Source organism: Equus przewalskii, chromosome 27 (assembly GCF_037783145.1).
Source record: "Equus przewalskii isolate Varuska chromosome 27, EquPr2, whole genome shotgun sequence".
Taxonomy (NCBI): Eukaryota; Metazoa; Chordata; class Mammalia; order Perissodactyla; family Equidae; genus Equus; species Equus przewalskii.
The window spans coordinates 17,278,203-17,422,381 of NC_091857.1; positions in this window are offsets into that span (position 1 = coordinate 17,278,203).

Below are 144,179 nucleotides of genomic sequence, written 5' to 3' on the forward strand. Positions count from 1 at the left end.
AATGGTTGAGAGCAGGGAGACTAGGAAAAAGAAGGCATAATGTCAAAGTGAGATACTGGCAGGAGAGGGCTATTGAGAGGTCTGGGAGCAAACAAGAGGTACCCAGAATATTCACACCAGTAGAGTATTAATGAGGGTATCAAAAAGATGGATGGAGGGCCAGCTTCATGGCCTAGTGGTTAATTTCGGCACTCTCTGCTTCACTGGCCTGGGTGCTCAGGTTCAGATCTCAGGCACGGACCTATACCAATACCACTTGTCATGCTGTGGTGGTGACCCACATATAAAATAGAGGAAGATTGGCACAGATGTTAACTCAAGGCTAATTGTCGTCAAAAAAAAAAAAAAAGACAGAAGTAAAAAAGAATGACAAAAGGAGTCCTTTTAAGTTTCTCTATTTTCTAGAGATCTGGCACTAATTTTAGAAACTTGATTTGGTCGGGGTTGTCTCTTTGACAAGGGGGATATTGTCTCTATCAAGCCCTAATGTTCCTGAGCACATCACCTCAAAAGGCCCTGAAAAATTCCTGCAGATATTCCAGAAAACTCCAGTGTCCCTATATCTAACTCTGTGTGTGTGTTCATGTGTGTCTGTGTTTGTAGTTTCTACTCCAGTAGGAACTCACTATACAGGGCACTTGGAAGGTAGGTAGTAATTTTATAAGGGAAGCCTAGAATATTAAAAATCAATGAGTAGAGAGAAGCCTTATTAAAATTTCCATGAGTATGCAGCATAATGCAATATTATTTTGCAGAAGAAATTTTTGGTTTCATATCGTTTTTGAAATAAACTCATATATTGTCATTAAAATTGTACATGTATATATGCACAATTTTAAGAAATATACATGCAGACTTGTGTTGCTAACATATTTTAGGTCATCTCAAGTTGGCAATTGTCATGGGATTCTTGGAAAATCAAAGTTTAATACTCAGCACCATTGATATGACCTTGCGTTCCTGATAAATGGAAGCATTAAGACTCTACCCACTAGGGTTGCATTTCCCACCTGCATTTTGACCAGTTTCCTTAATGACCTTGCCAGCTGATATAAATTGCTTTTTGGAGGGAGCCCAGAGGAGTGTTAGAAAGCTTAAAGATTTTGCTTCATGTTACAGTAGATGGCTTTTAATAGTGAAGAAAAAAAAGTGGCAACTTGTGACATATAAAAATGCCTCTTTTGGTTTTGACTGTAGATAACAAGCACATCTCTTTTATAATAGCAGGGCAGAGGTGTTATTTAAAAAGAGACATACTAAACAAAATACACTAATTTAAATTTCATGCCTTTCTTTCTTGTACTCAAATTGTGATCTCTGTTTGGACTGTCTTGATTGTGATCACTTAGACTAGTCGAATGTATTGTCTGTTATTTTCAAGATTGCCTCACTTCAGTGTATATTTCCAAGTCAGGAAGTGTCTCAGCCTCATAGTTAAGCATGTAAAATATTGTTACTTTAAATGATATGAATGAAGTCGGTGGACAAAAATAAAGATCATTGCTTTCCTCTTCGATTTGCAAAGACACATAATTTTTTGGTACTCCAAAGAGATGCTGTAATTTTAAGTACTCTCTCACCTTGAAATGAAAATATATCACCAATAAAGTTATAAACAAAATATGCATATCCCTAACATGAACAAAATGAAACAAATTTGGCATTAATAACTATACTTTATATTAATAACTTATTTTACATTTATCATATCCAATAAAATTAACGTCCTCTAGGTCTGTTTAATGTATAAATGATTGGATAACTAAATAAATATACACACTAAAGGCACCAAATGAATTATTAGATTATTTGATTTAAATGTAGACACACACACACACACACACACACTGTTAATGTGTTTATCCTACATGGTTTTAGAAATTATTTAAGCTTCTCAGATGCTATTGGCTCAATAGATTTACCTTGTCTCATCCACATTCTACATATACCATATCACAAAAACATTCAATCATGCTTTTAATTTTTAAATTTTTTTCTGTATTTTTCTGCAGTCTTAGAAAATAGCCATCATCTTCACATATAAATATATTAATAATTCCTTCCCCACACCACCAACACATAATCCCAAGAAGACAAAAAAAGATGTAGAATGGAAATGAGAGTGTATTACCTTCCTATAAGTACCTGAAAGTTTTATTTAAAACAAATTGGACAGCAAACAAAAAGATGCAGAAACTATGCTAATGTTTCAAAGTACAGCAATCAAATGTGTGGAGATTCATTTGGGAAACATCAAGTGTAATTTAAATTAAGTTTAACAAAATGGTTGAGACAACAAATTGCTTTCTTTCTTTGTTCAGGGAAATTTATCTTTTTCTGGCCTAGCATAATGTCATTTGGCAAAATATATCCCTTGGTATTCCCTGGCACAGTTCTTTTCTCTGTAGATTTTACCAGGACATTCTACATTCAAACAAGCATAAAAAATGGAATTATGTAAAAAAACAAAAAAAAGAAACATTCCCCTTTCCCTCTAGACTATCACTACAGAGCATCAAGCTGAGGCATCAATATAAACGGTGGTTACTGAAACCCCAATTGGTCAATATATTCATTTGACTAGCTCAACCTAAACAGATTGAGATTTTCACAGTAAAAATCCAATATTACCTATCAATCACTGTGGCATAAGCTGTGACCAAAGTTATGGCTCCAGTAGCCACTTTCAATGTAGCTCAAACACTCGGTTGTTGTGACTAAGATATAATATAGCTAGAAAATTATAAATTGCTTTTTGTTGGTTTGATGCATGAACAGGTAGGTGATATCATAAAACTGTCTATTTCATGTGGTTAATATTTTTAGTTTCTGTAAACATTAATTCATATTTCTTTGGAACGTTTTGATAACAGGAAAAATAACTAATGAAAGTACCGTTTGTGTCATAACTTTTTTCCATCACTTTTTGTTAGAACATAAATATAGGTTGACATTTCTTCCCTTTCCACATAAACCTGTGAAGGTTATCGAAAAACCTGCAGATGATAGCTTAAAATTACAGTAAGGATGCCTTAATTAGTTGGAGCATCATCTTCATAGGAAAGTCATACCCAATCATTTGCAATTTATGTACAATCTTTGTTATGAAATGAAGTAATAAGTCAAAGTGCCTTAATGCCTGCAAAATCCAGAGTCCTCCTCTACAACTCAGCTTTTTCAAGTTTATATTTCCATTGTGTGTGATGATTATACAAGTATTGCTATGTTTCTGGCTTTTGGTATGCAGGATTTGCAGCTGAACATTTAGAGATCTTTGTTGTACATCAGAAACGACTCATAATTTAAGTCAGATACAAATTCATAGAAAATTGTGCTTCAGAGACTGTTGAACATCATTCACCCAATTTTTATAAATATTAAGATTCAGAGAAATGGGAGCTCAGGAATGGAGTATAAAAACCCCCTAAAGAGATCTTATAAAGTAATATCTCAAACTCCGAATTGGCCTCTCAGCCTTAACATTAAATGCCCTCCCTTTTCTCTCCTTCACGTCAGGATTCAATATTCTTTTCTAAATATCTTTTCAGATATCTCTACCTCAATAGGCCTTCCAAACTGAAAGAGAAGAGCTAGGTTTTAAAGCACAGCTGTTTTTTAAATCATGAAAAATGGAGAATAAAAATTGCTAATAAAGAGAAAATTTAAAGGGGATATAATACCCTTCATAACAAGGGGTATAGAGAACAAAAGTGGGCATTGTCTGCCATTCATCTTTTATACTATTTTTCATTTTGGTATAACAAAGCAAAAATTTTCAATGTTTTTTTCATTTTTATGAAAATAATTCTGTTTAAATATCTTCACCTGTATAAGGCAGGCAAATTCTAGCTCAAATACGTATATATGACTATACATATATTCGTAAAATGTATTCATCAGAAGCAATTTACTGAGTTTCTAATGTTTCCAAGCAATTTGTTAGGTGTGATGATGTTAGGTGAATAAAACTAGCCTTCAAGTTGAGGAGACACATAATAAGCTAATACTTATGAAAATAAAAGTGTAACATCAAGCCATAAGTATTATTATAACAGAAAGCAATACAGTACCATGAGCATATGCAAAAAGAGGGTATAATATAGTTGCCTTCCTAAAGAAATGCTATTTGAGATGGGACCTGGAGGATGAGTAGTAATTAAACAACCAAAAGTAAATGATAAAACTGAAGAATTAGTAAGAACATTGTAGCAAAAGTAGCACATGCAGATTGTATCAGGGTGTAGTAAAGCACAAAAGAAAGTGAAAAACCATCAGTGTAGCCAGAGTAGAAAGGGAGAGACAGGTTGTAGAAGTCACTGCCAACTTCTCACCAAACATGCTTATTCTTTTCCCTGAACACATAGCATGACTATATTTCCCATCCTGCCTCAGAATTGTGTGTGACCATCTGACCAAGCTTTAGCCAATGGAAAGTGAATGAAAGTGATGTGTGCCAACCCAAGGTCTGGTCTAAGAAATCTCCCTCTCATGCTTCTCTAGGCTAGTTGCCTTCCCACCAACTGGTGGGAGATCACTGTTGACCTTGGGAGTCACAGGTTGATAGGGCAAATCCTCCATCAGTTTCACTCCCTAAATGACTGCATAGAGTTGCGGTTCTCAAACATTAGTGTGCATCAGATCACCCAAAGACCTTGTTCAATCACAGATCACTACAGTGTTTGTACTCTAAGCCTACGTGTGATCTGAGAATGTGCATTTATAACAAGTTCTCATGTGACAATGATGCTGCTGTGGTCTAGGAACCACAATTTGAGACTATTTGCATACAACAGAGCACTCCCTCATGTAAAAAACTGAAGACTATTATGTATGAAGGAGATGATTTCTCTTGGGTTTTTTTTCTATTGTATATTTTTGGCTTATTTGTTAAAATAGGCAATGTGACCCGAATCAATATGGAGATTAATGTGATAGGAGGTGGATATTACTCTTCTTTGGAAAGATGCCTATTTTCTAATCATTACCATTGATTTATATAGGCAGCATGTGACTCAGCACTGGTTACTGTGAAGGAAGAGAAAGTTTGTTTTAGAATGAATAGAACTTAAGTTTTTAAGCTCACATCCACATAGTAGGTAATGTGGAGATGGTCATTTTCTCTTTTGTCTGAAGGTGATGCCTAGAACTGCTGTGGCCACCTTATGAAGGTGATAAAAGACAGAATGAGGGCAACGCCACCCCAATAAGAATGACAAAGTAGCTCCCAGGCATGGGAGTCTCTCCCAGAATAATGGAATGGAGACCACAGGCACTGACATTAGAAACCAACCCAATTCAAGGACAATGGGCTGTCCTGTGTAACATTACTTTAATGGTTCTTATCCTAGGGCAATTAGTTAAAAACTTTGTGCAATACTATGTATATAATATGTTAAAGTTTTTTGTGTAAATAAAATTGAATAGAACAAAGGAGTTATATTTTGAAATAATACACCATTTAACTAGTATATTTAGATAGGTAGTGAATTATTTTTCCATGTGTAGTTAACTGTATTTTTTCAGAGCTACTAGAATCAGAAAGTTAATCTCTTCAACTCCAGCTAGCTAAGAATAACTCATATTGCTAATATTTTATCATTTACTTAGCAACATTTATCCAAATGTGTGATACTTTGATATTGCTGTCCTTTAACACAATGAAATGTCATTACTACTAGCTAAAATCATTCAGTATCCAGAAAGTTTCAGGCAAAAAAGAAAAACCAAGTTATTCTTAATAAATTAGATAATTGTAAGATTTGCATTATTAAAAATGAATTTAAATGAAAAATCTTCACTGGAGTTTTAAGAGATTATTCATCAGTAAAATCAGTTTTCCCAGGGAAACAGATAATTTATACATGCAAACTTGATCCAAAATACAAGGGTAAAGTTTGAAGGCATTTCTGAAAGAAAAAAATAATAAAAGAGTGAAAGAAGATAAACTCAAGACAATTATACGTGACCAATGTTAACAAATCTAAAATTGTAGATTACTCAACATATCAAGTAATTGATAAGATCATAAGATCCTGATCCCCTTTCTTCTTATGGCAGATCAATTTTCCTTCCTCTTACCAAAAACCAACTCATTCATTTGTTCTCTGGATTCCGGTCCCTCCATTTTCCTACAGAACTTCTATAATTTTCCTCTTTCTACTACCTCTCCAACTTTACTCTCTCACCTGTTTTATCCCATATCATTTCAACAGGATCCTGTGTTTACCATATAAAAAGAAAAAATAAGGCATCAACAACTAATCCCCTCATTCAATCATTCATTTCTCATAGGACCTTATCTCTGTTCTCTTGTATATAGGCAGACTTTCCTAAACGTGAATATCGGGAGTAAAAATTCAAATGACTACAGACAGGTAACTTATTAAGTCAACTGTAATGGTCCCAAAATTTCTGTTCTAGTTGCACACTTTATGTTCAAAGCTAGTTTTGAATATTGATCACACATCAATATTCTTCCCTCAACTCTCACAATACATGGGCATTTTGTTATACTTTTACTTTTCCTATTTTTCTTACAAGCGGAGGATAAAGCAGTATTTTACTTCTTAATTCTCCCATAAGAAAACAATACCATAAATATGATGAGAATTAGCAACTGACATCCAACTCAGTGTTAAGAAGATTGTAAGGAATATTGGGCACTGAGGAAAATTCTAGAGCAGTATGATTCAAAATCGCATCTATGGACTTTGCTGATATAAACAGTTTACCAATGAGCAATTTAGTGAATATGTTGCCCTCTCTTAATTTACTATACACGTGGCAGCCAGAGCAGTTTTGTTAAAAACACCGATCTGTTCATGTGGATTCACTGCTTAACATAGTTCAATATTTTCCCTTTATGCTTAAGAGAAATATCAAACACCAAATGTGCTATCAGACTCTTATATCTCTCTTCAGACTCAGCTTTGCTTCTTTCTTACTTGTCATTTGAGATCCATTCAATGCTGGGCTTCTTTCAGTTCCTCAAATGGATTTTTCTATTTTCTGCCTCAGTCACTTTAGCTCGCTGCTTCTTGTTCTTGATGTGTTCTTCCCACTTCTTCTGGATAGCTCCAGATAATTTTTCTTCTAGCAATCTTTCCTTCCTGCCTACCTTATCTTCAAGGCTAGTTGAAGTTGATGGCTTCTATATTCCAGTAACAACTTGCACTTCCCCTTGATGACACTTGCCTTCATTTATTCAATATCTATTTTCCTTGTTAGACCATAATCTCCATGAGGGCAGGCATTGTGCTTATTTTATCTTTAGCATATTACTGTGTCTCCTACATACTGAGTCTTGTGTATATATTTGTAAAATTAATGAATGAATGAATGGCTACAAATTGGAATAGAAGTGAAGCTAGCTCTTTTTCATTTTTGTTTTCTTCTTTCTTGAATTCGAAGTCTATCGATAAACGATTACTGATTATGCATTTGTAACTATTTGTAACTATGTGCATGATTCTAACTTAGTTAATGTATTAAATATCCTCTTGAAAGTATACTTGTTTACAAACTATATGAAATTTAACTTTCGTTAGTTCTATTTATATATGTATATGTACATATATGTACATATATATTGCTTTTTAAAATATCTTGAACTAATTTTAAGTATAAGGATCTCCATTTTCACTCTGGCACACTTATTCCATAAAGTTGATCAACAGTAAATTATTATCACCAAAGAGTCTTATATACACATAGATAGAGTATTTGTGTGTGTGTATGTGTGTGTTTGTGAGAGAGAGAGAGAGAGACAAAAATAGATAGAATGTGAACTCATTTTCAGAAAGGCTGGATTCTAGCATTTTCTCCCGGTAAGCATTATTGGTAATTCACTTAACTTTACTGCCCTTGAGTTTCTACTCATAAAATGGAATAGTCACAGCATGATTCTAACATGGTTCTAATAAACTGATGAAATAATGTTTGTGAAATCCTTTGTCAATTTTAAAATATTATTCAAATTCATCCTAGTATTAATTATTTTTTCCAATTAAACTTTCAAATTTTTCCACATCTTTATCTTATATTAAACTCAGTTATGGCTTTTGAAGAAAGAAAAAATACAGATTATTTGTTATAATTTAAGAAAATGAGTATAATATTCTAATCTTTAGAGTGAGACATACCTAGTTTTGAGTATTTCTTTTACTTTTCTATTTTAAGACTTTTGTCTTCACTCACTAAGTCTTTACACAGTCTCGTATATTTCCCCTTTAGACAAAGCATCTAATTGCCATTTAGTCTCTGCTTTATAATAGCTGTCATTGGATAATGGAAGAATCAATCAAACTTTTTTTGGTCTTCATGTCCCTGCAGCAACAGAACTTTATTATTTTTACTCCAGTCACACTGAGAAGCTTGAATCAATATTGACAAAACATCAGGTCTTTTTGAAAAACCTTGCTCTGACAGCACTGAAAGCTTAACCATTTCACATCTTTGATAGCCACAGAAACTCAAAGTTTATTTTTCTCACAAACGCATACATCTTAATCCCTTGGAAAATCATTCTGTTGCATTTGAAATGCAGTCACCATAATTGACTTCCCAGGCACAGAACTTGGATCCATCTCCATATCTGAGAATAGAATCAATCTCTAAATAAAGGGAACTTTATAATCAGGTTTCGAAGATCAACGTTTCTTTAGAAGGAAAAGCAGATCTTGGGAGCAATCTGATTTTGTTCCTGCTGTTGATGGAAAAGTTGAGTTCCTAGCTAAACCAGTAGAAAAACTTACTTACAGATAAATGCATACTTTACCCCTGGAAATAATTCATACTTAAACCTGGTTCATCACTGATATCGATCACTAGAAAACTCTCCAAACCACATGCATACTAAAACCTTTTCCTGTTGAAATACTTCTAATAATTGTTCTTGCTGCTTTAACCTTAAGTAGTAAGATAGATAATACAGTGGTCTTTTTCTTGCATTGCTTACACAGTTTATTATACAACCTCATGCATATTCTTCTAATAAATTATATGATCTCTGATGTTGCCCTTTTTTGTTGTTTGTTTGTTTCTTTGGCTCTCATTTGCCCTTTGTCTCAGAGAAAATCTGAATCTCCAGGTTTGCCATTAAGCAGTGCTATACAGACTGCCGATAAATCATTCAATGGTTGATTTCATTCTTAGTTATGAGCTTAAAACTTGATGAAAATTGAATGAGAGAAAATTTGTAATGCAGTAAAATGGAAAAATAGACTATGGAGAGTGGTAGCATAAAGACATTTTTTTTACGAAGTCCGTTTACAAGATTACTTGTTGGTCCTCCAATCAACATAAACTTTGCTAAATACACAACCTGTGACGTTGACATCTTCCTCTATTTACAATTATGGATACTAAGTCAAATTTATTTATTCAATTTTGTGTAAGCAGATAACGGATGTGCAGCTGTAACTCAGATCAGGATCCCAACCATTGTTTCAGAGTTCTTTATATTAAATCATGCTGCCTATCCTTCGTTACATACAGACACAGAGGGTCTCATCCTCCTTTCTTGCCTGAGTTTTGATTTTCTTGCTGTGCCAATTAACTGCTCTGAACCTCTCTCTCTACTTTTTCACTCCTCCCTGAAATCAGTGGCTTTAATAACTGAGGCAGCTGGCTTATATAAAAAGTTAGTATTTTCAAAATTCAGTAGCATTCAGCGATTTCCAAAACTTTAAATATTTATGTTGATGCTATTCCCAGCAGAATCAAAAATAATTTTTTAAAAGATGGTGGTAACCAATGACAGAGAACATTTCTGTCTGTGCCTTCTAAATATGCAGGAGATTACAGATATGGGAACGATGTTCTCAGTAAAACCAATTTCATTGTGTTTTGAGATCAGGGTTAAATTGTTTCTTGACTTTATAAATAACTCATAATGGTAGCCTGATTAATCATAAAAACAACTTGAAAAATTAGTAATAGCAGCTCTTAAAGGAAAAATAAGTGTATGCCTATGTATGTACCTGTATCTGTGTGTGTATGCATGTATTTCTTATCTATCTACATCATTCTATCTATGTATCCTACTATTTATATATACAAAAATACATATATACATGCATGTGTATATAAGTAAAGAGAGGTATATGAATATTATATATATACCTATTTATCTATGTAGAAGTGAATTGAACATTCTTCTTTCAAATTGAACTCACTGTAATATGTTTGTGTCTATATTATTATTAGTTTAAATTTTCTTTTCTGATAATTACACACTGAAAACAAACACAATCTTTAGTTTGTTTTGCTGTAAGTATGGAGTATTTAAACAGAAGGAAGTTTGTGCAAATAAAATAGAACAGGAATTAAATTTCTTGCTCCAAAAGAAAAGAGTCACGCATTATACAAAATACAAAATTTATTTAACCTCCATGCTCTGTCTAGGAGAATTGAACTTTCCAAAGTGGACAGATATAGATTGATGTTTTAAAAATTACTGCAGGGTACAAACTATGCTTTCAGGGCACAACAAGACTAACCTATTAGTAGAAAATGTCCATGAAAAATTGGCATTTTTAAGCAAATTTACATTGCTTCCTCACTGTTCTGCATCTTGTTGGAGACGGAGTTGATGATTTGAAGGAATGATTGATTTATAAGCACTGTAGAAATGAGGCAGAAAGTAGCAGACTTTTTTGCCAAGGAGTTCATTTAGGACAACCAATAATTACACTGAGAATTCAACTGTATGAAATTGGAAAAGTGTAATGGAGTCCATGACACCAGTAATAATGCTGAAAATGAAATGGATATCTTAAAGGATTTGCTTTCGTATATAATTCCTCCTCTGGCTACTATATTTTCTTCATCTCCATTTTCAGAGCTGGCTAATATTATTGTGTTAGCATCTGTTTTAAAGTGAAGTAAGGAAGAAAAACTTAAGTGAATTTTTTTCAAAATTTGGGCATGAAAGAGTAAAAGTAAGATGGGGAAGCGATTTCTTGTTAGTATCAATACAATTCCATAGACACGATTTCTGTTACTTATCCATCTTTCTGTGTATTAATTGGTCAGTTGAGAGTGGGAAAATTCATTCCTTTTCTCATGCTAGAGGCTTCAAATGTCCTTGCTGAATAGTTACCTTGTTTCATTGGCTAAACACATACACACACAACAGTAAATAGATGCATACATGTAAGTGTTTCTATTACTTCTACAGTCTGCATAGCTTTAACAATGAACTATTTCAAACTTACTCCCAGTAGCAACTATAGAACTAAACCATTTATCATTAGAGAGACCATTTATTCATTAGAGAATATGTAAGAATATTGAAATTTGTTTTTAAACCTTCTAATCTACCATTCAAATCAGATGATGTTATTTCAGTTTATTCTAATTCTGAGGAAATACTATTTAAGTATAATTTTTTAGATTATAAATTTAATAATTTATAATTTAAATCCATTAATAATTTAAAAATGTATGTAAAAGTTTAGTTATATACTATTTCCAATTCAAACACTTTTCCAGCCATATCTAAATTTTTCATCTAATATCTCCAAAAACATTTATTTAGTGATGGAAACTAAAGATATTTTGAATTGCCCTCAAATTATTTTGCCTATGACCAGTGGATTAATCTTTCTAAAGTAATGATACCAAACTGCCATTTCCTATTTCAATAATCTGCAATCACTCTCAGTTTCCTATAAAATAAAGTACAAATGAAATTATCTTAAAACAGATTTACCTTTGTGGATGTGCTTTGAACATTTATACCCTTAATTGCTTTTTTTCTTAAAGATAGAAAAGAATAACCTGGAAGGTACTAATAAATTATTGCACCAATATATTGGAAAGTCCAATATTGAGGAAATACAAGCAAAGTCACCATAAGAAAAAAAATAAGTGGTCATTTATTCCAAAAGTATGAGTATAATAACAGTATTTTGATGTATTCGGAGATATATTTTCATATCCAGTAAATTTGCAGATCCAAACTATTAAATGACATCTATAACTTCAAGAGCTAGATGAAAACTAACAACAATAAAAGGGTCATTGTAACTTGAACGTTGAAGCTGGTTTTATTTTTCAAACCATAATGAGACACTATCTTAAGAGAGATATTTCTCAGAAAGGAAAGGGAGATCCATATTCATTAAGCAACTTTTCCTTGTCAGAAGCATAGATTAGAAAACTTTACATAGGAAAAGGAGAATCAGTTTCAAAGAAAAAGAATTCCTTCTGGACAGAGAGGCAGTGGGAAAACCTACCCCTTTACTGCCCAGTAGATAGAGGAAAGGAGAAGAGAGAAAGTGATAAGACCTTTGCTCAAAGAGGTCAGTGTCTTTGATTTTTCTACTTCTCAGTTTTTCTACTTCTTCTTAATAGCACTGTGTGGAAGAAATAGCTAGATATATTTTAAGGAAGTCAAGAATATCAGAGTTGATAGCTTGCTTTCCTGAAAATTATCTGGAAGTCTGTAAGCTTCTTAATGAACCTCATATCCTCACATTCAGCTTGAGGCAATACCTAGTATGCAGTTACAGAGAGACATTGCACATGGAAGGTGCCAAGCTGAATGAGTCTGGGGAAGAACTCATAGTTCCTGAGGGACTGTGAGCGAAGTGCAAATGACTCAGAAGTTCACGCACACCCAAGTTTGGAGAAGGGTCATCTATGAGCTGATAGGGTCCATGGACAGCAAATTCAAAAGCAACAGAGTTCACATTTGTTATCAAAGCCAAACAAATTTCCAGCATTATGACTGAAGGGCTAGTTAAGACCAGTGTCATCTAATAGATACCAGTTCAGTGAAAAAAATATACAAATCATGATCCAATAGTGCATCTGTGGCCCCTTTAACCCACCGCCATCAGATCCTTTAAGCCGCCAAATACACCCAGATACCATCTTGGAAGTCATTAGGAGGTGAAAGGGGGATGATTTGAAATCATGAGCAATGTTTAGAAAAGGACAATTTGCATGGAAGAAACTGAGATGTAATTAAATAGAAGGTTCAGTTCTCCTCTTTATCTTAGTAGGATGGTCATCTAGGAGAAAAACTAAGTAAATTTTAGAAAATAAAGAAACTATGCAGTTTTTCTGCACATTTAAGTTGTGTTAACTTTATTATTTGTTATATAGCATATTTGTTTTCTATTGCTGATATAACTATTTACCGCAAATTTAGTGACTTAAAACAACACAAATTTATATTTAACAATTCTGTATGCCAGAGGTCTCACTGGGCTAAAATCAAGGTGATAGCAGAGATTCCTTCCTTCTGCAAATTCTAGGGGGAATATGTGTCCTTACCTTTTCCAGCTTCAGAGTCCACGTGCCTTCCTTTGCTTATGACCCCCTATCTTATCTTCCAAACCAGCAACATAGTATCTTCAAATCTCTTTATCTCTGACTGACACTCTTGCATCCTTCTTATAAAGACTCTTCTGATTAGACTGAGCCTACTGTGATAATCCAGAATAATCCTCCCATCTCAAGATCCTTAATTTAATCAGATCTGCAAAATCTTTTTTGCCATGTAAATTAGCACATTCACAGGTTTGGGGGCTTAGAATGTGGACATTTTTGGTGGGGGGCATTATCCTGCCAACCACACATGTGATATAGAGATAAAAAAAATCCAAACATTCCTCCTAGCCAACAGGGCATCATTACTCCAATATAAAGAAAATAATTGAGATTTGTTAGAGAAACTTAAAGAATAAGCATATCATATATGTATGAGGCTAGAGAATTTATAATTTATTTAATCCAAGAGTACCTAAAAAATTTCAAATTATTAAATTCTGTCCTTAAGTACATGGTTGTGATTATTGTCTTTGCAGCCTTTGTTCATCCCCAAAAATATAAATTTAAGGCTCATCATACTCTTTGCTATGTGTCTCAGATAAATAGTGTAGAGACTTGGACAGAGAAAACCAGTTTTCTCTTAACAGCCAAACTCATCATCTTCATTAGTGACAAAGCAGATTTTGATTCAGCAGCATTTCCAATAGGAATAAAGCTTACATTTCCCATCTTTGATCTTATGTAGATATGCCCATATTATTAAGTTCCGAATGTAATAAATGTAAAGTAGTCCCTAGAATGTCCACAGAGTACTCTGCAAAAAAACGAATGCACTTCTTCCTTGCAGTTGCTAGAATTGTGTGCTATGATGGCAGGAACTTGAAGGCACCATCTTGGATCATGGGGCTTTATCTAAGAATATAGAGCAATAGGACAAAAGACTCTGAGCTAATTTATCTCCAAAATGACTACCTCCTTATTACTATGTTATGAAAAAGAAATCAATTTTTATCTTTTCAACAAGTGTTAGTTTGAATGTATATGTTGTATACAATTGAATCTAAATCTAATGGGTATAGACTTCATAAGAGATGAAATATCCAATACCTGGAAGGACTGAAGAATAGTTCATCAAAGTAATATTTCTGCATCAGGTAACCAGTCAAAGTGGAAGACTCTACCTTCGTGGGTGGTTGCTAAGATTGTGGAGAAGTGGGTACAGTTGAGAGGGCAAAGATGAAGAAGTGGGTTTCTCCATGTAGCAGGATGATATTCTGATAAGTGAATTTGTGCTGCAATTGCTGTATATTTTTCTCACATTCCTGAAACCTGTTAGCTATTCTATAGGAACTATAATCTTAAAATTACTGTTTTTTTCTGATTTTACATATCTGATTTTATTTTTTTTTCAGATGTTCTTGAAAGTAATGGGAGCAAGAGAAATGATTTCCAGTGTCAGGAAACAGTAAATAAAGAATTGAGTATTGGAAAAAGCAATAAGAATAATAACAACAGTGATGACAAATTTCTGTGTTTATCGAGGCCTGAACATAACTTCCATAGTAGTGTCCAGCACAGAATGAAACATCTCAACAGGATGACAGTATGGTGCCCCTAATCTCTGGGGATCCCAGCCTTATCAGAGACGTCCACTCCCCAAGTCGGTATGAAAGTAGTAGAACCACTGTAGCTGAAGGAGTTATGTAGTCCAGGATGAAGGGATGTCTCATGGGTAACTAGCGTTGTGTGATAAATGCAAAGGGTAAGGCTCAATCGCCTGTACCTTTGAAACTATAATTAATATACATGTACATTTGTAATATACATATCTTATTCTGATAGTAGCAGCCTATACTACATATATTTCTACTGTGAGAGTCTGAATGTTAAATGTTTTGGCTCCTTGAAATTAAAGAAGGAAATTATAAATTCTCCCTGTGTTCTGAGTGGTATAATTTTTATCATCCTCTCAGGCATAGTAGTGGACAATTTATTACAAGAATTATTCAGATTATTCATATGTGATGTTCACATTATCCATTCACTATTTTCTCCCTCTGTAATCTGTAGCACTTTCTACAGGACTAATCCCATTATAATGCTCAGTGTGCCCTGGCTCTGCTCATGCAGTGGTACTCATTGCTCACCACTGCTCATGCAGTTAATCCTCCAGAATGCCTTTCCCATTCCTCTTCATATGATCTAAGTTATGTTCAGAATCCAAGGAGTTAGGCAAAAGTTTTATGAATAACTTTGGTTAAGGATATTCTAAAGTCTCTAGAATTATATTAAAATAATCTTGTAGACGTTATCAAGAAACTTTCAATTTTTATTTCATACACACTCACACGAATACTTACACACAATACATGCATGGCTGTAAAGTCTGAATACAAGCAGAAATTTCTAAAATTCCACAGCACTTTTAAATGAAAAACCATGGCATAACCTCCTAGCCGCATTACAGATTATCAAATTTCACTGCAGAACTTTCACTTATTCACATACCAATCAGTGGTGACTGAGCTCAAACAGATAGATGAGAGACAGATAGATAGGCAGATAGATGATAGATAGACAGATAGGCACATATATTTCTTAAATTAGTTTTGGCAATTTGATAGGCAAATATGTGTGTTATATGTCTACATCTATATGTATAGTCTAAATTTGTCTTTCTTTTTATATATCTCACCATTTTACATATTTATTTTTCTGGGTTTTTTAATTAAAACTCTCTGGACAATTTATATTAATTTATTAAATGTATTTTTCTTTCATGGTTTCTGGCATTTTGTTACATTTAGAAAGTACTTTTTTACCTTATTGGCTTCTTCTGCTCATGATGCTGTAAGAAAATACCTCAGACTGGTGGCTTGATAGAAATTTATTTTCCCACAGGTCTAGTGCCTGGGAGCCCCAGAACAGGGTCAGGTTCTGGTGAGAGCTCTCTTCCTGGCTTTCAGACAGCACATTCTGGCTGCGTCCTCACAAGGCAGAGTGAGCACTCTATTGTCTATTCTTATTAGAGCACTAATCCCATCACGAGGTCCCCACCCTCATGATTTCAGCTAAACCCAATTACCTCTCAAAGCCTCCACCTCCAAATTCTATCACTTTAGCTGTTAGGGCTTCAACATATGAATTTTGGGTGAACACAATTCAGTATATTGCATCTATGTTTATAATCAATATAATACATTAACCTCTATTTAATTTAAAAAATATTCATATATTTTATTTCTTCTGAACTATTTTTGTGACAAATAGAGAGCTACTTTTTCCAATAAGACATAGGGAAAAATTCATTTTTGACAAGTCTCATAATATTCTACCATCTTCCATTGATCTTTCAAAATGATCACAATTTTATAAGAAATAGCAAGTACTTTGGGACAAAATAAGAGGTAAATTTTCAGTTGGTAAATTCTTAGAGGAGATTTTTGTGCTTCCTTAAAATTTTGGCTGAATTCATATTTACTCCTTAATCCTATTTTTTTAAGTATATTTATTAACCAATCTTGAAATGTGCATTTTCCCAAAAATTGCCATTCTGGTCCCAGCATCATGACTGCACTGCCCCTTTAGCTTGCGGGTGTTATTCTCAAACCCATCTGTCTAGGTCAGGGTGACCCTGACTTTACTGCTAATTCCAAAAGTCTATCAGTCTTGCTAGACGTGCACTCTCAGCTGAGCTCTAGACAGAAGCAACATAGGATTTCAACCAGAAGTACATTTGAGTACAAAGACTTGGGTAACCTCACAAAATATACCCCGTCAATTTCCAGCCCCTAGTGGCTCCATCTCAGCATTCAAAAAGGAAAAATTCATAAGCAAAAGTAATTTAAAGGAATACTAATGTTCTTGTATCTCTTAAAAACCATTAAAATACATCCTCCGCAAACTCCTTTCCCTTTCTTCTTATTCTCCATCTCTCTCATCCCATGAAGGGGCGCTGAATCCTTCTCTGTCTACTCCACGTTCTCCCTTACTGAACAGTGCTCAGGTGAGCTGTCTGCATGGTCTTTGGCTTTCCACCATTTTGACATTTTTTCCACTTCTTGTTATCTCAATAGCAAGTACACCTTTGCCTACAAACCCCTATTCCCACTTCTGACTTATCATGCTCTGATTACTTTATTTGCATAATGAACTGTAACAACTAGAATGTGTGTCTATAAGTACCAAGTAGCAATTGCCAAAATTGCCATTAGTGAGTAGAGATTAGTAAATCTATCAATACTAATAAAATTTTTGGGCTTATATTTTATTATTTTTTGTGCTCTATCTAGATATACTATTATAGCTCATTGTCTTCCATTCTCAACTTCTCATTAAAAATAATTGGGATTTTAACATATTTTTGCTTCACTTGGACAAATCAAACCACTATAGTTATTCCTCAAGTATTCTGGGTATTTAAATTCTTCAAGTAAAGTTTAGAACTTGTCAAATCCCCCACAAATGTCTGTGATTTCAATATAATCACATAGCATAAAGAGTAAATCTTGTCAACAATAAACACAGAATATTAAGAATTCTTTATACAGGATGAATGCTACTCCTGTATAAAGATTTTTATCCTTTTTTCCAAACCAGATTATAAAGATAACTTCTTATCTTGACTCATGTGTATTTTATCTTCTCTTGGATTTATTTGCATTTGAAAGTTTCCATAATATATTAAAAAGTGGAACTTATTAATTATAATATTTAGATTCCCTAATCTTATTTTTATTTTCCTTAATTTTTCAATCAAAAGCAGTAAAGAAACACTAAAATTCCTATGTAATGTATTTATAGAAAATCTTATTTCATTTGTAAGTTTCTTGTTTATAGCTTTTGCAGTCTAAAAGATTTATTTTGTCTTTCTTTTCAATAGAAGTGATTATTAGGTTTAATATTTATTTCCATGAATTTCTCTAATAATAATAATTTTAAGGACTAAAATATTTGACCCATTCATTTACTTTTAATATTTGATACGATTTAATTTATGGTCCTGTGTTTTAAAACGTAGAGAGTAGCATTTCCTTTTTTCTTTATCTCAAACTGAGATTTGAACCTTTATTAGGAAGATTAAAATGCTGATACTTGTAATTTTGATGTGTTTATCTTCCCTTTGTTATCTTTGTAGCTTTGTGTTTCTCCACTTTCTCTTTCTATTGTTTCTTGTTGGTTTTGTATTTGAATTATAGATTTTTGCTTCTTCAATTGTTTTAGAAGTGATACGTCCTGTTTTTTCAATGCAAATATGATCATTTACATTTAAGTCTTTGAGCAATATATTTTAATTGTTAAAGTATTGAATAAAATATTGTTTCCATATTTAAGTAGTTTAATGTATATATTACATTACTTTTGCAGCATTCAAAACATTGGTAACTTTCAATAACATTTAAGTGCTACATCATAATTTGTTTTAATAATTTTTCTACACGATAAATTTTCTTTTTCTTTTTTGCCTTACATCTGACTTAATATTGCTGAAAATATTAATGAACACAGCCCAATTTTTATTAGTTTGGACCTAAACATTCTTTTTTAATGTTTGGAGAAGTAAAGAACATTTTTATAATTCAGTCTTTTTCTAAGCTATATAAAAAGGCAAGAACTTTTATACATATATTTTTTTCTGGATAATATTTACTTCCAAATAAAATTCCCACCTGTATTTTATATTTATATTTATATTTGGTGACCTACCTAGTTCTCTGCAAAAACTCTATGAGGAGATACTTGTTATCATTTTCCAGAAGAGTGAACTGAGGCTCAGAGAGACTAAGAAATCTGCACGTTTGTACTTATAGAAATTGACAGAGCTGAGTTCAATCCTGGCATTTTTATCCCAAAGCCCATCTCAGCCAACACACTGATCTTTCCTCTACCATGGAAAACTGAATTAAATTATTTACATTATTCCTCCTGTTTTTTTCAGCAATACCTATTTTGTTTGTTGGCTCTATATTTCCTCTGCTCCTTATCTAGTACCATTCTCATCATTTTCTTTTTTTGTTTGTTTTTGTTTTTAGAAGGCAAAATTTAACTAGGGAACAATTTGTCTTCATCGCCTAAGTTCTAGAAAATAATTGTTTAAATACTGATTCTTCATCCTGTGGAAGGAATCCCAAATGTTTCCCCAACACATTCTTATATTTTAAGGAGAACCTATTTCTCCAGATTACCTGTGGTCTGATTTCCTCTTAAACGGAATTATTTTATTTACTCTCTATCCTTCAATGCTTCCGTCATCTTCACGCTAATTCATCCATTCTCTTCACTACCATTCCTTTTCTCCGATTTCTCTCTCTTGAATAAATAGTCACATGAGCTAGCTGGACGTAACAGAAGTTTAACTGAAGATTCTAGTTTAATAAAAGGCTGTATGGCATGGCTCTTTACGGGAGGTAATTTACCTCGGAATATCATACTCCCTTGAGTCTAAAGTGTTCCTGAGTCAAGCCTGCTGCGGATGCTATGGCCTCCTGCCAGGGTCCTTGTCCTTTGTACCACACCAAACACAGACGCCCTGATGATAGTTTTGTGGCTGCAGTCACCTCTGGAGGAGAAGATGTAGTTTATCTGCCTTTTTTCTTCACTTAGACTCTATTTTATGAGATAAATTCTGTATAACATTTTACTTCAATTCAAGCTCCTATGCCTTCAGAAAAATGGAGGGTTTTTTTTTCAGTTTTTTGGCAACAATGTATTCCTCAGTCTCAATTTTTGGTTGTTTCTTCATTGTTTTTGTACTTTGAGTTTTCGTTTATTTCTGTATCTTTTTTAATATTTTAGCGAAAGATTAAGAAACTGACTTCAGAGCTTCTAGATTGAATATGTTTTAAAGTGGAAATTGTCTCAATGGAAGGAAGGTATTTAACTTAACAAAATGTAAAAACAACATGCTTTATTTCTTAAAATATTTAGAGCAGCATTCATTTCATTCATAAAAGATTAATAATAATATCTATACTACAGTTTTTGTAACAGCTTTATTGAAATACAATTCTTATACCGTAAATTCACCGATTTAAAGTGTACAATTCTACATTTTTTTAGTATATTCACAGGGCTGTGCAGCCATCACTTCAGTCTAATTTTAGAACATTTTTATCCCTCTAAAGGAAACTTCATACCCATTAGCAATAATCTACTTTCTGTCTCTATAGATTTAACTATTTAGCCATTTCATATAAATAGAAACATGTAAAATGTCATATTTTCTGAATGGCTTCCCTCAGCATTGTGTTTTCAAGGTTCATCCATGTTGTAGAATGTATCAGTACTTCATTCCTTTTTTATTGCTGAGTAATATTCCATTATATGGATATACCACTTTTTGGGGGGCCAACCTTCTTCTATTTTATGTGGGATGCTGCCACAGCATGGCTTGATGAGCAGTGCTAGGTCCACACTTACCTGGGAACCAAACCTGTGAACGCTGGGCCACTGAAGCAGAGCATGCAAACTCAACCACTACACCACCAGGCTGGTCCCTGGATATACCACTTTTAATTATCCATTGGTCAGTTGATGGAAATTTAGGTTGTTTTTACTTTTTAGGTATTCTGAACATTCATGTACAAGTTTTTGTGTGGACATAGATTCTCAATTCTCTTGGATGTATGCCTTGAAACAAAATTAATGAATTCTTTTCCAAAGTGGCTGCACTATTTTACATTCCCACGACAAGATATGAGAGCTCTAATTTCTCTATAACCTAACCACACTTACTGTTTCCTGTCATTTTATTACAGCAATTCCAGTGGGTATGAAGTAGCATCTCATTGTGGTTTTGATTTACATTTCCTTAAAGACTAATGGTGTTGAGAATCTCTTCAGGTGCCTATTGGCCGTTTCTTTATCTTCTTAGGAATAATGTCTATTGAAAGCTTTTGTGTGGTTTTGTTTTCTTTTTTTTTGAGGAAGATTAGCCCTGAGCTAACATCTGCTGCCAATCCTCCTCTTTTTGCTGAAGATGATTGGCCCTGAGCTAACATCCATGCCCATCTTCCTCTACTTTTCAAATGTGGGATGCCTGCCACAGGATGGCTTGACACATGGTGTGTAGGTCGCACCCGGGATCCAAACCAGAGGACTCCAGGTTGCCTAAGCAGAACATGCCAACTTAACCACTGTGCCACACGCCTGGTCCCTCTTTTGTGTATTTTTGATTGTTATTTGTATTTATATTATTGAGTCGTAAAAAGTGCTTATATAGTCTGCATACAAGTCCTTTATCTAATATATGATTTGCAAATATTTTCTCCCATTCTAGGAGTTATCTTCTCACTGTTTTAATGGTTTTATTTGCAGCACAAAAGTTTGCAGTTCTGATGTAGTTCCATTTATTTATCCATCTATCTATCTATCTATCTATCTATCTATCTATCTATTTATTTATGTCACTTGTGGGTTTTGGTGTTATATCTAAGAAACCATTCCTATGTTTCCTCTAAGAGCTGTATAATTTTAGTTCCTACATTTAGGTATATGATCAATTTTGAGTTAATTTTTGCCTTGTGTCAGCCACTTATTGCCACTTACATAAAGGTTGTACTTTCTCTCCCTTAGCCAGTTAGATTCGAACTCTTTATTGTTGGATATGTATGTGATTTGGGTACGACTATCATTATTTAGGAAGTTGATATTTTTTGCCTTATTTACCTTGGAGGTTCTGTCTCTGATGGCTCCTAACAGGGTGCAGTTTGAGACAGGCACACAGTCTTCCAGGCTGCCATGAACGTGGGTGGCTTTATTCTGAAGCTCTTGAGGTCACCTTGGGCTCTGCATGGCTTGTTATTCAATCACTGTTTGGTCAGAAGTCGTGTTTAAGACCCGGGTGCCAGTTAAGCCTTTTGCCTTGTGTTGATGAGTCAGTGTGCAGCCTGAAGAATGCTTTAAATTCTGCAGAGTATCCGGCTCTGATCACTCCTGAGTAGATGCAACCTTGCGCATGTGCACAGCCTTCCCGGTCCCCACTGTTGGCTCCCATCCCAGGACAGCTCTTCTTAGCTGTCCTTTACCAGGGTTTTCTCTGTTAAACTTCTGGCTGCTTTGCTATTTCACTAGGATGACTGAACTACCAGCTTCCTCTTAATTGCTTTCCATTGTGATCTTCATTATTTTTGACAATGCCCTGAGGTATGAAGTTCTCCACTCTCTGTTCCAAATAGTCAGTCCCCTCAAGCAGAGCTGAGGAACTCGTTATTCTTAAGTCCTGTTTCTCTCTCTGGTCACAACTTCGGTGGCACTGCACCGAGCTGGAGGTGCGGCCTGTCTCTTCCCAAGAGGCTGCTCTTCTATTTGTTTGTATGTGTGTGTATGAGGGGCGGGGGAGGATGGAAGCCTTTGGTCTCCTCGGCTTGACCCTCCTGACAAGGAATCTGTCCTTTGAACAAGAGTGGGATAACCAGGGCCCCAGTATTCGAGTTCTGCTACTCCTGGGGTAGACCTTTAACTCCAAGAATGAGGGCTGGATGGGGAAGGTGATAACTGGTCCTTTTTTACCGCACCTGCCCGGAACGTAGCTTCCGCAATGTGAGCTTGGGGGGATGGGAAAATCAGCTCCATTCTTTTTGGCTGCCTGAGGTAAACTACTGGGGTAGCGCTTCCAAATCGGGAAGTAATACAGTGCGTCATGACCCAATGCCACAGACTGGCTGCTGTTCTTATGCAGACTCAGTAGATTTTCTTGGTTGAATATTTCTCCATTTGCTGTATGCTCTTTGGACAATTTCCAGAGACTTTAAATGATCTTTTAAACTAATTTTCACCAGTTAAACAGTTATTTTTCTGGAGAAAGCATCCATTGTGCTCCTTAGTGAGCATTCTGAAAGTCCTGCCTACACTATAGTTTTAATATCTGGGGTTGTTTTTGTTTTTGTTTTTTGTGAGGAAGATTAGCCCTGAGCTAACATCTGCTGCCAATCCTCCTCTTTCTGCTGCGGAAGACTGGCCCTGAGCTAACATCCGTGCCCATCTTCCTCTACTTTATATGTGGGACGCCTGCCACAGCACGACTTGCCAAGCAATGCCATGTCCACACCCAGGGGAAGCAGAGTGTGAGAACTTCACCACTACATCACCAGGCTGGCCTCAGTTTTAACATCTTCAAAAGTCTTGATTGTTACAAAATCTAATGAAATTTTGCCTTTAATTTTTTGCATATTGATTCAGAACTTCAGCACTCTTAGAGATCAATTTATGAAGTATAAACCTGAAAATATAAATAAAAGAATAAATCTTAATATTAAAGGATCTTGTATTTTCTTAATTTAAATTAAAGTTATGTACTGCATTAGTTTATAATTAAATGTTAAGCAGTTCATTTACATAGCTCAGTTTTACTCACTGAGCACTTAATTAGTAGCAATTACCCAGGACTCCAGAAACAAATTTCCAGGAGTGTGTAGGATGACAATTTGATATGAAGTCAAGAAATTGCTTTATAATTGATAGATCGCCAATGCTAATTTAAAAGAAATGCTACATAATTAATTTCCTTGATAATAGAATTTGCATAGCTGTATTATGATCATCACAATATTCAGTAAGGGAAAATCATCTGCTCCAACTGTTATCTGCTTGAATTATTAGCAATATATATATATGACTGAAAGAAAAGTCAATATTAGCCCAACAATAATAATGTTGCTTTTACTTACTTGTTGTTGACAGCACTTTCTGGACTAAGCTAGAATGAGGCAGCACTTGATCACGGGGAACCTCATGGGAGTGTGGCACGTGAGAATGTCACTCATTCTATCTTTTAAGCTGCCAAGAAAAACAAAATAGAGAGAAACTGCTTTGATCTATATGTTATGTGAACTTAAGTCTTAGGGAAACATAACATCGGATAATGTACCATGATGCTATTCATTATTGTCATAATGAAAAATGACACAGCAGCTCAATTTGTCAACAAATTTCTCCCTGTATATTGCCCCACTTATATTGTGAGACCTGGATTTGTTGTTGCAAGGAGCAGGTGTCTAGAATTATAGCATTATTCAAAGCATCAAAGGAAGGTTAAGGAGAGAGCACTAGTGATATTTAAAAAAAGAAACCTAATAAGCAGCCAACAGATGATGCTTGTCACTTCTTCGGTTCTCCCAATTTCCCCTATGACTAGAGTAGTTTAGCAGTGTTGAGACTGGCCATCAAGCAATGGCCCCATCAAAGGAGACATAAGATCCTTTAAAAAGTCTTATCTGTGATAGCTCCTTTCCTCCAGAAACGCTTCTGCCACTTCCTATCCCCAGTGCTGCCATGCCCACATTGTGTTACTCCTATAAGTACCACAGAGAAGAGGAATATAAGCGGCACAATTTGCTGTGGACTTTCTCTTCATCCACAGATCTATGTGTTCTAAACCCCTACTTCTTTTAAAAGATCAATATTCCTATCTTCTATATATATATATGCTATAAAAAGTTATAATGCACACTTTCAAAGAATAGCATATTTAATATCTCTTTTTTACAATCAACTTTTAACTCAGTTTCTCATGAACAGCAATTTCAATCAGAGTGCTATTGCTACTGTTCTTGTTCTTGTTGAGGGGTTTTCTTGTCTTCGTCTCTTTTTCCTTCTCCTTTCTTTATCAATGGATAAAAATACTCTTTTATGTTAAATTCTAGCCAAAATGAAATAAATATTCCAAAAATATATTTTATACCTAACATTGGTCCCTACATAAAATGTGCTAAAATAAATATCAGATCTAGGCTGTATTCCTAAATGATTAGATTTGGGAATAAACTCTTCACCAATAAAGTGATCTTGAGGCGTAGTATGCATGGTGGGTAAGAGCAGTTTTTGTTTTTTTTTAAAGATTTTTTTATTTTTTTCCTTTTTCTCCCCAAAGCCCCCCAGTATATAGTTGTATATTCTTTGTTGTGGGTCCTTCTAGTTATGGCACGTGGGACGCTGCCTCAGCGTGGTTTGATAAGCAGTGCCATGTCCACGCCCAGGATTCGAACCAACGAAACACTGGGCCGCCTGCAGTGGAGCGCGCGAACTTAACCACTCGGCCACAGGGCCAGCCCCAAGAGCAGTTTTTTCAGGAGATAGATTGAGCAGGTTTAATTTCTGTACCTACTCCCTTTCAATGCTATGTTAATTTAGAAATGCCATTTAACTTGTCTGTACCTCAGTCTCTTTAGATGCAAAATGAACGATTAATAATGTACAAATAGGACTGTTTTGAGAATTAAATGAGTTAGTAAGTGAAAAGAACTTATGACAGCAGCTGGTTCATGATAACTATTCAATAAAATTTAGGATGTGTGTGTGTGTCTGTGTGCATGTGTGTGTATGTATAAACTCACATAAATAAGTTCAATGACATACTGTATAATTTAAACTGAGTCAGAAAATTTGGTAATATTAAACATCAATAATACTTTTTATATCAGTATACTCTATAAAATATCTGTATATATTTCTTATATAAAGATTCCTTTTAAGGCTTCATATATGTTAACGTAAACCCAACATTTTGGTCTCAAACTGCTTCAATATGTATTTTTCCATTTACAATCTTCTAACTAAAAATCTAATAAATCTAAATCAGTAATCAGTTTTTGCTCTCAATAAAGTGTAGGGCAGACACTCAAGTAGAATTAAGATTTGTAAGTTATATTTATTTCAGAAAAACAGAAACTTCTCTAGTTAATTCAAGAGAATGAATTTATTACTGGGATGTAATTTCATGCAAGCAAGGCGAAAGGCTGTTAAGGTGGTAGTTAAAAAGACCTCTGCTGGCTTTCAGGAAACCTGGGGGAAAAGTGTTCTGATGACCCCTGATGACCAGCTGCATGTAGACAAAGTGGATGATTCCTGGGACAACAGGCAGAGCTGCTGGCAAATGCCCATGACTCTGTGCTGATGCCCTGGCGCCAGCCCAAAGCTTAGGCAAGTCAACTTCACACCTGTAGCTCATTAGCTTCAGTACAAGTATCTGTCTATTTTCATCACTAAATTAAAGAACTTGGACAAGATTTTCTCTAAATACTTGCCATATAACTCTAAGAATCTATGATTTTGCAAAATTTTGCACTTTATTACCATGAAAGGTTAAAATTTACGGAAATAGTACGAGTTACAAAGAGTGTCTCTGTGTACCCTTTATGTTGTTGCAGTGTTATTTTCCAAAAATCTTCTATTTGACTCAAGAGAACAACCACAATTTTTCCCTAATATCTGTCAGCAACTGCTCCTAGCTCACTGATTAACTGTGTTGTATTCTGACACGTGAGATCTATTCACATTTTGTAAAACATATCACTACAAGAAGCCAAAAATAAAAAGGAAAATGTGACATCTCTGATGCCACCATGCTAAAGAGCCACAAGTAACTGTGATCAAGAGAGATATTTTCAATTATCAAAAAACACACATCCAAGTTCTACCGTTTCATTAGGATTTTTTGTGATTTTTTAATTGAATTTAATCTTTCACTATTTAGTTAGCAACATTGTTTTATGATTATAATGGTGAAAAATATGCAAGATTATTTGCTCAAATACAGAAAAGACTTATCGAGTTTTGAAATCTTTTACTGAAAAAGCTACACTAAATTGAAAACACTTGGTTTAGCTACTTCTGAGGGAAGATCAGACAGTAAATGGAATGGAGGCTATAAAAATGCATAAGAAGCCAAGTAATTCACAAGTGATTAATGATAATGGTGATATAGATAAGACCTTTGGTGATAAATACACAATCGAGTTTAGAAAATACAACAAAGAGTAATTAGATTAAACTGAGTTATAAACAATGAACATGTAAAAAAGATACCAAATATAACAGGTTTTGATATTATGCTTGTGTTGCTGAAAGCATAAATTGTTGCATAAATGGAGGAACCGGTATGATTTAAGTACTTTTGAAGCAGAAAACTCATTTAGTTATTTTATGAGATAAAGACACTCAGTGTAAATCATCCCTACATTTGTATGAGAGCAAAATAAATTGCCTTGATAAAATCAAACTGATTTAATGTACACTTCTTTAATAGCACTGGATGAATTTAAAGTGTCCTATATCTTGCATCAAGGCTAAATCAAATATCTCTCTCACACAGAAACACACACAGACACTCACACACCCATACACATACACATGCTCACAAAATTTCAATGTGAGCTCAAAATATCTATAAGTTCTTTGGAAAAAGACTTTACAGATGACAGTATATAATCTGTTATATATCATAGATTTCTGTATTATGAGAAACACAAATATAATTTTATAAAATATTTACTTGTTATGAAATGATTCAAGGGCATAATTTTTAAACCACCTCAACCCAAACATGACGATTCTTCCTTAAAGACAAATTTAGGGGGCTGGCCCGTGGCCAAGTGGCTAAGTTCATGTGCTCTGCTTTGGTGGCCCAGGGTTTCACCAGTTTGCATCCTGGGCATGGACCTAGCACCACTCATCAAGCCATGCTGAGGCAGCATCCCGCATAGCAGAACCGGAAGGACCTTCAACTAGAATATATGACTATGTACTAGGGGGCTTTGGGGAGAAGAATAAAAAAAAAAGATTGGAAACAGATGTTAGTTCAGGGCCAATCTTTTAAAAAAATGAAGGTGGCAAACCTTAAAAAAAAAAAAGGCAAATTTGTACCTTAAAGTTCTTAAAGTTCTCAGTTCCATAAAGAATTTTCTCTTTTACTTTAGGCAGTTAAAACCTGACTCCAATCTTTGGTCTCGCCTTATAACAAAATGTCTCAAAATAACAATCAAAACGAACAGGTCTGTGAAAATTTTAATGAAGATCTAAAAGAAGAGCAAGTTTTATACACCTATTTTTATTAAGATTAAAATATTAAAAATTGTGGTTTATAATTTGACAGACTCTGTAGTTTGTAAAGGGAGTATTATATCTTGTTTGAACTCTCATCACTTCTGTGAGATAAAGGAGCAGTGATGATTACAGCATGGAAATAAAGCTCAGAGAAGTAAGCAATTTGCCAAAAGCCACAGAGCTTACACATGGCATAGCCAGCAGACGAATCCTGTTCTGAAGGCTCTACTCTGGGACAAATCGTCCTTCCTCTGTTTCAGGATCCTTGAAAGCTCAAATTAAAATGAGATCAAATAGATTAATATTCTGTATATATAAAAAGGATAAGTGATATTTTATCTTTAACATAGCACATTTTTTCTATTAACCAAATACTTCAATGAACATGTATCATCCCAAGAGTTGAAGTCATTTCATGTTATTATAACGCCCGTTTTTCAGTCATTCTGCAGTCCTACTCCTTAATTAAGTTTAGGACTTTGAGTTGCTGGTCAGACTTTCAGGTATTTTTATTTTTACAATGTTTGATTAATGTACCTAGCGTATTTCTCAGAATTCGAAAGAGGAGACTTCTCTGTAACTTCACTTAATCTGATGACCTGTTTGCTCTCACGTTCAGCCCTTGTCCTTCCTTTTCTCTGCTCTGTGTCTCCAGAGTCTGAACTTCAAGGCTTTCCTTCCCAGTTTCCTGTGTTGATTTGCTTTTCTCCTGGTTCTGCCCATGGCAAGCACTGTTGGGGGACTGGTCTAGCAGGAGAGCAAGAGCTCCCAGGCTATTTCTTCCCCTCCCCCACTCTCAGGAGGCATTTCTGGCGCAGTCTCTGTGTCCTTCAAGTCTGCTCGAGGCCGACACACTCACCTGATTCCAGCTTCTGACAGGTGATCCTGGCCTCTGAGCTCCAGTATCACCACTTCCTCCTCCTGTCCTTGCAGTTCACAGCGGTGGAAACTTCCTGAAGTTGCTGATGTCTGGCTTGCATTACCTTCCCTTGTGTGGTGTCTCAGCATTTTCTTTATGGTCTAACCAATATCTTTCATTATATTTCCTTCACTTTACACACTGACATTCTGTTTTTTCTGCTTCCACTACCTGTAATCTTTTCTAACATATTTGTCATGAACTAAGATGAATATTAACTGAATTAATTTTGATCAACAGAGTAGAGTGCCAATTTGTATATATGATATTAAACAAAATTGTGAAAACATAAAGGGCATAGTTTCATGATGCAATGAAATAATGGCATATTTAGAATGTCATTAACTGATAAAACTACGCAATTCTTATTATTTTAATGGACATAATTTCAAGTGTAGAAATAAAGGATAAGTTGCATTTTAAAACAGCACTGCTTATAACAATTTCCTTTTTGACAAATGCACATTTTACTATGGTCTTTAAAACTGCAACTTCATTTATAACTACTTGTTGCAGGTATGTAAAGAAGATAAATTTTATGATATGAATTATTAGGGACCCAAAAAATCCATATTCAATAGGATTCCTATGTAATATTTAATTAATAAAAGTGTTCAACAGCTGCATTTGTAAGTCTGTTTGTACAGCTCGATTTGGGCAGAGTCTGGTAAGCTAAAAAATACACACATTTGTGAGCATAGAAAAATGTATGTGTGCGCTCAGACTGAATATGTATTACAGAACTTGGTTCCCCAGGGATATATTGCATTCTAGTCCTGCTATATTTGCATGGATGCGTCTCTTCATTTATATCCAATAGGGAAATAAAAGCCCACTGCTTCTACACAATGAGGTAATGAACAGCATAAATAGTTCATATAACTTCTAGTTATGCATCATCTACCCAATAACAATCCACATAATATATGAAAAAGTGATATTGCTGTTTTCGAAATAAATGTTTATATGGAGACAATTATTTTCTGTGTTCATGTATTACGTGAGATTTTAATACCTTCATATCTCAAATTTGCTTATTTTAATATTCAGTAATAATACCCTGCTTCGATTGCAGCTTACACAAATTTTCTTTCTGAATCTCTATGATTCCTCTTTATCTATACCATGTCTCTATTTAGTTGCTGTTTATTTTAACATTGCATTCTAGACTTATTTAGAGTAATTATATCATTTTAAGCCTTTGTTCTTTAGATATTAATTTTCTAACAGTGGAACAATACTTATTTTGTTATGCTCTAATGTGATAAGTTTAGATTTCTCTTTTAAAGTAATGATATGGTAATTACAAAGAATATTGGTGAAAAACCTTAATTCTTTGTACTGCTCTCGTAAAAGTAGTCACTTGCAAAGTATACTCTCTTCTAAAAAGTCTCCTGCACCCATCTTTCCCTCTCCATTTGCTTTGCCACCATCCCAGACTTTAAGTCCTCATTTTTCTTCCCCTATAGAGTTATAACTGTATGCTGATATCATGGGATAGTTTTTTTTTCACGACAATAGAAGCAAATTTAAAAAAGCAAATTAATACCAAGGTTGTCTCCTAATTGTTTACACCGGTTTTAATCTGTAACTCTTCTTTTTGAAGTAATCTTTCTGAAATACCATATAAATCCATTCCAAGTCACCCCCGCAACCACCACCATTCATGCTCAATGATTCCTTACTTCTTTGAGGATAAGATCCACTCTCAGCAACTTGGCCTTCAAATTTTTCCATTCAATGGTCTTTATCTACATTTACAATTTTAATTATTACTTATTATATTTTTCCAAAAAAACACTCACTTTGGCTAAATTGTTTCCATTCATGCTTCTTTGAATATGACAGGTGCATCTTCATTTCAACTGTTTTCTCACATGGTTTTCTCTGGAAAGAGGACCAAAGAGAAGGGGAGGCACCGAGGACAGGGAAGGAGAGAGGACAAGGGGCAAAAGGAGAAAGACTGTTAACATTTAGGAGCACTTTCTATTTATCCAGCGCTCAGATTTGGATTAAGATATGGATGAGCTGGGCAGTTTCATAGAGAAAGAAGCTATAATCCAGATGTTTTCTAAAATATCACTGGGTATTAAATATCTGTGAAACTATAACTTGTTGGAGAAAACTGGATTTCTTGGAACGTTTCTCAGGAAGTTACAGTGTATAGAAGAAATAATTTTTTGAGCTCTTGGATTGGAGATGGAAAGTGAGATTCTAAGTAATATAATGAAGTAACAATAGATATGCACTCAACTATACTAAGAGGAGGGAAAGTACTGTTACATTGAGATGCTTTTAAAGGTCAGTGGGGTATGTAAGCTTGAACCCAGCACTTAATAGCTAATTGTGAAAGCTAAATGATGCCAACAGAGATCTTTCTTTGCCTGTCTTCCTTCAATACAACCTACATCCTACACTCTGAATACATAATGCACAAATACTGAAAGAACATTAGTTTTCAGGGGCACCAAGTTATTAGGCATCAAAGGAGACCCACAGGTCTTAATATGTCCTTGTGATTATTTGAAGTGCTTTAAAACACATTATTTCATATAATATTCATAAAAGCCTAGGAATTCAGTGTTAATATTCCAGTTTTGCATATGGACATATATAATCTTTAAAAGTGATTAAGAAATATTTCCAAGATCACTAAATTCAGAGTTACAAGACAAACCAAGGTTCGTCCCATTCTTACATTTTATGCTTTCAAGAATAAATAGTCAATGCTTATTGCCTAAGTGAAACACATAGGTGGGGCATAATATTGCTTTGCAAGTCTGATTTTTTAAGTAGAACTATTATTTGTGGATTTTGTCACAACTCCTTCTATACCATTCCTTTACCTTCATCCCTTCTGCCCAATTCCATATAATGAGCAATCAGATAATTTTCATTATCTATGTAAAAAAGCACATTTTGTTTTAAACATTAGTAGAAAAATATAAATAAAATAATAAATAAATAATAAAATAAAATAATAAAATAAATAAATAGCTAAATAATAGGTCATTATTTTACATTTTTAGTAATTGGAGATGGGTGAGAAAATTTCTTAGAACTGCCAAATCATAAGAGTGAGCATACACTGAGATAACTCAGGTAAGTGCCAGAACTCCACTTTTCAAAAAGATCACTGGAGAGGTTGTAAACTTAGTGAAATCACCTACATTTCTGAAATGAAAGAAATAATTGGCAATTTATGTCAAGTACTCAAGTTTTTCCTTTGAAGGAAATAATCTATTTACAGAGCCACTTCTAATCAGGAAGGGGCCATTCTGAGTTACAGGACAGGTGCAGCAAAGGAATAAATGGCCCTTGGTGGAATAAAGAAGTTATTGCATTTCTTCATTACTAGACTAGAGAAACCAAGACAGAGGCTGTAAGAGAACGAAACTGATTATGGACCATTTCCCCCTGTGGAGTTAGGAATTGGGTAGCCGCATGCCTTATTTTGCCACTATTATACTAAAAGCACTCTTACTTATATTTTCATTGATGTTTTAGACTTAAAGTGTTTTTTTTTTCCTTTCAACATGTAGGCCTTTGTAGATACATCTGTAGAAAGAATCCTACCTTGAAACTAAATTGTTATCATCCTAGGATTTACGGGATGATAGCAGTGGGAAAATGGTGATGTGGAGACTCTTATATCTAAGGATGGAGGAGTCTTGTGGGAATGTTTTGGAGAAAGGTAGAGTTAGTCAAGTTTATCTTGGTTCAAGGAAATGCTTAACCTTCAGAAATCAAACATCTGTGTATTTTGTCTGATAAATCTATTCTTAAGGAGTGAATACTTTGAGTAAAATTGATTTAAGATATTATCAGTACTAGGGAGCACCATAGCGGGTAGACAGGACCTTTAGGATACATAATGTGGAGGAAAGGGGAAAGTTTTCCTTTATGTCAGTAGATAATATAGTGAAGGCACTAGATTATTAGATTACTATTTCAAACAATATTGGGTCATTTATTGCAGCCTCATGGCTACCACATGGACATAGAGAACATTAGAGAAAGATGGCTGCCATGGATGCAACAGTGAAGAGAAGAATTGGAAACAAAGAAAGCAGGAATAGAAGGATTCCAAAGAGATGCTTAAGAGACTATAAAAAAAACTTGCAAATAATTAACACCACCTCTTCCAAAGTTTTCTGGAAATAACTTTGGGAAGTCCCGAACAGTCTCTGCTTATGTGGCCCTAAACATCTTTCAGGCTAATATCATATTAAAGCTCTTGTATAATTTTAAGTTTTATTATAAATATTTATAGTTTATTTGAAATTTTGGACAGGATTTTGAACAATGTAATGATCAAGGTAAGAAATGGGATATTCTTTGAAATAATTCAAAAATTTTATTCAGTATTTTCTGTATATATCCAAAGATAGTACAAATTAATAAAACATGCCAAATATGACCTTACACTGTTATCAGACACTACATAAGATTAATAACTAATCTGGTTAAGTCAGTTAAATTTGTTATATATAGGAAACAAGAAGCACTGAAAAAGTTCAGGGATGCAATCGAAAATATTTGAGTGCATAGAAAATCATGTTCTTTGGAAGAAAATAAAATTATTTTTGAATTTAAGATGTCAACAATTATTTATAATATATTGGTTAACGTTAACAATATAACAATAGCATACAAAAATATGTATTTAGCTACTTATTTCTTTAGGATAGAGATTATGTGAAAATCTTGACTATAACAATGTAATTAATCACTGTTGAAATGAAGGCAATACAAATACATATTATGGAAAATTGTACAATAATTTATGAATTATTTAAATGTATAGTTTTTACTGACTTCAAATCACTGTCCCATAAATACAAAATCTAAACCTGCATAATCATATTAAATTCATTTTAATCACATCTTTACGTAGGTTTTATATTGAATTGTAAAGTTATGTATTCAAGGTAGGAGAATAAAATATACTTTATTTAGCATTCTATTAGTTGAATTTATAGCTGCTAAATATTTAGACTTCCATTTCTACCTTTGTCCCTTGCTCTGCAAATTTTGAGAGTATACCTAACTTTGAAATTATACCAAATATAAAAAACAATTGTATATTTCCTGACAAATTTATACATTTATACAAAAATGTATAAATAAGTGCCCAAACAAGTACTTATTGTGTGTTCTCGTGGTTCACACCAGTGGCTCCCCAAATTATCTCAATGTATTCTAGAGTTCTGTATATTTTAGGCTGAGTAGTAGTGCACGGTTTGGTGTTTAGAAATAAGTAATCAGCTCAACCATAGGATATGCTATAGAAAACTATAAAAAACACATCCAAAAACTATTTTCTAAGAGTCAGTGTTCATATTAACATCTTTCTAGTGAAAGATAATGATTAATTGCAAGTCTGACACATTTTTAGGAAGGGGAAATGCATAAATTATGTCTCTCAATTTCACCTTTTCTATGGACATAATATAATATGATAAGCTATATGCCATTAATCTTTTTACAATTTTTTAAATTTTTTTTAATTGCAGTAGCATTGGATTATCACAATATATAGCTTTCAGATGTACAGCGTAATATATTTTGAATTCTGTGTAGACTACATCATGTTCACCACCCAAAAACTAATTATAGTGCATCCCCTCACATGTGAGCCTAATCACCCCTTTTGCCCTCCCTCCTACCACCTTCCCCTATGGTAACCACCAGTCCAATCTCCAATGCTACGTATTTGTTTGTCGTTGTTTTTATTTTCTACTTATGAGTGAGATTGTACGATATTTGACTTTCTCCCTCTGACTTATTTCACTCAACAGAACACCCTCAGGGACCATCTATGTTGGCACAAATGGCCGGATTTCATAATTTCTTATGTGTGCCATTAATCTTAAACTATCCATAGTTTTAACAAAATCTATTAATTTCCTCTAAAATAATGAATAATCAGGCAAAAGGAGAAAAATTGAATTCCTCCAATAGGAAGACAGTTCTCTAATGGAAATCATTTTAATGCTTTGATGCAAACATTATCTGTTTAAATCAGTTTTTAAGTGACAAAAGGAACCCAAATGATAACTTTCCTAGCCACATTCCTTATTCCCTGGTCCACACTGACTCCTACTTCTTGTCTATAGAGGCCTAGTCCCGTCTGGATCACAGTGATTCTCACCCAGACAGACATGCTCCTGGGGAAAGTTGACTGAAATTCATTCATGTTACATCAATGGTTCTGAGTCAAGGGGTAGTAATGTATTGAAGTTTAATATACAGCACACTTAGTAAAAAACAAAGTAAAACAAAATTGAGTGAGACAGAATTTTTTAGGGAATTTAGCTTACATGTTTTTGTCCCCTCTGGCATCTTGCAATCTTTCCCAGAGTTAAATGAAGCTTACCCTATCCAGATATCTGTCATCTATCTATCTATCTATCTGTCTATCTATCTGTCTATCTATCTATCTATCATTCATCTATCCATTTAACATCTTATTGAGGAACTAATGACAATTTTCAAGATTTTTGCTACGTGACTTATCAACGTTGAGTACAATTTAGATTTCTCTTTGTCACTGTCCTTTCAAGGCTCTTCAGAGAGTCTCTTTTTGGGGTGTGTAGGGGAGTTGTGGGGGAGTGCTATACTGACTCATGGAGAAGGTCAGCTTTTTTTGTCTCTTGTATTTTCATCCTCTACTTTTACTCAAATGATGTTTTTTAATGGTGAATTATCATCGCTGTCTTTCTATAGAAGTTTCCTCCTTCCAATTGCTTAGGAAATCTTTATTTCCTTTAGTTAACTTCCTTCTTTTTTCTTTATCCTGATTATCCTTTGTTGTGTATCACTTAAGGATCAGTGTAATGTCTGATCCTCTTCATATTGTGGCCATGAGGTTAGGGAGGAAAATGACATAACTAATATTCAGTTACTTTGAGCACTGAGATGGTTAACTCGAAAACATACAATCTGTTGTTCAGACTCCTTATATATAGTGCAATCAAACAACTTCTCAACTAGTATTCATAATGCAAAACTTTAATTTAATAATTTTACCACTATTGTTATATATACTAAAGAGTACCGTCATCTGTCCACTACCCTCTAAATCAAGGGTTTCTGTTAGGCCATAGTAATCAGCAGACATCAGCTCCCTAGAGGAGTCTAAAATTCATTTGGCACATTCTAAAGTAGGGTAAGAATTTTACCATATAAATAGATTTTTTTTAAACCTTAATGTATTGATTTGACAGTGACCATGTCATGATTCTCCTGGTGCCAGGAATTCTGAGATAGTGCCATTACATCAACAGGCAACTAACGTACTCTGGAGCTTCATGGAATATAATCTTATCATATCTTCTCATTTTTGGCCCTCTTTTAGGTGAATAGGAATGTCTCTCAATTATTATTTCCAAACCCTAGGAAGTCCGTACGGGGTTCACTGGTAGTCTCCCGGGTTCCTTCTGTACCATTAGGAAGGTTGCAATGAAGCTTCAGAAGTATAAGAGAACTACTCCTACTTATAAGGAAGATATTCCTAAAAGCTCCTTTGGAGTGCAAAGGGGATATGTTATCTGTGTTTTTAATTTGGTGGAAATATGGCCAGATTAAAGAGAGAATGTTGAAGATCAATTACACCAGAATGGATCTACAATTTTCATTGAGAGTCACATAAGAAACTGATTATCCTAGTGGCTGTTTTTGTGTTAAATAAACTACAAGAAGTTTAGGTCAAAATGAATATTTCCCTGACTACCCAGAAAATGGTGATCAGACTTTGCCTTATGGTTTCAGGGTAATAAATAAAGGGTACTGTCCCTAATTCAAAGATGTTACTGAGTCTCTGAACTTTCATTGCTCTTCTTTGGATCTGCCTTCCGAATATGTTTATAGACTTCACAAGAAATACTTTATGAATTTTTATGCCTTTTTTTGGTAAAAAAGAAAGGACATCTATATCATGATTATCCATATTAATTTTACACCTGGACATTAATGAATTTAAGCTATTTCCAAGAGTCAAATTCTCTCATTAAAGACAAAGATGTATAACAAGTGAAACATGTATTTTTAATGATGTAGTGTTTAAAGGTAAGATCACACAGCAGGGATGGAGGAAATTATATCGAGTTCCTGTTATGTACAAATTGTAGAAAATCTTATGAATTTTTATTACATTTAATTGTATCACTACCTGTAAAATAGGCAATATTGTTCACACTTTCTGAAGTTCAGAGAAACTAAGTAATTATCTAAGCTCAAAGTCACAAAGAAAAGATAAAAATAGTTTAGTTAGCAGCTCAGGTATGCATGACACAAAAACCGTATTCCTTCAGCTGAAGCACAATTATAGAATTCCAAAACTGTTATAAGGAGTTTGTAAATGATTTTTAAACATTATCGAAACAAATATGTAGTTTGAAAGATAGCACAGTGACTTATAAAACATGGTGAAATATATAGCTAAAAATAATATTATTTTATATCGTTCATTTTTCACTTGAATCCTCTAAAGTGGAAAAATTGAATGCTAATCTCTGTGGAAGAAATTAGAAGAGTAAATAAAGATCTGTTTTAAAAGGAGTGTTTGGAATAGATGGATTCAGAGCTCAAATATATATATATATATATATATATATATATATATATATCTTCACTCCAAGGAAAATGTTGCAATTATTCCAATTCATTTTACACTTTTAATACCATTACATGTTAAACACAATTTTAAAACCTTTGAAATAAGCTTGCTTATTAATGTAGATAAAAAATATAAACCAATTTTTAAAAAATAGAATCTAAAACTCTTTCAAATGAGCAGTACACAAATACCAGGAATGTTTATCCCAATAGTGCAAGTATATTTGAAAAAGAGAAAATACTTTAGCATAATTGATAGCGTCATCAAGTTATGGGAAAAAACTTTGTGATATTGACAAAAGAGAGTGAAGTCATTTTATGCAATACAGTGGTCATTCCTAGTGAAAGCACTATATAAGATAGAAATAAATTAAATCTACTTAAATATAATGAACATACTTTTCCAAAATCCACAGTTAATATTACCTTGCATTGCAAAAGTATTTAAAGAATGAGAGATGAATGGACAGCGTTAACATTATTATGCAATATTAACATGAATTTCTAGTAAATAAAACCAAAAAATAGAATAACGGGCATTGTTAATGCTGAATGACAAGAAACAAACCTTGTCTTGTTTGTATTGGTGAAACTATATGTCTAGAAAATCTAAGAAATTATAAAATTATATAGGTGTCAATAAGATCATATAATAAAAACCAATATAAAGTGGTTGATTTATAATTATTATAATGTGCAAAGACCTATAGCTCTGCTCTAATTTAATAATGGAAATATAAAAAAGTGGCAAAAATAATCCCTTGACAATAAAAAGAAAAACATCTTCAATTTGTACAAATAAATTTAGTTTTTAAAAATCACATATTTTTTATGACCAGAACCATAAAATCATATTGAAAAAAAAAACTGAACAAATAAAACTGAATAAGATTGACTTTAATTTTATTTTAAAAAGCCAATACTGTGCGCTAATTTTGTCTGAATTTTTGCATCTCTGTCTATGAGTGAGATTGGACTGTACTTTTCCTCTCCTAAAGTATCCCATAATGTCCTTTACAATCTTGAATCAGTTTAGGTTACATTTTTATAAGAATTAATCAATATCCCCTTACTTTTTACTGTCATATATTTGAACATCATATTTTCTTACTTACTTTATAAAATCTGTTTTTCTGTAATTATGTCCCTATTTTCCTTCCTAAGTTTTCTGACTTCTTTCTTTTTCTTCATCAGTTTTGCAGTAGCTTTCTTTCAGATACCTGTGTTGTTTCTCTTTTGTTTTGTAGAGAGAGCTGTAGGTAAACCAGTATTTGATTATCTTGTTTAAAATTTCATTTAATTATTTCTGCTCTTAGCTATGTTATTTGATTCCTTATATTTTCTTTCTACATACTATGGTGTTCTAATTTTAAAGTTCTATGTTTAGCTTATTAATATTAGACTTTATTTTATTTAAACATATATGTGAAAAATGCCTCAAATTTTGGTATGTAGCATTATGTACATTTATATTTAGCAGCTGGCACATATTCAGAAAAATATCAGTAGTTAAATGGATATTTGTGAATGTATGAATGAGACCTGGGGAATGTAATAAAAATAGATTCAAATTGTAATAAGTTTTTCAATTTGATAGAGGAAATTGAAAGAATGCCATTTATGAATAAGGTAATATAAGTAAGAATTCCACTGCATTATTCTGAAACTGTTGATATTAAATCAATATATAAAAGCTAATGCTGATTGACAGTTACACAGAAAAAAAGTTGTCATTATTTTGCTATACAACGAAATATCCGATGAATATTCCAAAAGAACTCAAAATAAGCATTTTCAGTTGTCAAAGTGTAATCAAAACATATTCAAATAAATTAATTCCTCAGTTTCAGAATGGAAATTAACATGAAAACCACCTTGTAGATGAGATGAAATCAGTTTTCCTGACAACATTTCCACGCACATGTTCAATGTGTTACTTCACAGCTAAGGCTAAAAATATCAGAAGTTAATGAAAATGAATCCAAAAACATGTCTATCAAATAGAAAGTTTCTCACTGGGATTGGATCATCAAGTCTTCATTCCTTTACAAATATGCAATAACTCATAATTCAGACCTGAGTCACTTATTAAATAATTCTGTAACAAACATTTCGTCATTCTATGATCCATTATTTTTCAATATTAGATATTTGTTTTTTAATCAACAATAAGTTTTGGTGGATATATTGCTTCTATTTTAGAAATATTTATTTTTAAAATTCTGTGCATGGTATCTGGCAGAATATTAACTTATTTTTTTTGACACATCACCCTTTACTGAGACTTCTCAGGTGAAAAGCTTTCATTTGAGCAACAGGGCTTTTTTCAACATCTGATCTTCATGTACTTTCTTACTGATAATTCTCTAGTTAGTATCAGGAAACATGTTTCAAAGTTTAAAGATATCCACCTGTTGTTTACCGGATCCTTAGTTTAATAAACAAATGTTTCTTAGAATATTATAAAGCAGCAAGGATATTCTTCAGGTTGCATCTTGAAGAATTAATGACGAATTAAAAATGGTATAGCAATGGGTGTGTGCAAGTGTGTGTGTTTGTGTTAGGATGTTTACTGAAATAGAGAATAAAAATGGGAGATTTTGCTTAAAGGTAGATTATGAGGAGTTCAGTAGGTGGCAACTGTATGACAGGCACTAGGAAAGAAGTTGAGGCAAAAAATAAATTTCAGAACTGTCAATTCAAAGAGATGTCATGGAGTAATTTATATTATTGATGATGAATTTATATAGAGAGAAACAGATAAATGTGTGTATTGGTTATTTATGGCTGTGTAACAAATTACCACAAACTAGCAATTTATAACAATATACATTTAGTATCTCCCAGTTTCTGTGTGAAAGGAGTCCAGCATGAGTGATCTGAATATTCTACTTCAGAGTCTCTCAAAAGGCTGCAATCAAGGTGTCAGCTGGGCCTGTGGTCTCACCTCAAATCTCTACTGGGGAAGGATCCATTCCAAGCCAAAGTGGTTGTTGGAATAATTTGGTTCTTTGTGGGTTTTTAAACAAGACAGTTGTTTTTACTGGTTGTTGGCTGGAGGTTGCCCTCAGTTCCTTGACATGAGAGCTTCTCCATATTGCAACTCATTATCTAGCAGTGTGTTTCGTCAAAGCCAATGAGGGAGAGAGTCAATAATGAGTCTGTGGGGAAGATAGAAGTTAAAATCCTATGTAACACGATCACAGAAGTGATGTCCCATAAACTTCACTGTGTTCTATAGGTTAGAAGTCACAAGCCACATGGACATTCAAGGGGAGAGAATTATACAAGTGTGTGACTACCTGGAGGTAGAGATCACTGGAGGCATTTGATAGCCTATGTATTTCATCCTAGCTAGTTAGAACAGAAACCAATTTAAGTCAATTAGATGTTGTATCGGACATAATTGTTATAATGCCAGAAGAGACAGCCTCCAAATTAAACTTTCAGAATTTCCAAAACAAAAAAAGAAGGCATTCAGTCCAGCATGGACTCTCCTGCATCTGCCATGATCAAGAAGCTGAAGACCTAGGAAGATGCAACCACAATGCTGGACACCCAGATCCTTGTTGAGATCCACATCAGCAATGTAGATGCCTGGACCCTAGCAGTCAATACCTTTGAAGATAAGATCTAGTCAATGGGACGTGTATTAAACCTACACACTAACAAACACAAAAGTCACCAGAATCATTCATTCCAGCAGAAAAAGCAACTGAAACACAGCCCCCCGTTACCTGATGCTCATTTTCACTTTTCAAATCTCAGGCATAAATATGTGCTTGGCAGAAGTTATGCTGTTACATGCAGAAAAGTTTTGAGAGACTCTGGAAAATGTTATATTTAGCCTTCTAACTAAATTTGCGTTCAAGAATAGTATGGAAGTTTTGGAGAGAGCTGGGTAACATCATCTTCCTCATTACCAAAACCACTGTCCATTCAGAGCCCCCAAACACACAATTGCTTTCTAGTTAAATTTCCAACCTGTTGTAATAAAAAAATAGATGTATTCTCCCACCTAAGATAATGTATCTATCCTTTCTACAATAAATGTAACTATGCTTCCTACAATAAAGTAGTGTTTATCTCCTTCCCTAAATGGGAGAATGATTAGTCATTGAAACAACTTTGAATGATGTTTATTTCCCCTCTATCTCGGTCTAACTAATATCTCGCAACTAAAGAATGGAACATTAAGTCATATATTATACTACCAACAAGATACAGAAAATTGCAGAGGAAAACTGTTATTATATATATTTTATAGCTAGCTAGCTAGATAACACAACATGTAATGAAGAGAGTATGGGTAAATTCTATCTACAGCTATTTGATAGCTCTCATTTGTTCAACTTGTCATGAAACCAGATGTATTTGGTGTTGGTAATACTTTTTTTTTGTTGGTTGTTTTTTTGTGTGTGTGTGTATGTGTGTGTGAGGGAGATTGGCCCTGAGCTAACATTTGTTGCCAATCTTCTTCCTTTTGCTTGAGGAAGATTGTCACTGAGCTAACATCTGTGCCAATCTTCTTCTGTTTTCTGTAGGATGCCACCACAGTGTGGCTTGAAGAGCAGTACTAGGTCCATGTTTGGGATCCAAACTCGTCAACCCTGCCCCAAAGAAGTGGAGCGCATGTACTCAACCACTACACCACCGGGCCAGACCAGATTTTTTACTGTTCATTTCATCTTTCCTTACCCTCTGTCAACCCCTTAGCCTGTCAGTATCTTTTTACTGACAATAAAACCCAAAATATACTTGAAGACTGGGAAGATTTTCAGGTCTTACTTGCATGAGACTTAATGAAATTATCTATTACATTTTTATCTTTGATTATATTAGTATTAGGAAGTTCCTCAGAAAAATCCCCCAAGTTTCAGAAATACGTCTCCAAGCCAACATTTTATAATACCACTGACAATCAAGGGAGACTACAAATATATCTCCTTCAGTAAATTCTCTTTGCCACAACTCAGGTATTGCTATGTGCTTTTCAAAACTATTGACTGTAAGCTTAGTCATACAGCAGAGCAACAATCCACGTCTGTAAAATGTATGCTTGATGTCATAATTCTCACTACTCACAAAGCTAGGAACTGACATGAGATCTCTGCCACAGCTGTGATAGGTAAACCAAACCTGAAAAAGAATAGTGGAAACAGAAGAATCAGTCTCCACCTAAGCTTGTGGAGACTTCACAAATCCCGCACTAATATATCTACTTGGTGTAATCTTAAAGAAGCCGAATAGTAAAGGAGACTGAAAAAATGTAATCCTTAGCCTTTTGTCTATTAAGCATGGAGTAGACACACTAAAGGGAATTGGAATAAAGTTGAGAAAGTCATGAGAATCAAAAGAAAGAGCAATTTCTTATTTTGTGAGTGAGTAGAGAAAAGTAACGTGGCCAAAGTGGTTCAAAGGATAAAATTCTAAGTAGAGAGAAAGGAAAAAATAATGTGGCAGAGACTGTTGTCTTCTGGAATTTTCTCCCAGGATCAGTTAACCCTTCTTCATCTTGTTAATATAACTGGGAATTTGAGACGGTTCTACCTTTCTAGACCCTACAATTTCCCAGCCTCCCTTAAAGGGAAATGTAGTGATATGATGACATTTTGGTCAATGGTAGAGGAATAGAACATGTTATCATTGCAAGGAGGCTTTTTTGCTCTCCACTCTCTTCACCTTCCCACAAGCTGGAATGTGAACATAAGGGTGGTGGTCCCGATCTGGCAATCTAGATAAAGACAGCAGCTAGGAAATTGTGGGATAATGAACAGAAGAGATCTAGCTCTCTGGGCACCCCAATAGATCAAGTTATTTTCTCATCCTGGAGCTTCTTTCTGACTGCTCCTGGACCTACGTGAAGGACAGAAATAAATGTATCCTTTTTATAAGCCACTATTTTGTTGTTGTTGTTTCTACATTACAGAAGTTTACCTATATCTTAAATAAAACAAGAGGTATCATTGTAAATCAACTGGGTGAAGAGAGTTTCCAAAAGGAAAGATAATCTACAATGTCAAATTCTACAAAATATCTATTAAGATAAGAAAGTAGAACTGAAATGTTCTCCCCCTCAAAAAAAAGAAATAAATATGTGAGGTGATGGATGTGTTAATTAACTAATGGGGGGGGAAACTTTCACAATGTATATGTATATCAAATCACTAAGATGTACTTTAAATATCTTACAATTTTATATTTCAATTATGCCGCAATAAAACTGAATTTTTTAAAAAGATAATGATCATAATATATGCATTAAATTTAGCAATTAGCAAATAATAACTGATAATGTTATAAAGTGAGATTGGACATGGGTATTGTGGGGAAAATTTAGATGTGTAACAGATTAAAGAATGTCTAGGAAGTGTGAATTCCAGACTTTCTGGGTTGACCACTCTGTTTTTAAGGGTCATTGCCAGAGCTGCAAGAACTGGATTGTGACACGCATTCTTTTTTTAAATGGCTCGAATTGCTTTTGGTTTAAATTTTGTTGTCTGTTATAACAACATATCGGCTGTGCATACACAATCTGTTATTTCTGCATTTACATAAGCTTCTTTTTAAAAATATAAGAATGAGAGGGTGTCAGCTTTCACAATCTTGACTTGATCCATTCAAGTAAATAATCGTGCTCTCATAAACACCATGTTTGGATTCCAATAGTTGCGGGTTTGTATCCCAATTTTGTCACTTAATAGCTCCATGAGGCTTTGGTGAAGATACTTCTGTTTCCACCTGTATAAAGTGTCAATAGCAATAGTGAAATACATAATCATGAGTATTAAGTTAAATAATTATATACATCCAGCAATTAGTGCATGCTCTTTCTCTATAAGTATATATAAGCAGAGTACTTGGTCTTTGATAAGCTCTTAAATTATCATGATCATAATTATGATCATAGGTACAAACTTCATAATCATTATAATAATTAATGATATACATGCCTAAAATGTTCTAAATTAGAATTTAGATGAGACTACAAATGCTTTACTAGGTTTCTCTTTACTAAGTATTTGCGCAATAATAGATACTAAAAAACAGGGGGTCACTATCGTATTTTAAGATGTCTCTCATTATTCAGACTTAGATAACTTCATAGAAGACAAGTGTAAAATATGCATGACATAATTTTGTCTAAATCTATCTCTTGTTTTTTGTTCATCATTAGTATAGTTCTAAGAACTATTCAACTGCACCAATGTGAATTTACAATTCTATGATTAAAACTATGTTTCTAGACTCATAGAATTTTAAATAGTTCAGAGTGCATTGCATATAAGTGAATTGTGAAGATGTTTTTATGCATAGAGGTATAGGGAGATGATTTTGTTTATGTTTGTTTAGTGTAGTTACCACTTACTGTCATTTGGAAGTTCTAAGCTCTGTCTGTGTTATTTTATTTCATTTTCATGACAACTCCCTTAAAATGCACTTAGAATATTGAGGTTATTCTATGATTTTAATAAGAATTCAGATGGTTGGAATCTCGGGGATGTACTCTTGTCTGTTACGTTTTATTGCTTCCCTGCATTTTATTGTCTTGATTCATGCAGAAATGAAAAAGCCATGCACTCTAGAACCATTGACATTAGATCCATGACTCTCAACAGTGAGCAGGATGAAAGAAGAATAAGAAATTCAATTCTCCTCATTCCTTTTAAGAAGAATAGTGTTATATTACAATTTGTAACTTAATAATTGTCTTAATTTCACCCCAAATTAAACTTCCAGGTAACTACCCTCTTCTGACTATTTATATTCCTGAAATAAAATGTATTAAATGAGTTCTTATGTTCTTGTCAAAAAAACTGTTAGAAGTTTCAGCAGAAAGGGTAGGGGGGTTGAGGGTGGGAGGGTAAAAATATTCCTGGCAGTAAAACAAATATGTTTGCATTGCAATATATTATTTTTAGCTCTATTTTGATGTCATTACATTTCATAATCCACTCTATGTTTTTCTTGCCAACAACGCACCAATGCCAAATTAGTATGATAAGTCAAACCACATCCTCATTCAACTTTTTTGAAAAAAAAATCATGCTAACATATGGAAAGTAAAAGGCTTCAATGTGTTAGCATCACCAATATTTTGAAATTCTAACAGTCATGAATAAAGACTATTCATGTTATTTGATAAAATAATTAAGGTATAAATTCGTTATAGCCAATATTATATTCCATAATCCTGAAAATAGATTGACTGCCCCATAATAACATAATGATTATTTTCAGTAGAGTTAGCAAATGCTACACACTGGCCAGAACTAACTGTTTACACAGAAAATATATATTTCCCTTTTGTTCCTAATGCCTAAATTTAATTTTGTGAATTAGTCAAAATCATACATACATATGCAAAAGTAATGTTCTTTTGCATATGTTCTTTAGTTTACTTCTAATTGTAATAATTGTATTATATATTTCTGGATACTATATTAACCATAATTCATAAAGGAAATTTACAACAATGAACAACAATAATTAAGGTGACAAATAAATATCACTCTTTTGTAGAAGAAATATATAAATTTTAACATGTATGTTTATATAGCATAAAATTTGCACAGCAAAAATTATATATATGTGTGTGTTTGGTTTTGTATATTTTATTACATGTAATATTAAAACTATTGCCAAAAAAATCCCTGAAACTGGTTAGAGTTTTAAAGATATTGGATAAATAATGAAAACTTCATTGAAATGCATTAAACCAAATAATATCCATAGGATAGCAACGTGTGGTGCTTCTGTAGGCTTGTTATGCTGCCATTTCTCTCTCTCTCTACATGCAGATGAGGCCCCAGATGTTCCGGAAGCATAGTCTACATCACTGCTTTGCAGAGTTCTGCAGGTCCTTGGGAGTTTTAGAGGGGGCCACAGGGGATAAAGAGACATCTCCAGGAAGTGGGGCTCCAAGTTTTTCATTCTTGTGTTTAGGCTGCCGTGGAACTGGAATCAACTTCAAAAATGGTTTAGGAGACTACGCTTTTAAAACGGAATCTTGCTCCAAAGGAAAAGTAATTCAGAAAGCCAAAGTTGAGGTTTAACATCATAGTACATTAAATCACATATGTTAATTATTATGTATTTAAGGTGCCAGAGGATAAATGCATTTATAACATACTACTTTATGAATATAATTTTATAAAATTAACATTCAGGATTTGACCTGAGAGTTAAACTCAGTTCATGAATATTATTATATGTCATTATAAATACATATGGTTTTTAATTACAGACTTCTAATTTCTTTTCAGTAGGAATGGGCAAAACACTGAAGCCACCTGTGACTAAGGAACTTTCTTTTAATCCTTTTAAGATTTTCTTCTTTTTGTGTATGCTAATTTCAACTGATCTGTAGGTCAGAGAATACTCTACATCCAACTCCTTCCTTCCTCTTCCTGTAAACAAAATTAGAGCATATTTCTCAGCCTGCCTTTCAGTTCAGTGAGCTGATCTTATTACTAAGTTCTAGTTAAGTGAATGCAAGTGAAAGGAATGCATACTTTTTCTAGGCCTGTGTCATAAAAATATTCCTCATTTGATCCTTAGTATTCTGTCCTATTTTATGAGGTTAATGCATGTAAAACGGATGAATTTACAAACAGGATGGCAAAGATGGTGAGAAAACAAGATGGTCCCTGAATCATCATTTGGAGGAGACTGCCTACCAATCAGGAACATATGTTTTGATTTCTTTGTCTAAATCAGCATATAACCAATGGGATTTGGGGATCTATCGGTTACAGCAGTGAGTATATTTTAATCCTGAAATAAGTTAGAAATCCCTTAGGTTCCTTGCACCTAAATGACAAAAGCCAAAGAACCCATCCAATTGGTGATGGAATGCAAACTGATATTAGATGCTGAAGAGATGGAGACCCACGTTATACAGTGGCAAAAAGTTACACGCCTACTGGGCCTGTGACTCAGGGGCAAGAGGGTGAAAAGAATTGACTTGTGCACTGGTGTTTGTTGCAATGGGCAAGATAGTACAAGAAAAAGAAATCTCTGGGATATAACTGACTAGTTTGAAAAGGGAAATGAGAGGAAGAGAGAATTCAGAAATCAACAATCTTTATAGATAGAAAGAGTCAACTATTTCCAGACCTCAAACAGCAAGAGATAAAAAAGAAAATAGCTTGAGAAAAAAATGTCTCCTTAAAATTTCTCAGGAAAAAATATGTCAGCCATGCTGCAAATGAAAGATTTAGGAGATACCCTTCCCACCTCTTGCTATGATTTCAGATGACCATAAGAAATCCTCCCTATGTTCATAGAGAAGAATGTGAAGAAAATAATAACATATTTTATATGTGAGAATTTACACTTTCATCAACATCAAAATGCAGATTCAATTATTTTATTATGTCTGAAATCAGAACACACCTAATAATTGCTGTGAGCCATGTGGCAATGGTGATACGGCTATTGATGTCTATACATGCACATTCAAATCTGAAGAACGGGTTTGGTGGCTTAATCTCCAGGAGACAGTATTTGAGCACTCTTAAGACATACTATGTCACCAAAACTTATGATGGAATAGAGTCCAATATTGTATGAAAGGACATAGAGATGGAAAACTCTGAGTTGGATTTCAGAAGAGTCAGACTCTAAAAGTGAGTATCAGGAATAATTTATTCAATTTATTCATGTATATATTCCTTTTCATTATGCACAAGAATGATATACCATACAAATTTATATCTAAATATGTCTAACATAGCTCTTTCAAGAAAATTTTTTAAAAATTATAAGTGATAAGAAAGCACTGCGTCATTATTTTTCCCTTAGTGGTACATAAGATGATAGTGTCTTAAAACAGATGGCATTTTAGATTCCACAGACTGCAGTAAGTCAAGTAAAGTAAGCAAAGAACTTTGGGTACATTTATTGGTACATGGAGAGAATAGAAGAAAAGAGATCAGAGGAATGTTAAATTTATAGAGAAAAATATTCCCTCAAAACAATTAATGCTAGATAATGAATATTTTATTTTTATGGCTTAAAACATCTCTTGTTCCTTCCAGATTTGCCCAAGCATAAAACAGGATGTGAAAGATACATTAGCCTAAGGAGAGCATCTGTGCAATAATAACTCAGAGGTAAACGTGAAATTACTGGCCAAAGAGGAGCTGCCTAAAGTTATCTGAGAACAATGGCCCAGGGACTGTTTTCCAGAGAGAACTAGTAGGATTTTCCACTTTTGCAGACCTGAAAGACTTTTCCATGTTTGCTTGCCAGAATTTCACAATTTCTGTGAATCATTGATTACTATATACCTCCCTCTCTCTCCTTTCTTGAATGGAGTTACCCTGTTCTTGAATTAATCTTGTACATTTGTTGAGAGAAGAGAAAACTTGACTTTTTAAATTAAATTTAATTTAATTTAATTAATTAATTTTTTTTTGAGGAAGATTAGCTCTGAGCTAACATCCACTGGCAATACTCCTCTCTGTTTTAGCTGTAGAAGATTGGCCCTGAACTAACATCCATGCCCATCTCCCTCTATTTTATATGTGGGACACCAGCCACAGCATGGTTTTATAAGCGGTGTGTTGGTCCACCCTCCAGATCCAAACAACCAAACCCTGGCTGCCAAAGAAGAACATGCAAACTTAACTCCTGCACCACCAAGCTGGCTTCGAGAAAATTTGACTTTTGAGTTAATAGGACAATAGTTTGTGAATATCATGTCTTAATGGAGAGGACTGTGCAACATCTAGTGTGATGGACTTTCAGTTTGATAGGATTTCTGGTTATCTGTGATGGAGAGATGTTGAAGTGTTCTATGGATGAGAAGAAGGTTGACATAGAAGATTGGTAGAGTGCGAGATGTGACAGAGCTCTCTTTATGTTCACAAACTATCTTCTTGGGCATACAGCTACTCTATGCCTTTCAGCTCCTTTATAGTTGGCACTGGCCATGTGACTGAGGTTTTTTTACAGTCTGGTATGGGCAGGTGGGTGTGTGCCAACTCCAGGCCAAGACTATAAAAATTTCCATGGATAAGTCCCATGTTCTTTCCCCTTCTACATGATTAACGCAGGACAGCATGGCAATTTCAGAAGCTATCTATGAAAATTGGTAAAATCATAAGATCTTTGGAGCCTCGTTCCTTAAATCATAGCTTACAGGAAAATTACACATGAACCAGAAATGCTTATTGTATATAAATGAGAAATAAATCTTTGTATGTGAAGCCAATGAAATTTGAAGTTTATCTTTTACAGCAATATTTTACCTTAAATAGTACAATCTTTACTACAAGATATTCCATAATATCCATTTATTTGAAGCAGAGACAATAGTCCTGATGGTCAATAAACCTATGTCCCTTTTTTCTATGACCAGACAACAAACAATCCACTTAAGAAATAGCCAAAGAATTTGAACAAACACTTCATTCAGAAAGATATATGGATGGCAAATGAACACATGAAAAGATGCTCAGTATTTCTAGCCCTTAAGAAATTCAAATTAAAAACATGATGTAATACTACTACATACCTGTTATAATGAGTAAAATAAAAAAAATATTGATAGCATCAAATACTGGTGAGGATGTGGGGAAACGATGTCTTCTATATAGCTAGCTGTAATGTAAATGGTACAATCATTCTGCAAATCAATCTCACACTTGCTTAAATTCTGAACACTTATTCAGCAATCACAGTGCTGAATGTTAATCCTTAAGAAATGAAAACTTATGGTCACACAAAAACTTGTACACAGATGTTCATATCAACTTTATTCGTAATACCTCAAACTGGAAAGAAGCAAAATGTTCTTCAGCAGGTGAACTAAACATTTTGTGGTCCATCCATTCCATTGAATACTATTTACCAATAACAAGGAATGAACTCTTATATACACTGTTTGGATAGATCTCAACGGCATTGTGCTGAGCGAATAAAGATATTATCAAATATTTACATACTGTATATAACATTCTCAAAATGGCAAAATTATAGAGATAGAGAACAGATCAGTAGATGCCAGGGTCTAGAGGATGGTGAAGAGGGGTACCTAGAAAGGGATGGCATGAAGGAGCTTCCTCGCGGTGAGAGAAAAGTTCTGTGTCTTGACTATTGTGGTGATTATAAAATCTGTACATGTGAAAAAATGTCATAAAATTATACATAAAAGTATACCATGCACACACACACAAACAAGTGCATTCAAAGCCTAGTGAAATTTGACTAAATCCTGTAGTCTAGTAAATTTTATTGTGCCAATTACAATTTCCTGGTTTTGATTATGTACTATAGTTTTATAAGATATCGCCATTGGTGGAAGCTGGGAGATGGATAGCATCCTTCCACAGAGAAGGATAAGACAGCTTGGTTCTACCTTGCAACCTAGCGGGTATCTTTAATTAGTTCAAAATACAAGTTAGAAATTATATAAGCCTATTTTTGTTACATAATATCCTGTTTATTATGGATTATAATCTTTTGCTTATATTTTGAGGTTCTTAAACCCACTTCCTTTAAAGCTACCTCCTTCCAAATCAACTTGATATTGTTCTGTTCTTTGAATTTGGTATCCTGAATTAATTTTCTCCTTATTGCTTATTTTAATTTTGACTTTTTTGGTTGTCTTTCTTAACACTACTGTTCTATCATGGATTTATTTTATTGTTTATTCATTTTTTGCCCTATGCTTACCTAACTCTACCATTCTCTTTTGTTGTAGCATTCACTACCACTTTGGTGCCCCAGAAGAGAACCAATTTATTTGCAACTGAACTCTCCTGTCAGGCTGTGATATTGCAGAATGGTCCAAGTACTCTCTTCATGATATTTTCTGTTTCTCTCCCACCAAAGGAGATAGATACCCAAGATATAAAATCATAATCTTGGACAGTGACCAGAGAAATCTATGGCTTCCAATGGCAAGAGAAAACAATCCCAAATCCAATTTTAATGAAGTGCACCTGGACCTGTGCCCTGTCTAACTTGGGGTCCTCCTAGACTCCAACATACTACAGGAGTCCCCACTTGTGGCATCCTATGCCTGCTTCCTGAATCAGAGCAGTCGAATGACTTCAGCCTCTGCTTACCGTTGTGTGATTATATTCTATTTCAGGGCCCAAAAGATCTTTATTTTGTTCCCTAGGGCAACTATGACTTTAATTTTATAGTTTTCTTTTTGAAGAGAAGGAATATTTAAAATGCAAATTTACATTACCATCTTGACAAGAATGGTCTGTGCTTTTTCTGCCTCTATGCTTGAAGAACTCCTGTATCTTTGAAATTCTACATATTAAACAGTCAGTAATGATCCGTCTCAGTCTTGCTATTTCATTTTTCATGTAATGTGGTTCATTCTCATTTTGCAAATTTGCTGCTTCTTTTATTCCAGGGAAATGGTCTGTGTTAGATCTCTGAATAGTTTTTATTCCATTTGTTGTATTCTGTACTTGCAAAACACTGGTAATCTTCTGTTAGTCTGTGGATCCACTGTATAAAATAATCATCTCTGTGATTGGTTTATTTCTTTAATAGCTTCAGTGTCCTTTTTTTTCTATATTGCTGATGATCTCAACCCATTTTTTATTTCAGCAATGCAATTTTGATTGAACATAAACCCTGAAATCTCAGGTGTTGACACACCATTTTCTTTTTCATACAAAGTTGGTTTTGGGCTCTCCTTGACCTCGTGACTTATGAATCCAGGATGTGTCCTTTTATTGTGTAGTATCACCTTATCTGCATACTGCTTCTAGAATCATCACTGCATGGCCATCCACATGACTCCCAATCACAATATATTGGCAAGAACTAATCACATGGCCTTCACCCAACTTCCAGGGTGGCTGGGAAATGAAAGTGGAGAATACAGAATAGTTGGGGAGCATTCATAACAGAGAAAATTAAGATGAGTCTAAAACACTTTTGTTTTTGGTGAAAGAGCAAGGGTGTATGATATTCTAACTGAAAGGGACTCCCAACAGCTAAATTGTGGCAATTTAAGGCATTAAAATAAATTAAGTTTTCAATGAGTCAATTATAAACAACTGAATCTGTAAGAAGAGCCAAGAGTCTACAATAAGATTAAAAATGGAAAAGTAACAGAATTTGCTAAAAAACATAGTTATTGGGCAAACACGAATATCTACTATCTATAAAAATGCAATGTATTTATAAAAATTATTTATGGGATATGAATCTTGGGAATTTTTTTCGATAACTATGTTGAGAAAAAAACAAATGTCTTGTGAAAATAGGGAGAGAACATGATTAACTTAAAGTCTCATCTGTCTATCTAGAATAAACAATGTAGATTGCTACCAATGATAAGAGGATTGGTGAAAAACACAAAGGTGATTTTCTTTTTATTGGTAAATAAAGAAATTTAGAAAAAAATGTATGTGAAAGTCAGGAAAGTATTCATTAGTATTGACAAAAAGTAATTAATCAGTTTGGAAGAAGGAAATATAAATGGTTTAGTTGGGTTTTGAAATGTGTTATGTCTGTAAAAGTAGTAGAACATGAACAAATAAATATAATATATATGTATATATATTAGGAAAAGCAGTCAGTGTAATAAGGAAGAGACTGAATGGGGTTGGGTATAATAACTAGTGGAACACAAAAATTCTTATATCTACAATGCTAAACTTCACAGAAAGACAGCAAATATATTACTTTAATCTAAAAAAAAAGTGGTACCACTACACACCTATTAGAATGACCAAAATCCAGAAGGTTGACAGCACCAAATGCTGGTGAGGATGAGGAGCAACAAGAATGCTCATTCATTGCTGGGGGTAAGGCAAACCAAGTTGGAAGACCGTTTGGCAATTTCTCACAAAACTAATCATATTCTTACCATATGATCCAGCAATTGTGCTACTTAGTATTTACCCGAAGGAGTTGAAAACTCTGTCTACACAAAAACCTTCACATTGATGTTTATAGCAGCTTTATTGATAATTGCCAAAACTTGGATGCAACAAAGATGTCCTTCAGTAGGTGAATGGATAAATAAACTGTGGTAAATTCAGACAATGGGATATTATTCAATGCTAAAGAAATGAGCTATCAAGCCATGAAAAGACATGGAGAGACCTTAAATGTATATTACTAAGTGAAAGAAACCAATCTGAAATGGTTGCATACTGGATGATTCCAACCATACGGCATTCTCGAAAAGGCAAAATGGTAGAGGCAGTAAAAAGATCAGTGGTTGCCAAGGTTGGGTAGCAGGGTGGGGGAAGACAATAGGCAAGGAGCGGAGGATTTTTAGAGCAGTGCACCTATTCTGGGTGATGCTATAATGGTGGATACATGTATTATAAATTTGTCCAAACCCATAGAATCCATGATGCTAACCATTTTACTATACCTCCTTTCTGAAGATACATATATATGTTGTACTTCAATATGCTATATACATTATACTATGTATTAATTATACCCAAATATGGCAAAAGAATGTTTAGACTAACAAACAAAGAATAATTATTTTGACTGCACTGATAAATAACAGTAACAAGAAGAAAAACCATAATTGAACAGCATGCTGGTCAAATCCTTCCTGGAATCCTGTCTTTATTTCTAGCCCTCGCATATTAGTAGGGAATGTGTTGAAAGGTGAATAACTAGGATTGAGAGGATTTTGTTTGCATTTACTGATTCTTCTCTCTGGAATATTTTAGTCACAGCTAACCCCATGCCTGGCTTTCTCCAACCTTTCATTTCTCATCTTAGATGTTCCCTCCTGATCTAAAGCAGCCTTCCCCCTGCTCTGACCCCATTATTTTCTGTTACAGAATCCTGATTATGTGCTCCAAAGACATTATTCACATTTTAAGTCACTATATTTGTTACTTTATTCGTTACACATCACCATCGGGAGAATGCCCATTCATCAAGTGAGGAGCTATGCCTGTCTGGTTTATGTCTGTGACCCCAGAACATAACATAGGGCATAGAGCATAATAAGGAATTATTAGATGTTTTTCAATAAAGGCGTGAGAGAATGATATATTAGAAACTATCAAGTTAAGAGAAAGTTTGGAGTAAATGGAACACAACTGGCTAAGATAAATAAAACCTCTTTCTTTTTTTCCTTTTATTAGATGGGGATAATGACAAGGCTAGTGTGCACACAAGGAATAAAATATATCATTATGTAATCAATGATATGTTAATATATTATTATATAATGTAATTATATTAAATCTATTATGACCAAACGTTAAAATTACAAGAGGGAAATTTGGCCTTGATTAAACAATAATTTTGTACTGAAATAGTTTCAAAGCTAACTTCTTTAATTGGAAAGAAGAATGCATTTAATCACAGAGGCTCTGAGACTTAGGAGATATAGGACCATGGGCAAGGTACTTAATTTCTGAATCCAAGAACAGAGCTGTAACTTATGAGGTTTGGGACTTTGAACAAGTAATTTCACTTCTGAATCTCAATTTCGTATCTGCAAAATGTTAATAACATTCACATCTCACAAGTTTGTCAGCACTATGGAGATAGAATTTTTGAAATGCATTATTAATATATCAATATTATTATCACAATATTATTAGGTTTTCAAACTTAAAAAGTGTTTACACAAAAGCAGCACAATCAATTAGTGGGATAATAAAGATTAGAGGACTAGCCTAGAGCTCTATTCAGCTTTGGTCTTTTCTGCTGTAGAGTCCTTTAATTTATGCCCAAGATATAGACTAATATGCTATGTCTCTAGGTAGATAGACGAAATTTTATCAGATAGTACTAGATAATTAAAAATAACCACTGTTGGGCCTGGCTCCATGGCCAAGTGGTTAGGTTCGCATGCTCCACTTTGGTGGCCCAGAGTTTCCACGGTTCAGATCCAGGGCTCGGACAGACATGGCACCACTCATCAGGCCATGCTGAGGCAGGGTCCCGCATGCCACAATGAGAAGGACCCACAACTAAAATATATAGCTATGTACTGGGGGGCTTTGGGGAGAAAAAGAAAAAAAAAGAGAAGATTGGCAACAGTTGTTAGCTCAGGTGCCAATCTTTGAAAAAGAAAAATAACCACTCTGGTCTATTACATCAGGCAAGCATTGCCTATTCTAAACTCAGGAGGCCTCAACGTCAGTTCACTTTCAATCTAGATTTGGGCCATGGAGGAAGAAAGACACCAATCCTTGGCTCTAACGCAGGAAATATTTTCTGTGAGGCCTAAGCTAAAGAAAAGTCGACTTTAATATTTAATCTACCATAACTATTTTGAATCTCCCTATATGTTTCTTTGGGGATAATAATTCTAATTAGTGTATTTTCATAAAGGGATAAAAGGAAAAGCACAGTTCTTACTTTCCAAAATATCTGTAGAGAAATATACACAGATAAGAAAGTTGTTTTACATTCTTTTTATTTATTTCAGAATTTATCTCAAAATTAAGTATAACACTGTATTAAGTTCTAATACTTTTTTAAAAACATAGTGGATATATTAGCTAGTAAACTTTCATGAAAATAATTCTTAAACATTACCTATTTTTACACCAAGAAATTTCATCCAATATTATTTTCATTCTAGCTTTACATTTGCCTATAAACCCTACAATGCATCGTTTCTTCTTTTAGGAGGCCATCTGCATTTTGGAGTGATAAAAATTATTTCCTTAGAATGCAAATACAAAAGCTTAATTGTGTATACAATTTTTACCTATAACCTAGAACATAGTAGTTACATCCATAGGTGTACTAATATGTAAGATAAGGACAAATGCGGCCCAGCATTTTTGCCTCAGTGTGTTATCAGACTGTTAAATAAATGCCGAGTACCAAGATACCCAGAATAGCACCCATGTTGGACTTAAAGTTCTCAGTGAAACATTTTGTAAAGAATTGAAATGGATTTTAAACCTATTAAAGAAACTAAATACAAGCTAAGTATTGTAAAAAGTCCTTTTGCAATTTCTTGCTAGTTTACCTACTTAAAAAAAATGAATTCTATATTTTTAAGCAGATAACATTTCTATACATAAGAAATATAAACCAATCGAATACGTACAATATACATATAGATGTATAGACACACAGACATCCATATGTAATTGTGTGTGGTGTGTGTGTAGCCACCTAATAGATTAAATGAAGAAAAAGTATGGAATGTTCCTGGCTAGTAAATATGTTTACATTGTCTTTAATAAAAGGGTTTATGCGTAAATCCTTGCCATTTGAAGATATCAGAACAAACACCATAAACCGTAAATGATCACAAATTGGTTATATGTGAGAAATGAAGCTTTTGCCCAAGGATCCCTTGCTTTGAGAAATGTTATGTTCTCAATGATTCTTTTCATCGTCTTTCCTACACAGTGGAAGACTCAGCCCCAGAACCATTCTGAAAGATTGTTTCATGTTATTTATTTAATCATCGTTCTGGAGAATTCAAATTTGAACAGAAAAATTTTCACTTGTTATGTATATTCACTGAATGTTAAATGTTCTAGAAATTATTCCAAAGACAAACTGATTTTGCTACAAAATTGCTATTTAAGCAATCTTAACCTTTCAAAATTATCTCCCTGTTGTAATTTATATATATTTTTTAATTTAACTAAAATTTTATCTCTCAACTCCTAATTATAGCTCATCCTTCTTCCACCCATTCCTTTTAAGAGAGGACTTGGTTTCAACACAGTTTCCTAAATGATGTTTCCTAACAGTAATGTGAACCAACATGTCCAACATTTTTCAGTTGACAACCAAAATATTGATATTATAGCTGCCTCTACTAATATGACATATAATCCTGCGAGAACCTCACTTGATTTATAGAAGATACTTCAACTTCCATTAAATGTCTCTTCTAATGATCTCGAGTCTTACTATTTTTGTAAGTGCATCAACATTCCTAAATAAAGCTAGATAGAAATGTCTGAGGGGACCAGGCCATTATTTCATCAGAGTTACGGGAAGAGAATTGTTTTTCTTTGATTGAATGCACGGCCTTTTGGAGCAGTGATTAATTGCTATTTGGAGTTCTTTGGCCAGAATGTTAATGTCTGAAATGCTTTTATTCCTCATGAAGTCTTGAGTTTTTATCTGTATTTAAAACAGATAAAAATAAGTATACACATTTTTAAAAGTTAACTTTATAGAAGATTTCTAATCTTTTCTTTTCTTCTTTTTCCCATCAGCTAGTTTTTCCATCAGGCTCTATAAGCGAGAACACCATTGGTGTATTTATTGGAAGGCATCTATTTGATTACATGCCACATAGAAACTTCTAGGTAAATTAAAATTTAAAACTTTTACGTTTGGTGATATAGTCTACAGGAGACTAATAATGATGAAAAAAATTCTCATGGAAAATATAGTTCTTTCACTGAAAAATTCTTTTGTTCAAGGTTAGTTCTTTAAGATCAAACATACCTGTCAAAATAGTAAGTTTATTTTACACCTCTCCATTTTAGTAACTAGGTAACAGTCAACAGATAGGTACTTCATTCATCTAGTGCCTGTGTTGGAAAGGGGTTTGAAACTCTGTCTTATCCTGTCCACCTTCTTGCTCCCTGAACCTGACTAATGGATTTTTCTTGGATTCCTCAATAAACCACATTATGACAAAAGCATTATGGAATAAATTAAATAACAATGAAAGAAAAATATCTGTTCTCAGAGAAGTGATATTTCTATAGAAAATGTATCACTTTAAATATATATATATATATATATATATATATTTGCTTTTTTTGTTTTATTGTTTCCCTTACATTAGGTGAATGAAAAGCCTCAGGATCAGCATTCTTAGTATCAAATACAATTATATCTTATGGTACTTATAACTATATAGGTAGAAAAATTTGGGTGAATCTTTCGAAGACATCCGCTTTAGGTGAAGGAATTTTGGTTCAAGTTGATCTTCTTCTTTTTTTATAATTGCAGTAACATTGGATTATAACATTATGTAGCTTTCGGATGTACATTGTAATATATTTCAAATTCTGTGTAGATTACATCATGTTCACCACCCAAAAACTAATTATAGTCCCTCCCCTCACATATGAGCCTAATCTCCCCTTTTGCCCTCCCCCCTTTCCCCTATGGTAACCACCAATCCAATTTCCATTACTCTGTTTGTTTGTCGATAAAGAAGATGTGGTATTGATTTCATTGATTGAAATGATGAAATCCGGCCATTTGTGACAACATGGATGGTCCTTGAGCTTATTATACTGAGTGAAATTAGTCTGAGGGAGAAAGTCAAATACCATATGATCTCACTCATAACTAGAAGATAACTATATTTTTAAAACAATACGTAAAGAGCAACTGCCCAGTTCCTAATACTCCTGATCTTCTTTACTCTGCTCTGATTTTTCCAAAACACGTATTTTCTCAAATACTATAAAATGTATTTATTTATAAGGATCTTATTTATTGGGTTTACCTCCCTAGAATATAAGCTTCACAAGAGAAATTTGTAAGTGAATAAATACATGAATGACTGAAAAACTGAATGAATGAGAGAGCTGGTTTTTGTTAGTAGCTGAATCACGTTGTAATTTCAAATGTGGTTTCTTTTACAATTTCATTTCATTTGAAATGAGTAAATCAAAATAACCTGGCAGCATGTGAACTTTTGGGTGGAAATTTGGAGTGAACAGAAATATTCTAAATTTAGTTATGGAGAAAAAATTTATAATAAAAAGAATATATTGGGATGAATTTGGTCAAAAAATTTAAAAGTTATGACAGAATATTTACTAAGGAACAAAAAGAGGTGACAATATGATTGTAAGTTAAAATAAAGAGACTAATTTAGTCTTTTAAGAATCCTTTGGAATTAATTTTTACAAGCTTCTCATAATTCAAATGCTATTTATATTAACTTTTAACAATGCACTTTGAGTGTCTATTGTGTACTCTTATCCCACTCCGTACAATAAATTTCCAAACGCGTCACACTGGTATTAATGCTTTCTAGAAAATTGTCATTGGCTAAACATGAAATATTCCAGTAGAAAGTTTTTACATATTTGTTTACACAAAAGCTAAATTTCATAATGTTGAAATGTTATGGAAGGCAACATCTCTTCTGGGTGGCTTTCTTCCATCTCTAGTTAAACTCCTATCCTAACACTTAATAGCTTCAGAGATCATGTTTTTCCCCACTTAATTCTGTTTCTTACCATGACTCCAGCAAAAGTTAAAATCAAAGCCTAAAATTCAAAGCCCATCATGGCATCAATTATTCTGTTCTGTTGGCGCCATACCTCACCTTTTAAGGAAGGAGAATGGTACATGTTAAAAATTGTGAGGTTCCTTTCTTCCCAATTAGATCTTACTAACTGGGAGTGCTGAGAGAGGTGTTGTGTGTGAGTGTGTGTGATATTGGAGCTAAAAGACAGATTATCTAATCCAATTTCCCGTCACTTTATGTTCGAGGAAAACAAGATCTCAATAGAGTAAGCAAATTACTGAGCACTACAGCTAATTAGTGAAACGACATCAGAAACCACACCCGCTGACTCACAGCTCAATGGTCTTTCTTCATTATAAAATCTTAGTTTCTAAAGATTCTCATAAAATTTTCAAAAAATGAAGTTCTTTTCTGTTGCTATATGCATTCCGTTAAAGTACTATTTTTTCCTTTCTCTACTTAAAATAATTTTAAGTGCTACATTATCAGAATCTCTTACAACATTTGAAATTTATTGTGAACTTAATAAAACCTAGCAAACAGTACTGAACTTTCAGAAGAGTGACTCCCCACAAACTAAATAAGTGCTTCTAACACTACATCGATCAATAAAATTATTTACAGATAAAAAACTTCATTCCTTTATAAAAATGTGAAACAGCCACATATATTAAAGAACATTGTATTGAATTTCTCACATAAGTGATTTTTGTCATATAATTCCTTAATTAACAATTTGAAATAATGGAGATGAATATGCTAACAATTGAGAACATCAGAAAGACTTTCTTGAACAACGTTCACTTAAGATTCAGTATCTAACTTGACACTAGAAATGTCACTCACTGGCTGCCCCAGTTGCTCCCAGGAACTCAAGGGTGGGTTTGCAAGCATTTAACTGTTTTTTCTTTTGTTATGTTAAGAAGATGCAATGGGGGTGGTGCAGTGAGTGAGTTTGCACATTTCACTTTGGTGGCCCAGGGTTCGCTGGTTTGAATTCTGGGTGCCTATTTAGTACTGCTCATTAAGCCATGCTGAGGCAGTCCTTCCACACATAAAATAGAGGAAGATGGGCACAGATGTGAGCTCAGGGCCAATCTTGTCAGCAAAAAGAGGAGGACTGGTGGCAAATGTTAGTTCAAGGATAATCTTCCTCAAAAGAAAAAAAAAGATGCAATCACAAACCTCCCTGAACCACACCAAGGTTATTCACAAGAGCAAGACTTATGACCTTTGCCTTACTTGGAATGCTAAGACGTCTCCAGGAGGAGCTTAGGCCTTATTACCCTAACCTGCAGTGTATGTGAAAGCATGTTTTCCAACTAAGCCTGCACAAGCGAATACCCACCTCATCCTTTTGAATATTCATTCCCCATCAGACATAAATGTCACTGTTTCCCTTTGTTCAGGGACACCATGACTTTGGAAATGATTCCTCATAGTCTCCTATTTGCTGCAAATATATTTTACTTTGTGAGACAACTTGCTTCTGGTGGAGAGTCTGATTTAACTCACCAGGAGGTGAATCCACTTTGGTTTTGGTAACAGAAATATTTAATCACCTTTAGGGCAAAGGAACTAACCAGTGTGAACTTATACCCAGGACCGTACTGGTGCTGATGAGCTGAAGAGTAGACCTGAAGTTGTCTTTTAAAGTTTTTAACCTAAAACAGCACGTGAAATAGACTAAAGTGGAGACATCTGAAATACAAAGGTGACTTGAATCTGCTAAAGTCGATCTCAAGACAAACCCAAGTTTGTCTCTGGATGAAAGGAGAGAATAGGGAATAGAAATGAGCATCTTTGTGAGGGATTAACTTGATAAAACCATTGTATCCACTAATAGAAAGGGTATGCAGAAGAGGAAGTTGAAAAGGTGCTGTAAAAATGGTAGGTGGGCCCTCACGCTTGTAGGAGGCAAGCAGGGTCAGAAGAGAGACTGAAAAAGGCGGCGAAAAAATACAGATCATGTTCTGAGTACTGCAATTCAGAGTGTCAGATCTAAGATACAGGAGGAATTTCTAAGACCAGAAATGTGGCTCTAATTTAGCACACATATTTCAGATTCAAAACAATAAAGGAAACTCAAAAGAAACAGAGCAGTAATAGCAATCACAGATTAATATAACAACAATACAATATAATATTTGATTTCTAGTTAAACTAATTAAAATAATATTTGGCAAAGTAGAATATTTAATTTTAAATTAAAATAATAGTAATTAATTTACAAAAGCAGAATTTCAAAGTTTTCATATTCGATTTTAAAAAGATAATCTGAGAAGCCCTTCTATAAACATACAAATCAAATTTCTGAAATAATTGTGTGGGAACATTTCCACTCGGTTCCTTGAGTCTTTAGAACAAGCATGAAGTTGACATCCATTTGGCAAAATAAAGTGGAGAACATTAAGGTAAAAATTTCTTAACAGGTCTAAATTTAAAATAGATTCTAAATATAAGTTAGTTAAAAATTTTGCTTGACATATCCAATGTGCTACAAAGTATATCAAATTGAAAAAAGCATAATTTTATTACTAAATTAATATATGAAGTCTGATTCCTAAACATGTACATGCATTAGATAATACTTCATATTTTGTACATTTATACAATTTTTATGAAACCAGGGATTTAAACAAAACTATGAGTTTTTGAATCACAAATGTCTATGAACACAATTTATGGTGAACCTTTCTACTCAGGTGGCATTACTAAGATGTATTGTAATCAACTTAAAGATATAATCAAAAATATATTTGATCAGTTATTTTCTGGGAAGTAAAACTATAATCACATATTCAGCAAAATTGGTACAGTAAAAATAGTCTACCTATTTACATAAAATATTTCTACATTAAAACTTCGTTTAGTGCTAAGAACAAATATTCAAACAACACCATTTTTCTCTCCAGTTGCCTTTATTTGAATTGTGTATTAGCTCTTTACTTATTTTTCCCTTTCTTCTTTGTCTCATGGACAATGTTATTTTGAAAGAAAGACCCTGTATTTAAAACACAAGTTAATTAAAAATAAAAACAAGAAATATACATTTTAATAAAACTCCTGCTATATCACACTTGTGTTAATGCATGTGGGTGTTATAATTTCCATTTCTTCTCCTGTTGGCTTCTCCTCAATCAGAAATAAGTAGGTGATTAGGAAGCAATTTCAGGTAAAGAAAACAATTAATTGCCTTTCTGTAGTGCTTTTATACTATAAAAAGCAACAACCACTAATTATCTTGCTAAGGAGAAAAATTGATTAGCCCTTTACTTATGGAATATTGAGTCTCTCATCACTCGTAAAATGAGTAAGTCGCACATAAGTTCTGCTAAAAGTTTCTTCTTTGTACATAATTATTGTAAGCATTCTTTGATATTCATGTCATGTTCTTCTTTGGCTTTTAGTAAAATAATTCTTCCTCAGAACAGTTCAAAAAACTTTAGTTTTTAAAAGAGAATTAAGGCTTATTTGAATTTCTAGTTCACTCCTGAAAGAATTTTTTTTCCCTTTGTAATAGCAGGGAGATTTTTAAAAATGATAAAATGAATAGAAAAGTAAAAGTATATAAATGATAATATGTATAATAACATAAATGTATTATGTCATAGCAATAGAGGAATACATTTTTAAGTTCTATTTAATGAAAGAGAATACTAGTACATGTGATTCTTTTGTAATGTATAAAGGAAAATCACTTATATTTGGCTTTAAATTGCAATGATTTCTACCTACTTCTACCTTTCCAATTGTTTCCCTTTAGTTAAGGGGAAGATGAATTTCAATTCCCTGAACACACGCAATCTGATTGTTGGGTGGAGCGGGCCCCTGGACTCAGTGTAAATGGCAGAGTGAAGTCAGCCTTGAGTTTAATAATGAATGGTACATGTAACAGAGAGGTAAATGTGAATACTTTCATTTGAACGTTTTACAAATATGAAAATCTAGATTTACCAGAACGACCATTTGGAAAATAATATTTTCTTTTTTATTACACATGGTTTTATCACTATCGTTTCCTAATATGAACCTCTCCTCTTTCATTATAGGAAAATGAATCTATGTTAAAAAATATAAGTAGTTTATATTCATATATTAAATTACCAAAATGGATTCTTCTCTACCAACATAATTAGAATTATTTTATTTTTCTTATTTAAAGGTTGTTACTCAAAATTTGTAAGTGCATTGATATAATAAAACTGAAAATGTCCACAATAACATTGGAAGAAAAGTTTTGATAAAATACTGCTTATTTAATTTATGCCTTTACAGTTTAAAAATCATTGTAACAATAGGAAAACTGAAAAAAAATCTTGTCATTTGCAGGTGAAAAGTGTGAACGTTTTGATGTAATTATTTTCAGTGTTATGTGCACGTGCATGTTCATGATATGATTTTTAGTTAATGTTTTATTTTAGGCACTTTTCCTTTTATTTGCTCTTAGCCAGTGCGGTTTGCAGAATTCTAAGATTGCCCCAAAGATTCCCATATTGTTGTGTACATTCTCTGTATGATACCTGGAATTTGCAAATATGAAGAGTTAGTAACTCCGGGGATTATCCGTCATATGGCACAGTGACTCTGAGAAAGAGAAATTATCCTGCGTGTACGTGACCTATCAGGTGAGCCTTTAAGAGGGACTCTTCCTGAAGAAGACAGTTCAAGAGATTCCACGTGAAGGAGATTCTCTGCTGCTGTCTTTGAAGTTGCAGGACCCGCGTGACAAGGAATGTGGGGAGTCTCTCGCTGAGGATAAAAGCCTCCGGCTGCCAGCCAGCAAGTGAATGGATGTCTCGAAGCTATAACTGCAGGCAACTGTTCATGGCCAATAATCTGGATGAGTTTAGAAAAGAATGACCCCTTGAGTCTCCAAAAGGAAATGAAACACAACTGACAATTTGATTTCAGCCTTCTAAGACCCTCAGCAGGGAACCCAGCTGTCCTTTGCCCCAGACTTCTGACTTACAGAGCTGTGAGCTACTAAATGGGTGTTGTTTAAAGCCACTAAATTTGTGATAATTTGTTACACAGAAATTGAAAACTGATACAACTAATATTTACATGCCCAATTAAGATTTCATGATTTTATTACATGGAAGAAAGGAAGGAAACAAAGACGACGGTATAAATTAAAGAAATAGAAAACATATGTACAGTAAAGATAACTATCAAAGACAAATATTGGTTCTCTGATAAGATTCATAAAACTGATAAGGATCATCCCAAATTTGTAATTTTTCTTTGTTGAAATGTATATTCATAATGCTAGATAATTTTATACAGAAATACATTGTTATTTTTGATAGATATACGTAAATATTAAGAGAATCAACACTGTGTCCGATATAACTATTCTTTTCAGTTTTCTTCTTAGGATTATATATGACTTTTGTAACTTAAAGCTGTTGTTTTTTTAATTTAAAATATTTACTTTCTAATATCTATTCATTTTTAGATATAGAAAAAAGAATAATCTTAACAGAAAATATTACCCTATGAACTGAAATTTGTACTCCAAAATGTGGATTTGAGATGTGTTATGTAATAAGTCTGAGATTTGCAGATGTAATATTATTTAATGATCATTATCATAAGGAATTTAACAATTTTAATAATAATTTTCTAATTTTCTAAAAATTCAAATTTTCTAAAAAGATACTTCACTCCTATATTTTTATTTTCCTTCATTTCTAATATATGGCTCTTAATTTACTATAATTTATGATTTAGCTGGCTCTCACATATTGAATTATAATATTGGTGTCATCACTCAATTAAAATATTTTCTAATTCTATTGCAATTTACTTGTTCACCGGTGGGTTAGTTAGAAGTGTGTTTCTTAATTCCCAATATATAGAAAATTTCTAATTATGTGCTTAATTTCAACTTAATAGCACCTTAATAAAATAACTGATTCTGTACAATTTTATTTTTGAGATTTATTTTGAGTTATTTTATAGTTTAGCGTATTGTGTGCTTGTGTAAATGTGTCATGCACACTTTCAAAAGATTCACATTTTGGGGCCCAGCCTTGTGGTATTGTGGTTTAGTCCAGCATGCTCCACTTTGGTGGCCTAGGTTTGTGGGCCTGGATCCGGGTGTAGACATACACCACTTGTCAAACCATGCTGTGGTGCTGACCCATACACAAAAGAGAGGAAGACTGGAACAAATGTTAGCTCAGGGCTAATCTTCCTCAAGCTAAAGAAAGAGGAAGACTTGCAACAGATGCTAGCTTAGAGCAAATCTTCCTCACCAAAAAAAAAAAAAAAAAAAAATTTCACATTTTTCAGTTGCTGATTATAGAGTTCTACAGAATTGTTCCATTTTTGCATATGCTCAACATCAGGTGGCTCTGGGGCTTCAGGTAAGCATATCCAAAAGGCTGTTGGATACAGGTATCTGTAGCTCAAGAGGGTGTTATTATTCTCTAAGTAGTGATTCATTCAAGAGAATAATATGGGGGACAAAATGGATGTCCTATGTAAGAACCACATAACACCATATTGAATAATGGGCAGGGAAATAGAGTCCATAAAGGAGACTTACAAAAACTGATATGCTTATTCATTTATTCTTTCATTTTTATTAAACATTTTATAAGATCTTTTCTTATAAGCAAGACATACTATTTATTAAATTAATTCTGATTTGTTTCACATATTTCCTTATCATAAGAGACTCTTTTTTCCTTTTATTTTCAAACTGATTATTTTTGATTCACAGGCAATTCATTGTCCATATTACTAAACTTTGTCATTGTATTATATTTTGTGTTAAATTCCAATAACTGTTTTTCTTTTTCTCTTTAAGTGTAGCACCACATTTGAAAAATATTCTTTCATGGTTTAAATTTTTTAATAAATAGAATAGTGAAAATTATAGCAAATATTTTGATTCTGTGGTTGGATGTAGCATGAAAACTCCAGTATTTTTATTTTTTCCTGAGTACAACTCTGACTGGAATTGGATCTTCTTAACCAGGAATTAATTTTAAATTTTATCATATGCTTATCTAGTATGTTGAGAAGATGATGATGTGGCTAAATATCTTGGTAGATATCATTCATTCCTGTTTTTTAGGACCAACCTTTTCAATTATTGTAACCAAATTAATGAGAATTTTGCATAGAGTTTTAGACACGCCCACTCAGGTAACTGCATTAGCCAGAAGTGAAGAACTGTTGCTTTGATCTTGTACCTGCAGATTAATGACTTAACATCAAAAATGGACAGCTCAGGGGCTGGCCCCGTGGCCGAGTGGTTAAGTTCGCGCGCTCCGCAGCAGGCGGCCCAGTGTTTCGTTAGCTCGAATCCTGGGCGCAGACATGACACTGCTCATCAGACCACGCTGAGGCAGCATCCCACATGCCACAACTAGAAGAACCCACAACGAAGAATACACAGCTATGTACTGGGGGGCTTTGGGGAGAAAAAGGAAAGAAAATAAAAAAAAAATAAAAAAATGGACAGCTCATATTTAAATGCTCTACAGAAAATTTGTGTCACCACTTTTAGGTGATTTAAATATGGTTGTAGCTTTTTAAGTGAAAGAATTCATGAAGTAAGAATAAAGACTATGAAAACTACTATGTATCTATTTATAAGCTACACTAAAGAAGTCTTTTGCAATGGATACTTTGCTCTTAGGCTAAAACTATAGAATCATGGACACTATTAGAATTTTACTTCATGAAAATGTACTTACATGTTAATCAAGCATTATTTGAATTATTAGAACACAGCGTATTTGCTGAATAAATGAATACATAATTTTATAAGCATTAACCAATTTATATTGGAGCAATTTTAGATGACACTCTAAGTGCCTTTGTGAAAATAAAAGAAACAGATTTCTATAGCTAGTAATTTTAAACTGTTATTATATTTTAGTGTTGGCCTGTCATAAAGCTTTTAAACGAGCTCTAATTAATGTTTTCTCTTATTCTTTTAAATTTCTATTGTAATTTAAACAGTTACGTGGTACAAGTTTCTCTGAGCTTCTTTATAGAAAAATAGCCTGTTAGGCACTTGTTCAAGTAAGCAATGATTTTAAACGATGGTTTTTCAAGAGTTTTTAGGGAAATTACTTTTTAAAACTTCAGAAACATAGAATACTAGCAATTTGGATAAAGTTACAAGGCCCAGTATATTAGAAAAGCTGTCAGACATTCTTTGGAACGTTCTAAACTACACAAATAATCTATTGGCTGACATGCCTTTATAAGCAAAATATATTTTTTTAATTTGTGAAAAACAAAGGCAAGACAAAATTTAGTTAATAACAACTGTAATTTTCTCAGCATAGATAAAAGCTCATAAATTGTTTTGCTTGTGAATACCTACAAATGAATTCTAGACCCCGAAATCATGTACATAATTGGAAAAGAAAAGGGAGTAAGCAAATAAGTATTTAGTCAAATTCTAATTATGCTTTTTTATTTGTAATTAAAATATTTAGGTTGCTTCAGTTTACATTTAATTGTGATAAATATCATTTAGAAATAATTTTTATATTTATCCATACTTCCTGAAACATCTGGTGTCATATTTTCTGGTTATACTAAAATCAATAATGCTGTTGGAATTCAACTCCAGAAAATATTGTGCCATTTTATAAGTACCCTTTAAAATAAAACTCCAGAAATAGATTCTATGCTGAACAATGCACTTAATCCCATAACATATTATTTTTCTAAAAAAACCCTCCCTTAATAACATATATTTACTTCACAGTATGAGTGGAAAATTAAGTAATGTTTGTAAAGTATAATAATTTAAAAATTTTAGGTTGTCAGTAAATAATGCTTAATTTCCTCCACCACAGGGTAAGAAGTAGCTTTCCATGGAGTACTTACGAAAAATATATTCCTTGTCTATGAGCAAATAAGATGACAGAAATCATGATGAATTTAATTAATGCTTCATATAGCTTATTTTGTGAGAAAGAGGAAAGAATAAATTTGTACTGTAAAACATACATAAATGAACATTTAAAAAGTAATTGGAACATTAACTTCTGGGTTTTGGTCAGGTATGTAAGGAGCTTGGAAGTCATTACTCCACCCTAACAACAAATCAAAATCTGAACAAACTGAAAAATCAACAACTCTCCTTGGCTCTGTCAGAGAAGTGAGGTCACAGGGTAAACCACTGCCTCCAACATTGGAAAATCAGATGAGCAGTTACAAAGAATCAAAACTTACCTGAAGGGCCAGCCCAGTGACATAGTTGTTAAGTTCATGCACTGGGCTTTGGCAGCCAGGTATCCACAAGTTCGGATCCCAGGCTTGGACCTATATATTGCTTGTGAAGCCATGCTGTGGTAGCATCCCACCTAAAATAGAGGAAGATTGGCACAGATGTTAGCTCAGTAGCAATCTTCGTCAAAAAGCAAAAACAAAAGATAACACTTTACCTGAACAGAAACCCATGGGCAGAAACCTCCCTGGGAACCAGTGCTGGGGTAGGAAAACCTGAATTGTAGTTGATGAATTGCTGGAGGCTCAGTGTGGACAAGTCTGAGAATTAAAAATTCCAGGGGGACCCAGTCATTGAGGGCCTTAACACTTTTGTTTTTCACCTCTAAGAGCTGGACAAATTATCACAGTGAATATCAGAGAAAAATCTCCTTGGGATTCAGGTAGGGGGAGGAGAGAAGTAAGCATTTTGAAATATTCCAGAGCATTTTCTTCTTAACAAGGCTTGTTCTCCAGAAAAACTATTTTACCAAAGCCTAAACTATCAGATATTTTTCAGAGCCTAAATGACCGGGGGGAAGGTAAATACCCAACTCCAGTCCACTCTTGCCATCTGTCCCATCTGAGAGGAGGAAAATCCTGTGAAGCACCTGTGAAACTCATAGTCCAGAGGCACACATTTGGTGACTTATACACTAAGACCAAGTGGGATTTATCCCAGGTATGCAAGGTTGGCTCAACATTTGAAAATGAATTAATGTGATCAATCATATCGACGAGGTAAAGCAAAAATTCATATCACTATTTCAATAAAACAGCAAAAGCACTTGACAAAATCTCCCATTTATTCATGATAAAAACTCTCAGTAAATTTAGAATAGAAGGGAACTCCTTCAATATGATAAAGAATATCTACAAAAATACAAACAACATACAGCTAACATCATACTTAATGGTGAGAAACTTGAGATGGATCTCCTTCTGAACACCAATCTGAAAAGGCTACATGCTGTATGATTCCAACTGTATGAATTGTGGAAAAGGTAAAACTAAGGAGATAGTAACATGATCAGTGGTTGTCAAGGGTGGGAGTGGGGAAGAGATGACTAAGAAGAGCACAGAGAATTTTTAGAGCAGTGCAACTACTGTGTGAATCTATAATGGTGGATACATGTTGCTATAAATTTGTCTAAACTCATAGAATGTACAACACCAAGAGTCAATCACGATTTAAACTATGGACCTTGGGTGATGATGCGTCAATACAGGTTCATCGATTGTAACAAATGTACTACTCTGCTGTGGGATGTTGATAGCTGGGAAGGATGTGCATGTGTGGGGTCAATGGGTATATGGGTATCCCATCAATTTTGCTGTGAACCTAAAACTCCTCTAAAAATATTAAAGTCAATTAAATTATTTTAAATAAATAAGTAATTGTCTCACTTTGCTTATTCTCTGGGCCAGAGGTTACTGACTTGGGGCAATTTTGTCCCCCACCCCTGGGAACATTTGGCAAGGCCTGGAGACATTTTTGGTTATCAAACTTGGGATGAGGGGTGTTGCTACTGGCATCCAGTGGTAAAAGCCAGGGATGCTGCTAAATATCCTATAATGCACAAATAACAACTCTCTTTCCCAAACAAAGTATTTTTACCCCAAAGTGTCAGTACTGCCAGAATGAGACACATTGCCTCAGAGCATGAAAAATGGACTTATCTTGAACAGTGCATATCTTGAAGTGAACAAACAATTGTTCCACAACCCTTAAAAATATGGAACCTCTTATTCAAATTTTTCTCATTATCCATGGGAGTGTGTGTGAATGCTCTCATATGAAAGCCTAAATTATCCATTATTATAAGTGCAAAATTGTTTGTAATGTATTATTATTACATTCAATATAAAAATTCCTGAAAAATTATTTTACTAGGCTCATTCTGAATAAGCAGGGTCTCAATGACCTCAAAATATCCCCAACCACGTCTTTAAATTGATCAGGTCAGATTCATATCCCGCATGTATCACCAAACAGTGTACTGTATACTGGGCCTCCTGTTTACTGTGCACCTCTGTTCCTGTTGGATGTGGCAGTCCTGTTAACATATGTGACCACTGAGGCACTTGAGCCTTCAGAGTGACACATCTACATGGTAGAGATCACTGCAGGGAGTAAGTGCTGGGGGGTGATGAGAGGATTCTGAGTTGTATTTAGACATGACAGAAATGCTATAAGAGAGAGATCAGAAGTCTTAATTGGTCTTAAAAAGTCTTAAGGATTTGATTTTGTAAACTGTATGTAGACTATATGTAGTCTCCAAATTTTTTACTTTTCCGTGGAATTTCTGTTACCATTCAATTAAGAATATAATAACATGAAAAGTTTCTGAAGATCACATATTAACTTTATAACGATTTGACATCTTCAAAAAGGGATATCTTCCTCCCACTCCCACTCTTTCTCCTCTTCTCCCTCTCAACTCACTAGGAGAGAACAGTAGCAAAGGGTACTTGGGCCATGAGTTAGTGGAGTCCTAAGTGCCACCAAAAAATGCTGGATGTTGTTTTCTGAAGCATCAGTTGAGTAGAGACTTCTTGTTTCAAATTGTTTTGTTCCTCAGGAATAATTACAGCCACAATTTTATTTTATAAAAGATTCCCAGAATTGCTCTGGAAGTATATGGAGAGAGGAAAGGGTCAGTTTAGTTTAAGAAAACACCAGAAGGACAAGAGGATTACACCTGCCAGACAGCATCTGTTAAGAAGGCGGTTCAGTACCTATGAGATTGCTGGTTGGCTGGTGGTCAAAAACTTTGCATTGTGCCATATGTTGAATCTACTGTGACATCATGCATTTTCAGTTAAGTTTACCAAATTTATGGTAGCCATTTCTCGCATAGATTTTCTTTCATATAAAACAGAGAAAAGAGATTTTTTGGAGACCTGAAGCAAAAGCTCAAAAGTTTGGGTATTTGTGGAGAGTGTTGGGAAGTCTTGTCTTTTATTCTCCTAGGTCACAGGACAGGGGTGCTTTATTATTTTATGCACAGCAAGTCCTTGATATGCGACAATCACATGAATCCGTCCATCGTAATGTAAAATTAATATCCTATCTGGTTTCTTTCTCAATCTCTTATAATTTTGAAGATGTGAACCAAAATTAGTCTGGTAGAATGGGTTATTTCTAAAATTACAAAACTAAAAACCAGAACACGGACGAAGGGAAGAATATATAGGCACTGTAAGTTCTCCAAAGAAATTGCACCAGTAAAAGATATTTTATAGGATTTAACTGACACGATTATGGAGGCCAAGAAGTCCCATGATCTGCTGTCTGAAAGCTGGAGATCAAGGAAAGCCAGTGAAATAATTTAATCTAGTCCAAAGTGCTGAGAACCAGAGGAGAGAATACTGAAAGTCTCAGTTTAGTCCAAAGTCCAGCTACCAGGTCCAATATCCAAGGGCAGAAGATGGATGTTCCAGCTTGGGCAGAGAGAAAATTCATCCTCTCCCTGCTTTTGGTCCTATTCAGGTCCTCAGTGAATCTGGTGATGCCCACCTGCATTGGTGAAGGCAATCTCTTTTGCTCAGTCTACTGATTCAATTGCTAACCTCTTCCAGAAACAGCCACACAAACACATCCAGAAAGAAACAATATTCTACCAGCTATCTGGGCACCCCTTATCCAAGTCAAGCTGACACATAAAATTAACCGTCCAGGGTACCTTTAAGGAAACCCTGCCCTAGGAAGTTCACCATAAATAACCTTTCAATTTACTCTTACATAGAATTGTTAGATTGAACAAATAAAAACACAGGGTGCTTAGTTAAATTCGAATTTCAGGTGAAAAACAATTTTTTAGTATACATACGTCCCATGCAAAAATTAAGACATACTTATACCAAAAAATGCTTTGTTACTTCCCAGAAATTCAAACTTAACTGGATATCCTGTATTTTATCTTGCAACAGTAACTTCTCTGATATTTTGTATGCATTATTGCTAATACATTTTATCTATTCTCCTCTACATTAGTCTACTGAAAAAAATCTATATTTCTGTTTTTCAATAACAATTCGAGATCTAGAAAGGAAATAGAGCTTGGAGAGAAATCACAAACAAGAAGTTGCTTTTAGTAGGGCTTTTAAATGAAGCAGTAATTAAAGAGTGAAAAGAAATGTATTTTTCTCCTGTGCTTAAGGATTTACTTGAAAACACCCAGATTATTCTGAATTTTCAAGATTTAAGTTATAGTGTTGCAAAATAACTTTGTATTTTTTGTGGAAATGAATGACAAATGAAAAAGAACAATTAAAATGCTTCTGCAAAATTTAATTGGAAAAAACATCTTGTGTAAAGAAGACTAATTAGAAGGTTATTTAATTGTTAACATTAATTTCATCTTTTGGAGAAGAGAGTGGAAAACCTTTACTAACCATCTGCTAGCAAAATTGTTTCTAAAAGTTTGTATTTATCCACTAGCAAATATTGAATTGCTTGATTTAGTGTTTCAATTTGAATTTGGAGCCATCACAATGATTACAAAATCATAGAAAGTAATTTAAATTAAGTGCTAGTTGGTTTCCATAATTGTTATAATGGGGCTAATTATTTATCCTTTCCTTGGGTTCTAACCAGTTAAGAATGGCTCTGCTGAGGTTACCGGTATTAGGTTTATAAATTATCCATGTGCATTTATCCCGTGAAATGTTTCTGCTAAACTGAATCAGAGGGAATGTTGTACAGGCCTAAGGTCAAATGAAGTTTTCATTTTCCTGACTGTTGAACTGAAGACAGCTGCATCCACACAGTTGACTTACCACCCTGCAGTGGGCTGGGGAGACAGCCTCTCTGTGGACATCCCAGCAGCAGATGTGAATAATGGTAGAAACGTTGATAGCTTTTACAATTTCCAGCAAGGATGAAGGTCCTAGCAGAATCCCATTTCAGGTGAATAATCAGAGGCTGTGTTGACACAGATAGTCTTTAATGCTTTATCTTTTTAGAAATTCGACAAATATTATTTCTCTGCAAGATTGAAGAACCATTCCAGTATTCCAAATATTAGGCTGCTGATGCCTGGACCAATGGCCTGAGAACATACATATCTGTTGAACTGAGGTGGCAAAGAAGACGGCAAAATTCTTTTTATAATGTATTTAAGTTCCTGGAAGAATCTTAATTACACTGGTGCACAGAGGCAAATAGAAACGTAAGGGGCTGGAATAGTTTAGGACAAGGACTTCTTGCTCAGTTCTTTGTTCTTTCCTGTAATCGACCATGCTAATGGGATCAATCTGCTGACAAATGGTTTTACTTTATATTTTCAGTGCTTGGTTCACTGATTGCTATATTAAGGCTGAGGTCAGAGGTTTATTTAAACCATCAGCTTGGATCTAATGCTAAGTGATCATTTGTAGATATACATTTTGGGAAGTGTTTTCACTTAAATCTCCTTTTAGTTCTCTTTTCCATACTAGTGGCAGCTTTCCTATCTTCTAGCTGTGGGATGAGAATAAACTCAATTTGTTTTGTGTTCCTCATATTTTGATTTATTGTCATATTCATCAGTTTTAAGTCATATATATTTTCACATATTGCCGTGTTTGAAAGTGGACTAGGTCCTTACAATCAAAAGAAGCATTGATTGTATTGATTTTAACAGCAAATATTATTCTTTCTTGATGACCATAAAGCAATGTGGCATTTTGCAATTGATAACCTCATGGACCTAAAGAAATATGGTGGTTTATATGAGCCAGCTTTAATTAGCCATTAATGTGTTTCTTCTGCACTCTTATTGACATCCTGATCTTTACAAAGTCCTCCCTAACTTTGTGATTCCCTCAATTCTAATACCTAGTTTCTAGTGCCATTTTGTGTGTTTATATATATTTCTCTATTTTTATATGCATGTTAATTGACATTTGGAGATAGAAATTTTGAGTAGTTTAATTGTTCTCCTATTTTACCCAGTTAAATAAAATAATCTTTAGTTCGTGTTCCTTTCCATTTATTAGCACATATTGGCAAAAACATCAGAAGCTCCCATTGAGCTTCTCTAACTCAGAGCCGTCCGAGAAGGAGCCTGGAAACATGTTAGGTAGAATGTTTCTGTGAACAAAGCCGTGTTAAAATGCTGCTCTTACTCTTCTTGACATCTGTATTTCTCCAACTCCAAAAGCAAGTGAATCAGTTGTTCCAAACTTTTAGATTATCCTAATGTTGGCATATATGATAGAAAACTATTAACATAAATGAAGATGTTTTGCCAAAATTTCACTCTCCCTTTGGAAATCTTCCTAAGACATAGCAGCTAAATACTAACAAACTCTAACAAAAATGTTATTATTGAGGTGTAAATAAAACTAACTTTTTTAAAAAATTACAAATCTATAGGAACCAAATTAATTTCTTCTAAAATCCAAAGGAAAAAGATTCCAGAATCTTTTTAATAAAGGCCTGTTTTCAGGGTATCTATAATATGCATACCTACACACAAGAGGTATATTTGAGGAATTTGTTGTTGTTTTTCATTCATCAACTCTACCACACTGAATTTCCTCAGTTGTGTATAAACTATGAATATCAAAAATAAAATAAATTAAATTTATATATCAATTAAAAAATGGCTAATTCAACAGTATATTTTGTACTGCTGTATTTCGTCTGAAGGTAAAGTAAGTATAGGAGGAGAGTAAATAAAAGCAGAGACTTCATGGAAACTATCTGAGTTTTGTTTCCCAGAGATAAAATTTTGGAACTTAGTAGGTGTACTGAGTGCAACTGTGACAATGTCAGAGAGATTGGACTACAGAAATAATGGATGAAATAAATTATTCTTTCAAATTTATAAACTGAAGCTTTAATGACTAAAAATTAAAAAATAAATATGAGTTTTGTTGTTTTGTACAAAATATTATCTCTAAGTAGACATCCTCTAGTTTATCTGTGAATGGATAGACCAAACATGTCTGTACAATTATAGGAAAAATAGCCTTAATATACCATCACTGACCATCTACGGCCTTTGAAAATGGATATTATCTAAGTCCCTACCATTGGTAATTAATCCATAATCTAGGAGAAGATATATACATCAACATATGTGAAATATATTCAAATTTAATTAGAATATATTTTAAAGCAGTTTTCCCCCATGTGAATATTGTCTTCAAGAAAAAAAGATGGTTTTAACAGAATTAGAATGATTTAAATTATGTCTAAAAAATACTTTAGCCATGAAGAAGGGCGTGGGGAAAGCCTTCCATGCAGGCTATTAGCATCTCAGCACGTGGCCCATTATACTAATACATACGCTGTTCAGAAACCTGAATCAAGGAGAAGATTGCTTCCTGTAAATTGGACACCATAAGCACACACAGAGCGTGTAATTAATACAAAGATGAAGGGTGTATTCTTTAGGCATTTTTGTACTATACTAGTAGTTAGAGTTATTCTTGATCATAGAGATATTAATGGAAAACAAAGTTTAATGTAACTTTTTGTGCAGAAATGAAATACTACCATTTAGAGTTAATGAAAACATCATAGTTTTGAAGTTATTACATTTAAAAAATATGTAGCAACTGAATTTTAACGGATTTCTTTATCAAATTACTGCTGAATTCAGAACAATAAAATAATAGTCTTTTTCATGAATGTAAACCACCCTTCTTCATAAGTATTTATGATTCATTCCTGAAGGTTATTTTGTGAGCATGTTAACTTGACATGGATACTTTGCCCTCATCTAGCTGCTAACCTCAATGGATGTCAACATATTTGCTCTGCTAAGAGAATAGAAAAATCAGCTATCACCATCTCCACCTGAGAATGATCATGATATGGATTTACTTTCATCCTTCTCCCAGTCATCTCTCCCTCTTCCTCTTGGCAAACAAAGGATATATTTCTGCTCTCATTCATCAGTCAAAGCAAATTACCTGGTTAGGCCTCACTTTAAAGCAAGAGCTCTTTGTCATTGCCAGACCATGCCTTAAAAAGTTAGCACTTGATTTTCTGGTCCTCTATTCTTGGCTCATTACCTTTCCATAAAAATCTTAAGAGAAATGTATTAATCCTCCCTGCCCTGCCCCAAACACTGGAGTTTTATTGATATTGCATTTAATCAAAAGATTAATTTGAGGAGAAATGCCAATTATATAAAACTTATACTTCCAATCCCAGTACATGCCATATTTTTCCATTTCTCTAGGTATTTTACAATGTATCTTAATACTGATTTATACATTTATGTGTAGAGGTCTTATATATCTTTTAGTTGATTTATTTCCAAGCATTTATTTTTGTTGCTGTTGAACTGTTGTTTTTTAAAATAACATTTTCTAAATTTTCTGTTGCTAATATACAAAGATAAAATTGATTTTTGGTGATGGAATTTTAATGAACAATCTTGCTCAATTCATGTATTAATTCTAAGTGTGTGACTGCAGATTTTAGGTTTCCTTCACATATGATTCTACAATCTTCAAATATTTCTTTTAAATCTCTTTACCTCATTTTTCCTTGCTCTGTCTTGGCCTAAAAAAGAATGGAAATGGTACTTCTCCTGTGAATTAGGACTTCGTCTTAAACAAGAGAGCACAAGCAGTGAGAAGAGCTTTGATCTGGAACTTACAGTTCAGCTATAGCTCAGGGCAGCTGGACAATATTGGGAAAGTTATTTTAGCTTTATACTTCTCACTTTTTTCATCCATAAAATAATATTAGTTAAAGATATTGCTTAGTCTTTCTCAATTATAACATACTATTATTTTAATCTATGACATTCTTATAGAATTTTAAATTTTACTTCTATAAACTATCTCAACATTACCTTAATAGCAAAATAAACTCAAAATCTAACTTTGAAAGAGCTGTGTCTCCTGAAGTCATGAGGAAGAAAAAACTAAAGAGGGTGTGTTAACTTAAGCAGACTGATAGATTTATTTTCAGGCTTGTCAAACCTGCCCACATAGGTCGTGCAAAATATTTTCATATTGAAATTGTTTCAGTGGATAATATGTTTTTTCTCTCCTTGGTAACATTAATCTCTCTCATGAATATTTTTTACAAATGTATATATAATAATATTTTGAATCCATGGAAACAGACTTTAGAGTCAAGTGCTGTTTCCTTGAAATATTGAAACCTAAATGGACAGCACTTACTGAAAATAAGACTGACATCACCACCCCATTCCACACACCATATGTCACCAAACAGCTTCTACTCTCTGCCAAGATGTGATTCAAATCAGTGACCTAGAAATAAAAGACTACATATCCCATTACCAATCAATCCCCTGAGCCATTCAGTCTCTAGTCAGTAATATTTTAATAAATCATTTCCGTTTATATTGATGAGCTGTTAATGCAAATTGTAAGTAAAAGGACAGTTGACTTTTATTAGCAAAGACATGAATATATAATATGCTACACCAAAAATTCCATGCTGTATGCTCAATATAATGCAATATAACTCATTAACCAGAGGAAGAGATGAAATACTAGTAATTTTACAGAACTTCATGAATTCATATTTTTACTTCTCAGTTAATGTCATATAGTGTTTCTAAAGAACTGGAAATGGCAGTAAAATTTATAGAATTTGGGTTCCATTCTATGTTATGTTTTTCCCTTTATGTTAATTGACAAAGGATAGTTCTAATGATGGAGAGTTTAACAACTACTAGTCATTATTTTAAAGGCCAGTTGATTGAACCTTTTTTGGTTTAAGTTCACAGCTCTAGTTGTGTAACTCTATATACATGGGTTGATTTTATCTGCCTCCATCTCTCTACTTATTTTCTTATGCTGATGGTATCATCAGAACAATAGTGACACCAATTAACAACTATTATTTTAGAGGTTTAGAAGTTATAAGTAGCTATGATATTAATGATCTCTTTAAATCTCCTCCAAATCCTGTAATTCATATATATACTGATTTAATCATTCACTCTACATTGTTTTAGCTACTTTATGAATTGGAATAAATGCTGGGAATACAAAAATGAAGACAAAGCTCAATGCCTGATGAGTAAGTTAGCAAGGGTTAGTTCTTTTCTAAAGTTTTCTTATTCTCACTTCCTCAATTCTATCAAGAATCAAAAACTAATCATCCTGTGTAAATGTGGAGCCAAGAAAACACAAATTTTAGAAACCTGCTGCCCTTGAGTCAAACTCTCTCATGATTGAGAGGAAGTAAAACACTATACTAAGTTTTCTCAAATTGGGTTCCATGTAATTTAGAGTCTGGTGCTGTATTAATACGGGTTTTGATCAAAACATTTCCCTGAGGAGAAAAGTTTTATAAATGTTCCCTAGTACAATTTCTTATAAGAGTTTGACAATATGCTCTAAAACTTTTCATAGTTACCACAATAAATAATTTGACCTTATTATTTCTAAGCTTTCTCCAACACAAAATCGTTTTGTCTATGGAAAACTGACAGTGATATAATGTGAGTACTGCTCATCTACAGAATAATAGAAACGTTGAGCTAGACATAATGGAAATGGTTTCTAGATCTCTTCTTAGCATTGACTTTCAGAGATATTATTTTATCTATTTTGATGTCTATATTAAAAATAGAACATTAACATCCACACAAGCTATTTAATTTCATTGCACTTGTTGAAAATGTAACTTGTCAGGCCATAGCGCAGACTTACTGATTGAAAATTTGAGTATTAAGAAGAATTCCAGTTGATTTGTAAGCATGCTAAAGTTTGAAGCACTCACGTAGATCAGTAGTTCTGTAAGTAGGGTCCCTAGACTAGTTGCGTCAACAATACCTGGAAATTTGTTAGAGATGCAAATTCTTAGGCCCTACCCCAGATCTAGTGAATCAGAGACTCTAGAGCTGAGACCTAGTGATCTGTCCTTAAAAAGTCCTTCTAGATGATTCTGATGCAAGGTAAAGTTCAAGAATCACTATTTAAGAATAGGTTTACATTAAGTCATCTGGAAGTTTCTTTGATTTTTTCTTCTTTTTAGTATTAATGTCTGGGTCTTATGCTCAAACCAAGTAAATAAGAATGTGGGTAGGAGCATGGAAATGATGGTAGTCATAAGCACACTTTGTAACCTTCCAAAGTGAGAGTCATTTGCTGCCGAGATTGGGAACCACTGATCTTCACGATAACTTCATCTTCTGTGAAGATGGAAATATTTTATAAAGATAAGAACTAACGTAAGGATCAGAGTAATGAGGTCACGACTGGCATATCTATCATGACTAGCAGGGTAACTCACAATGTCCCCAATAAAGACATGCATTAGCTGTACTCTTGCCATAACAAAAGGGTGTCTTGGAATTAAGTCTCACTGGTGTATTAGGAGGGTTGGGAGGGGGGACTCTCACACCAGTGTGTCAGAGCACCTTCTAATCATGCAGCCCATTCTTCTCTCCCCCATCCCATCACCTTTGCTTTTCTAAGGCCTCATGGTCAGCACTGGTGCACGTGTACCCTTATTAAACCTAAATATCAAGAGCTGTCTGTGAAGTTATCTAAAACTCACGCTTTCCTGGCCTCCTCTGTCTCTAAGTTCTCTGTTGAAGCAGGAACGTGTATTATACACAAAACTCAACACTATTTTAGTTCCAAAAAGGACAAGTGTACATAAAATGGGAGGAAATATCCTCATAAAACTTTCTTGAAAATAGGACAATTACCACTTTTGTTGGTGTGGACTGGGCTACTACGGGGTGTGGCAACAATAAGAATCTTAGCAATACATCTGAGAATTTCGTTTTCCAGTATCAATTTCTGGCCACCAACACGCCATGAATTTAGACACACCTCTTTTCAAACGAACCCAGTAGTGGTGGCTCCTCTCCTCTCTTTTCCCTCCTTTATCTTCTCTTTACTTTGAGTATCTCAAGATATCTAACTTTTTCTGCATGTTTGTGTTGAGCATAAGACACCTATTCCTGAAAGTCAGTAACCAAACCCACAAGGTGGTCAGGAGACAAAAATGACTTCACTCTAGCGTAAACCACTCTCCTTAGAAAGTCATATTTGTATAAGGTGACCAGATATACAGATTTGTATGAGACAATTCCAGCACACACTTGTACAGCCATTCTGTCCAGTTGGAGTTTTTTAAATTTCCAAGAAAATTATTATTAATACTTGCATTAAAACTTGCCAGTTCGGGTTTAGTGGGACTTTGCTTAGTACTTTCACCTTCTCCCTTGGCATCGTCTCATTGTATACGAGACAAATGTGCAGTAAATGTACCTTTCACTTCAGCTCTTGGTTCGATCTCAAATTCAATCACTCCTTTGACAACTCTTTCAATAAACTAGTAACTACACGTTCTTTCCAAGGACAGCATGCAGGGGTCTACTGATAAAAAGAATCGCATTCAGAATCTAACTGATTCTGCTAACCGCTTACTGTCTCCGGTGACGGTAGGAAAAATATTCAGCAGTGCTGCCTCTGCCAGCCGCTTGGACTAGCCATGGTGCCACAGTACATGCTTTGGCCAGAAGAACACGGAAAAGAAGAGAACTATCAGGCCACCAGTCTGGGAGTCAGTGGAAAATTATAGATGGGGTATATTAAAAATAATAATAATAATAATACATCCAGAGAACAGAGGCTGAGTGGACCTGCTGTAGTGTGTGAGAGTTTTCTGAATGCGCTTGCTACAGCAGGGTTGTCATTGTTGGACGTAAGTCTATATTTCATATATATCATTGTTTGGGAGTGGTTCTTTACATTAAATACTATTTCTTGACTTTCGGTACATAGGATCAACATATACACAAAATACGGAAAAAATTTCAATTGTAGAAATGAAAGTAAACATTTTCAAGTTTGACATTTTCATGTACACACTGTCAAGTGAAAGTACTCTAGACAGCAGCTGGTTGCTTTCAGTTTTGTGAGGGTTATGAATAAAGCTGCCATAAATATTTCTGTGCAAACTTTTGTGTATGCGAGAATATGAGCATTCAAATCACTTGGGCAAATACTGCTGGATAGTGTGATGGGACTATGTTTAGCTTTGGGGAAAATTGCCAAACCATCTTCTAAAGTATACCATTGTGACAAAAGATTCTTACTGTATTCCTAATATATGAAATAATCTCATTAAAGAGGTGTGGGAAAAGGTACCAACAGAGGTTGCTTTGGAAATGAGTGGAGTCTGTAAAACTAAAGGTAAAAGGAACTGTCTATAAGCACTAAACTTTAGTAGGTAATGTTTTCCACAGGGGTGCTGGTTAGCAATTAGGAAAGAACATGCTTGTTAACTCAATATATTCAAGAAGAAAATATGAATTGAGATTTGGTATCATACATGCATAATTCATTGTTGCATCCAAAGAATCCGTGCTATTCTATCAATTGAAATAGAGAACATGATTGAAAAAAAATTTTAAAGATTTTATGTGTGTATGTGTGTGCTTTTTAATATAAACGTAGTAAGTTACCTTTCTTATAATTAAGTTGATAATAAATACAAAAATAAACCCTTAATTGTGGTACTCCTGATTGTGAGGATAAATGGTAAAGTAACCCATTTTAGATAACAGAATGTTGTTATTAATGTTGGTTTTATTATATTTTATTTTTATATTCCTTTTTTAGTATCACTCGCCAGGCTTGGAACTTGTTTGTATTCAATTCTTTTCCCCAGTGGTTTTAAACGCAAATATTTAAATATGTCAGATTTAGACTTTAACCTAAACCCTACTGGTGATTGGTCTAAATCCTGCCGTTTCAACTAAAATAAATTAACAAGTGTCCATAAACTTGATCTTTGACTGACTGATCATGCCACTCTCTTAAATTAACCTTGAAGCACAGCTCCCATCAACTCCTTCATACTCAGTCCTATCTTCACCTCAAGTCGCTCTCGCAGAGCCTACCTCCAAATTAGGGGAGGAGGCTACTTGAGAAGATTAAACATCACATAGACATGGTAAGATAAATAAAGACGCCAGGTAAGAAAGGCTATGCATTAACATGGTGATGTGCAAAGAGCGGGAAATCAGTAAATGATCATAGAATGAATGAGGGCTGAATCAGAAGCACCAACTAGAAATTGGGGAAGTATTATACTAAATAATAGGGGTCCCAGTGTGTTTCAAGACATATCATTCAACAGCAAATGTCTTCCATGTAGACATATTGTGATTTTGATCTACATAAAATCACTCTACAGCACTACATGTGGCTTTCTTTTCTTTCTTTCTTTTTTTTTTTTTGAGGAAGACTGGCCCTGAGCTAACATCCATGTCCATCTTCCTCTACTTTATACGTGGGATGCCTACCACAGCATGGCTTGACAAGCTGTGCCCTGTCCTCACCTGGGTTCGGAACTGGCAAATCCCTGGCCACCAAAGCAGAAGGTGCAAATTTAACTGCTGCACCACTGGGCCGGACCCATATGTGCTTTCTAATGTAATATTTATTATCTTTTCTTATGGTTATTTACTTGGCTTACTTTCTTGTCACTTTCCTGGTTAACAAAAGCCTAAAATATAGCTTTTCTAGTGATCCTTGGACGTTCGGTTCTTTTTTCACTGCATTTTTAACCAGGCTCTTAACATACACTATAAAAGTACTCATATTTCAAGTGTTTCTAATGGAGTTATCATAAGTAGAGTAGTTTCCCTCTTGAGGATTATAACACTGTTTGATTTAATTAAACTGATCAAATTAAAGTGAATGGAGGTATAACCCCCAGAGCAATGTATATTCCAGTCATGGAAACTGCCATTGGAGTGTGACAGTGCTCGCACACTACATTTGAAATATTTTCAGATCTCACTTTCTAATAGAGTATTTAATTATGCCAAATGAAATAAATGCTGAAAATTTGAGAAGTTTTAACTTAAAATGTATATCCTAAATACTAAACAAATTAATTTATAATTATTGTTTTACTGTTCTGAATTACGATTGCATGGTATAGGTGAATACTTAAGGACATAGATACACTTAAAAAGTTGAGAAAAAATTTGAAAATGTTGAAGACAATGTATTTTCTAAAGTTTCAATTACACTATGAAAGCACATCTTTTTTTTTTTTGATGAAGATTAGCCCTGATCTAACTGCTGCCAATCCTCCTCTTTTCGCTAAAGAAGACTGGCCTTGAGCTAACATCCGTGCCCATCTTCCTCTACTTTATATGTGGGACGCCTACCACAGCATGGCGTGCCAAGCGGTGCCGAGTCCGCACCTGGGATCTGAACCGGCGAATCCGGGGCCTCGGAAGCGGAACGTGCACACTTAACCTCTGCGCCACCAGGCTGGGCCCTGAAAGCACATCTTTGCTTAAGAGTTGAGGCATCATTAAATGTGATGAGGGAGAATTTGTAGATTTTGCTGAATAATGTATTAAGTGATGACAAAATAATTGATGTGCTTCAAAAATGCTAAACAGGTCAAGACTTTGAAGCTCTTACTTTTTTCTCTCCCCAATCTTGAGAAATCTAAATTAGTACAGATGTTATCTTGCTTAATATTTATTTTCATTTTTTCCTCTAACAGGCTTGGATATTTGAGGAAATTCAATGACCTCTCCAGCTGTAAAATAATTCTATCCTATGTAGTTGGCATCTAAGTAAGCTTCAGTATTAACTTTGCCTATAAATGTAAGTCATTTATGTTATACTGGATCTCCATGTTATACAATCATCTACTTACATTGTGAACAATATTGAGTATAAATATTACAAGCTGTATAATTTCTAATATTCTCATAACTTTTAGAGAAATTGTAGTAGACTGCAGGTACAAAGACTAGGTTTTTCTAGCTTAGCTTCAACCACTAACTGACTGTATGATTTAGGAAAAGTCATTACATTTTCCATCCCCAATTGTCTTCATATATTGAGTGACCGGGGAAAGGGCAGGAATAATGCACGGAGAAACTGACATAGGTGAGGACAATGATCACCAAGCATCCTAGAAAATGACAGAGAGAAAAAAAAATGACTAATATTAAACTAAATGTCTACATTTGACATAATATAATGAATATCTGTATTGACGAAGCTATAGTTATAAAGTTTTTAGACCTTTTACAAAACACTTACGTTCATTTTCTATTATGTTCTCATAGATGTGTGTGATATAACCAAAGCAAAAATTTATTCTCTTCATTTTAGAAAGGAGGCTGTACGTCTCTTTAGGAACTGTAACCATATATCAAGTGCCAAGCTAGAGGTGGGAAGCCAGATTTCCGTAGTACAAAGGTCATTTGCACTGCTCTTTCTCATCATCTAATTCACTGTAATTGAGGATACGCCTGGTTTATCCGTTAAAAGCAGAGGGCTGTCTTATTCTGCATGGTTGAGGTACTTAACCCTGCCTGTTATGCAGGTCCCAGATGAGTCTTTTTAGACCCTGGGGTGATAAATGTGTAAGGTACTCTACCTATAGCAGACTTAAGAAAAGGCTTCTGAAGCAACCAGCACTTGTCACTCCAGCACTTTCCAAATTGGAGCAGTGTTTGAAGTGATGGGCCATGTGTTAGGCTAGATAGAAAAGAAATTGGTATCAAGAAGTAGTAAATAGATCAAAAGTTATGGGAGAAGTAAAAGGCTTGGAAATTCCGATAAAATTATAAAGCAACTATAGTGAAAATAGCAGAAAGAGAAAACTGGAAGGATACATGATTGCTGGCAAATAATGAGATATCGATCTTTAAGGTTCAGAAATGATCACTATATGAATCTGGCACACCCATTCTAAAGGGCATAGTGATCATTTTGCCCCATGCTATGAGAAAGTTTACAGTTGGTGTTTTCTTTCTTTTCTCTTGGATTTGTTTTGCTTCTGTGTGTATGTTGCTTGATTGCAGGTGGTGCATTCTAAGTTATTTGTAAAAGCAACATTTACATGAAATTGGTAAATGCATTTTGGGGAGATTACATTGGTAAAAAACTGAAATTGATAATTTTCAACATCATCCACTACCCAGTCAGTTAGTCAAGATGGAGATCGCTGCCTCCATTTAATCAATTTTCAGGTCTTCTGCATTCTAATTTCTAAACATTCCTGAAATCTATTCACTTCTCTCCATTCTTAAGCAAACCACCATCATCACTCAGTTAGACAAGTCCCTTCTAATCTGGTATCCTTGCTTCTAATCTTGTCTTCTTCCTTTTACTTATTCCAAATGCAGTGAGAGCTTTCATCAAAAAACTGAGGACGAATTTGACATAACACCTCACTGCTTTAAAATCTTTCTTATTTACCCGTTGCCTTTAGTATAAAGCACATACTCATCCACGTGGATTTACAATGCCTGCCACTTCAGCATCTTCTTCCCAATGATTGTCCTCCCTACATTCTCTCTTAGAATAAAAATCTTCTAGTTTCTTGAATGTATCATACTCTCACTTATCTCCTGGCTTGTTCATATGGTGCTTCCTGTATACGGATTTTTTAAATATATATATACTCCTGTCAACTTTGTAATACCTCAACATCCTCATAGAAATATTCCTGGGATGCTGGACTAACTTGGTTAAACTGGTATATTCTCCCAGAGGGCACTGTATATTCCCTTCATAACCCCTATCAGATATTTTAGTGATGAAGTAGTATCTAATATCATGTTTCTTTCTGAAGCACTCTCAGTGTGTGAGTGTTTCACATATACTGTGCTTGAACAGTGGAACTATATTTTTTTAGTTGGAGATATTTCAGAGAGTGTGTTGATGAGATTATCCATATGGATATTAGAGTATATCAGAAGTGCAATTGTAAGACTCTAAATCATTATAGTAATGTCATAATAATAGTACTGTGTCAGGTAACCATTATACCCATCCTGTGAAAAACTTACAATAAATATCCATATACTACAGATAAGGAAACTGAAGCAAAAATAACTTCAATAACTTGCTTCTGATTACATAACTAGTCTTTAGCAGAACTGAGGTTAAACCCAAGGCAATCTGTGAAATATCACATGTACGTAAATGTCCTTGAGGAATGCTGAGAATGAAAAAATGTCAGTAGTTCTAGAAAGAGTGGTAGATGCTGGAATATTCAGATGGTATGAGACTCTAAAGAGAAGAACGTTTGTACCAGGATGGAAAAATATCACGCGAGGGGCAGACTGGTGCTACCCGAATTCGAGATACAGTCACTTAGGAGAAGAGAAGTTATGTAAAAAAGTCTCAGAAGATAGGCATGTTTTATTAAAGCAAAGATAAGGAGGCAATATTGTCAAAAGTGTTAAGAATTTAAAAGAAGAGCTTCTAGATTATGTTAAGACACATTTGTCCTAGAATCAACACAGGTAAGAAAATTCCATGGAATAGCCAGTCAGAGGTCAGCTTGCAAGATAGGTAATGAGCCTCTGAAAGAACACATCAATAAGAGAGGAATAGGTCAGGAAAACCGAATTCACCGAACAAGAATGTCTCTGCATCAAAGTGATGGCCTCATTTAAATACAGTTTGACCTGTTTAAAACAACTATAGTTAGTCCCTAAGCAAACTCCAATAGACAAATTATTGAAAAATCAACTGTAAAATACACTTACTTGTGAGGCCTTAGGATTCTTACATAATTTAGTCTGCTTCTAGTTAAATTACTCCACGGATATCTCTGCAATTTTCTTATGTTAGAATCATCATAGTATCTTTTTTTCATCATAGCTTTATAATACATTTGAAACATGGTATGGCTAATCTCTCCTCTGCCTATTATTACTGTTTAATAAATGTTCTTACTTTTGAGTTTTAAAATCTTTTAAAAGAGTTTTGAATAATCTTTTACATTCCAATAAAAATTATATTAAATTATTGTTAGAATTATTTGAAATCTAAATGTACTTGCATCTAGATAAATGAATCATCTTGGGAAAATCTTCATAACATCATGTATTTTTCACACTCCAAATCATAACATGTGTCTTCATTTACTCATCTTCTTTAATATTATTATGTAACTATTTTCCTTATTATGGCTATGAGTTTGGTCATTTCTTATTAAAAGGAATAAAAGTTAATAAAATAAAAGGAAATAAAAACTATTAAAGCAATTCATAGACTGGCTTTTACGAAATATATATATTTATGTCGGTTATTAAAGATATATAGTGAATATTTTTGTATACATTTCTATACATTCATTCTATAAAACTCACTAATTCTAATATGTACCAATTTTCTTGTTAGAAAATATATATATGAATAAATTATGATTATTTCTTTTCCAGTTTAATAAATTATTATTATTTTTTTTAAAGATTTTATTTTTTCCTTTTTCTCCCCAAAGCCCCCCAGTACATAGTTGTGTATTCTTCGTTGTGGGTTCTTCTAGTTGTGGCATGTGGGATGCTGCCTCAGCGTGGTCTGATGAGCAGTGCCATGTCCGCGCCCAGGATTCGAACTAACGAAACACTGGGCCGCCTGCAGCAGAGCGCGCGAACTTAACCACTCGGCCACGGGGCCAGCCCCTCCAGTTTAATAAATTATTGTAAAATTACTTAAGTAAAATACTGATAGCATTCATCTCTGACAATTCTTTTTTTCGTTGTCATGTTTTGTATGTTTCACCACTAAAGAGAATTTTTTATTTTATTTTACTTTTTTTTTTGCTGAGGAAGATTCGCCCTGAGCTAACATCCATGACAATCTTCCTCTATTTTGTATATGGGTCACTGTCACAGCATGGCAACCAATGAGTGGTGTAGGTCTGTGCCCAGGAGTCAAACCCATGCTGTTGAAGTGAAGCATGCAGAACTTAACCACGAGGCCATGGGGCTGGCCCCAAAGAGAATATTTTTATTTGTTTAGAATAGATATTTGATTGATTCATTAAATGATATGTACATTTAATACATGCCTTTTTGTCATCTATCAAAGTAATTACATATTTATATATTTTTTCTTGTATTATCTACTGAAGTAAAAAAGTATATTAATAGATTTCTTGATTTCTTATGTGTCACCTTGATGAATTATTCTTTTAATATACAGTTTTTTTCAAATAGATTGTTAATTTTTTGTATATTTAAATAGTAAACTCTTTGGTTTTTTAGTTATCTTTGCTAAGTTGTCATATCAGAATTTCACTGTCTTCATAAGTGTATTGTTTTAAGCTTCAGAAGAAGCATAAAACTCTTTCTAATGGATATTTTCCCCTCAACTATTGAAACAACTGAAATATAACATTTTCTGGGATCAGGGAAGTTAATATTTGTTAATAATTTACTGTATGTAAGAACAACAATAAATCTTTTAAGATATTTATTTCACTTGCTTCCACATTTTATGCAAGAAGAAAGTGAGCCTCAGAGAGGCTGCATCGTCTCCGGAGGAACATGCACTAGTGCGCTAATGTGTGTGCCTTTCTAACCAATGTTCTTTCAATCACAGCCCGTTCTTTTCCAACCCAAAACACTTAAAAAAAGAGAAAAAATAAATAGGAGCCCTTTATCAACATAGCAGTGCCAAGGGGAAATGAAGTCTAGGTCTTATAAAACTTCATGCCTTACTTCTGAATTTCTTGTGATGAATGTTGTTCTACAGTCAGTGACAAAACATCCTCATATATCTTATAGGTTTTGCTATCTTTTCATATTCATTTTTTTTCCTTTTCAGCTGTTTTAAGACATTTAAATAAAAGAGAAGGTTCTCTAAAATGTCCTGAAGGACAACGTAATTAATGAAGTCTTTAATGAGTTAAGTTTTGAGAACTGTGCATTCCTACGACACCCTATTGAAACACCCAATTAAAAGATAATTAGGATAAATTACAGTGAGAAAGAGATAACCTCACATCTCCAAGTACAGAGCAAAGTGCTTCACGTAAAACTTTCAAGGTCACTCTTCCAGCATCTTCAAAATAACATGAACGAAGTACGAAGAAAGGAATCATTCTAATATTGACAAATTTAATCTAAAATATAACATTTTAAGACTGATGCAATGTTGAATATATTTTGCAAGATTATTTGTTAATGAAAGTTTTCTCGAAATAAAGTAGAAGATATCTGTCATTGTTTTCATTGCTATTTTAAGGTACTCAGAGCTCATTCACTCAATGACTCATCCACCTATTTTTATATTGTTATTCATTCATAGAATACTGACTGAGAACGCCAACTGTGCACCACCATAACAGGATCTAGATAGGAAAATATATAATTGGATTTCATCTGTAATTTAAAAAATATGTATTAGGGGCTGGCCCCGTGGCCAAGTGGTTAAGTTCACGTGTTCCGCTTCAGCCTCCCGGGGTTTCACAGGTTTGGATCCTTGGCGTGGACATGGTACCACTCGTCAGGCCACGTTGAGGTGGCGTCCCACATGCCACAACTAGAAGGACCCACAACTAAAAAGAATACACAACTATTTGCTGGGGGAATTTGAAAAAAAATGCATTAAAGTTTTTCTCACATTTTTCAAAACTTCACTAGTAAGAGTTTACTTCAGAAACAAATTACCTGAAGGTAACTGTCTTGAGAGACATAAGTTACTTGGAATAGTGTTAGATATAACTTTAAAAATCCTTAATTGCCAGAACCTCTAAATAAAAGTCCAATATGCATTTCACTTGCTAAAATTATTACAGGAACATTTTTAAACCACTAACAAGAAGGAAAGAAATTTATCTACAGATGGCAGATGATATTAGTACCTACAAATTTAAGATACGTCTTATATTCCTTTATAAATAAATAATTAGGAAAATCTAAGGAAAAAGCATATGCATGAGCATATCTATATATGAATATGTATGTGTGTGTGTATTTATATGCGTGTGTGTGCATGTGTGTTTTTGTGAGTGTATGTGAGTGTTTGTATTCAACGCATAATATTGGAGTCAGACTACTGAGAGTCAAATCTTGGCTCTTCCTCTGACTATCTTTGTGATTTTGTACAAGTTGCTTCCACTCTTTGGCCTCATTTTTCTTATGTTAAAATAAAAAATAATACTGATTCTTACCTGAAAGAGTTGTTGTAAGGAATAAATAAATAAATATATGAAAATAATTAGCAAAATGCTAGTTTACAATAAGCATCTATTGAATACTATTATATTGTTTGTATTTCACATGATCATCCCCAAAGGTGGCAGGAAGATGGAGAAGGAATATTTCTTTATCTGAAATTATGAAACTATTATTTAAGATATTGAGAGAAAAGTATGACAAGGGACAATCTGAAGTTCTGCCTCAAATTATTGACTAAAATTCACATGTTCTAAATAGTATTTGTGTCCAAAGTTGATCATAATAAAAATAAAAAGATTAAAGGAATGTGATTGTGTTTTGGGAAACAAATTTTTATAGTATTATAAATATATTTTTGTTTGTAACTTTGATGACAGTAGTATGTGTATTTTCTAAATAACATACTCTCTCAAAATCTCCTAGAGATGTCTGTGCGTAGAAAAGAGACATGGTGCATCATTTCAATAGGGGACATGCAGAAAATGGTGGAGGTCCCTGGATGCCAGCATGAATAATGCATTGGGCCTGATGGCTTACTTTTTATGCATAAAAGAGAAAAATCAAACAGGGATGACATTAGTGGGGCTTATTTCCCCACTTGCATGCTATATCAGGGCGGATTTATGGGATCTATATGTGGGATTCTATATGAGATTCTATATGTTGATATGTGAGTGATTCAACATTAAGTCAACCTCATATTTGTTATGGACTGTTGCTTGATTCTTGAAAGCAGATTTCTATCTTCTGTTTCTTTTCCAGAAACATGATCCACTTCCTTATAACCTGACTATAAGCCTCATCTTTCAAAGAATGGACCCCCTCCTGTTCTCCCTCAGGCCAAGCAATCATAGACCTCAATCAGCGCATGAGCAGGCACTGAATGACCTTGTTATATACAATTCCAGCCAGTCTGAGGTTTCTGAATAATTTCTGCTACTACTTGCCGCACCTCTCCCACTTTCATGCTGTTTTCTATTGGTTGAAAAACCTTTTCTTGTTACTAAAATTTTAAAATTACTTGTAGTTTTATAATCCCCCATCAGCCAATCCCTCAGTGAAATTCTAAGGGCGAAAACTTCTCTTTGTCTTCTAGTAGCTAAACTTATCTTCTACCATTGTTACAGAATTTTTATCTAGGCGTATAGCCATCCATAATAAATATTATTTTCCCAACTCTCCTTGCATCCAGGAACAATCATATAACTAAGCTCAGACCAATAATACATAAATGGTCATCTGGCATATTGCCATGTGGCGGCATTTGACATTCTACTAAGCAAGATGAGATATACTCTTCACACTCCTTTTCATCTCCTCCTCCTAACAGAAGAATGGATATGAGAGCTATCAACAAGGACTCCGAGATTGGGAGTCACAAAGTAATTCACTGTGTGATGTGTTTTACTAGATGAAATGAAGAAGGAAATAGCAAAGTTATTTTGCCTAATCCAGGATCTCAGTGATCTTAGTCAAATAAGTTATTTCAGTTAAGAAAAGAAAAAATAAATATCAGCCTATCGCCTTTGCCCTGCCTCTTCTCTCTGCTGGAATGCAGAGACATTCTCAGGGCTAACTCCTTCACCCATTTAAAATTATAACCTGAAACCCTATCCTCTTGTACTCCCAATTCCTGTAATTTGCTCTACTTCCCACTCATTGTACTTATTACCCTCTAAACATTATTCAATTTATTAAGGCATCGTAATTAGCATACCTATGCCACTAAGATGTAAGCTCCACAAGGTAAGAAATCTTTATTTCTTTTGTCAGTGACATGTTCCACGTGACTAACACGGGGTATGAGGCATCAGCTTCAATTAATATTTTTGAAAAAAGGAAGAGAAAGTGATCAATCCAGATAGAGAAAACTATATGTAAATATTATGAGTTGGAAATATTCTACAAGAATATGTATTTTTCATTGCAGAATGACGGCAACCTAGAAATAAAATTAAAAAGCATTATGACTTGAGGCTTGAGATATTGGGAAAAACCAAATAATGCAGAAATTTGTTGGTCTTGTCAAGATTAGGGGCTTTTAAGTAGTGTTAGAAGCCAACGGAAGGAGGATAGAGTTTGGAATATTGGCAAAAGAGTAAGTGAAATGATAAGCCATGAGATTAACTTCATAAGATGGGAACAAAGACAAAGATATATTGAGATACCTTCATTTATCTCAATATATATACTGGGAATGTAAAGTTCAATTCAGCAATGAACTGGTTGACCTTACAGAATTAAGCTATAGATGTCAAGGGAATAAATGCATTAAACAGACCATAAGTACAAGTTACCATCAGAGAATGGAATGTCCAAACTAATGAATTTAGTAACTTGTAATTTCGAGTGATAGTAATATCCAAAGTTTGGCTCTGGAATGGGGAACATGACTGAAGTGGAGCTGAAAAGTTGGAGTGAGGAAAATACCAATGGAATGAGAAAAGTCAAGGAAGGAGGAGATGACTGTGCAGGCTGCATATTGGGCATTTTAGTAATAAACACTGTTTGTAAAGGAAATAACTGATACAAACAATGAAGACCCATTAGATTAAATAAGTAGAAAAAAAAGTGGGCCCTATGCAAAGTCTCCTAGATTAATATGAAAAACAATAGGGAAGAGATGTTTGAAAAGAGCAGTTGCAAGAGAAAAACAGAAAATAGAATGAAAACTTTAACCGTTTCACATTCTGAAGGAAATTACAAATCAGTGAGATTTATGAAACAAGACATCAATAATAAGCTATGAGAACAGTATGGTGAGATATAAAAATAACTTGTGGATACTGCAGAAATACATTTAGGAAAAAAATAACATAAGAACTAGACCCATCAGAATTATCAGGAGAGAAAAGTAGGCAGTGACTTGAAGAAGATAAATAATTTTTACAAAAGCATTATGACATAGCCATCATCTCCTCTCAGCGAAGGAAATAAAGCCCAAATAAGAAAAGCAACATGCCCTAGATTGAACTGCAAATAATCACAGAGCTTCACTTCTCACCAGGCTGAGTAGCATCCTTCTTGAAATCTACCCGAGTGGCCATATACTTTACTATTAAAGAACGTATTTGATGTTCAGACTCCAGCACTTTCTCTGGGGATTATAATGAAAATGCAATGATTTAAATTAGATAAAGCAATTAAAGAGTGCCTCACACAGCACTCAGTGATAAACGATAGCTGATAACATCATTCTCATTATTTTTACTATTCTTATTATTAGCGAGTTTCTGTACAAATTTTTTCACTTCTTTGAAACCAGTTCCACCATCAGTAAAATAAGAAAACAATGCTCTTTTTTTATGAAGGAGGGAATAAGACCCATCTCAAGAACTCATGGTAAAGATTTGGTATGGTAATGGATGGAAATGTTCTGAAAAAGCGCTTGACTTTGGCATGTTATAACTGTTTAGTAAAATCTTTTGAATCTTGTGGAGCTGAATGTGTGCTCTCCTCCAGAGGAATATTTCTGGATCCTTCACTAGCAGAGTATACACCTTTCTGTTATCATTGTAAAATACAATTCCAAGACTGGAATACAGTATTTTAGAGGCTGCCTGACCTTGCCATTGCCTGCACAGATCTTAACTGTATCTATTTTCTAGGGCATTTCATGGCACATTTAGCAGTTACATTGCACTACAGTTTCATACTGAATTAGTGCTCAGTTAAAACTACCTAGTCCTTTTTTTCTCACAAACTTCTTTAAATCTCTAGCTGATTTTTGCTTAGACTATTGCAAAGGAAATCTTACAGAAGTTTGTGTTGTAAGAGACTAGACAAACTATCTTTACTACAGGAAGTCAATTAATATGTGAGGTCCGTATGTGTGTTCCACCAGAGTTAACACCTGGTTATGATGTAAACTATGTTGGCCTTTGGCCATTCCCATCCTCAGTGATCATTATCAATCACTCCACCAACAAAGCTAATTCACCCCTCACTCTTAGTTGTTAAGGTAATGTGGCTACCCATCTGATTCTTTCTTATGGAGACACCTTACCATTCAGTGGAAGTAACACATGATATTAAATTGTGTACTTGAAGATAACTTCAAAGAAATGTACATATAAAAGCACTTCACGAATCAAAAGAATGTATTTTCTTAAAAGAGCTCAAAATTAACATTCAGGCTATGATTAAATTAATTATTTTTGTTATGATAAAATGGAAATACATTGTGTAGGAGCATTATGGTTAGTGCTGTGGTATCTGCGCTCAGACCTGTGAGTTTTAATATGGGTTCCAAAATTTACCAGCCTCTCTGTGCCTCAATGCACTCATTTGTGATATTAGGATAACAATAGTAGCTCCCATTTAGAGTTCTTGCCATGAAAAAATGATCAAAATATCCAAAGTGTTCATGAGAGTGCTTAAAAAGCACTAAATGATGTTAGTTATCATTACTATCGTATGTATAATTATTAACTAGTTTATAATTGAAATATTATACATTTAATATACTTTGTATGGCTTCAAGTATTCATTTATATTCTTGTCTTCTTAATATTGCTATATCTTAACATTTAAGAAGTTTCAGTAATATTTTCACTATCAATTTTTTAAAGTAGGTAACTTCTTTTGAATGCTCTCTAAGTTTACTGAAACTAGCATTGCGTACTCTAAGAGATATTTGTAATTTCTAGGTCAGAAAGAAATTAAGAGAGGGCTTAGTGCCCACAGTTATTCTTATATAACCTCTCTGTCTTAACAGCTTTGATCAGTCATGAACCAATTTGCCTTTGAAGGAGGAGGAAAGGGTTCTGCATTGTACAATGAGGACATATCAGCACTTATATTTAATTTACAAAGTGAAGCTTTAAATATTTCTAAATGGAACCAGAACATAATCTGATTGAAAAAGAATCCTCTGACATTTCACTTTCTGCAAATGCACATTCATCGTGGTGATGGATGGCTTGCTTAAAATGATAACTAATTTGGATTTCAATTGGAGAAAATGTGTTAACTCCACTAAAAGTATCAATTATATGTTCCCTAGTCCTCTTCCCCTATTTGTTTAACATTATCAAATACAAGCAATTTTCTGACCAGAAACTTAGCATTGCCTAGACAGAAAAACTTTTGTCAACTATGAAATAAGGTAATGGTGGCTTGGGGTTGGCCTCTGCAGTCTTCTTGACCATGTTACCTGAGTGTACACTGGACAGGTAATAAGGGAATTCAGACCTTGGTCATTTTGTGAGAAAGTTTCAAAGCTGCCCTGTTGTTTTCAGCTTTTAAATCATTTCTCACATGTGAACTAAAAGGAAGATGGGGAATATTTTCCCCACTGATGGCAGCCTGAATTTGAATGGACATTGTTATCCCCAGTATAGGTTCAATGAATGTGATTAGAAGGAAGGTACTTGAACAGAATAGACAGACTATGTCACTGTACTTGAATTTATAATCATGCTAATAGAGTCTTATTTCTTTCGTGACAATCTTGGAGGTCTTCCTTTACTCTTTCTTTTCTTCTCCCTCTTTCTTATTTTTTTCTCTTTCTGTCATCTCTGTCTTTCTTTCATTCTTTTTGAATAACAGAACCTACTGCCTTTTTTCCTACTAGTGCTTTGGTTTTATTAGAAAATTACAAAGAAAGTAAGTGTGATTGTACAGCCTCTAGAATATGATAAGTAATAGTTATAAAGCTGACAACTGGGCTTTACTTATTCACAGTTACTCTAGCCCAGTGAGTATAATGTATTATCATGATAGACTCACAGAATTATGCTAAAACCCAGAAGGGGTAGCACGTATAATACATGGCAAATGTACTGGATGCTATTGGCACTCTGCCGCATCCCCCATTTTTCAATTGTTGTGAGAACTGTCTGATACCAACTCACGGCTTCTCCCTTCTCAGGAGAATTGCCTCTGGCCCAATGGGAGCTGCTTGCCCAGGAAACTACAGCCCTCCCCACCCCACGCCCTAGACCTTGATGTAGACCAGCTTTGCACAGGGATAACAAGACTGACCCCTTGTCCCAGATGGGACTACCTCTGAGGTGCCATTGGGCCCCTGAGACTACGTCATTGCTTAGCATTCTTTCCTTCTCCAAACCTGGTGTCCCTCACAGCCTTTTTGCTGAGAGCACTCCATCATAAGGCACTTGATCAAAAATCCTTGACTCAGCTCCTCCTCTAGTAAATCCAACTTGAGCTAGCAAGTGTACACAGTTACTCCATTCTGATCATTGAAATATATCCAGCTCAGACTCAACATCATTCTGCTTTTTTGTACATCTTACTTTTATTTACCAGAGCCCAATTGCATATTCACGTTGAATGTTTTAAAATCACCTAATATTTCAAAAAGATTATTTTTAAACTTCTTTCCATATACAGTTTATTTCCTGTCTCTCTGGCTACCACTCCCAAATCTAAAACAAACAGAATATCATGGAAATTTGCATGAAATTAACTTTTGAAGCATTAACATAAATAGCATGCAGATAGAAAGAGAAACTTTCTAAAATCTTAGGATTTTTTTCTTAATGATAGAAAGTGGAAACTAAAATAATCAGGAGAATGGAGATCTATCATGGTAGGTACTCATCATCATGAAGGTGGTAGGTTTATAAGAAAGTCCCCACTAGTGGCATTTCCCACTCTAAGCTCCACACTAGAACTCTGAATCCTGGAATTAAACTTGCTTACTGGGAATTCACTATTGCCATGCTTTGAAGAATGAGCTTGGAGCAGATTTAAATCAGGGCTGATGGAGAGGGAAACAATCTTAAGCATGGAGAAGGGACCCAGTAGTTTCAGTCTGACTTCATGCTTCTGCAGTTACATATAGATCATGGCTGCCATATTTGTACAACTGCAGGATGTATCATTTAGAAAGAATATGACATGAAGTTTAATGGAGCTGTTAGAGATATATAGTCATCCTAGCCGGGGCTTTTCAGATCCTGGGGATTTGTAAGAAAAAGAGACCAGGAGGTTTTGGCCATACCTCTTGTGCCCTGTGAATTACAGGAATTTGTACAATTCTAATAAACAAATCATTTTTTTATAATTGGATTAGCGCAAGATAAACACAATGTAAACCTGAATTTCAGCCCAAATTTTATAAAATCTTGGGCAGATCAGTTTTCATTTCTGACTTTTAATGTTCTCATTGTAAAATGAAGGACTTATAGTTGAACATATGCATTTATCTATAATCCCTCCCTAATTTCCACTAAGATGTCACAAAAAAAATTAACCACACCACGCCAACAAAAATATGATTCTATGAGCGCAAAGAGAACAGGAAAAGAGATAACACTCTAGAAGAAATGTCATTAAAATTTTGATAGCTGGAACACTGATGAACAACCCACTAAGCAGACAGGAGAAAGCAGTAAAATAAATTTGAGAGGTAATGGTGTTGAAGCAGTCAAAAAGAAAGCAAATTAGAAAAGCTGAGAAAATGAGGGTACTAGGCATCCTGTGAACTACAAAGAGAGCTAAATCGTTAAGATTAAGCCCATTGCCAACCCACGTCTATTGTGATTGAAACTGACACTCTCTAGCCTTGAAGTCAGGAAGTATCTCTGGGGGCAGAGAATAGGTACCACAACTAAAACTAGGAGAGTACATAAAAGTAGATGTAATAAGTATCAAGACCCTATAATCTCTTAAAATTATTGTAGAATGTTTGTAGTCCACATTTATACCCCCAGCCAGAAGACTGAAAGATTCCTGTGTGGGCAATTGACCAACCTAAGAGAAAAGACCTAGAGATAGTGACATCTCCTTCTTATCCCATTTATTGCAGTCAGACCACTGGGTTCTCAACTGGTTCACTTAACGTAGAGTTTAGCAGTAGGTAGACCTGAAATATGAACACAAAGGTTTCAATCAGATTTTTAGTGCTTTACTGTTGAAAACATCAGAAAAGATCAGTATCATCAAATACAGGAGAGTCATTGAATCTATGAAAAAAAGAGAGATTGCATTGTTAAAAGAGACCAGGGAACAAAGGAAAGGGTATCTAGGGAGAGGGAGAATAAAGTTATTTGGGAAAAACGTGAGGACAATGTAATATTCAAGAGAACTTTTTGAAGAAAACCAGAGGAGGATATCTATAGGAAACTATTCTGGGAAGTAAAAATTTTAGAGAAATGACTATATTATCCATCTTGGAATTTTAAAATCCAAATGATAGGAGTTAAAAGAAAAATAAAACAGAGGACATGGGTCTACCCACAATGGTCTAGTTGTTAAGTTCAGTGTGCTCCACTTCACCGCCTGGGTTTGGTTTTGGAACACAGACCTACACCACTGGTCTGTCAATGGCCATGCTGTGGCAGTGGCTCACATACAAAAAGAGGAAGATTGGCAGTGGATGTTAGCTCAGGGTGAATCTTCCTCAGGAAAAAAAAAAAAAAGAAGAGAGAGGACATTAAGGGAAGAAATATATTAAAGAATTAAAAATAAAAAATTCCTTTTACATGAATATCTACCAAAATGAGGTAGTGAAAAGAAGAAATGGAAGACATGCAATTAGGAAAGAAAGAGGTGAATTGGATGAGAATTCCCAGCAATTTTATTACGAAATTCCTAGGATGACAATGTGCAGCTGGTTTAGAGGATAACAAGCCCAGATTGAAGCAGGGTAAAAAAAGATTTCAGCAAGGGGGACGGCTCTGTGTCTGAGTGGTTAAGTTCACGTGCTCAACTTCCGGGGCCCAGGGTTTTGCCGGTCGGAATCCTGGGTGCGGACACGGCACCACTCATCAAGCCATGCTGAGGTGGCATCCCACATGACACAACTAGAAGGACTCACAACTAAAAATATACAACTATGTACCCGGGAACTTTGGGGAGAAAAAGGAAAAATGAAATATTTAAAAAGAAAAAAATATGACTTCAGGAAACCTGCTTCCAAACAATGGACGCTGATGGAATACTTGACGTGTTTGATGTTTTTCATTTTTCTAGCAGAATGTGATGATGAATAAATTATGAAGAACGTGATGACAAATATTAATGAAATTAAGAGTTAAATACACAAAATAGATAAGTATTAATTCCAGGTAAAACAAAAAATTTTATGACAGTAAATGTAATCATAGTTCAGCTATATTTACTTTGTTTATAATAATGAAAACACAATAGTGATTTAACAAACAAAAAGATTATCCTGGGATGAGGACATGAGAAAAGTGTTACATCTAACCATGTGTGTGGGGGGGGGAGGGTGGGGAGACAAGGGGGTAATGTAAGAGAACAGAATGTTCTTCCTCCAAAGAGATGTGAATATATAATGTCTAAAACTGAAAATTAAGATCTTTGGCACATATCACGAGTTGCCCTAAATTGCATTCTCATTTAGCCTCAGAAAGGAGCAATTTACCTGTATTTGTATGTGTGCAATCAAATGGAATTTAAACTTCTTGTCTTATAACCAAGGGTCTTAGTTCAACTGCAGGGATGTTAAATCTAGAACCATAAGATCTGAACATGAGTGCTGTTGAGAAAATAAAGAGAAAAGAGCAAATCAACCTCCAAGAACACTGTGTAAAAAAAATAGACATGGCTCTCAGCTGTCAGTGACTCGAAAATGTATATGGAGACAAACATTTCCTAAAACAGTCTTCCTTCTGGGAAAAGCAAAAATGACATTTCTAAAGCAAAGGAGTGAATTCTAGGGTTTGATATGGATACCAGTAGGTAACTGAAAAATAAGGTTCACATGGGGGGTAGAATAAGGAGACATATGTATTAGTTAACCTTAAGATTAAACAGGTTGAAATAAATAAACAAACCACAGCAAGCTCTAAAATTCTTTTTGTTTTTAATCACTCGAAGTAAGTTGCAAAAATTTTGGTTAGAACTAGGATTCTATTTCAGTGAGTGCATAACTAGAAAAGCTGGCTAGTTTGCTATGGGCAAAATACACTGATGACATAAAGGTTCATGAAGGACTACCTGGATTAGGTCAGGCTCCTGGTCTAAGAGTTAGGAAATTGCAGCAATGTGGTTGGAACACTCATCGACAAGAGCCATATCGTGGCTCGTACACATAACTCAGGTCCAAAGTCATTGATGGACCACTAGTAGCCTAGAATCCTGGACTTCTGATTCTGACTTGAGTGAAAGTCACCACAAATAACTGTGTCAGTGTCATCCCAGTGATCCAGGGTCATGTGATCTCATGGAATAAATAACTTGTTGGCCACACTGACCAAGAGGAATGAGCCATTCTCCAGGCCACATAGCCCTGGGAAAATCCTGTAGGCATGAGTCTCAGATCCTCTTGGAGTATCCAGTCAATCATACATGCATGGGTGGGGTTAGGGTTGGGAAGAAGTTCAGAGAATATCCCGTTTTGGGCCCAGAGCACACATGGATCTCAGTTCTGGTCCTGGTTGAGACACCCTTCCCAGAACCCGGCAGTTCCCAGGCCCTAGAAGTACACAGAAATTGCAAGGAAGGAATCTCAAAGGCAGATGTTCTGAGCAGCACACCCAGATACTGTTTGGGATTCATTAGGGCATTGCAATTGAAAACATGACTTTTTTTTTTGTTCTCAAATTTAAAAAATAATAATTCACTTATTTATTTGCCTCTCGTTTCTTGATTCCTCTTCCTAGAATTTCTATTTGATTTGGAGAGCTGGAATAATTCTATGTTTTCTCCTTCTCCCTCCTATTAGCTCTCTCTCTGCATTTTGTAATTTTTCTGGATAGTGGGATCAAGTCCTATTCAAATCTAGGCTTAGAATTGGTGTAATGCCACTTTCACATGTTCTATCAGCTCAGGTGAAGCACTGGCCACAGGAAGTCACAAGGCCAGTCTAGATTAAGGAGAAAACTAATAGATCTACCTCTTTCTCAAAGGATTTCAGTCTCATTAAAAAGAGTATGCATTGAGGTAAGGCAAGAAATATGTGGCCTTTCTCTCTTTCTCTCTCTATTACATTTACCACAATGAATATGGGCTTCTGGACATGAAACAACTTTGTGTAAACTTAATTAACTTTATTAATAAAACTAAAATTTTATTAAAAATTAAAACTTTAAGTGACAAAAACAGAAAATAGGAAGCTAGAAAAGATGAAGCTGGAGAGGTATATAACAATCCAGATAGAGAGAGGTCAACTTAAGCACATAGGCCATCTTTTGGTGGATTACATCTAAACCCCCAACTCTGAGATGCAGAATCTCCTGTTGAATGTATTGGAGACATTGTAATATATAGCATGGTAAAGGATTACTTGCTCAAAGATGAAGGGGAAAAACCCGCATACTTTACAGGCTACTCTTAGAGATTTCCAAAGTATTTCAAGGTATTGAAGATGCCAAGAACGCTTTCAAGGGAAAAGGAAAATGTTTAAATATGTTCATGTCAATACATTTATGCTTATTTGAGCAAAAAATATGTTTTCCTTTTTACCAAATACTAACATATTGAAGGCTAAACAACAGTTTGGAAAATATTATGCAAATAATGGAGAGAAAATACTTTAAACAGGTTGCTACTTGTAAGATTTTTCCTTTAAATAAATTAGCCTGACAGTAGACTGGATAAAAGATAAAAACGAGTCTGATCAGCATAATGGAAAAAAGGTGACTATTACAATAATGTAGGAGAGAAAAAATGAATTTCCATGTTTTCTTTTTAAACATTTGCACCTGAGCTAACAACTGTTGCCAATCTTCTCTTTTTTTTCTTCTTCTTCTCCCCAAAGCCCCCCAGTACATAGTTGTATATTCCAGTTGTCTGGCTCTGCTATGTGGGACACTGCCTCAGCATGGCTTGATGAGCAGTGCTAGGGCTGCTCCCAGGAACTGAAGTGGCAAAACCCTGGGCTGCCAAAGCAGAGTGCACAAACTTAGCCACTCAGCCACGGGGCCAGCCCCCAAAATTAATTTTCAGTCTCTAACATTAGTCATGGGAATGGAGAAAGGAAGACTGGGTTTGAGTAAGGTATAACTTAGTCACAGATTGGTTGTGAGGAGTGAGAAAGGGTGGGACTCTGGATCACTCTCAAGTTTCCAGCTGGGATGATGAGTCTTGTCATTGAGATAAGGAAAAGAAATACCCTTGATTCTCTTTTGTCCACTACACAGCTGTTTGTACCAACTCTCAGACTTAGATGAAATTTAAAATGACTTTTAGATTCAGTCCAACTAGAACTGACATCCAAACTAAAAGTAGAAACTAATCAAAGAGATTTTCTCTTGGGAGTAGGATTAAGGATGGAATTGGCAGGGTGAAAAAAAGAGCTTTAAAGTCAGATTATTTAGTCTCTTTCATATACAAGTACTAATATGAAAAATTTAATATACAATGAAAGAATGAAATAAGAACAATCTATTTTATTCCACTTTTAATTCTTTTAACATTATTGTAATAAAAATGCATATTACATTTGTAGGCAGTAAATAAGGAAGATATTAACTAGAATAAATTTTCTTATGCCTGGAAATTATTCTAAAGATGTCCAGATTCACATAGAGAACTACAGCGAAATCAATTTTTGTAGTACATACCCTAGGATAAGTTTGAAGATGTGTGATGAGGTAGGGAGGAAATACTAGATGAGAGGAAGTGAATTTGCTGGGTTTTGTGCAAGAAGATATGCTCAACCTGGAGAGAAATATTTATGGAGAAAAAAAATCCAAATTGTTGATGAAATTTGAAATTCCCAAGAGTCTGCACCATTGATGTTCACGTTTCAAAGATCAAATACCAAATTTTTTTTAATATATGAAAAATGTAACTGATAGAAATTATTTTACGTTAACATCTAGACAAAATGGCAGTACAAAGTATTCTCTGTTTTGAGACATCTTCTCTGTTTTCAGGTAATAATGCCTTAATAAGAGAGTTTCGGGGAGAATTTTTTTATATTGATATTTAGAGATCTTGAAATTACTGACATGACAGTTTAATTTTTTGTAAATGTGCATATTTCCAGAAATGTACCTTGTCACATACACTGTACGTATCCATGTGCAAGTCCACATGTAGACACACACTGATCAGTTACAAGAAGCAGAAACTAATGCTTTGAAGGCAAAGATTTTCATCTCATCTCTTTCTTAAAACAGTGGTTTTCAGACCAACTTTGAAGTTAAATGACAACTCAGAGTTTTTATTTTTCATACAACTGACTAACAAAAGGCTTTTAAGTTTATTTAGTATGTAACTGATAGTAATTCCGAGACTCCTGGGATAAAACAAATGGAATTTAATGCAAAAGGAAAACACTGTAAATTGTTAGTTTAGAAGTTAAAAAATAAATCAAGATATATTCCTCTGCACTAGAAAAAAATAAAAAGTAAAAAGAAAATCAGTTACTTCAATGTCTAATCATGAGGAAAGATATTGCTAGTTTCCATAGCAACCAAGCCCTGAGTATTCTTCATTCATTTCTTTTTACCAGAATGTGCCTCATTATGGTGAAAAGAAATTCAGTGTCAAATCAGTGAGAGCTCTAATATTTATAGATCCAAATACACTTTTCTGTCTAGGGTGACTAAGTAAAGATACTGAAATCCACCATAGGCTTGAACAAGAAAACTTAATTTAAATGTGAGAAGAACTGAAGTTTCTCTTGAATTTTACTTATGTATGCAGTATCCATTATTTGCGCATCCGCGAGGGATGTTTTTTTCATCTACTTTGACAGGCTCAGCTCTTTGGAGAGTTTATTTTATCTCCTCTAGTCAGAAGCTGATTTCACTGGCACTTCTGGCACAAACTTGAAAGTCAAAATACAGAAGAACTAGCACATTTATATTTGTCTGGCAAAGATAAGATTTATTCTGTGTGGTGTAAAAACACCTGACAAACTATCTACTTGTTATTGAACTTTCAAAATACTTTCATAGTATATTTTCTAGTGGGAAAAATATGTTACCATAATTGACTATCAGTTGTGTTTCCTGTGATTATTTATAAAAAACTGTAAATTTCAGTTACAGCTATTTTACTTAATTTGTCAACCCTGCTGTTTTGGTTGATGGATTTCTTGACCATAACTTCCAAAGAAATTATTTTATTTGGAAACACTATTTTAACGTCTTTGTCAGGAACTGTCATATGGTTCAAGTATGCGATTTTCTTTTTTTTTTTCCCGAGGAAGATTAGCCCTGAGCTAACATCTGCTGCCAATCCTCCTCTTTTTTCTGAGGAAGACTGGCCCTGAGCTAACATCCATGCCCATCTTCCTCTATTTTATATGTGGGATGCCTACCACAGCATGGCTTGCCAAGCGGTTCCATGTCTGCACCTGGGATCCAAACTGGTAAACTCGGGGCCGCGCAGCGGAATGTGCAGGCTTAACCACTGCACCACCGGGCCGGCTCCGGTATGTGATTTTTGACACATTTATATTTTTGACTTTGTCACATTTGTGAAAATGTGTCTCATATTCTGCACTTATTCTATTCACCGATGTATTTCCATAGGACCTTCGGCAATTTCCCAAATAACTAATTTAACAACTTCCTTTGTATTTATTGATCTAATAGCTGTAATCCTTAGAAAACTCTAGGTTTCAGGCAGGGAGCACATCTCCTTTGTTTTACGCCATATTCAAGTACCCGAAACAGAGTCTGGCACACAGATGGCTCGATAAATATTTGATGAATGGTGGAATGAATAACGATCCAACAAAAATTTTCCTTTTTCTATTATTTGTTCATTTTTTAACCAAATTCCAATGATTATATTGATATTATTGCCTTTATATCCAGACTATAGAATCGTTGCTGCTTGTGTAAAGGCACGAGGAAATGAGTATACAAAACTAAAAAATATTATTCCTTGAGTTCATGGCTTGTTGTTGCTTATAGATAGAACACAATACAGAACGTACCACAGAGTTTTCTTATTGGAAAAAAAAAATTAAACTTATCCTGGAACTAACAACATTTTCAGGAAAGGAGAAATAGAAAGAAGAAACAAAAGAAAGGGAGTAATAGAAATCAAAAGTGTTCTGTGTCTTTTCTTCCCATTTCCTTCCATGAAGGCTAGGAATTTTAAGCAAATTTAATAATAAACTTTAGAGTTAAGCAATTAGGTAAATATATATCATAAATATATGGTTCTCATGGTATGTAGAGACTCCATTCATTGTAAAGTATCAACTATGCAATCGGCATTACTCTGTTTATAGCAGTAAACAAACAAGCAAATTCTTCATTCTTAAGATTTTATTCTAGCGGAGTTAAAGACAATACATTTGTAAAATACACAAAGAAAAATACAGACTAACAAGACTAATAGAAAGTAACTGGGATAGGAGAATATTTTATAAATGGTCATTAAAGCATCACTGATAAAATGTCATTTGAGCAGAGGACTCAAGAGGCAAAGAATTGAACCAGGCAGATATCTAAGGAAAGATTTCCTAACAGAGGGAGTAACAAATAAAATCCCATGAGGTGAAAGTATGCTTAGCACATTCAAGAAACAGTGGCAGAGCCCAGAGCCTGTGATGTTGTATGGAGCGAACAAAGAGGAGAGTATTAGGTTGTAAGATCACAGACTTAACAGGGAATCTAATCATGCAATGCAGGCCTTTTAAACTGTGGCAGGAAGCTGAGATTTTACACTGAGCCAAACAGAAGTGTGATTGTTTTTGAGCAGAGGCCTGCTGTGTTTTGACTGACAACTTAATAGTATCTTTCCACCTGTTCCCTGGGGGGTAGGCTTTATAAGGACAAAAGTGGAAGAAGGGAGATCATCCAGGAGGCTAATGAAATAATCCAGTTGGGAGATTATTGTGGTTGGGTCAGAGAAGTAGTGACGGAGTTGGTGGAAATGAGTTGGACTCTGGACTTATTTTAAAGATAGAACCAAGAGGATTTGCAAATGTGTGGCATGTGAGCTGTGAGAGAAAAAGAGGAGACAAGAATGAGTCATGGTTCTGGGTCTGAAAATCGAAAGATGAAGTTTCCATTAACTGAGAAGGGAAAAGAAGCAAACATGAGGGCAGTGGTATAGATCATGACTTTGTTTTTTTGTTATTCCTAATTTTGAGATGTTTAGTATATATATCTAAATGGAAATGTCAAATAAGCATTTTGCTATGTTTTGTCATACTGTGGGAGGAATAGGAACAGAGGAAGGGTGGACTCAGAAACTAAGTTGGTTTTGGGCACTCGAGCCTGGACATCAGGAAGATACATGGGATAAAGCAGTCTGTCTGCAATTAACAATTCATAATTTTTTCACTTTTCGTAAGTCTTCAAGAAGATCATTTCCCTCAATTATGAAAACGTACTTTTATTTCCTCTAAATAATCTCTCTGCTTAAAATATATTTTCTCTGATCTGATTCCCCCCTCCTCACTATTTCAATTCTTTCTTTTATTTACTTCAATTAGTTGTCTCAATTCTTTCTTCTTTTTTCCTTTGCTTTCTAATTTCCCATGGAATATGTCCAAATGAATGAATTTAAAGGATAACAAATATATAAAGATAAATACACTGTAAACACTTTATCATGTCAAATAGGTTTAAATTATAGCAAGTCTGGGGCATTTATTTATTCTTTACATAAACTTTTGTTTGTTTTTGCTGAGGAAGATTCACTGTATGTGCCAATTTTCCTCTATTTTTTACTATGTGGGCCACCAGCACAGCCTGGCTGCTAACAGAATGGTCTGGGTCCATGCCTGGGAACCAAATCTGGGCTGCCGAAGCAAGGTGTGCTGAACTCAATCACTAGGCCACCAGGACTGGTCCTGTATAAACATTTTTTAAATCAACTTATGGAGGTCTAATTTTACATATAATAATATACATGTATCCATTTTACTGTTCAACGAGCTGAGACAAGTTATATATTCATGTAAACAAAAATTGCAATATGTGAAATATCTACATCACCCCTTCCCAGTCACACACACAGAGCTAGCCTCAAGCAACCAGAGATCTACTCCCTCTCACTAACCCTCCCTAACATTAGATTAGACCTCTGATTTTCAAGATTTATATAAATAAAATCATAAAGTATTTATTCTTTTGTGTCTGCTTTTTTTTTGCCCCCACTTGCCATGCTATTTTGGAGATTAATCCATGTTGTTTCATGTAGTAGTAATTTGTTTCTTTTTTTTTCTGAGTGGTATTCCGTTATATGGGTATATCATAATTTGTTTAAACATTCATGGTAGTTGAATGGATGGTCATTTGGGTTGTTTCCTTTTTTATTATTATGACTGAAACTGCTGTGACTACTCATGTACAAGTCATTGCATAGACACATACTTTCATTTCTCTGAAGTAAATACTATAGAGTGTTATTTCTGGGATATATGCATGTTTTCCATAAAAGCATACCAAACTGACTTGCAAATGCTTGTACCCATTTTATATTCCCACCAGAAACAAATGGAAGTTCTAGTTGCTCTATATTCTTGCCAATACATTCAGTTATTACTCTTTTTAATCTAGGACTTCCAGGTGGATGTGTAGTGATATCTAAGTGTAGTTTTAATATGCATTTCTCTGATTACTAATGATGTCAAGAGTTTTGTTATGTCTTCATGAAAAGCACCGCTCAAATTTTTATCCATATCTTGATTGGGTTTTGCTTTCTTATTATCATATGGTATCAATTTGTTATATGATCTAGACAGAAGTCTTTTGTCAGCTATACATATTGCAAAGATTTTGCCCCCCATATACTGCTTGTTTTTTTGTTTCTGAACAATATTTTTATGATGTCTAATTTATGATTTTTAAAAGTTTATAGTTTGTGCACTATTCCTATCTAAGAAGTTTAAAGTTTGCGCTCCATGTCCTATCTCAGAAATCTTTGCCTACTCTAGGTCATAAATATTTTATCCTGTGTTTCCTTTTGATGTGTTAGTGTTTAATTCCATGATACATTTTAATTTAGTATTTTTTATGTTGTGAGATGAGGGTTGGTAAACAATTTCTTTCACGTGTAAAAGCCACTGTTTTAGCATTGGACTTGTTCCTGCCTTTGCTGAGAAGACAACTTTTTCCCAGTGAATTACTTTGTAGAAAATCCCTTAACCATATATGTATGATCTGTTATTGGACTCTCCATTCTATTTCACTTTTCTATATGCCTATCCTTTCATTGGTACCACACTTTTGTAACATGACAGCTTTATCGCAAGTCTTGAAACAAAGTTGTTTAATTCCTCCAACATTTTTCTTTGTTTTTCTTTCAGCTATTAACAAGGTCTTTTTAATTTCAAGGTACATTTTAGATTCAGCTTTTCAATTTCTACAAAAAGACCTGTTAGGATTTTGATTTGGTTCATTAAGTATATAGATATAAAAGAGAAATTATTCACCAGGCACTTGTTAAAAATGGCAAGACAGGTTTTATTCAGACTATTGCAGGGGAGAGTGACTTCTGTATAAGCTGGGTTCAACTCCACTGAAACAAAAGGCAGACAGCTTTTTAAATAAATACAAGGGTGTGCTAAAGGAAAAGTCCTGAAGGATATTGGGAGGAGGATATTGGTCAATGTGATTAGGTCATCTGTGTTTGCTATTTGGCATTACCTCTCATCCAGAGGAGAAGCAAACTTCTCATATCTTGATGATGGGAGGTAGTCTTGGAATTGGAGCAAGGCCCTTATCAAAGTTATGCTCTCTTCCTTCCATAAAAGCTGAAAGAAATGAGACCTCTCTCTGTTTGTATTTCAAAGAAATGGCTTCCATATCCTAGAGGAAACATTTCCAGGTTATAGAAGACTAACGTCTTAGGAAGGTAGAGAAAGGATTTACAGTGTAAGTTTCCTAAGCAAAATGACCTAAGAAAAGGCTTATAGTCAGGTTTTAGATGTTTAGATGGAGAAAACAGTACAGTTTTTGGCAGTGATGAGCTTTTTCAGGCAGTTATTTTAATGGGGGCTGGGGTCATCCTAGGGACATAGTCTTGTGTCAATAAAAGTCAAGTTACAGTTTGATTAAGTCTCAGTGCAGGGCAGGGGAAATGCAGTAGGGTTGGATAGAGTCTTTGTGCTGAGAGATTTGTAGTTCTCATAGATCATTTTTGGGAGAATTAACTTCATTATAATATTGAATTTTCTGAAGCGTGTACGTGATATGTCTCTTTATTTAGATTTTCCCTATTTTTTCTAAGTTTATTTTACTTTTAAGTGTACAAATTGTGAACATCTCTTATGAAATGTAACTCTACATATTTTGTTTTATTGTTATTTTGTTTCAACTTCTAATTGTTTATTGCTAGTGCATTAGAAATAACATTGATTATTTTATATTAACCTAGTGTCCTAGACTATGCAAACTCGCTAAATTCAATTTTTAGTTCTTGTACCTTTGTTGGTAAATCTCTATGGATTTTCTATGTACACAGTCAAGTTATCTCAGAATTAAGGTATTTACACTTTCTTCCTTTCTAATCTGTAGTTTTTTCTTTTTATTTATTGCCTTATGATACAGGGTAGGATCTCCACCAGAATACTGAATAAAAGTGATGGCAGCAGACATTCCTGACTTACTCTCAAACTTAGGGGGAAAGCATTCAGTCTTTTATAATTAAATATGATCTCAACAGTAAATTTTTCATGTATGCTTTTTATCAGGTTGAAGATATTTCATTCTATTTCTAGTTTGTTAAGAACTTTTATCATGTAAATCTATTAAAATGACCTTGTGGCTTTTTACTTTTATCTATTCAAAGAATGAACCAAAAAAGTGATTGAATTTTAAATGTTAAACCAACCTTGCATTCCTGAGATAAACTCCATATTATCGTGATGCTTATGAAATAGTCACATACTCTCCTGGTGCATATGTGACACTTGATATCTGAACCAATTTTGGCTGAGAAGAATTGGTTCTGCTGCTGTGGGGTAACCATAAAACATACTGCAAAGTGTCTGGATTGTTCTATTACTTTAAAGAGCATTGGGCTTTGCTCTTGTGGGCAATGAATTTATTTGCTTATCATCTTAGCTCTTTCAGGCTTTGCTTCTTGGCTTATTTGTGATTGTCTCAAGCAGACTTTACTCTGAATATATTTGTGCACTTCTACCAAGGTGTGACCCTTCCAGTATCTCTACTGAATGCCCTGGATAATCAATAAGGGTGGAGATCAAACATCTTCACACTCTCTGTGACAGCTGGAAATTATTCATCTTATTGCTCCTCTGTCATTTTTGCCTGGCTTCCATAGAGTTTTACCATACACGCACACAGAACTGAGTGTTCAACAAAGACACAAGTGGATCTATACGCAGATTTCTGAAGCTCATTCCCCTCCTTTGCAGAACTTCTCCTACAACATTCAGAAACTTCAACCTTGAGCTCTCATCTCTGCCATTTCAACTAAAGAGACTGATAGACTTTGTTTGGGGTCACCGTTCATGCCCTGAGATCCAAAATGCCAGAAGTCCAAGGAGATTGTAGGGCCTCTCTGACTCATTTTCCTTCTGCTAGGGATCACAGACTTGTACTACCTATTATCCAGTGTCAAAAACTATTGTTTTATATATTTTTTTCTGGTGCTTTTCTTTGTTTGTTTGCTTTTCAGTAAAGTGAGTTTAAGTCCAGACCCTGTTATTCTATTGTGATCAGAAGCAGAAATTTACCGTTTATTTTTAATGTTTCCCTTAGTACCTCCTACAGTACCCCTTGTACTGACTTACTAAGTGAAGACTGACCCACTTCTCTAGAGAAGATGGTCTGAGTATCAAGTGGAAAAGAGTTTCTGAACAGAGCTTGAGAAATGGCTAAATAGGATCAGTCTCCTTCAATCAGAAATTAGAATACTTTTTTTTAAAGATTTTTAAATTTTTTTCCTTTTTCTCCCCAAAGCCCCCCAGTACATAGTTGTATATTCTTCTTTGTGGGTCCTTCTAGTTGTGGTATGTGGGACGCTGCCTCAGTGTGGTTTGATGAGCAGTGTCATGTCCGCGCCCAGGATTCGAACCAACGAAACACTGGGCCGCCTGCAGTGGAGCGCGTGAACTTAACCACTTGGCCATGGGGCCAGCCCCACGCCTAGGATACTTTTAATTTAATGTAAACAGTGTCTATATGCCTAACAAATTCAATTAACGAATATTACTTATATGCTTTGTACCAAAGGCACTATAACTAAAGAGGATGGGCAAATTATTGGTGAAATACTTTCTGGTTTCATGAAATAGATGATATAGAAATAGATGTAGATAGAGATAGAGATAGAGATATCTACAGATAGATAGATAGATAGATAGATAGATAGAGGATTTGGTTCTATATATTACAAAAATTTTCCAAGACTATAAAAGCTTCAGCAACGATTTTGAAACTAAATTTGTCATGTGTTTAGAAGCAAGAATAAGAAAGGAGTAAAAAATTTGAAAGGAAAAAAAAGGAATTATAAGTGGAAGAAGAAATGTTACTAGACCTTTGCCTCAAACAGTTCTGTCCTCTGCCTCAGTAGATGCAATCTGAGCAGGAAAACAGTTTTCATTTCCCAGCTATTTTCACCACCTAGCTGTTGTTATAAATTATTTAACAATTCAGTTGTGTGCATGCTGAGCATGGACTATAAACTGGTGCCCGAATCATATTTTTGAAGAGTATTCCATGCATTTCAGTTTGTTTCAAAAAGGTATTTCAAAAGTCCAATATACACATTAAAAATAAACTCATACCCATTGGGAAAGTGTGCAAGTATTTGATGGCATCATTAAAAAATCACTATTATTATTAGTTTATTCTTAAAACTATATTTTTATAGTTTTATAGTTTAAGATTATATTTATATAATATAGCAATATATCTTATAGTATTTATAGTTTTTAATTATAAATAATTCTGTTAATCAATACAAAGAAAAGTTATTGAAAATTTGTAAATATTTTCTTTAGAATTCATACCTTATACTTTAAAAAATAATTGAGACTGTAAAATACAGAAGCTATTCATTCATCATACTGTTATTTATTAACTGTCTACAAATGTACAGAATTCTCTGTGCTAGGATACAAATATAAAGAAGAGAATGGTCCTGTGTTCTGCAAACACAGTTTGAACTGGCAGAGACATATAAAACACTATGAAAAAAAATGAAATGAAGAGAATCAGGATTAGTACAGAGGCATGGCAAATACATATATCTATGGTTAGTATAGTGGGTAACAACAACTAAGAAAAATAGGCACATAAGAATTTTTTAGGAAGAGATGGGAGGAGGATGGATCCAAGGAAAGGTAGTCCATAGGACTCCCTCCATACAAAGCATAGTATGTCTGGGGGTTACTAAAATTGATTCTGTATGGTTGGAACAAAGAGGGAATTTTTCACACAATACTAGGTAAAAAGACAGGAAGAGCCTACCTCAGAAGAGCCTTGTTAATTCTCCAAACATAGAAAGGGTGAAAGGGTGCTCAAAGTTTTTTGGTGGTCACAAAACGTGGTCAAGAGCTTTGTGTTAAGGTCTTCAAATTTTAACGACATACTGTAATGGAGTGACATTGAGGCATTTTAAAAATAAATACATAAACACATTTTTTAAATATTTTCACAGGCTGCAGTATGAATCCAGGATTACAGGGTGCGGGGGGGGGGGGAGGGGGGCTGGGAACTAATAGCCCAGGAAAGAGGGATGAACTAGAAGGTTGATACAGTAACCCCAACAAGAAATCATAAGGTCTTAACAAAAGCAATGACATTGGGAAGCAAAGGGTGACAGGATTTCAGAAAAATTTGAAAGGCAGAATGCTAAACAGGGTTGCTACAATACAATAAATAATAGGAAATAAACCAGGAAAGCCATGTGACTCAACTGGTTATAAAATCAACACTAAACTTCAACGTCATTTCTAAGGTCAGGTCCAATTTGAAAGTACCCTTTTCCTGCAACATTTTTCTCATTTCTTCAACTAGCTGAATCCTACTCGTGATTCAGCCCTTAGTTTTCTCTTCTTAACTGGAATATAAGATCCATAAGTGATAGGTCTCTGTCTATATCATTTCACTTAGATGACCTGGTTGCTGACATAGCAAGTTGAGATTAAAGCTGTGATAAATATTTGTAAAAGAAATAACTAAAAAATAAGAAAATAATAAATAAACACAAATATTTAAAATGCGTGAATATTATGAATTATGCTTTTTAACTGTGAGGCAAAATCTACATTTCCTGTGACTTAAATATCAAGACTAAATTCCTACAACACGTACTTCTAGGGCAATCCTTAAAGGACGTTTTAGACCTTTATGTCCCTGATATATGCGATTTCTTTAATCATGTCTCCCCTGTGAGTTATATTACCTGCTCTATAGAGTGTGTGGGCAGCCATTTTGCTTCTCAGAGACGTGCAAGTGTTAGTTTTGATATGTGGCTTAGTCCTTAGCTATCTTTAAGATCATTTTTCTTCACATAGGCAGCTATAACCTTTGAGAATTTCTAAAGTGTTTCTAATCTAATATTTCCTGAATTAGAGAGCCGAGAGCTGAATGAAAGTATTCAAGGAGAAAGATGCTTGCCATAATATGATTCTTAGCTCAAAAATTCATTCATCCATGGCTTTAGAAAGACCCAAGACAACCGACCTTCAGGTCAGGGGAGCAAGTCACATATTATAGAGAAGGACGATCTGAGCCTATAAATAATTTCCTGTAGTTTATCATTTCTCTTTAAAGAAATAAGAGCTTTAAAGTGTAGTAACTGCAGACCCAAAGGAAACATTTTTTTGGATCGTTTTACTCTAACAGTTTTTAAACGGCCGAGAGAGTAATGGAAAATAGATAGCCCGCCCTTCCTCCCCCACCCCATGCCTTTCTATTGAACTGATAGTTAGGCAAACCTAGCCTAGTTCTTTCTGTAGCAAATGATTAAAACTCTAAGGAGATTTCATTGGCATAATTGCTAAGATGTTGTGGTTTTCTTCCTCTGTCACTTTAATATCACTAAAGAAATTTATTTCTTGATCAATTTTAAGACAAAATAAGCAAAGTCACACATTGTAAATTTTTCTTTGGGATGTTAAGTAAGACATCCAGATATTTAGGTATTTAAAAGCATTTGGATTTTTAAAAAAGCATTATGTGTCATTTTTTCATGGAAGTACACAGGATTGGCCTTTGAAAGACATGGGCTCTAATGCTGATTTTCTTCCCACCTGTCTGTGAAACTGGGAAAATAAAATCAGTCTCTGAACATCACATATTGCCAGGTACAATGAGAGATGTTTATTACATGATCCCAACTCTTAGTTACAAGAAACAAGACCTGGCCTAGTTTGTTAACAGAAAAAAAAAACATATTGAAGGAAATTATGTAGTGCATTTATCTCCAGGAAGATGTGAGAATTATGCCTAAAGCCTTCCCAGCCAGGAATAACACATCATTGTAGCTGTCAAGATATCTTTGCTGCAGCTATTGAAAACAGCACTCAAGCTTGGGATCAAATGGCATCACTGCTGCCTCAAAAGACTGATGTCTCTGACCCAACCCTTGCCAGAATGAACTCTACTCTTTCTTCTGACTCAAAATCCCATCCACCAACCTCAGAAGAAGAAGCAGGTCACATGCCTATGATCTAGTTGCAAGAGAAGGCCACAAAGTAATTCTTTGGCCTCTACTTGGGAAGGCATGGACTCAGGTGGTTCATTGTACACATGGAGAAAATGTGGTTGAAAGTTTTTGGTGGTTATAAAACAAAAAGTCAAGTTTCACTGTATACCTTTAGTCCTAAAATGATGGGTATCTATAAGGGGGAAAAAAACGTCATTTATATGAGATTACTTACATTTTCTGCTTTGCATAGAGTTGTACTGACACCATAGAACTGAAGATTTGATCAACCACACTAGCAACAGCAAACAAGTATTGAGAGTCCTTTTTATACAAGGCCCTTGATTAGGAAATGGAGGTAGAAAGAGGTCCGCGTGCTCCTCCATATGGCTTTACTAGCTCAGGTCTTGACAGCATCAACACAGTCAATTGAATAGAAAAACAGTCAGTCAACGAGGTCTTTTGTCACATGGTTCCCCCAGACAATTTGAGTAATAGAAAAAGGCAGCTAGTTATCTATTGAACAATAAAATACAGAGATTATAATTATCTTTAAGGCTAGGAGTTGAAACTTTTGTAAACATCCAGAACCCCAGAGCAACATAAAGGATAAAAAGGTGAAATTTCTCTTTAGATTTTGACAAAATGTGTCTAATTTATTTTTATTTGTATGTATTTTTGTATTTGATAGGTAATCTATAAATATTTTGATGTTTTATCTAGGATACTTTTCTCCTATTAGTATGGTAAACAAATTCAAAATTATGAAATTATTTTGAAAGTCTAGTTGGGAAAATTAGAATTTTCTTTTTCCTTCCCATGGAGGAAAATATTACTTGCCATCATTTTGAAACTATAAAGTGAATTTTAATCAGGATTTCCTTAGCAGATCTCCTACATTTTTGCTAGAGTTGTGTGTTGCTCAGTTGGTTACCACTTTCAGCCCTTGTGGGTGACCAGCTGCTCTTTTCCTGTTGCACATCCTGCAGGGCAAATCTGAGCATGGAACTTCTTTGAAGCTAACGTGAATCTCATGCTAGGACTAGTTCAAAGGCATATGCATTTCTTTCCCTTCTCTCTACATCACATCACCCTTATACCTATTCCTTTATTAATTTGAAGAAATATTCCTGGCACAAAAATAAAGTTCATAATGCCGCATGAGTGGAAACACCATTTTAATTTAATATTACAGATTGATTGAGTCAGTTTGAAAATTGTTTTAAATTATTTATGTATTTATATTGCAGATAAATGAAGAAATAATTACATTCGAGATCACATTTGTGACTTGTCTTGAATACACACTTTCAGCAACTACGTTGAATCAACTGTTATTAGAGACAGGTTGTCATTAGAGGGCCCAAATCTGACAATCCCAAGATCTTAAGAGTAAGCAAGAGGCATTTAAGAAATACTTGATGAAAAAACAAAATTCAAAATACTCACACACAACAGACACCCACAATCTAACATCTTTAGCCACCCTTTATTTAGTCATTGCCTTCTCTATTTCTTCATACTAATCAGTGAGAAATCTTCTGTTCAGTTGTTTTTTTTAAGATATGAGAGAGATTGTGTCCCATAATGTAGTAAATTTTCAAGAGATAGGAACCCCAAGAAAAGGTGCAGGAAGAGACAAGCTTACAAAGGAGATGAAAGCAGGTGGAACCCCTTTGTCTGTATAGAAAATGGTATAAAGAGTAAGAATACTCTGGGATGCAATGCTGGTGGATGGGAATAAAACCAGACAATAGCTGGCAACCATGTTAGTCTCATAAGTCACTTAATTTACTTCATTTATGAAAATGTTTCCAAACAAAGAAAATTGTTATTGTGAATAAAAATTCTTCACAATGTACTTTCATACACAACACACATGAAAACACATACACTACTATTTCCTGCTGAACGGTTATTAATAAGAAAAAAATGACTTGTATATTCTATTTTACTCCTAATGTTATTTCAGTTTACATTAACCAAGAACATCTAGCCTACTGAAAAATTTGGTTTCTGAGGAGATGTGGAAAGAGTAAAAGGTAGAGGAGATTAAAACCTGATGTATATGTAGAACATGTTGTTAACACAGAAAAAAAATTAAATGAAAATTTATTTATGAATGAACTAAAGAACTAAAATAAGACTTAAAATGTGAATTACTGAATATTTTGGTAGAACTATCATCACCTTGTTTCATATTCTGAGTATATTCCAGTGAATAATGTAAATTTACTTGTAATCTTTCACTTGGAATAGAAAGATATATGTACTATGTTCCCTTAAAGAATAAAGCTATCCAATAACAAGTTAACTCTAAACAAAACCAGGCATATTTATGGTGAAAAGATTCTTGTAATTGAAATTATAATCTCTTAGGAAAAGACTTTAATATTTAAAAAATTATTTAAACAAGGCTGTGTTGGCTGTACAAATGACAACAAGGATTCTTTGAACTGAATTCTGTAGTTAAAATATGTTTGTATTTATATGATACAAGTTGATCAGCAAACCTACTAAGAACCTTTTAAAAATTATATTATTTCTCTTTGCTAATAGGAAAAAATCTTTCATATTATGTGTCACTTCCAGCATTTTAGAAAACTCTAAATAGACATGAGTTGATATTTCAACATAAAAATAGAAGGCAATATCAAATAACAAAACTATATAAGTAAGTAAATTTTTGTCCTCTTTTTGTATTTATTTTTATTACATTTTTAAAAATAATTGTAGACTAGCATGCAGTTGTAAGAAATAATGTTGAGAGAACACATGAATCCTTTACAGTTTCCCTCAATGGTAACATCTTTCAAAACTATCATACAATATCACAACCAAGATCGACATTGATACAGTCAAGATACAGAACAAAGATAGATGCAACAAGATACATACCAAGCAAGTTATTCTTGTTTGGATTTATTTTACTCTTCTTTTTCTAGATACTTGTCATGGAAGCTTATATTCTTAATTTGAGACTTTTCTAATGTATGAATATTTCCCTCTCTGTACTGCTTTAGCTTTGTCCAACAAATGCTGATATGTTTTATTTCCATTTTTATTCACTTCAATTTCTTTTTTTTACCCTTAAGACTTCTTCTTTGACACATGGATTATTTAGAAGTGTACTTTTCAGTTTCCAATTATTTGGAAATTTTCCTGTTGTTTTTTCATTATTGATTTCTAGTTTGATTTTATTGTGGTTGGAGAAAACACTCTGTATAGTATCAATTCATTCATATTTTTTGAGATTTGTTTTATAGCCGAGTACTGGTGTCTCTGTATAAATCCCATGGGCTGTTCAAATGAATGTATATTCTGCTAATGTTGGGTGAGTTGTCCTATCAACGTCAATGAGATCATGTTGGTAACTGGCGATGTTGAATTTTCTTCTATCCCTGCTGATTTTCTAATCGTTCTATCAATTATTGAGAAGATGGTGTTGAAGGCTCCAACAATAATTGTGAATTTGTCTATTTCTATTGTCAGTTCCACCTTTTTTTGTTTCCAAATATATTTTGAAGCTCTATGTTCTGGTTCATTCACATTCAAGATTGCTGTGTCTTCTTGGTGGATTAGCCCTTTTATCATTATAAATATGTAATGCCCTTCTTTCTCTTTGGTAATTTTCTTTGCTCTGAAACCTACTTCTTGACATTAATATAGCCATTCCTGCTTTATTTTGATTATTTGCATGATATATCTTTTTCCATCCTTTTACTTTTAAAGTATTAATGTATTCTACGTGAGTTTCTAGCAAACAGCTTGTATTTGCGTCATGTATTTTAACCAACCTTGCCAATCTTTGTCTTCTATGTGATATATGTATCCCGTTTACATGTGATGAAATTTTGTGAACGTTGGAGCTTAACTCTGTTATTTTATTTTTTGTTTTCTGTGTGTTCACTTTGTTATTCATTTCTGTTTTCTTTTTTCTGCCTTTATTTGGGTTACTTGAACATGTTTTACAAGTTCATTTTGATACATTTATAGTGATTTTGAGTATTCTTAGTAGAGCTTTTTTTTAATGATTACTCTAGATATTACATTATAGATACATAATATGTCACAGTCTAATGGTATCATCTTTCTACTAGTTCAAGTGAAGTTTAGAAAATTTACCGTACTTTTTGGCCCTTTACTTTTTGCTTTTATTTTTCACCTTATTTATAAAATCATTTTCTTAAATATTTCATCTACATGCACATAGAACCACATCAGACAATGTTATAACTTTTGTTTCAACCATCAAACATAATTTAGAAAACTAAAAATGATAAGAAAAGTCCGTTCTTACCTATATATTTGCTTATCATTCAAATTATGTGCTTTCCTACTTACCGATGTTTAAAAATTTCTTCCTTTACATTTCCTTTCACTTAAAGAACTTCTTTTAGCCATTCTTTTAGGATGGGTTCACAGTTGACAATGCTTTTAGTTTTTCTTTATCTTAGAATCTCTTGATTTCTCTTCATTCCAGCAGTATATTTTTACTTATGATATGACACTAGGTTGAACTTAAAAATGGTGTGCTACTTCCTTCTGGCCTCCATTGTTTCTGATGAGGAATCTGCTGTTATTCAAATTGTTTTTCATTGTAGTGTTCAGAAGTTTGACTGCAGTATGTCTTGGCATAGGTTTCTTGGGGTCTAGTGTGTTGGGATTCACTAGTTTCTTTTTTAATGAGATAACATTGGATTATATTATTACATAGTTTTCAAGTCTATACCATTATATTTCAACTTCCATATAGACTACATCATGTTCACCACCAACATTCTAGTTTCCATTCATCATTACACAAGCGTGCCCCTTTACCTCTTTCTCCTTCCCTCCATTCCCCTTGCCCTCTGGTTACTATCAATCCATTCACTCTATCTATGTGTTTGAACGTTTCTGTTGTTTTATCTTCCACATGTGAGTGAAATCATACAGTGTTTGGCTCTCTCTGTCTTACTTCATGCAGCACAATACCCTCAAAGTCCATCCATGTTGTTGAAAATGGCAAGATTCCATCTTTTTTATGGCTGCACAGTATTCCATTGTATATGTATACCATATCTTTCTTCTCCATTCATCCATTGATGGGCACTTAGGTTGTTTCCAAGTCATGGCTGTTATGAATTATGCTACAATATTCACATAGGGGTGCATATATCTTTTCAGATTAGTGTTTTTGTGTTCTTTGGATAAATATCCAGAAATTGAATGGCTGGCTTATACGGTAGTTCTATTTTTAATTTTTGAGGAATCTCCACAGTCTTTTCCATAGTAATGGCACCAATTTACAGTCCTATCAGCAGTGCATGAGGTTTCCCTTTTCCCCACATTCTCTCTAACTCTTATCGTCTTTTTACTAAAAGCCATTCGAAAGGGCGTGAGATAGTATCTCATTGTGGGTTTGATTTGCATTTCCTTAATTGTAACATCTTTTCATGTGCTTATTAGCTTTCTGTATATCTTCTTTGGAAAAACGTTCAGATCCTCTGCCCATTTTTTTAATCAGGTTTTTTTTTTTTATTCTTAAGTTGTATGAGATCGTTATATATTTTGGATATTAACCTCTTATAAGGTATATAATTTGAAAATATCTTCTCCCAATTGGTAGGTTGTATTTTTTTGTTGTTGATGGTTTCCTTTGCCATGCAGAAGATTTTTAGTGTGATGTAGTCCCATTTGTTTATTATTTTTTTGTTTCCCTTGCCTGAGGAAACATGTTCAAAAAGATGCTGCTAAGGGTACTGTCAAACAGTGAACTGCCTATGTTTTCTTCAAGGTGTTTTATGATTTCAGATCTTACAATCAAGTTTTTAATCCATTTAATTTTTGTGTATGGTATAAGATAGTGGCCTGTTCTTATTTCTTTGCATGTGGCTGTCCATTTTTCCCAACACCATTTGTTTAAGAGAGCTTAATTTCTCTATTGTATGTTCTTAGCTCCATTGTCAAAATGAATTGTCCATAAATGCGTAGGTTTATTTATGGCTCTCAATCTGTTCCATTGATCTGTGTGTCTGTTTTTCTGCCAGTCCCACGCTATTTGGATTACTATAGCCTTGTAGTATACTTTGAAATCAGGAAGAGTGATGCATCCAGCTTTGTTCTTTTTCCTCAGGACTGCTTTGGCTATTTGGGGTCTTTCGTTGTTCCATATACATTTTAAGAGTCTTTGTTATATTTCGATGAAAAATGTTGTTGGGACTTTGATAGGGATAGCATTGAATCTATAGATTGCTTTAGATGGTATGAACATTTTAACTACATTGATTCTTCCAGTCCATGAACACAGAATGTCTTTCTGTTTCTTTGTGTCTTCTTCAATTTCTTTTAACTACATCATATAGTTTTCAGTGTACAAATCTTTCACTTCCTTGGTTAAATTTATTCCCAGGTATTTTATTCCTTTTGCTGCAGTTGCCAATCATAGTGTAGTCTTGATTTCTCTTTCTGCTGGTTCGTTGTTAGTGTATAGAAACACAACTGATTTTTGTATGATTATTTTGTACTCTTCAACTTTAATGCGTCCATTTATTATTTCTAACGGTTTTTTCATGGATTCTTTAGGGTATTTTATTGTAAAAATCATGACATCTGCAAATAGTGATAATTTTACTTCTTCCTTTTCAATTTGGGTGTCTTTTATTTCTTTTTCTTGCTATATTATTCTGGCTAGCACTTCTAATGCTATGTTGTCTTGTTCCTGTTCTTGGAGAAAGTTTTTAGCTTTTCACTGTTGACTATGATGTTAGCTGTAGGTTTGTCACATATGGCCTTTATTTTGTTGGGGTACTTTCCTTCTATACACATTTTACTCAGAGTTTTCATAAAAAGTGGATGCTGAATATTCTTGAAGGCTTTCTTTGCATCTATTGAAGTGATCGTGTGATTTTTATTCTTCACTTTATTAATGTGGTGTATCACATTGATTGATTTTTGAATGTTAAACCATCTTGCATCCCTGGAATAAATTCAACTTGGTCGTGGTATATGATCCTTTTAGTGCATTGTTCTAATCAATTTGCTAGTATTTTGTTGAGGATTTTTTACATCTATGTCCATCAAGGATATTGGCCTGTAATTTTCTTTTATGTGTTGTCTTTGCTTATTGTATCAGGGTAATGTTAGCCTTGTAAAATGAATTGGGAAGCATCTCCTCCCCTTCAATTTTTTGGAAGAGTTTGAGAAGAATACATATTAAGTCTTCTTTAAATGTTTGGTGGAATTCACTGGGAAAGCCATCTGGTCCTGGACTTTTGTTTTTGGGGAGGTTTTTGATTACTGTTTCAATCTCCTTACTAGTTAATGGTCTATTTAGATTCTCTATTTTTTCTTGATTCAGTTTTGAAAGGTTATATGATTCTAAGAATTTATCCTTTTCTTATAGGTTATCCAATTTGTTGGCATGTAGCTTTTGATAGAATACTTTTATAATCTTTTGCATTTCTGTGGTATCCATTGTAATTTCTCCTTTTTCATTTCTGATTTTATTTATTTGAGCCTTCTCTTATTTTTTCTCAGTGAATATAGATAAGACTTGTCAATTTTGTTTATCTTTTCAAAGAAACACTTCTTAGTTTCATTGATCATTTTTATTGTCTTTTTAGTGTGTATTATATTTATTTCCACTCTGATTTGTATTATTTCATTCCTTCTACTGATTTTATGCTTTGTTTGTTCTTTTTCTACTTACTTCAGATGTGATGTTAGATTGTTTATTTTCAATTTTTCTCATTTCTTGAGGTAGCTCTGTGTTACTATAAACTTCGCCCAAAATACCACTTTTGTTGTATCCTATAGATTTTAATATGTTGTATTTTCATTTCCACTTTTCTCCAGGTATTTTTTAATTTCTCCTTTGACATTTTTGTTGATGCAGTAGTTGTTCAGTAGCATTGTTTTTAACATCCACATATTTGTTACTTTTCTAATTTTCTTCTTGTAGTTGATTTCTAGTTTCATACCATTGTGGTTGGAAAAGATGCGTGATATTATTTCAATCTTCTTAAATTTATTGATACGTCTTTTGGGGCCTAACATGATCTCTCCTGGAAAACGTTCATGTGCACTCAAATAATGTGTATTCTGTTGCTTTTGGATTGAATGTTCTATATATACCTGGTCTAATGTGACATTAAGGCTAATGTTTCATTACTGATCTTCTATCTGGATCCTCTATTCATTGATGTAAGTGGGGTATTAAAATCCCCTACTATTATCGTATTCATGTCAATTTCTCTGTTAACTTTTGCTTTATGTGTTTAGGTGCTCCTATGTTAGGCACATAGATATTTACAAATGTTATATCCTCTTGTTGGATTGTTCCTTTATCATTATGTAATGCTCTTCTTTGTCTCGTTACAGATTTTGTTTTAAAGTTTATTTTGTCTAATATAAGTATTGCTACTCCAGCTTTTTTTTCATTGCCATTTGCATGGAGTATCTTTTTCATCCCTTCACTTTGTGGATGTCTTTAGGTCTGAAGATTGTCTCTTGTATGCAGCATATATATGGGTCTTTTTTGTTTTATCCATTCAGCCACTCTTTGTCTTTTGATTGGAGCATTTAGTCTATTTACATTTACATTTACAATAATCATTGATAAGTATGTACTTATTGCCATTCAGCTACTTTTTTTCTAGATGGTTTGTAGTTTGCCTCTTTTCCTTTCTTCTCTTCTTTCTCTCTTCCGTTGTGATTTAATGACTTTCTTTATTGTTGTGTTTGGGTTCCGTTCTCTTTCTTTTTTGTGTCTATTATAGGTTTTTGGTTTGTGGTTGCCATGAGGTTTATATATAACAACCTACGTTTATAGAACTCTATATTAAGTTGATAGTCTCTTAAGTTTGGCCTCATACTAAAAACCCTACATTTTTACTCCTCCTTTATGTTTTATGCTTTAGACATCATATTTTTTCTCTCTTAATTTTGTTTATCCCTTAACCTCTTATTGGAGACATAGATGATTTTAGTACTTTTGTCTTTTGACCTTCATACTAGCTTTATATTTAGTTGACCTATTACCATTACTAGATATTTGCCTTTACCAATGATATTTTTTCTTTGATAGCTTTCTTATTTCTATTTGTGGGCTTTTCCACTTAAAAAAGTTCTTTTAATATTTCTTGTAAGGCTAGTTTAGTGGTGATGAACTTCTTACTTTTTCTTGTCTGGAAAATTCTTTATCTCTCCTTTCATTCCAAATGATGACATGGCCAGATAGAGTATTCTTGGTTGTAGTTTATTTTCCTTTCAGCTCTTTGAATATATTGTGCCACTTCCTTCTAGTCTGTACAGTTTCTGCTGAGAAGTAAGATGGTAGCCTTATGGTGTTTCTCTTGTGTGTAACTTATTGCTTTTCTCTTGCAACATTTAAGATTATCTCTATCTTTAATTCTTGACATTTTACCAGTAATGTCTTGGCATGGGTCTCTTTTCATTCTTCTTGTTTGGTACTCTCTCTGCTTCCTGTACCTGGATGTCTGTTTCCTTACCCATGTTAGGGGAGTTTTCCACTATTGTTTCTCAAATAAGTTCTCTGCCCCTTTGTCTCTCTCTTCTCCTTCTGGGACACTTATAATACAAATGTTGGTATGCTAGATGTATCCTTCAAACTGTCCTCATCCTTTTTAATTCTTTTTTCTGTGCATCTGCAGTGATTTTTTTCTACAGTTATCTAGCTCACTGATTCATTCCTCTGTGTCATCTACTTTGCTATTGCTTCCATCCTGTGAAATTTTCATTTCAATTATTGTATTCTTCAACTCTGATTGGTTCTTTTTTGTATTTTCTAACTCTTTACTGATGATCTCACTACATTCATCTATTTATCTCCTGAGTTTGGTGAACATCCTTATGACTAATACTTTGTACTCTTTATCAAGTAGGTTATTTCTGTTTCCTTTAGTTCTTTTTCTGAGAACTTGTCTTGTTCTTTTATTTGGAACATATTCCTTTGTCTCCTCATTTTTCCTACTTATCTGTGGTTATTTCTATGTAGCAGGTAGATCAGCTACATTTTCCAATCTTGGAAAAGTGGCCCTATGCAGCAAATGTCTTATGGGGCCCAGCAGCATGTTCTCCTCACATCACCTGTACCAACTGCTCCAGTAATGTCTCCTATGTGAGTTACATATGCTTTTCTTATTGTGGTGGGGCCACAGTTGGTGTGGGCATGCAGGTAGGTGGGGCTGCTCTTTGAGTCAGCTGATTGCAAAGTTGGGTCACATGCAACATGTTATTGGGTGAGGCAGGTCGCTGGTGCAGCTGGCTGCAAGCCTAGTGGCACACAATTGCTGCAGGTTTGTTAGTGAGCAGGTCAGACTCCCAGTGTGGTTAGTTGTGGGACCCTGCTGTGAGCTCACTGGTGGGTGTGGCCAATATGATAACTGAAGCAAGATGCTAGCTGAGGTTTTGAAAATGGAGGAAGGGGTTGCTAGGCATAGAATAAAAGGAATGCAGTGCTGGAAGCTGTAAAAGGCAAGGAAATACATTTTGCCCTAGAGCCTCTGGAGAAAGTGTGATTCTGCTATAACCTTGATTTAGACCTACTGAAACTGATTTTAGACTTCTTACTCCAGAACTATAAAAAGAATAAATGTAAATTGGTTTAAGCCACTAAGTTTTCGGTAATTTGTTACACTCATAATAAGAAACTAGTACATTGGCTAAAGTTAATCTTTGGTCTATGATAACTCTATCCGCTCCTTTTTGCCCGACAGTCTAAAACAGCTACAAAAACTTGGTTACCTCACTGGCCTCTGCTTGAGTTCTCATCCTTTTCAGTACCCATGTTACCAATTTCCTACACTAAATTCCTTCTTTTCTTTCAGTCATCAGAATTTTAGTCTTCTAGTTTAGATCCTGAATAATACATTCCTTCTCCTACTTTATTATTTTTTGTAGTATTTGTGATTATCTGATATGTTAAGAGTTGAGTGGGCTATTATATCAAAGTGTCTTAGAATGATGATTGGAGTAAAAGTAAGTCAAAAGATTCCAAAGTGATCAAATCATTTGAGGTTACCAACACACATCCAGTGTTAGATGTAAGTAGAAAGGGAACAGATTGTCTGAGAGCTTCGAGCATGAGTCTTTTGTGAGATAATTTAAATATCAGTGGTAGAAGAATAAGACCCAGCCACGACAGTGGAGAAAAGGAGAGTGCCTAACCTAAGTACTGCTCCCCTCTCTCCAGTACTCTCCCAACTCCCCAGGGGAATGGTTGAGTGGGCACCTTGGGAATGGGGAAGGGGACCAGTATAGAAACAGTACCATTGGCTATAAGTAAGTTTCATTTTAAGGCTGATAAGTGGAGTTCTCTGAAATAGTTTTAAGTGTTGGCTTACAAAGAAAGTGAGTTTAGCAAGTGCTCGGGAGAGTACTGGAAAACAATGGATGATATGTTGGAAGAAAAAGTTTGAGAATCTTAAGATAGATCTTTTAAGCATTTATATAATTTTTCTCAATGTTGAAATTTAGAAGCTAATATCTAGTAAGTATTCTCTGTCAGGCTATATTATTGGTGTTTCATGTGTGTTACTTCAATTAATTATTTCATTATTATGCCTTAAGAAGTTATTATTATTATTACTAGTCTCATATTCTAGTATGGGAACTGAGATAGAGGAGTGAGTTAACTTGCTCAAAATGAAAAGATTGTAGATGGAGTGGATTTATCAGAGGAATCAGACATTGTATTTCTTTTTTTTCCTTAGAGGCTATGTAGATAAATACTATGATGTATTTCTTCCTCACTTGCCACAAAAGCCTTACTCTTTATCCATAATAAGAGTTAGCACAATCTTGAGGACATTAGAAGGAATGTAATAAATGCTTGTTGTTAACGTATGTTTTAGTTCCTCTGATAAGAAGACCACATGAATATATGGAAATTATTAACAGCAAAATATTGATATAAACATTATAATATCATCAGAGCCATCCACAAGGAACTAAAATAATAATGAGACTTCTTTGGTATTTATCCAGAGGTCTAGTGATTCCTTATGTTTATTTATTATGTTTATTTTCCCATTATTTGATTTAAAATGCAACAAGAGTGGAACTGTAATGGCTCTGTCAAGCCATGCTGCTAGAAACTCTCCCTACACATCCCATCTATTTTCCTTGCCAAGCAGTAAGCAGTTCACATAATGCATGAAAGCACCTCATCTGTGAAACGATTATCATTTACTTCCTGGATGACCAATTCAGGTAAAATAATTAGAAAAGTAACAAGGTCAAAAGAAAATCCATTTATTCTTTGCTTATTTGCACTTTGTAAAACAATGCAAACACTATATATCCTTTGGAATACATACATAAACTCAGTCATGCTAAACTGTTTATTTTTGTAAGTTATATCTGCAAATGAACATGTATTAAATAAAATAATGAGCAGCCTTATATCTGTGAAATGAGAGGCTATAGTTAGAGAATGACTTCTTATTACCAAATGTTTCCCTAGTTGACTAGCTCAATATTAAACTAAAATTTCCATAATTTTAGATAGATTCAGAAAATATTATTCTATTTTACCATACAGAACATGTATAGAGAATAGTTAGAGTATGTATGTAGAGTAAGTAATTATAAAGCATTCATCTGTCTTTCAGTGTTTGTCCTGGAACTTAAGCCTCTTGTGAATCTGTTTTGTAACCAGAATAATTGAAATACCTTAGGGCTAGCTAGAATACTAAAACAAATGAAAGATTATTTTAGCAAAACAGAATTTGGGACCATTAACAACATGAAAGTTAAGCACAAAATACATTTTATAAACTTCTTTGGCTTGATTTAGTTTAACTTTTAAATAAATTAAAATATATACGGAAAATTACAATTTAAGTGATAAAAGAATTTGGTTTTACACAACTTTAATTTTAGGTGTAATAGTGAATAACCATATCTTGTATAGTTAGCTTTAATTTGATAACATTTTTTTATTTGCCTCAATATGAGTGGCATGTGAAAATACGTTTTCTCAGTAACTTACTTGAATATGAAATAATTTTACGATAAATCTTTAATATATACACCACAACCAATAAAATTTGTGTATTACGTATAATGGTTAATTTTATGTGTTAACCTGGTTAGTTTATGGTACTCAGTTATTTAATCAACCACTAGTCTAAGTGTTGCTGTGAAAGTATTTTGTGGATGCAATGTGAGGTAATAAAAAATATATTTGGTCTCTGCCCCCAGCTCCTGAACAGAGCTCCTGAAACCCTTGTAATTTTCCCAAGTAATAAGAGCACTAGGAGCATCTTTTATTCTAATATCGGTCTTTGAGCTCAGTTCCTGACACAAGGCTCCTAAATCCTTGTAAATTCTGGAGTGATAGAGATTTCTTTTGTTCTAAAGAGGCAACTCTGGGCAGGTTCCTGGATGGCTGCTGGATTGGGGCTGGTCACCAGAAAGAACAAGCTATGATTAGAAGCTTGAAATTTTCAGACCTATCCCCCATTCTCTTGAAAAGGAAGACAGGTTGGAAATGAAGTTAAAGATCAATCATGCCTACATGATGAGGCCTCCATAAAACCCCAAAACTATGGGGTTTAGGGAACTTCCAGGTTGGTGAACATGTCCACATATGGGGAGGGTGACACACCCCAATTCCCTGAAGCAGAAGCTCCTGTGCTCAGAACCCTCCTAAACCTCACCTATGTATCTCTTCATCTGGCTGTTCATCAGCATCCTTTATCATATTCTTTAATAAATTGGTAAAGGTAAGTAAGTGTTTCCCTGAGTTCTGTGAGCTGCTCTAACAAATTAATCAGACCTAAGGAGGGGTCGCGAGAACCTCAGATTTGTAGTGAATTGGTCTGAAGCATATGCTGGAGTGAACACCTAGGAGGTGGCTAGACAACTTTCTGTGGAGAGATTAGGTGTGTGACTCATGAATCCAATCACTCACCTAGTAGAAGCCAGAAATAGAGATGGAGTCATCCAGGAGGGATCTTCGGGAGTCATTGTGTCTAAATATGTGGATCCTTACGACATGCATGGATAAAACACAATGGTTTTGAAAATGTTGTATCAAAACAAAACAAACAAAAAACTGCCAGTTTGGACTGAAAAGAACAGAGGTGGAATAAAATGAAAGAAGGCTGTCAGACTTCTGGGGGTCTATAGGCAGGAGATGGGATTATAGAGTTACTCGGCTGTGAACATGTGTTGCCCTTAAAGGAAAGAGAAGAATGACTCCAAAGGCAGATGAGATTTTAGATTTAGAGTTAATGCTGGAATGGGTTAAGATTTTGGGGGATGTTGGGATAGAGTGAATGCATTTTGCATGTGGGACAGACATGAATTTTGGGGAGGACACTGACTGTACTGGGTTAAATAGTGTCTCTATATGTTTAATAGGATCTCCCAAAATTCATGTGCACTCAGAACCTTAGGATGTGACTGTTTGGGGAAATCAGGTTGCAGCTGTAATTACTTAAGATGAGGTCATGCTGGACCAGAGTGGGCCCTAAATCCAATTGACGGGTGACCTTATATGGAGGGGGAGCTTTGGCCACACACAGATGCACAGGGAAGAAGGCCACTTGAAGATGAAGGTGGAGATTGGAGTCATCTACAAGCCACAAGATACCAGAGATTGCCGGAAACCACCAGAAGCTAGAAGAGAGGCATGGAGCAGATTCTCCCTCTGAGCCTCCAGAAGGAACTATCACTACAGACACTTTGATCTCAGATTTCTGGCCTCCTGAACCATGAGAGGGTAAATTTCTGTTGTTTAACACCACCTAGTTTGTTGTATTTGTTACAGCAGCACTAGGAAACTAATAGGTCATGTAATAAAATGTAGTTTAATTTGAGGTCATGACCAATAAATTCATTACCGCTTTCTCAGGTAAAAGTAAGTAAAAATGAATTTTTTATACTGGCTAAGTTATGTACCTCAGGAAGAATAGAATGCATGAGAAACAAAAATTAATATTTTTAGTATTTGCACATTCAGTGAAGAAATATAATATGTTTAAATACTAAATGGTGGTAAATGACCATGTCAATTTATTGCATTTTGACGAAAGGTCTGTTTAGAAATAATTTGACCTCATATCTTTAAATATTGTTTTCCTCTAAACTGCTTTTTACCCATAATCAATCTCTTAATATGTATTTCTTGTATTAAATTTATAAAATCTAAATATGTTTCTATAAATAAAGCTCAGAGCTTAGCAATTTGCTGGAGGCACAGATGTCAAATGGGATGCTTTTTAAATGAATGCTCATGAGGAATTTTAGCTTTATTTTTATAAAAGCATAAATTGAGTTGGGCAATAAACTAATCATTAATTAGAGCAGCTATTATACAAGTAACAGAAATAATTACTGATATCAGAATGCAATATATTAAATAGAACGTAAGGTCCCATTAGTATTTTGAGAGCTGAAAGAGCACTGAAGCTGTATTTTCTATTAAAGTGAATGAAACTTATTAAAAATATGATTCTTAATATTTTATATTTGTCTCTGGGTAAGAAAAAGGGACACATTTCATTATCAAACTTTCTTTTTATCTTTTCCAATTACCTGCAGCATTAATAAAGCACATTTTCCCACTTTTAATTACAGTTACACATGATCAGCTTTAACTGGTAAGCACAAATAAACCTTTATAACTTTTATATTGTTTAATGTGTCTACAAATATCCAAAGTCTTTAAAACATTTTGTTGCTGATAACAGAGTGTAAGTAAATTAGAACAATATATAAGGTGAGCTATAAAATTTTTCCTAAATATAGTTGTAGGTACTGAATTCAACTTGCCATAATTTCACGCAATGGAATAACTTAATATTTTTAATTTTTGATGCATCACTTTCCAAATAGAAGAGTCTCATTTTGACTAAACTTTAATTTTATGTTACAGAATTTTTTTCAGTGTGCAGAGTTTTTCTTCATATTCACTGTTAAGAAAATACTAACTTATTAACTACTTATTATATACTGGGCACTCTGTTACATCCAGATGAATTTATACAAATCCTCTCTCAAGAGATCAATATAAAAGATAAGCCATGTCTATATTACCTTGTAAATGACATAAATAAGACTATGGAAGAATGTACTGGAAGTTGAGAAGGGTTAAAATGTACTAGGTGAGTTAGAAATATTTACATAGAAGGAGATACCTAAAACATTTGAGGTCAAGAGCGTGGAGCTCAGGTGGTAACTACTGCCATAATCTCAACAATAGATGAGGATGGCTTGGACCAAAGAAGGTAAAGAAGACTTGTTTGATTCTGAGGGTTGAACTAACAGGAAATGCTGATGGAACACATATTGCTTTGAGTAAAAGAGACTCAAGATTGACTTTTTATATTATTTTTTTGCTTTAAAATATATTTGCTTTTACTGAAATTGAGAAGGCTTTGGGTGGGATGTGTTTAGAGGGAATTGAAAATTCCTCTTGTGCATATTAAGCTTGGAATGCTTACTCATCATCTAAATTGAGAGAGAAAGTGGGCAGTAGACTTATGAATCAGAATCCAAGGGAACTTTAAATTTTGGAGTCATCAGCATTTAAACAGTATTTAAAGCCATGGGGTTGAATGACACCACAAGGGAGTGAGTCTACATCAGGATTTCTCAACATTGCAATATCGATATGGCAGGCTGGATACTTCTTTGTTTTGAAGCCTGTCCTGCACACTGTGGGATATTAAGCAGCATCCCTGGCCTCTTCTCACAATATTCCAGTAGCAACCCCTAGTTGTGGTAGCCCAAAATGTCTTCAGATATTGCCAGTGTCCCATGGGAGCACAATTGTCTTTGATTGAGAATCTCTGCTCTAAATGGAAAAAAGAAAACTCCAGTACTCACTTTTAGGATCTTTCAAGGTTTAAGGGTTAAGGAGAACTGGAGAAACCAGCAAAGTATCTGCAGAGAGGACAGAGAGGGAAAAGAAAAATCAAGCGAGAATGGTACTCTGAAAGTCAAAGGAAGAATTTGCCACAAGAAGAAAGAAAAACAAACTGAGTCAAAAGCTGTGGTTTGGTTAATCGATAGAGCTGAGATAAGACTTATCAATGTTTTAGTAACAGCCAGGTGACTGGAGATCTTATGAAGAATACTTTTGATAGAGTGGTGTGGGATTCTGGATATTTACATTATGCTAAACTACAGCCCACAGATTACATGAAGATTGTAGTATTAAAAGTTCAAATTGCAACAGAGAGATCAGAATTTTATCACTTGAATCCATCAGCTAATCTGACCATCACTTAAAGTAAACAAGCAGACAGCATGTTCCCATGATTAGATGTCATATAATGTATTATGTAATATTCTGCCTATAAAGTTGAACACAAATTTAATCGTCTCTACATGTAATTTAATGTTTAAAGAAATAATGAAACTAAAGTAACAAGTTAAAAGATAGCACAACAAAATAATTAGAGAAATTTAGAAAATGGGGAATTCTATAGGGCATTTGACATCAAAAATAATTCTACGACAGATATACAGGGCAGAGGGAATTCAAGAATAGAACAGGCTTAAGAGACATAAAAATGCAATTTGTAGACTTTGTTGGATCCTGACTTTTTACCAAAGTGTAGAAAAAATGAGAAAATTGGAAAGATTTGAGTATAGAGTAAATATTGGATGATATAAAGAGTTTAATGCTATTTTTGTTGTTAGACTTGACAACAGACTACGGTTGTGTTACAGTATGTGAAGTCTTTAGGATGTGTAGTAAAGAGTCTGCCTCCATTTTTGGATATTTGGCTACTGAAATCTTCTAAGCCTCACCGCTCCCTCTTCCCCGTGTGCCTCACTTCTGGGCAAGGTGATAAGAAAGCCAGAGTGCTCCCTCTTTGGTGCTGGTGGGAGATTCAAAGCATGCAAGCCTGTGAACACCCATGGGAACCCTCACTCCGGTTCCACCTCCTTGATCACAATAAAGCTAGTCTCTTTTCCTTGCTCTCTCAAGCCATTTTTCAGATCACCTTGGAACATGTGCCTTCTCCCCAGAATGCCTTATTATGTGATTAATAAACTTTTTCATACACTTGCGTGTGTATACTGTCATCAGTCTTGACATCTGAACCAAATTTGGGATAGAGGTCTCACTGGGCTTCTCAGAGTGTCCACAACAGGATGCAATGCTACAACATCTAAAATTTATTGTAGCATATCTTGAAAAGAAGGAAAAAAGGAAGAAAAGAAGGTAGGCAATAAAAAGAGATGGGCAAAGGTTAAGCACTGCAACTTATTGCTAATGTGCTCCAATTTCATGATTTAACTAATATCACAGTCATGAGGAGGAAGGTATCATCTACTGCTCTTCTGCAGTTTCTGGACAGACTTCACTGCTATGGCTTTACCTTCTTTTTCTTCAGGGGCTGGTATCCGTTCTCACTACATCTACTAGGTGTGCTCAAGCATACACTGCTCTATCTTTGTTACTTTGTGTGTTGAAATTAGAATGTTCTAAGTTATAATAAGTCACAGATTTATTCCAATGCCCAGGCCCTCTAAGCACATCTTTGGCCTAACCTCTTTCCTAAGTGATGGGTATAATTCCTACAGGCCATAAGCAGGCTGTACCCTCTCTATCTATGAAGCCACTCAATTTTTTCATCTCTAACTCAGGTTCCCCTGGTTACTCTGAAAAACTCTGCAAGTTATTGCCTTCCCAGAGTTCCAATCAAGGGAGTTGGGATAATCCCACAGTGCACTAGAATGTTCATATCTACCCAACGGTCTCTGTGTCATCACCACAGCAATGGAGGTTTCAGAGTCATTTAACACTCTCTCAGTCCTTTATTTCCCCTCTCAATGTGCTCCTCTTCAAATATGGAAAGGGTTGTAAAGGCCTTTCCCGTCCTGATAGAAAGCTGAGTCTTGTTCTATGCTTCATGGTAGAAGTCTGTGTTCTAAGTTTACCAAACTTTGGTTCTTGCCTCCACCAACCCCAACAAAGCCTTTGTAAATAAGAACTTTGGCTTTCACAACTAATCCTGTCAGAGACTATTTTTGAAGACTTAACTAGACATGGACTCCTTTATTCTCTGCCAAGGCACCCTTGTTTACCTCTCTTCCCAAACCACTGCAAAGGATGCCTCTGTCTATATGGTCCCAGGTTGCAAAGTTTGGATGTTGAATTATCCTTAAATTATCATAGGCATTCAGATTGATGACAAGAAAATGTTTCTGATTCCTATCTGAAAGATGTTAAGGGATGAAGGGTACTAACTGGATCAGAGAAGACAAAGGGGCTTAAAGCCAGATTGCATGAAACTCACAAGAGTATGGTGCATGTAACAGAGACCCAGGAAAAGAAATGATGATGGAGGGAACATTGAAGTCCAATGATTTAAATATGAATCTCATCCCAAAATACTCTCACAGAAATATCCAGAATAATATTTGACCACATATCTAGGCACCATGGGCCAACCAAATTGACACATAAAGTTAACCATCATACAGTGAAATTAATCTACAATCATTGATCATCACTGAATTTTATAGTTTATGTATGTAATAGAAAAATACCATTTTTAAACATTTGTATAGCACTGTGTACCTACCAACTGTTATGCTACGGATAATTCCAGTTTATGCTTAAAACTATACTCTGAAGAGAAAGAGAACTGAAAATTTACAGACCCTATTACAGAACAGGTAGCAGAAGTATTACCCTTACAAGGGTTGGGGATAATGACATGGTTGAAAAAAGAGTGCAAGATAAAACAGTCAATAAATTAGCCGGACCAAGACTTGAATGTCAGCCTTCTGATTCTTATTACAAGTCCAAGACTTTTACTACATAATCATAATTGTGCCATCGAGAGGAAATGTAGGTATAGTCAGAATCAATTTGAAGAGTGGGAATATAGAGGCCCTTGAAATTTAGGCAAAGCATCATTCCTCATTTGAGAGCCAGCATGTGGTATGGAACTGATTAATGTACAGCTGCTTTAAAGGTACCCACAGGTATTTATGTCAGCAATGTATTATTTACCAGCCACTAATCTAGAGGTGATCTTAATATGGAAATCCTTAATTTGAAAATAAGGATGCTTTCATATTACATTCCAAAGAATGTAATTGTCTTTAAATTGCCTTCTTTTCTCAGAAGATTTGATCTCTGAAGCCTGAAATGAAACTTTACCATTTTCAATTAAATTCAAGCCTTCAAGGTTTGGTTGAAACTAAGAAAATGATTTGTGGAACTCTTTTTAAACTCTCTCTGAAATAAGCTTCAAGCTAGTAAAGTTCTAATTCTTAACATTTAGACCAGTTATAAAAGAGAAGTTGCTTAATACTGAACTTCTTTCATAATGCTCAAACTGTGCAACAAAAAAAAGAATAAACTATTTTTGAATTAATCATTAAGATTTTATTTCAATATCTAAAATGTTTTTAAAAAGTAAATGGCTTGTCGTTTGCATGCATTGTTCAGGAGTTGGAGGCAATGAAAACAAATAAATTAAATCGTGTTGCCTTCTATTATTTAACATCTAATATTGCATATACTGCACTTATGATACACACTATATATTTTTAGAATTCTCAAAATTTTGTTAAGCATTTTTGGATTTCCCTTTCAAACATCTCACAAAGTTTTATTCTACCACATTTTCAATTTACTCTTTTCCAAGTGATAATACAATATTTTTCCTTTCAGGAATGAAGTGCTATTATGGGGTAATTTTTTCAAGATGTTAAAAATGTGAGAATACCATGTAATCATATCCATTACTTCTGTTATCTTCCCTGTTGTAACAGGAAATCGGACACTAATACTGATCATGGAATCTGCATTATGTTGCCACCAGTCTGTATGCTACAATATGTATTTCCCCTTTTATTTTTCCCCTCTTTGACCCTTTATATCATGCACTATAAATCCTACCATTCCATTTTCACAAGACTTTAATAGAATTGCAGAATACTATTGAAAAACGACATGATCTTAAAGATGTTTCTTTTTTTGGTTCCTAGTTTATTGGCTTGTTTAACTATTCCAGAACAGAAAGATATTCAATCAGTCAAGAAGATTACAGATTGGTGTGTTAATGCATAGGTACAAATTTATGAATTAAATGTAACAGATATCAAAAGAGAATTAAAAGAAAGGTTATTTCCTCACCATACCTGGACATCTTGCTAGGATTTGTACCTGGCCTTCCTGCTCTAGTATTGGATTTTTGTAGGCTCTCTTGAATCTTGAATCTACATAAAATTTGGGAACAAAGATGGATGTGAAAATATCATTAGACTCAATGGATTCATATTGCAATGACTTCTAAAAATGATTTATCCTCTTATATAACTTTATAAAACCAAAAGTGGGGTGGTAACCATTTAAGGAAGGATGAACTACAAGCTTTATGTTTTGGTGCAAGGGAGAAAATAGTGCACAAAAATATGTGTTAAATAGAAATAGTCTATTATTGGTATGTAAACAAATAGCTGCAAGAACAGTAAATATGAATTTCCAGATTCATCTTAATATATAGACTCAAGTATTATGTATTATGAACAGTTACCATGCTGACACATTCCATTCTTCTATAACTAGAAATGTGTTATATTATCTCCAAGAGAAATTTCATAAAGAATTAGATTTAATCTTTTGGAAATACACTGATTCCACAGGTTCTAAGCTCCGATGGCCATTTGCCTGTTCGAAAATAAAAATCTTCATGATTACTTATTATACAATGAAAAAAATAGCTGTGTAAGAAAAGTGACAGCTTATTCTAGAGTAACTGATATCACTAGAACTTTCTGTTAAATGATTCTTTCTAACACTGCTCCTCCCTGTAACTTTATATTTCATTCTTTTATATTTGGAATATTGCCACTCCACACCGGTTTGTATCATACTAGCAGAATTCACCTCAGAAAGTCAAAGCCTGAATATTATTAGTCTTATTTAAATTATGAGAGAGAGGTGACCTTGTACTTCTTCCCACTAGCTTATGCAAAAATCAACCCGATAATGGATGTATGCTGTTTCTAAATAAGGTGTTTAATATTCAAATATTTCCAGTGACTGGAATAAATTACCCATTTTATATCTTAATCTAGTACCAAATGCATGGCCATCCATATTGTGCCTAAATATAGATCTACTGGAGGACCGATAGTTTAACATGTCAGTTAAATATTCTGGTCATGTTAGTATTGATTTGAAGAAAGCTTCTACCCCATATTTTGGCACTTTCTGTATATCATGACTTTGAAATGGTGAGTTTTTTTAGTACTCTGAGCTGAACTCAAAGTGAAAAAGTGGTAAGATTCAAAGTTGTGGTAACTCCAGACTATTTTCAAAGTGATAAAAATCTTGCTGTGTGAACTTCCAAACTTTAGCAGTTATATTGTCTCATATATTTTACGTTATGGATAAATTAGCGTGCATCTGGATATCCTTATTTATGCATAATTTACAATCTCTTCAAAAATAACCGAGATGATTTACCAAAATTCATACAAACACCAGTACAGCACTGTTAAGAATAAAGAAGGACGTTAGAATTTATTCCTCAATAGAAGAGTTAATTGTAACAGGACTGGGAAATGAAAATAGACACATCAAATTGACCACTTACACTACCTATAAACATTCTGATGAATTAGGAAAGAAGAAAAAGAAACAAGGAAAGAGAGAAAAAAGGGAAGACAATTAGAAAGGAGGGAATGAAGAAGCAAGAAAGAAGGAGAAACTGTAATGCATTTTATTGGGCTCATTTTGAGTTTAAAAAGTCATAAAACCTCAGAGGGGAAATTCTTTGCCATTAGAATTTTAGAAGTCATTGATCCATTCAGTTTTATATGTATCTTATTTTATTATTTTCATCCCATTCTTATGTTGATTCTATTTTTCCTGGAGAGTTATTTTCTCTTGACCCAGTTTACTCATAAATAGCTCTCCCAGTATCTCTGAAAATAGCGAAAATGCAAAATTGTATGGTCACCCTAAACAAATGGAGGGCTAATTCACCATGAACAGTGTCTCCAACACGTTTAAGAAATACATAAATATTCTTTAAGTGACTACTATAAAAAAGCAGTCAAAAAAATAAAGAAGAAAAGCACAGGTCATCATGTTAAATCATTTTAAAGCTAAACATGCAAAATATATTGGTGTATTTCTACCCTCATTCAGATCTTCCTGTCTCTTATCTGGATTAATGGAATCTATTTAATATTACCCTGGATTCATCTATCACATCCAATAATACAGATATTGATGCTGGCCCTAATATCAGTTCCCCTATATTAAGCCTAACATATATGGAGTTAAAACCAAGGCACGCATTCCCTGCTTACCCTTTGGCTTCCTGCCTCCAGAATCCACTATCCGCCATGGAGACAGCCAGCCAAGGACAGCCACCTGGATTCCTTATCATCTCTTCCTCCTTCCTACAGCGGTGTCCCAAGACTGAACGCAGGCTGGTGGGAAAGCTCCAACCAGCAAGGCCACTGACTCTCCACCCTCTCTACAAGCAGCAACATTCCTCACAAAACTTAAAACCCCTGGTCTTCCGTCTTTTGGGGAGATCAGACAAAACGAGATGAATTTGAGGGCTCACTCTTATCTCCCATCTGAGGTCACCCGAAATAAAAGATCTTTTCTTGCCATAAGCCTGGCATTCCACTTTTTATTTGGCCCCTCTTGTGTGGTGGGTAGGGATGCTATGTTTATAGGCACTAACAATATGATTGTGTCAATTCTCTTCTCATCAAAATGAGAAAAGAGAGAGAGGAAAAATACTGAAACTGTTTAAATTGATGTATAATATCCAAATTCTAAAGCTTGAAAGTGAGTCTTTCATAAAATATCTCACCCATCACACACTCCTCCATAACCTCTCTGCTTTAGCCAACTTGTACTATTCTTGGTTCTCTGAACCTGCTGTATACTATCTCAAATCCATGTTTTTGGACAGATGGACACCAGAGACTGGAATTTCCTTATCCCAGGCCGCTCTCACTGCCACACACCCCCCAATTTCTTAATCTATCTGCTATAATATTTTCTCCTCTTCAAAGACCATCTCAAATGTTACCTCCTTAAACTATAAATGGATCTTTAATCTTACTGAATGACCTGTACAACCTTATATGAGCTGTATTGGAAGCAGCCCATATCCCATGCCCATATCCTCTCTGGAGTGGGGAGTAGGGAGGTAGAAGGGAGAATCGTCTGAAATCTTGTTTATTGAATGCAAAAGACCTTGAATGGATAAAATGTTTTCTGATATTTTAGGCAAATTTATTTAATCACAAAAATATTTTAAACTAAGAAAACCAAAACAAACTACAAATAAAATTAATCATTATCTCCCCTGTACATTAACTTTCAAAGAAGCATTCATCAATTTTGATTCATTACAAAACTGAAAATTGCTTAGATTAAGAAATATATTGGGGCTGGCCCAGTGGTGCAGCGGTTAAGTTCGCATGTTCCATTTCTCGGCAGCCCGGGGTTTGCCGGTTCAGATCCCGGTTACGGACATGGTGCCACTTGGCACGCCATGCTGTGGTAGGCATCCCACATATAAAGTAGAGGAAGACGGGCATGGATGTTAGCACAGGGCCAGTCTTCCTCAGCAAAAAGAGGAGGATTGGCAGTGGTTAGCTCATGGCTAATCTTCCTCAAAAGAAAAAAAAAGAAATATATTAATAGACATATGCAATTAATAGATCAATAAAAAGATATGATGAAATGATATTTAATAAATAAAACTTGGAATAAAACAAAATCATTTTTAAAAGGTAAATCAAATGTATATTTTTAGTGTTGTTTTTCTTAAAAGAGCAGTAGTAAATTAAATATAAGGCAAAATACAGTCACATAGAAATTTAAGTATATTTAAGAAAGAAAACACAAAGTTAACAACTTTCAGCAGATATAAAGGAAAAATTTAAATGCCACCCATATTAATCAAGATAGCACGAGTAGACTAACAGATAAAGTTTTAGTGTCTGAAGAAAATGGAAATGTATTTCCTTCTCATGCAAAGTCCAAGATAGCTCTTGACCTGAGAACAGCTTTCCTACAAGTGATGTTTTAAAAGCCCAACCCCTTTCATCTTGTAGCTCCACTGTCTTTAATGCAGGGCTTCCAAGGTTAAAGAACACACAAAAATAATGTGTGCGGGTTTTTTTAACGTGTCATGTCTAGAAGCAGCATATGTCAATTAGGTGCATTTTCTATCCAGCAGAACTTGGTCACACGGCCAATCCAACTGTAGGAAAATCTGAGAAATATAGGCTAACTGTGATGTGAGAAGAGAAAGAAAATTCATTTGAAGAATAATTAGTTTGTCTTTTAAACACTATACAGTTTAATATGTAATGAAACTAAAATTATAATTTAAAAAGTAACATGATTTTAAAAGAAAAAATGTCATTTATTTCTTTTAGATAAATAAATTCGTTTGTAAAAAGTCCTATATATTTGAGCTTCAAAACAAGGTTTTATGCTGCCAAACTTTAAACTATCTCCTTTATTTTTCACATTAACTTAGGCAAAGGGTCTGGGGTTTAGATTACCAGTAAGAAAGCATAACTCTTCTATAAAAAGATGTTTCAACAATGACGGCAGCCATTTGTGATCAAAGATAGCCTAGCTGACAATGCAACATCACAGAAAGTGCAATGATTTGGTGGCATGTTGTAGTGGATGTTGTGATGTACTAAAAATACAAACATCCTTTCAAGACTAAAGGATTTATTTCTCTCACCATCATCTAGTTGGCTGATAACTCTCAATGGCCAGCCCTATGGCCAATTGCCTTGGCCATAGAGAGTTACATTGGCTATGGCCAAGCCCCCATACCAAGGGCAGCCTGCATTCACAGATTGCTTGATGCAATGGTATAAATGTTCAATCTCCTTGCTTCATCTTGCAACATCTCTGAAGGGCTATTCTAGTTTGGCTGACACTTTTTCTGAGGTTGTATCACATCCCACTAATATGGCCTAATAATACTGCTTTTTTCTTATCCCACAGCTAAGCACTCCCTGATAAACCTCTTATGCCCTAATCCTCTCAGAATCTGCTCCCTGGGGAACCTCCGTGCTAGTTGATACAAGAAGTGAGAGAAAAATTAGGATATAAGTCAAAATTTGCTAGCTGGTCATTCATTGGCCAGATAATAATAGGAAGTCCACCACTAGTAGTAATTGGAGCGCAGAGAAACTCTGGCACAAGGTAATATGCAATTGATTAAATTTTCACAGGTGAAGGTCTTGCATGGTACATATGAGTTAAATTATCATGCATTTGTTGTGTATGTAAGGAATAATAATTATAAGGATAATAGAATTGAGTAGCTGTTGCAGGGAGCAATTGATTTGGGGGCATAAACAATGACAGACCGAGAGAGATTAATTATCATGTAAAGACTGGTTAGAAAATTATGATGCTTCCTTTGCAAGATATAAACAGACTCTCATCTGATGTAGAGGACAAATAAAGCCAAGGAAGAAACTCAGGGCTGAATAATGACAGTAGAGCTAGAGAGAAGGTTGATCTCTCAATACAGAGTATTCTGCTATTCCATGATTCAGGCCTGAGTTGGGTATACATTTGAAAATCTTTACTCTCCAGATTCTCTTGCACCTGAAGAAATGGCTAATGTCTCCCTGTTAAAGGATAGAGCTGTCCACTACTTCAAGTAAGTATGGCTGACAAGATAACGTACACCTTCCTCTCAGGATCTGCCATTACCTACTTCCCTGTCCACCAGACCAAAAACTAGAGTTAATTTACAACACAACTTGTCAAGGTAAGCTGTATCTGTTAAAGAAGACAAGGTACCATGAAGGAGTTGCTGGACCTACCCAATATGTTCTGGTAGGAATTGGTAGTGTACACATGCAATAGGATATTAAGGTATAGATCAAGGTGTTGAGAAAATAAAGTTCAATAAGGGAGAATTAGTGTGCATAGGAGCATTCTCCGAGGACTTGGGGTTTAACGCTCTCGTATGTAGCCAAGGACATAGTGCCTACAAGCTGCTAGCATGGCTTTTAGAACCTTGGAAGGTGTGAGGGCCCATCATAAGAACTAGCAAAATTTCTATAGCAGAAGACAGTAGAGGAAATCAAAATGTTCAGAGAGATGGGAAAGCTAGAGTGAATATACAATGTAAGGCCAGAAAATTCAACAAATGGCTATGCTCCCTTAGGGGGCCTAAATTTACCAAAACTATAAGGAATGTGCTTAAAATAGGTGCATATCCCTAACAAGCTCAGTCTTGGCTTTCCATTGTAGACCAGGGCTGACATTAGAAAATGCTGGTATAATACTGGACAATGGGGAAAATGAGAGGATTCCAAAATTGTACAGGCCACTTGGCAGTACTGAACTGTCTGAAGCAAGGCAGTAACAATTATTACAATGTGAGTGAAGGTAAGAGTGACAGCTAGGGAGCCTAACCTACAGAAAGCTATGGGGATGATTAGAAGAACAATGAGTCTTAAGGGCAAGACAGATGGGCAGCCAGCTGGGGTAATGTTTAACCTCTACAAATAAAGGAAATCAAAGACAGATAATCAGGAGGATGAGAACAGCCAGTCTGATATTCATAATTCTTTGATCACTTTTCAGATCTGAGCCAGTTTTCCAACCTGGATCCCACCGACAGAGGAGGTTAGATTTCCAGAAGGAAGGAGGCTGCAACACCATGGCAAGTGTACAAGATAATAATTCCCAAGTCCTCCCTCAAGAGAATCTATAGTCATTTATTTAGGTAATTATACAATGAAGAAAAAGGAATACCTCCAAGTTTTGAGAACTGTTGAACATAGGATCCAAGTTGACATTTATAGGATGCATGTGAAGCATTATTAATATGGCTCCCTTACTAGAATGAGGGCATATGAGAATACTGTCCTAGGTTTGGGTTGCAATAGATCCACTTGTTTGACAGATTCACCTGGTGATCATTTGTTTGGTTTTTAAATGCACAATTGTAATGGTACACTTGGCAGTTTGTATACCCACCTCCCCCATTAGTTCTTTAGCCAGTGAAGTTAGACTATTACACTGGGCAATGCCAAGTAAAAGTCTCTGAAACTCCCCTACTCACTATCTGAAATGATAAATCACAACAGTATCACATCCTAGGGGTATGACAGAGATCAGAGCCACCCTTAAAGATTTTAAGGAGATGTGACTGGTGGCCCTTTTCTTATCTCCATTTATTTAATGAAATTGGCCACTACAATCTCATTGACACATTAGAGATGGATCATTGAGGATGACTGTAGACTTCCACAAAATCAACCAAGTGAAAATCTCCTTTTCAGTTGCAGTGCCATGTGTCGTATCTTTGTGTGGTCTCAGATTCATAGTAAATGGCCACTTATCCAGCACATGTGTTCTTTACGTTCATATCTGAAAGGTAAATCAGCAACAGTTTGCATTCACTGTTCCAGAGGGTGGGGGATAAAGCCTATGAAGAGTCAGGGCCTGCAACATCAATGAAGTTTTCAAGCTAATGATCTGGAGCACACTAGCACATGCCCTCTAAGCTATAGTTCTCAACTGGGAGGAAGAGAGATTTTGTCTTTCAGCAGACATTGGCAATATCTGGAGACATTTTTAGTTGTTACAAGTGAGGAATTGTGTTACTAGCATCTAGTAGGTAGAGTCCAGAGATGCTGTTAAACATCCTGCAATGCATAGAGCAGACCCCAAAACAAAGACTTATCTGGCTCGAAGTGTCAACATCGCGAAGGTTGGGAAGCC